The sequence below is a fragment of the Anarhichas minor genome, unplaced genomic scaffold (assembly GCF_050575085.1).
Source record: "Anarhichas minor isolate MPS153535 unplaced genomic scaffold, ASM5057508v1 ptg000080l, whole genome shotgun sequence".
NCBI classification, from domain to species: Eukaryota; Metazoa; Chordata; class Actinopteri; order Perciformes; family Anarhichadidae; genus Anarhichas; species Anarhichas minor.
This window is the reverse complement of record NW_027466526.1, coordinates 586,758-730,936: the sequence shown is the minus strand read 5'-3', so window position 1 is coordinate 730,936 and position 144,179 is coordinate 586,758. Positions and strand designations below refer to the sequence as shown.

General features: G+C 39.7%; 4 protein-coding genes across 5 annotated transcripts; 1 reads left to right on the top strand and 3 right to left on the bottom strand.

Annotated features, from left to right (window-relative positions):
- Positions 1–33,178: 33,178 nt before the first annotated feature.
- Positions 33,179–34,526, top strand: nrsn1 (neurensin 1). Its single transcript, XM_076081371.1, has 5 exons — positions 33,179–33,277; positions 33,516–33,608; positions 33,716–33,834; positions 34,073–34,260; positions 34,423–34,526. Exons 1-5 carry the CDS (start codon positions 33,179–33,181, stop codon positions 34,524–34,526), a joined length of 603 nt encoding a protein of 200 aa, XP_075937486.1.
- Positions 34,527–39,107: 4,581 nt separating this feature from the next.
- LOC142938202 (uncharacterized) lies at positions 39,108–61,568 on the bottom strand. The gene is made up of 9 exons (XM_076081457.1): positions 61,282–61,568; positions 60,424–60,478; positions 57,353–57,429; positions 56,999–57,133; positions 56,356–56,505; positions 55,309–55,363; positions 54,907–55,087; positions 40,561–40,631; positions 39,108–40,121 (listed from the first exon to the last, which is right to left on the bottom strand). The coding sequence occupies exons 1-9, from the start codon at positions 61,566–61,568 to the stop codon at positions 39,315–39,317; spliced, it is 1,818 nt and encodes a 605-aa protein (XP_075937572.1). The 3' UTR covers positions 39,108–39,314.
- Positions 61,569–68,393: 6,825 nt separating this feature from the next.
- On the bottom strand, positions 68,394–80,920 carry slc6a3 (solute carrier family 6 member 3). The gene is made up of 15 exons (XM_076081384.1): positions 80,530–80,920; positions 79,880–80,090; positions 79,157–79,288; positions 76,729–76,945; positions 75,158–75,296; positions 74,245–74,379; positions 72,839–72,942; positions 71,989–72,113; positions 71,736–71,848; positions 71,009–71,137; positions 70,695–70,794; positions 69,133–69,233; positions 68,837–69,004; positions 68,600–68,671; positions 68,394–68,417 (listed from the first exon to the last, which is right to left on the bottom strand). The coding sequence occupies exons 1-15, from the start codon at positions 80,707–80,709 to the stop codon at positions 68,394–68,396; spliced, it is 1,950 nt and encodes a 649-aa protein (XP_075937499.1). The 5' UTR covers positions 80,710–80,920.
- A 3,888-nt stretch (positions 80,921–84,808) lies between these two features.
- LOC142938185 (lysophosphatidylcholine acyltransferase 1) lies at positions 84,809–108,601 on the bottom strand. Of its 2 annotated transcripts, XM_076081433.1 has the most exons (15): positions 108,136–108,601; positions 100,786–100,925; positions 100,052–100,266; positions 97,371–97,483; positions 96,805–96,865; positions 96,226–96,284; positions 94,533–94,567; positions 93,597–93,651; positions 91,980–92,062; positions 91,256–91,381; positions 90,446–90,599; positions 89,837–89,935; positions 89,160–89,301; positions 88,639–88,913; positions 84,809–88,404 (listed from the first exon to the last, which is right to left on the bottom strand). In XM_076081433.1, the coding sequence occupies exons 1-14, from the start codon at positions 108,256–108,258 to the stop codon at positions 88,681–88,683; spliced, it is 1,638 nt and encodes a 545-aa protein (XP_075937548.1). In that variant the 5' UTR covers positions 108,259–108,601; the 3' UTR covers positions 84,809–88,404; positions 88,639–88,680. The 2 variants fall into 2 exon arrangements, with proteins under 2 accessions (XP_075937548.1, XP_075937547.1); XM_076081432.1 differs by having other exon boundaries at positions 84,809–88,913.
- Between the last annotated feature and the right edge of the window lie 35,578 nt (positions 108,602–144,179).

The window sequence follows — 144,179 nt, the reverse complement described above, 5'->3', positions numbered from 1 at the left end:
GTGGATGTGTGTGTCTGTGTCTGCCCTGCTGGCTACCTTGGCTACCCTGTACCCTTGGCCCAATGTCAGCTGGTATGGGCTCCAGCGATCCTGAACAGGATAAGGTTACGGATAATGGATGGATGTCAGACAGGACAAAAGTCTGAACTGCCATTTTTCTTGCAAAGGAAGGAAAAAGATCTTAACACAAAGAGAAAAAAACAAATAATGCCATCCTTAAAACAGTAATAGAATAAACCACACTGCCTCTTTAGGGCAAAAAGACAATATCATCCGGGTCATGACTATGGTATATCTCAAAAGGCAATCCATGTTAATTCCACTGAATGTATTTTTACCACATACCACATTCACTCTTCTAGAGACTCAACCTAAAAACACCAAATTCTTCCATAAAAGTGTCGGGAATATAAATTAAAGATTTCAAACAAATCACTCCATAAAGATCTATTCAATCTCCCATTAGCTTCGATTTAAAGAGACCAGATAAACCTCAATATGCAAGTTCGGCCTATACTCAAAGATAGTCATCCATGTGAATCATGCCCATAATTGACAAACTCCGGAGAGCAAAAGATATGTAAGAAAATGGAAGGTGGTCTAAGAGAGAGAGAGAGAGAAAGGGGATGGGTAGGGGTCAGGGGCACATATCCTCACTCCCAGCTCGTCAAATACCGATGCTTGGTCACTGGCCCTAATCTTCATAATATGATGCTCTAGGTACCCCTCTAGCATTAGTTTTGGATGTGCCTGGGACAGCGTAGCAATCTATACTTGTTACATGTGTAGTGTCTTCTCAAAATAAACTTTGAACTTAGAAAGTAAAGTTAAGGAAACATAACCACTTAGTTAGGTTTAGGAAAAGCTCTTTGCACCAGCAGGCCTCCACTCTTTTGATGGTTGTCGTTTTAAAGGTCTAAACAGCTTACACTTAAATTGTGTGTAAAAATGGGAACGTGATTTCTCCAGGTTTTGATGTTGGGGATGAGATATAGGACAGATCAACATACTGAAGAATCTGGTCGACTTAGTTAGGTGTAGAAAATTGTCAGAATGTATGGTCAATGCCAGATTTGGCATGTCACATCTTCAGATTGAGACTAAATCTACTTTTTTTGTTGTTGTTACTTTTTTAAAGCCTCCATTAAAGGTCTCCACAGAAATCCCTCATTTGTGTTTGAACACAAATCTCAAAATAAGCAATGCTTTTTTAAGTAATGGCGACACACATACTGATAATGACTCTTAGTTTGGTGCTTCATAAATACAGTGATGGAAAAGAGCTGAGTAAAACCAGATTGTTAAAAAAATGACAAAATTGACATCAAGGTGAAAAATATCCCATCTCAGAATAGTTGTTCAATACTTTATACGTATACAAACTTCTGTTACTCTGAGCTTTAGGATAATTGTAGGCCAGGGTTTTGGTATCATTATTGGCCCACATAAAGCTAAAGACCAAAAAGTCAGCTACTCACGACACATTTTTGATCATTACAAGTACACATGGTGTCTTTTCTGCTTTTAACATTTTAAACATCCAGGGAACATAAATCTGGCTATCAAATGCAATGTCATGACATAAATGGAGAAAATAAGTAAATATAAAAGCTTACAAGAGAATATATATAGGTATACCAGTATTAGTGATCTTAAATTCAAGAATAAGCTTGTTAGTATTCAACATTAATAAATAAAGATAGGGCAATGGACAGTTTTGGGTTAATTAACTTGTTTTTATATTTTCATTTCATTTTCACATGTCTTTGCCTAAATATGTCCCCACTTGTTTTCAGTGGACATCAGGATGGCTTCAAGGGCATTTTTTGAAACTATCATTATGACCTTAATGTAACCCAACCTGTTCTGCATCTGACTTTGACATTTGACCCTTTTGGAGAAGGTCATTTGAAAACAGATAATTTCTACGGGGACCAACAAAGTGACATATTAAATGCATGCATGAGTGTCTCTGCAATCCGCATCTGTTATGGTGCTGTTGAGGCCAAATGCCATTATTCTAATTCAAGACTCAAGCAGTTCTGGGCCAGAGGAGGCAGTTGTTTGATGGCCATACCCTTCAACACACAGTCTGTCTCTCATACATACACACCGCACACACATATGTAAACCCCCATCTCCTCCCATCACATCGCCTTGCCCCCAAAACATCCTGAAACAAAATGTATTCATTCATTTATTCATTCACGCAATAATTTGGCCTCTTCACTATTTGAGAGAAGGTGAATAGGCCCATTGTGCTGCAACCTGTGTACCTCAACCCCTCAAGCACTCTGGCCAATTTTTGCTCCCATGCTGTCCCCTTAAGAGGAGAGAGCTGAAATGAAAAGCCTTGTCCTTCTCTTTCCCTCCCGCTCTCCTTCCCCCCGCCATCATCCTCTCCTCTCCCAAAACAACCCATAATGGGGGACTGGAGGCTGTCTATCTATTTTTCTGCCAAAAGAGGGAAGAGAGAAAGAGAGAGCAAGTGAGAGAGAGGGAGAGAGAGAGGGAGACCAACAGTGAGCTCATCATCCTTGATTAGGCCTGTCACCACCAGGTAGGAGGCAGCAATTAGCCTTGGCCAGGCCTGTTCCACTGAGACACACGCATGCACACATGCCCACACGTGCTCCCTTACACACACATGCATAATTACGCAGACACAACAGACACTCATTCAGACACACACCCATACACTTGGGAGATCGACTGAATGAGCGCGGCATCTGTTAGAGAGTGATTTGGCTGCTGCAGTGAAAGAAAGGATGGATGAATGTGTGGCGAGGAGGAGAGGAACAGTGGCACTCTGGCATGGAGGGATGGAGAACGGGAAGAGAAGTCATAGTGAAGGACAGGCGAGGGATGAGGGAAGGAAGAAAAGTTTTTAAAAAGGTTTGTAGACAGAGGAGAGGACAGGTGTGAGACGACAAGAAGTAGAGGAGAGGAAGGAGAAAGCAAAGTATGGATGCATGGATGTGTGAAAACGCTAAAAAAAATGTAGAGGAATTGGGTGAGTAAAAAGGGAGTGATGGAGTAATACTGTATAAGCATTGAGGAAAGGAAAGGAGGAACCAGGAAATGAAAGCGGGGATTAAAGAAGAGCGTGTGGCTGCTTGAATTGATAGTTTGTGTTAGGACAAAGGAGGAAAGGATGGAAGGCAAGAGGAAAATGAGGGATGAGGAGGAGGAAAGAGAGTGGGAGCGGGGCAGTAGTGTGGCTGAAAGAAGAAAGGAGGGACGGAGGGAGAGGAGGTGGGGACAGATGGAATGAGGAAAGGGAAAAGGAAAGCAGGCATGGAGCAAAAGACAGGAGGAGATGAGGGATGGGGAGAGAGGGGAAGGAAGAGCAGGGTGCTGAGATGGACGGGGGAGAGGAGATTGGCTGTTTGGTTTTGATAGCATGTGCCAAATCGATTGTGGCTGACTAATCCAGTTAGTTATGGCAGAGGCATGCAGAAGAGGCGCTTATGGGGGTGTTAGGTTATAGTGTAGGGGTGTGTGTGTGTGTGTGTGTGTGTGAGTGTGTTGGTCTTTGTGCAATTGTGTGTCTGGTTTATGTGTTCTGCCCTGTGTGTCTGCATGTGTTTGCATGTGTGTCTGTGTGAAGCATGTCCAAAGGGGACATGAGGCAAAGCTACTGCCATCCTGTGAGACTTCGCTCTTGGAGAAAAAACAACATAGCACACATTAGTCAAAATTCACTGACACACGCAAAGGATAAGTGCTCAAACGTTAAGCTAAATTAAATCTCTTTTATTAGAAATTAAAAGATGATCATGACAACAGAGGTATTTTTCAGATTTTTTTATTAATTTGATTATTTTAAGTTAAAGTTTTGAAGCACACACAGATGAGGGCAGATGGAGTCTGCTGGCAAATAGGAGCAGCTACAAAGTGGGTTTCTTCAGCTGTTCATATTTTCAGTTTTTCTACCAGGCATTTCCACAGTCTACATCCAAGAAATATGGCACAGAATGAACATTTTCATATTCATGTCATATTCTATTTAAGATATTGTCAAAAAGTATGGTCACAGTCATTACAGCAGCAGTGCTATAGGGTGCTTAGCATGCTCTGGCACCCTTAGCCTGCTCTTTACAATGAGCCACTTATGTAGAGAAGGAACGCTGGCATGTTAAATCACTTCATCTATAATTGCCTGCATTTACTTCTCTTTAGAGGGCTAAACATAAGAAATTCTCCCAGGCCCAATAAATGCTGCTGCTGACCGTATTTCTGATTAGGGGCTGGGGGCGGAGGAAAGGGTTTGACGCTCATTTTTCACAAACAATTTTTCCATTTTTCTTCACAGGCAGACAGTTGGCATTAGATTAGGGCAGGCCTAACAGAGGCAGGGCCGCTAGCAAATTGTGCGGCTTGAAGGGCAAATGCCCCTCTGAATTTATCAACTTATGGCTCCAGTGAGCTGCGAGGGATGGTGATGACCTTAAGATACCCTCCTAAGGATGCCTTTTACCATCACTCCATGCTACACGCAGAGGCTCTTTACAGGGCCATAGGCTACGAGTCTGAATGTTGTTTTTTTAAGTTTCATTTTTAATAAATCTGTAAGTAAATTGGCTACATGTAGCTGTAGTTGTTTTATATGGTTTTCCTCATAACTGTATTTATACAAAGCAAATAATTTATTCTGTTGGCAAGCTTTTTACAGTCAAGACAGCAGTACAGTATATTTTTGGAATACCTTTTGAAATGTGTGTGTTTCCACTGTATCTATCCTTCCAGTTGAGTTACAACCCTGATGGAACAACAGTTATTTGTATAGAGTTGTCACAGAGGGTGAGTGATGGAGTTTGGGGAAACACAATCTTGCTTTACACACAAGTGCACACACTTGTTCTGTGTGCATAGGCTAGTCTCTGTCATACTCCCTGTATCCCAACTTTGTCCGATCCTGAAGTAGGCCTATAAAGAGCATCGTAACTTATCATAATACTGCTAATGTTACCAAGCCAAGCAGTACAACTTTCACAACCATATTATTAAGTAGTAACCATTGTTGTAAATATTGTATTTATTTGTACTATATGTATAATATAATATAATAAGTTGTATCATAGTGCAGTCTGTATTACCCATGTGGTCCTGTATGCCAGTTTTGTGTGTACTGTTAAATGCAGTATGCATAGAAAAATGATACATACTGCTGTGAACGGTTTAGTGGTAGTAGAAATGTATTAGATTTTCTGTGTCGTGTCATTTTGATGGCTCATTAGCTTGTTGGCAGATTTTTTTTTAAATGTCACTGCATGACCAGAACATCATAGCTCATACAATAATGGGACAGTTCACTCCAAAATCAAAAATACATATTGTTCCTCTTTCCCGTAGTGCTATTTATCAATCTAGATTGTTTTGATGTGAGTTGCCTAGTTTTGGAGATATAGGCAGTATAGATGTCTGCCTTCTCTTGAATATAATAGGACTGTATGGCCCTGGGCTTGTGGTGCTTAAAGTGCCAAATAAATACATTTGAAAAACTCAACAGCAATTTCTCTTTCCAGAAATCATGAGCCAGCTACTCAAAATAATCCACAGACCTTGCTGTGAGCAGTTACTCATGCCAAAACAATCTGGATTTTTAAATAGCACGACAGGAAAGAGCAAAAATGCGTATTTTTGATTTGGGCTGGAACTGTCCCTTTTACACTAGAAGAACATCATGATGGCCTTTTGAGGATAATACAGCGATTACCACGGACATATTACATGGGCATGATTTAATACTCATACAGAGTCATTCATTCTTACTGTAATGATCATGTAATCTAGATAATTAAATTTGGCCGTTAGTAGTTTAGAGTGAAAGGTCACCCTTACGAATGCCTAAAATGAAAAATGAGGCGTTTCGATATATGCTAATGTCATAAACAGCAGCAGCCAGTCACCAGTCTGAGGCACTGATCATGTCCCACTTCATCATATGATCTTTACTGTCATGATTTACCTGTATAGAGAGGCCATAGAGTGAAGGCTGACTTACATGTTGTTTTCATGGGCAGCATTAAGGATATTGAGGTCATCAGGCTGACACTGTGAAAAAAAAACTCTACATAGTCTGAAAGTAATCCAGGCGCAACATCTTAACAAACAGTGCAAAGCGATTTACAGGGAGCAAGTAATGTATTTAAAGCCCATGTAGTTTGCCTGAATATAATATTCTTAACTGTGATAGCATTGTAGAATGTTGGTGGAGAAAAGAGACCATTATTGGAAATTGGCTTGATTTTATGTATGTATTTATTCTGTGAGTGTCCGGGCACAATTTGAAGAATTAGCCCCTGCCTGTGAACTAGGCCCACAAACGCAAATAATTATAATGTATCATTTCTGGAGTGTCACCACTATGGACATGGAACTGTCCTGCTGCTACCGCAAACACACCTGGAGCGTTTTACCTTTTAAAGAGCTATACAAATAAAATGTATTTTTATTGTTATTATTATTCTCTGCTGGAGCTGCTGATCTGACACTTATTAAGACCTGACAATCTAAGCTCTCGTAATGTTCTCATTATTGTAAAGATATAGGCCTACAGTCTGATGTCTTAACATTTTGGTGCAGTATTGCAAAATGGGATTGCAACTTCTTTTTCATAGTGACCTTTTCTTTTAGAACAGAATAAGTGTGATTGACAGAGTTCTGCCAAAAATATCTTAAGTAACACTGCACATATCAAATAGCAGGTGATCTGAATAACAAGGCATAGTGATTAGGTCTCTAATTACAATCTGATGTTTTTATTTATTTATTTACGTTTAACATCTGTTACTTTATGCCAATCCAAATCAAAACAAATGTTACAGTCACAAGTCAAAATCTGGCCAGCAAATAGATACTACTGTAGAGAAATATAGCCTAGGTTTCTGAGTAACTGATTTTAGCGATTTTTGTACAAGTTAATAAGAAATATTCATTATTATTCATGACTATCTTTATTCGTAGGCCGATGTCACCTTCCACAATTTAGGTGGCAATCCTCCAGCGCCAGCATTCACAGTTGAGGGAAAATCTTCACCATGTTTTAATGTTGCTGATATATTAATATCCTTAAGAATCAACTTAACCATTCATGAATGCAAACAATGCATAAAGCACGCCCTGAAGTCTCTCTTAAAAGGTGTGTTTAGTTTGATCCATTAGATCGTTTGTTGCCCGTGGCAGGTTGTATTATTTTAGCATTTGATGAATGGAAAACTGTCACTCATTCGAAAGTGCAAATTGCAGTCATGCATGGTGGGACTCTCACTTTACAGTATATAGAACATAGAGTCTGATGGAATTTGCCTCAAACACTTTCTGAGCGTAATCAATGGAAACCCGACTTCCAATACAGTTTGCATGATGCCTTTTAAATTGAAATATCTCTATCTAAGTCCAAGCCATCAATCTAAAGGTTCAGACGTATTAAAGTCTGGAGATATTTTCATGTTATGACTACATCACGTTGAATCATATGTGTGATTGACTACCTCCATATGTGTGTATATTTGAATAGATGTGTGAATAAAGACACCCACAGGCATATATGCACATTGCACAGTTTTACCCTTCATGATATGTAGAGAGAGATTCCATTGTTGCAGAATTTTGGCCTCATATTATTTGTTTTCCCTCATGTTGAAAGCACAGCGTCAGCCCTTCAGTCAAACTCTTCAGTTTTGTGAATATAGTAATTGATATGGTCAGACAATACTGATTGATCATTTTATTTAAATGAATTGTTAACGTAGTGTAATGCATATGCATTGATTCAATATGTTATGTCTTCATCCATTATTTAATAGTTAATATATAGTATTGTCAAATACTGGGAGGTAGAGGGAGATGGCATGCAATGTAGGTCCACAGTTGGATTAAAGCTGTGGAGGTTTGTGGTTTTTATGGTGCAGTATGTGTTAGGGCCTCATACATCGATCACCTCTTGAGGTGCTCCCAGGCTACCTGGGATGTATAATCTATCTAGTGTGGGTCTGCCCTGGGGTTTCCTCCAGGTTAGCACGTTTGAAATAACCTCCACAGAGTGCATCAGGGAGGTAAAGTGACCAAATGCCTTAGTCTTGAGGCAGTCTCGCCTTGTCTCTTTCAATGAGATGAGGCTGTGGCCCTACTCTGACCTCCCCACCCTATCCTGAAAGGTGAGCCCTGACACTTGGCATTTTGACCAAGCGACAGTATGGTCTGCTCATTTCATCTTTTGGCCACTAACCAAACTTGGGTTTGAACATAAAGAGCATAGACATCAGGCGCAGGGGGATAATACACACATTCTCTACAAATAACTATACATGACCACTGAATATAACACCCTCAAAGAATAAGCTTCACTTGACATAGTGCTAAGTATAGAAGCTTAAAGAAGGACAACTTATGCACCATCTTATGCTTAAATATTATGATTATTGACAATTATGCTTCAAACAGAAGTGCTATAACAAAGCAGATATATTTAGTTTTTACTGTTTTCTCATTGGACATGTGAACACTAATGGTAGAATTACTGTTTAGAGTCCAGAGGTGGAGTATTTACAAGGACCCTGCAACAACCATTAGCATTGAGGTGACCTTCTGGAATTGGAGAAACTCCAACACTAAGAGCTCAGCTGGGCCCTTGTGAGTATCCTCACCACCTGCTCATTACCTCTCACTCTGAATAACTCCAGAAAAAGGAGTGAGTGTGAACATGCAAACAAACATTTGGTTAGCTATTTACAAAGAAAAATAAGCTAATAAAGATCCAAAGAAGAGGATTATAGATAAAGAAAGATGCACCAAGCAAAAAACACAACACAAACTAAAGGAAAGTCAATAAATAGGGAAAATCTGAAGTTGTTTTTTTATGAAGTCATGTCCTTAAGAAACTTAAGAAAATAAAAATAAAAGGAAAAATATAAGCCTCCAATTGCAGTGTAAATCCAAGATTACAGACCGTTGTGTAATGTGAAGTAATGACACATGTCCAGTCCAATCTTTGTTCTTACATGCATTAAATCACATCAGAGCTAACCTTGATGTAATAAAGAAAACCATGATCTTTTAGAAATCAATGCAATTACCGTGATCAAAAAAAAATCAAGCTATTGCAATGGAGCTCTGGGAATTGAGTGAGCCAAACATATGAGTTCCAACTACATGATTGTCTTTGCTTTTGCTGTACTAGCTCTTGTGGCTGCATTAAATTAAGAGCTCTCTTTCATAACCCCAGGTATTGCAGAGCTTAGCAAAGCCACGGCTGATTCAATTCACCACATATAAAAAAAAACTGGGAAAGGGGACTGTAATCAATGGATAATTTCCACGGTACACGTCCTGTGGACTTCTGGGGTGTCAAATGCAATCAAAAGTGTCAAAACCTGTAAAACCTCCTCTCAGCTTGTGTGTATGTGGGAACGTGTGTGTGCACTATCGCTGACTGCTCTTTGAAAAACAAATGGAAGCTACCGCTGTGGTGTAAATCCAATTTCTAACACCCAGTAGGTGTCATTGTGTGCCTCATGTCAATCGCTCTACTTTGGACATTTACATCATTATGACTTAAACATTACTATATTTTCACTCTTGAAAATAACTGAAACCAAACATATCCTTTTTAGAACATCATATACTGCACTAATGAGCATGTCAAACTCTAAGCTTTTTTGATCATTGTCCACATGTACAATGTGGATAAATTATAATTTGTTTTGCCACAAATGTTATTTAAAGCCACAGAGCACGTGTTTATATCTTCTTAGGAGACATACCTCTTTATTAATATATCGTTAACATAGTAAGTTTCTAATTTAGCATTACCTTTTACCAAAAATACAAATTTAATCCATACAGTAAGTACATCAATCAGACTAAACAATTTCAAGAAATGTAATAGTCCTTATGCTAGACATAGGGAAATATCATTAGTTACAAAGTGTATCTTAACCACTCTACCCTCTTAAGACATGAGAAGAAGATAAATTATTAAATTTCTCTTATTTTTTGTGCTTGCTAATGGCATTACATCTCTTTGTTATGTCTCGCTGGTGCAGACAGCAGTCCCTCAGTAATTAAGTACAAATGCCAGAGAGAGAAAGAGAGCGAGAGAGACGGAGAAAGAGGCAGGCTCAGCTGGTTCCCTGAACATAAAAACAGGTCTAATTAACAGCGTTGACTTCACACATGAGATTGACTCAAAGGGGAGTGAATTGCAGGCAATTACTCATACAGCAGAATATCATTTATACACAATTCATTTGAAAACATCTGCCAATTTATTCATTTTAGTGCCAAGCAGATTCACCCCAAGGCAAAGTTTAAATGTTGTATATTTTGGAAAATGTATCAGGTAAAATACTATGTGCATTAGTGATATCTCCTCCCAACACATGTCAAGATCAGAATCATTCTTTACATGATTAGTTGTCAAATTCTGTTTGGTTTAGAGTGGAGATTAAATGAAATATATTTAAATTTAAACAAGATATTTAGATGGTGAATACTGCATAATCCACATTGATATGACTCCCTCATACAACCTACTGTACTGTTGTTAGGACAAAGGAACACATTTATTTCTCCTGAAATGTAGGCCAATCATCATCCCTTATTTTGTCTTTGTATGGAGTTGTTCCAATTTCACAATGGAGAATTTACCTGGTGTGTGGATAGTGCTTTGTCATCAGCTTTGTCTGACAAGGGATGGAAAAAAAACCTTCCACCTTCTTTCTCTCTTCTTTTCTTTTCACAGGGAGGTGTGATAAATGGCTAGTCAGCGTCCCACTAGAGAATAATATAACTCCAGCCTTTGCTGTCTGTCCAAGCCTTCTGTCTCTACCTCTGCCAGTATTTTCATTTTTCATTTTTTTTCTTTTACTTGCAGTCTCTCTGAGACACTCCACCTCAATACACACATACCTCCCACCCTTTCCCACCCATCTTAACCCTATCTCTCTCTACTGTCTGGAACACTCTTTTCTACCTCATACCTCCCCTTTTCCTCGCTCTTCATCATCTCCCCTAACCCTCCTCCCCCACAGAAAAGAGAAAGAAGGCAACATTATTCTAGCAGAGGAGCAGGTGAGGGTTAAAAGGCGACCGCGGCCTAGTCTTCCAGGAATTAAAGGGAAAGAGCTCGGGGAAGGAGGGGATAAAGACGGGGCCTGTTTAAAATTCTGACACCTCTCCGCTATAAAGTAGGATTTCTGAGCCACTTGGGGCACAGGGAGGAGGAAAAGAGACTTAAGCAGATGCAGAGGGTAAATGCAAGGCTTTGTTATTTCTGACAAGCCCACAGAATGGAAATGTCATTAACTGACTGTAAATATTCAAACTCCATGCCTCCCGCTTTACTCTCTGATGGAGGTTTTTACAACGTTGTTTTGTCTTTAGGCATATGCATAGATAATCCACGTTGCGCACAGAGAAGAAATTCTCTGAGACATATATCAATTATTCAGGCGTATAGGTAGATAAAAAAAGAAACATGTACGTAAGTCTCTGCACAAAGAATTATTCATTTCCATGCATTTTGTAAGTGTGAGCCTTTTTGAATTATAAAACTTTGAAATGGGAACAATGTCTTGCATAGTATAAATGGTGCAGTTTATGAAAATGGTAAATTGTATGTGTGCAGGCAGCTGTAGTAGATTATGCTGAATTTCTTTCATAATAATTTCATTGAATTTCTGTAGCACACTTAAACTTGAAGACTATGACAGTTAAACTTTGAACGTATTCATTTCATTGTATTTTTGCAGATTCTGTTCAATAACTACAGCAGCCTTAGCTAAAAGGTGCTTGTCTACCGTTGTATATTCATATACAGTATAGGAAAATGCGATAGAAAGACTAGAATACCTCAAGGATGGAGAAAAGGGAAGGCCCGGGATGAAAATCAGAAAAGACAGACAATCTCATATAGCGTTAAAGAAGTGAGAGTCCAAGAAGAAGAAAAGTAGAATAGGTACTGTACACACAAACTAGGCACAAAAGACAATGCAAGCAGATGACAACATTTTCAGCCAACATCTTCAAGGACAAATGGAATAGTGCTGGCAGTCACAAAGCACCTTAGGGCAGCCAGCAGAATCACTCTCTACCACCAACAACATATATTTGTCATTTAGCCCATGGCAATTCAGTCCCCTCGAGACATTTGGAATGCCTCATCAAATGATGCCGATGTTCCCTTTCGCTGGTTTTGTGTTGTGTGCCCAAAAGCTGCAAGGCACATTCATCTTTGGAATAACCCAATCCCTTTCTTTCTTTCTCCCCTTGGGTATGTTGAGAGGCCTGCTGATGTGGGTTATTTGTCCCCTCATGCTGAACACATGGTGTAAGTGTATTTGGGTTGATGTTGTTGCAGTATACTCTACACTAGTGCAGCAGATTGGAAGGCTTGAAACCATAAGGAAAGCTATGGCTTTTTGAGTTGCTTGCCAATGATTTTAGACATGCTAGCGGCATGGCTTTAGGGATGGAAACGTCAGACGATCAGTCAGTCCACTGCATCAGTCCAGAGTGAAATATCTCAAAAGTATATGATGGATTGGTAAGACATTTTTTCACAGATATTCCTAATCGCCAGAAGTTGAATCCTACTGACTTTCGGGATACCCTGACTGTTCCGTTAGCGCCCACCAGTAGGTTGACATTGCTGACTTACATTTAGTAAAATTACTCAACAACCATTACATGAATAACCATTACATTTGGTGCAGATATCCATGGTGTCCAGAGGAAGAATGATAATGACTTTGGTGACACCAGCATTGTTTGCTTACTTATTGATAAGGAGAGCTGGTCTTGGTGCCCCTCTCTGGATCGCTGTATTGTCTATTTTACACAGGCTGGTGAAAGCGTGGCAACTTGCAGCATCGGCTTTGCCTGTCCGCTTACAGAGGCACTGATGGCCTTTCAATGTCATTAATAAATGCTTTGTAAGGCATAGATAGTCCTCACTTTAGATGAGGTCACACAAAATACTTAACGACTAGTAACTACCTGAATTAATCATGAATTACAGTATTAATACATGTTTAAAAAGCATATATTACCATAGTCCCTAACCATTAGTGCATGTCTAAATCATTATATGTATAAATTGATGAATAATGTACATCTAAATAAGTTCTTAATCATTTACTTACACTTTAGAAATGATGTTATTAATCATCTACAACTCCTTAATAATTGGTTTGTAATATAATACTTAATTTACAAATGGGGAATCCATCATTTATAAAGTATGAAAACACAATCACGAAACGCACAATAGACGAGCTCATTGATCAAGAATACAACATTTATAACTGTTGTTGTGAATTGCATACTAATGAGTGTTAATGAAAAACAATGCTTTATAAATTATGAATTAAGTGTTTACTCATACTTAACTAATGCTTCTGTGTAGTTATTATAAAGTGTTATCAGTTAGCCTTGCAACCTGACGGCTAAGTGGCCTTTCACCCATTTACAGTTGGCCTTAGGCATCTTGCGCCGAGGCCACAGGTGTGTAAATAGTGTTATTTGTATATGAGCACATGGGTGAGCACTCTGGTGTCGTTGACATCTCATTTGAACTCAACTGCCATTGCATGCTCCCGCAGGAGCAGCTGGGTCTGCTTGGTTTCCTTGTGGTGTGTCTTACATAGTCTCGACACAATAGACAACGGATGGTTACATGAGTAACCCAGGTTCTCTGAGTGGAGAGATCCTCTCTCTCGCTAAAAGACGCTCCAAAATGTATTCCAATCACTGGAGAGGCAATGCATGTGTAGTGCTTATAAGACCACAAAATTGCTCATCAGTGCGTGGCCGCCACAGGCTATGTGGAATATGGGATATGTAGGGTGGAGAGTTATGTAACCATCCTTTCTCAAGTGAGTTTTTTAACAGTGCCATCATCAGCTCAAAATCTTCATTTGTCCAATACTTTCGTTTTATGATTTAATACCTGCAAAACTAATGGCATTGTAAGCATCTTAATCGTTACTTTGTCTTTCCTGCTTTAATTATCAAATGTATGCATGCTAACATGCTAAACACAGGCGGTGAACTTAGTCAGCAGTATACCAGCTGATGTTAGAATTTAGCTCACAGAGCCTCTTGCATGACTGTAAACTCTAGTCTTTTTAGGATTTCACAGAACTTTGCAAACATAGACCTATACATTATTATTGTCAAGTAGATTAACAGGGAACTAATAACTACATGGTGAAAAACCAATCGATACTGTGCATAGAAATTAAATAAAAAGAGATGTACACCATAAACAATCAAAAACATTGTTGGAGTGTAAATTGGAGTTTGTAGTGTTACTTTGTTGCTTTCTGAGGCTGACTCAGGTTAATGATTAGAAATAAAAGTTTTTGCAATATATTGCTAAACCAAGTGAGTGGCAAACAACAGTTAAAATGATTCTCTATCTATAGTAGGCAGACACAATTGTAATGGAATAGGCATGCTCATTATCTATCCATTTAAAGTCAGAGACATACATTCTACACACTGCAGTTCTGTGCAGGCAGCTCGTTATGAAGAATGGAAAGGTACTGAACATCAATAGCATGCATGACTTCTTTTATGAGCCTTGCGCACAGTTAAATTGGTGACATTTGGCCTTTAATAGGCTGACTGAAAACTCATATCCCTTCTAACTACTGAATAAGGACTTCTAATGAACACCCAACCCACTAAGAGAGTTAGTGGCCAGTACTCACTGAACTGAGAAACCAGGAAAGGCAATTATCAAGGTTTCCAAACAGCACTGATCGAGGATTGCTGCCCAGAGCAATGTTTTTAACCTTGGTTTTAGGACCCTGGTTTTACTGCAGCAGCCTTGCAGCGGTTTTCAATATTAAACAATTGCCATTGAACTCGCTTCATGGACTAAATGTAATCCTCCAAAGCAGCTGTAAATCGCAAATAAAATTAAAGGCATTCGCAAAAAGACAGAGCTTCCGATCTAGGCTTATCAAGTTGAAATGCAAGCAGTTTTGAGTCCCTAATCACTGCCTAAGCAACCAAACCTCAGGATCAGCTCATTCATGATAATCTGAAAGGCCACACGGCACCAACTCACTGACCCAGCTAGCTGTAAACCTGCTGAGGGGGAACATATGCCACATGTTTTTTACTTCAGCATCACTTTTCATGCCTTCATTTTTTAGCACGCCGAGTGTGCTATTGATCTACGAGCAAGGTGATTGGATGTTGCGATTAATGACCTCGGAGGAAAGAAGTATTCCTCTGAGGTCCATTCCCTGAAATGCCACTAGATTACCTTCCGCCTTCCACCAGAGCTTATGATCAGTGTGAGTGATACAGGGGCTGGAGGACTGAACAAATGACGGCCCTTGAGTCACAGGAGACCTGTGTAAGTGTAAAGGTAAAGTAATTTTTGTAAAGAGCAGAGTCTCCATCCCTCTTTTTCTGTCATTTATTCATTCTCTCATTCTCCCTCTTCCTCTTTTCCCTGTCCCGCATCTTCACTCTCTCCCTTTACTCACCCCTCCCTTTGCGCTAGCTCAAGTCCTCAATTATTTTCAGACTGCCAGGCAAGGCACTGCGGGGGCACAGGGGACCATTTGGACTTAGTACATTAAAGAATTCATGATTTGAAACCACCACAGCCCACCCTGACGACTCTATGATATGACTTTTCAGTGCCTGAAGCTCCTTCCTTCTTTCCCCTTTTTCCACCAGACTGGCTCTCATTCCCCCTGACGACTGACATTGATCTATCCTTGAGTCTTTTAGCTCCAGGACTCCCATACCTTAAACTTCTGACTACTGACCATTAAAAGAAACAGAGCAGCCGATATTTATGAATCTGTCCGTAATGATTTCCTTGTCTGTTTCTTGTGTCGCCATCTGTAAATTGGCCTGTTGGTATCAGGCACATAGAGCGACAGACATGACAGCAGACTGCTGAAAAAGAGATGAAATGTCTCTGTGTAACACAGGAAATCAATCTATAAAGAAAGTGTGTGTGTGTGTGTGTGGGGGGGGGGGGGGGGGGGGGGGGTTAAATAGAAATGGGGACAAGAACGCAACATCAAGTAGTATGTGTTGGTCTTTCGAGTCTTGTGTATTTGCATTTTTTTTAAAGTTGGTTTTCAATCTTAAATAAGAACAAAAGATACAATTAAATATTGGTTAAATTATTACAAAATGAGGTATGCAATTGGCAGCTTGCCAAAAAGTCTGAAAAAATGTGTATCTTTTTTTAATCTTGATAGGGATTTGATTTTCTCTAAATGTTTGATTTGCCCAAAATCATATGTTGCCTCAATGGGTTTTACAAGCCCAAACAGCAACAGATCATCAATATCTGTTTTCTAAGATGATCAAGAAAAAACCTTACAAAGAAGAAAAAGCCAAAACATGACCTTGTTGAAATGATGAATCCAAGGCTTTACAATATACTGATGTGCTTCGAGGGTCATTAACAAAATACTGAATAAGCAAGATGCGTAGATCCTCCAGGCTACTGATATAAATCTATTAGTGAAATAATGGTCATACCTCCTCCACAAGTAAATACACTTTGGAGTTTGACATATTTTCCCTGACAGAAGTGTTATCAATAAACAGTAAGTGCAACATACTATGCAGAGACTCCACATCCTAGCGTGCACCTGTTTGATATTCACAGGAGAGGATGGCATCAGCAGTTGTCTATATCACAGAAACAGTTAGTTTCAGTGAAAGAATGAAAACATTGCAGAGATCCACTGTTACTACTCTACTCACTGTGTCCTCATTCATAAATTTCCATCAGCCACATGCGCAAGAGAAAAAATAGCAGTAACCAAAACTAAAAATGATGTCAGGTCTTTAAACCACTTATGCTTGTAATGGCATTGCTGTGTACGCGATAGTGAGCCAAATATAACATTATAGATGATGTCTATTTTCAGCTTCTCAAATTATATGTCCAATTATTGACGTAAAGCACACAGAGTAAATGAGTTATACAAAGAAAAAACTACTCTCATGTAGTCTTTACTGATCAATCTGACGTGCAACATCATCATCTAAAATCAGGCATCAGGTTTTCTGTAATTTGTTAACTGTTGTGATTTTTCAAATTGTTTGCATGATCAGAGTACCAACACTACACATTGCAGTTAAAAGCCTTGGCTGTCAATCATTCAACCTCTACCTTTTCATTCAAGCCCTAATGTGCATCCAATTTTCTATTTTTTATTTTTTTTGTCAAGCATCATGCTTTTATAAGACGGTATAATACATGGTGTTTGCAATATGATGGGAACATAGTGCCATCTCCTGGACAGAGTGGCTACTGTCATATTCTTTGAAAGAAATTGTCTAACTGTCTGAGACATCTGGTTGCAGACATATAATGTTACTCAATCCCTGGAGACTCAGTATTCCCTTTGCTCTTCTCCCATTCAACCTGGTGTTTCTATTTACTTGTGGGTTTGTCTGGCACAGCGATGAAGACACAAAGCAAGAGAGGAACTGGGAGAGACAGAGTGAGAGTCCTAGTCAAGATACTGAATGCCCTAACATGTGTTTCCAGAATACAGGGGCATTCTTAGCCACAACGCCCGACTCCAAACAAGCCCTCATCACTGTGGGCGGTATGCTACTCTCAGTGTGAGTTCCCTAATGGCCATAATGGAGGACAAGATCATTTATTATTACTGGGGGGTGAGGTATACGGCTACAATTAAGGAGAAAAACATCCTGGTGCTTGTAAAGGGCAGTAATGTGACTCGGGGAGTGATGGATGCTGGGGAAATGAGTCTCACAGGCCAGTGGGAGTATCTTATTATCTGAGGCAGGTGGGGGATCTGTCATTAAGGTAAATTAGAGAAGGGAGAGAGAGATAAGGAAGGAAGAAATTGAGTAAAAATAGAGGTATCTTAAAATTGGAGAGAAGGAAGAGAAGAGGGGCCAAAGGAGGAAGTAAGAGATGTTACGACAGTCTGTTGCTTAGAAACAGCTGTATGGGACAGGTGGATAAAGATAATTGCAATTCAACTTAAAGTATGAGCTCCACCACAATGTGCCCTTAATGCAATGCCTTCCATTTTGCGTTGAGTATACTCCGCTGGGATTTGCATCATTGGTGAAATTACTGTAGATCATTTCACATTGACAAAAATGACTTCCCCACTTTGCTATATTTATACGTTTGCAGCATGTGACGGTGAGTGAAAGCGTATTTTATTTTTATTTTTATAGATTTGCATAAAGTATGTCAATATACAGTATGTATCTGTGTCACTGTGCAGCAGTCCAACATAATTAGTACATTGCTATTCATTATTGTTTTTCTGCATGTGTGCAGAGAAACAACAGGTGTGTATATAGAAATGTGTACATTTGTGTTGATGTAGTCATGTTTTCTTTGCAGCGATCCAGTGAAGTGATTGTGTCATTGCAGAATCCACAGTCATGAAGTTGTGCCTGGCAACACATTATTGTATGCATGTACAGAACATGCTTGTATACGCTTTTTCTAATATGCACCTATCTATTTGAATTACTGTATCTGGCTGCATCCACTGTCACTATTTTGCCCTGGGGACTTAGTCAGACAAACAGTACGGGTGGTCAGTAGCAAGCAAATCTCAATTACACTGACAGGTGACAGTGAACAGAATAAATTATCATTATGTCTACAGAGTGCAGCCAAATGTATCACACACTGTTCAGTGTGTGTGTGTGTGTCTATGCATGTTATTGTGGATGCCTGTATACGTGTGTCCACTTTCGGGATGAAGAGCCATATGCATGAATTCATTCTGTGGGGCAGAAAATGCCAATGAGCTGCCTAATAGCACCATTAGGCTCTGACAAATGAAAACACTAACTTAGTCCAAAATGGAGATTCATATGTTTCACTGCAGTTTGTTTCTTAACCATCACTCCTGGGTTAATCTTATGATTATGTATGGCTGTGACATTTTGAACTGCCATTGATTCAAATGGAGCATTCATGTCCATGGATCACTGTTATACGGATTCTACAAGAGGTGAAATTTTGGAAGTTAATGTGGACTGATTTCATTACCATAGGATACTGGTGATGTCCAGCTCTAATTCAAAACAAAGTCCGCTCAAATCTGGGAAGGTTAACTTTACACTCGCTTCACCTTTCAAATACCAACAGTTTATCAAGCTCAGTAATCCAATTCAACTGAACCCAAAATGACACACAGCTACACGTGATAAAGAGGGGCACATGGATTCACAAACACAGAGGAAGTTGGCAACCTTTGTGCCCAAACAAATATGAATAACTGCTCTAAGTAGAAGTCAATATTTGAATGCATCCACAAGTGAGTTTGTTTTTTTTGTCGTACTTTTCACATGAAATAGGTTTTGGTACAGTGTCACACAATGGGGATCCTGATTACCATTGTGCATTAGTGTGTTTATTTCATTGCAAACTGTCACATGTTTATAGGGTATTTATTTATTATTCAGAAATGCAAGTTATATACTGCACAGAAAAATATAACTGTAGAAAAGAAATTGGTATTTTACACATGCTTTGAAACTAGGGGACTCAGGAATATCCCATTTAAACCATGCTGATATGCTGTGTAGACACCGTGCAACATTTTTCCATCTCATCCTTATCTGGATAATCCAAAATTCCAAAAATGGGAATAAAATGTCACAGTCCTCTATCTCATGTACATACCCGTGACATTTCTTGAGCATGGAGTATAAACTTTGTTTATCCCTGTGTCTGTGTGTGTTTTGCATGTGTCTATGCATTTGTGTCTTCTAATGTGTGTAATCTTATGTGTTTATTGCGTACATGACCTCTGTTGTGCAGACGTTTTGTGAGTGTTTTGTGTGTTTCTATGTTTGCAGGTGGACTTTTTAATGGGTTTTTTTTTTGGTAGATGTCCTTGATTTGCAGCGTCAGTGGTGTGCATTGAGGGACAGACCAGTTTAATGTACAAATAGCTAATCCCCAGCCTCATGGTGGATGCAATATGATAAGAAATGTATTGTCGTACTAATGTGCTTTCATTGATATCATCATCTGCCAAAAGCAGAGAGGTAGAGAGAGCACAAGAGGGGGGAAAACAAGAGAGGAAAAGAGTGGCACAGGGAAACAGAGAGAAGGACAGACACTAAGTCATAAAATGAGACAAAATGAGCAAGGGCGAGAATTAAAAAAAAAAAAATTCAGACATACAGACAGAAGTGACGGCAAAGACAGTCAGACAGCAGGAGCAAGAGATGGAAAGAGGCAGATGGGGGACATTAAGTCAAAGTTAAGTAACCATCGTCTGCTTCTTTATCTCACCCAGATATGCTAATCCGGTGAGCCTCTGCTGATATGAGTTTAACAGCCTGGCTGGTGTGTGTGTGTGTATGTGTGTGTGTGTGTGTGAGAGAGAGAGAGTGAGAGAGAGCTTGAGTGTGAGAAAAGACCCAGTTGTCCATGCTTCCAGTTACACCAGCACTGCTGAGCCAGTACTGGATGACACAGTTATAATCTCTTTGCGATGTAAAAGTGAGTATAAATCACGTCTAAGGCACTCAACAAAATGCAACTGTGTGTGTGTGTGTGTGTGTGTGTGTGTGTGTTAAGGTAAAGGGAAAACATGAATTAAGCGTGGAATGTGTTTGTGTGTCTGTGGAAGTAGGTAAAAGAGAGCAAAAGTGTGGGAAGTTCATGAAGGAAGGGATTTATGGGTGCTTGCAATTATGTGAATATGTGGCAGAGGGAAAGCGAGAATTGGTACATATTCTTATTTAGAGTTAGAGGGTGAGGTCATTTTTGCTTACGTAGTATTCCTATGTCATCAAGGCAAAGCTGTTGGTTCAACAACACTGATTTTGGATTTGGATTAGCTTGAGCCGAAAGAAAAATGTACCCACTTATTCTTGACATTGTTGTTTGATGCAATGGCATTGACAATGAAATTCAGTCCTAGATGAATTAAAATGCAAAATACTAGCTTACGAGGAATTCCTTTTTAATTAATGTGCATGTTATGAAGCAGTGATCTGCAGTATTTGCTCAATAACCTTAATTTGTTTTTGTCATTACACATTTTTACCTGGTTAGGTAAAATGTAAGGAACATTGTTTTTTGTCGTACTGAGCCATTCAGATTGACCAGTCCTTATTAACATTTTAAACATAAAAAATAGTAATATAGCAAATAAGCCAACTGTATTTTGAGTGTGCCTCATAGCTCTTAAGACGCTCTCCTATAGGCGCTCTGAATGTTAAACAAACTATGCTTTTGTGTCAAATATTAAGCTTAATTCTCTGTAAAATTGCCAAGAAGGGTTCCATACATATAACGTTATTATCCTACAACCCACAGACACTGTAATTTTGTATCAAATGGCGACACATTTATCTTCCATTTTTGGCCAATCAATTGGACATGCATCTTGCTATCTCTGAGACTTGACCTAGTAACACATTTAGATTATAATCTCAACAGCACTTTTCATGTAAGGACATGTCTAGGCAGAGACGCACTCTGAGTGCTGTATCTACGTGTGTGTAGTGTGACCGATCACCTGCCACCACATTGGCACATCTGATTCAAATAAACCCTGTTTCATTTTCAGTGACACATGTTCATGGGACTTTAGCATGCCACGATTAAGCGTGTCCAATCATCGCTCTCCCCCGACAACTGGAGGAACATATAACAAAGTATAAACCCCTGTACATGCCCACATGCTGTGAAATCCATGACACATCTGCAAGCATAGACATGCACCAAGACTCATGCATGTTCCCTGACAAGCAGCAGAGGTTTCAGAACCCGTTACTTGTAAAGATGACTTTCAGGCTCCGATGGCCAAAGTGAATAAGGCTCCATTAACTCTATATCCCTTCTTTTCTCTATAATTCCCTCCATTTTCCTCTCACTGTCTCCATTTATTCCCTTTCTTGTCTTTCTCTCTCTCTCTCTCTCTCTCTCTCTCTCTCTCTCCTTACTTGCCCCCACCTTCTATCCATCTAACTCTCCTTCTCAGCCCTCTCTCTAATATCTCCCCTGCAGCCATTTTCCGGGACTCTACAGGGAGGGAAGCAATCTTAGATTTATTTTACCTCCAATTTCCAATTTGAGAGACCCCTGCTGCTGGAGGCGAATCTTCAGCGGGTCTGATGTGAGTCGTCCTGTTAAATTAAAGTCTATAAAAATGGCAAAATATTTCAATGGCCGCCCATGTTTATAGAGCAACAAGACCAGAACACTATCTACGTCCTGTACACAGAGCAGTATGCATCACTTACCATCTTGGCTTCTAGGGCTTAACAAGTTCTCATATGACATGAGAAGTAATACGACTCAAAGATGCTAAGCCCAGGGTGAGATAGAAATGGGCCCAGAGCTAACAAAATCATGAAAAACACTGCCTTGAATGGCCCTCATGTAATAAGTAAATCCCTCAAATAGAGATGTTAGGATAGACTATAAGATGTATAGTCTGGTCTTTGTATATGCAACTTCATATGCTTGCTGAATGCCTTTTGTAAAACATTATTTGTTGCATAATGTGTCTGGGATTTATACTGTATATCTTCACTCTGCTGAAAAAACAACATTCAACAGCCACAGTCGGTATCATTGACAGTAGAATGAAAGCTCTCTTGGTCTCTGTGTTACTGCTAATCTGACCCTCTGCAAACTAAAACCCCATCTATTCCCAAAATGCCCTTTGATACTCCATCACTACTGAAAAGAATACAGGGTGCCTTGTAGTCTCCATATGTCCATTCTCGAATCCTCACATAAAAGAGCTGCGCACACGCACAATTAATTTTTTGCTCTTGATCTAGCAGGAACACAAACTGTCTCCCTCTCCCAAAAAAACACACACTCTCCGCTCCACACACTGTACTGTTGCATTCACACTCACGCAGCACACAGTCCTCTATTCCCAGTATAAAGCCCGGAGACAGGTGTTGGATTAGCTTTCTGGAAGAAAAAAGCTCAGCTCCTTTGATAGGAGTTGAGCTGGCCTGGAGAGCAGGGAGGCAGGTGCACCACGAGAAGAGAGGAGGGGAGAGAGACGTGTATGTGTGTGTGTGTGTGTGTGTGTCAGAGGATGCAGCCCAGTCATCCCATCTATTGAGAGGAAAAGAGGGGGCTTCTGGCAGAGCTGGCCCCTGTAATTGGAGAGCTTGGCACGACCAGAAGTGAAGCGTGGTTGGCTGTTGCCACGTGGTGTCAGTTGCTTGCCAGCCGGCACACGCACGCATTTATGCACACAGACACACACAAATGCACAAATTTAGGCAGACGTTTAAACTTTTGAGTGCCGTCCATTGACTAGCATTTGTTCTAATCCTTTCCTGATTCTCCCCACAGCAACTGCTACTGTACCTTCCTGCTGTATCAACCTCATCTCTGACATTGATCATCATAATGGACCTTTCATGAATTTTGTCAATCAGGATATTTTATCTGCACAGATAGTAAACACTGATATTACAGGCTCACATACTATACAAACAAACACAAGCTGCCAGCCTGTAACCACGGTAACCAAGAGAGCAAAGGAGGCCTCTTCCAGATGCTTTTGTTCTTCAGGACATCCCTCGGACACGTCTGCCATATCTCCATGTCTTTCTCTCTCTTACTCACTTATAGTAAGAGTCAGAGAGACAGAGAGAGAGACATGCACCTATAATCCTCCAATTTGAGGCTTTTTCAAATGACCATTACAGAGACACAGGGGAGGGGAGGAGAACCAAAGCAGAGGGGGTTGCGATTGCAGATGGATCTACAGAATACAAAAAGAGCAGTAAATGGGAGAGGTATTGTGTGCTGGACCCAAACTCGCCCTACCGCCAGTGAGGAAGATGTTGTCCCTATGAAAGCAAATAAGCTTGGATGTTGGGGCAGGCCACACAAATCATGGATTTGATATTATAGGCCATCAGAAAACATTGCCTCTATACAGATTCCGCTGTAGTTATAGGGAGCGATGGACCGATCCTCAGATACCAACTCGACACAAACTCCTTCCTATACATAACCATCTCTAATCTTAATCTAGAGTCTAAACCAAGCCTTTAACTGGAAGCCAACGGTTCCTCAGAATTGCTGGTTATCGGCCTGACCTGTGGGAAACTGTCCTCATCTATATTCTGCAGTATAGTTGCCAAACATTTACTTTTTTGGCAGTTCTCACATAAATGGCTATAAAAACATCATACGGAGGTATGTGTGTGTGTGTGTTTGTGTGTGTGTGTGTGTGAGAGAGGGAGAGAGAGAGAGAGAGTCTGTGGGGTGTGATCTAGCATGATTAATTGCTATTAAGTGTGTCTCTCATAAGTGATGTTGTGCCTGGAGAGCAAAGCAGAGACTATTACAGCTCAGACTCATACATCAACCCCCATAAGCCGATGACTGATGACCACTCAGTGTAAATGTGCGAAATGGTACAATTAAAATATGGGGGTAGCTGAGGATCACTGTAGGAACACGAGGCTACAGCCCAGTGTGTGCACATGTGTGGCAGGGCCAATAGGTAAAGAGTTGTCAAAAAGCTTAAAACGATTACCTGTTGTTATTTATGAGTGCTGTATGATTATGATTAATTATGTACTATCATATTTCAAATAGAAACTTTTTGGTTTCCTTCCAGACTTCCTAGATGTGTAAATTAGGAGACTAACAAATGAGGTGGACAAGCATACCTTTAATTTACATAGACACTTGTGTCACTGCTGCACACTATTTCTACATTTAATGAGGTGGATGTATGTATGATTAATGCCTTCATATGATTTATTGACCTGATTACTTCCATTGTATCTCCTGATTTCTTAAAGAATTTCAACATTAATATGAAACTTGATCTAGAAAATTGTATTAAAAAAAAGATGTAAGTTTAATTAGTGTTGGAAGCCCATGTGTCTAATACTGTTATACTTTCATTATAAAGAAAAACATTGTAAAATTATGTTTTGCCCATATAGCTCTACGCCTACCTTAGTGTATTTTTTTCTGACTGATTTGTTTAGAACTGCAGCTTTTCCATCCTAACCTGATTCTCTGCACTTCCCCTGAAGCTTCTCAGTTTGTTGATAAATGATTACAGGAAATATGAGCAAAGCATTCTCATAACTAGATTTGTTGATGGCCAATAAAACAGAGAGCCTTTGGCCACAGTTTTAATATATTGATATCGTAATAGGGATGTGTTAGATTTATAATAACATTTGCCTGACTGTTATCTGTATGTTTTGTTTTTTGTTATTAAAAAGAGAGCAGAGTTTTATTTGCTTAAAGTACTCTGACTTATTGACAAATTAGAGCACTGGTCCCAGATTTTCTTGTATCACTGGAAAGAGCTGAATGTCAGTGATTTTTGGTGTGATGTCTCCATTATTCTAATCAGGCCAGATCGCAGTGCTAAAGATGAATTTACACTAATTCCTTTCATCACAGGGAACCTATCACGTCAGTTTTCCAAAGTATTTAATTCTGATTCTATTAAGATCTTTCCTCACATGTACCACCATTCTTTGAGGCTGCATAAATATTGCCACAATGTCTGTATAGCTATAACTTTGACAGCTTTGTCCCACAGAGAAAGATCCCTTCCATCAGAGCAAAACCTTTTTTGGCCCGTCCAGTCAATAGTTTATGAAATACAGCAAGGCCCAAGTGGAAGGTCCGAGCTTCCAGCCCTGGTATGGCAGAATGACAGAGGAATCAATACCATGAAGAATGGACAACAACACCAAGGCTAAGGTTCCTGAGATGGATAGATCAGGTGTCCCTCCCTCTCATCTATCATAAAATATAGAGAGGTGGGGAGGTCAGCTCAATTCATGTATGCTTAAATCGGAGTACAAATTTGATAGAAAGTCATTGTCTTATATTCTCATTATAATTTGAATGAAAATAAACCATGTCAAATAAATCAAATAACATCTGAAAGAGCTATTGCACTAGTTTAAACATATAGGACAAAAGCTCCAGTTATTGTTGACTGTCAAACACACCTTGCACAAGCGTGTTTGACGAATTGAGTCATGAAAAGTATACCAACATAGTTTAGAAGTTATTAAAAGACCAGCAAACAGTACACACAACCGAATAAGCTAACAAGCCTATAAATCAAGCATTTGTGATGTCGTGTATCATTATGAGGCAAAAAATAGATAGTACTGAATTCTGAAGGTGAAACTACTTCCCTATTTGCACAGTATTTATTCACTGTTGATGCAGAGGCCCTTATGCCCAGTAGATGTCAGCCTTGTTGGTTCAAAGTAATTACTGACTCCAGTGCTGCTGTTTACAGTTGTAGTTAAATAGAAAATGATGTGCTGTGTTAAACCGCTTGAATGGTCTATCAGATAATCTCATTCATAGCAAGATTCCCACCATCATAATAGTGTACCTATTGGATAGATTACCAGAGAACACATCATAACAACAAACGGTACAGAGTAACAGGGACACAATTTGACCAATGGTACAGAACCCACCCCATTTACTGTCTTTGATTATATATTGTCCACTAAATCAGACTCGTGGTTGCTAAAGGTTTTGGTGTTTTTATTTTCCCATGCCAATTTGGATTTCTGAAATGTACAGCACCTGCAAAGACGTACAGATTATCCATAATAGACGCATATGAAGATATACATGAAGGAGGGAGACACAAATGTGGCTGTCTCGTGTGTATTTCGGGCTACAGGTAATCTAGCATGCAAGGGGTGAAGTCATGGGTGAAGTAATGCATGAGAGAGTAACATAAATCACACACACTTAAAGGAAACATGGCCCTACTTAATTAAAAAAGGTCGCCTACAGCAAATAATAAGAGAAAACTAATGACTACAAGGTGGCTTAAACCCTTTCCAGAGTAGTGCTGAAAAACATATTTTATCTCTGTTTTCTGTGGAAGACAAGGTTACACTTCTTCTTAGTAATTGTTTATATAGATTATATATAATAATATATATTTTTTTTATTCACATAGGGGTGGGCAAAATAACTTGATTTATTGATTCACAACTTGAATTCATTATAATCGTTATTTTACTGTTCTAAGTAGGTTACTGCTGCCTGTTATGATTATTATTGCCTTTCTAATCAGTTCTTGTCATACCGCTGTTCAAAAGAAATGTCTCATGTAGCAATGTAGCTGCAGCATTGCTGCTAATGTAGGTCACAATGTCCCGCCAGGCAGCCAGGTAGCATTGTCCGACCTACATGGTAGTTAAGTCATCTTGCTTCTATCTAGACGATCTGCCAACCAGGCATGTACGGCCTACTCTACAGACATTTTAGCAGATCAATGTGTCTTTTGTTTCTTTCATGTTGGTAGCACCCAAGTTAGCTACATACAGTATCGACAATTAGAGGGGACAGTAGACAATTAGCTTAGTCCAAAGTCATGTCTGCTTGGCTACTATTTCTGCTTTTTTGTATCACTTTATGCTATGTAGGAATTAAGTGTGCATATTGCATTTCACATTAAAAGTGTGGAATACCTTTGGAATAAATGTTCTATTGTTTCTTTGCTCAATGACTAAAAATCCCCGCAAACCCACCCCACCCCTCCCTACCCCACCCGATCTCTCTCTTTCTCTCTAATGAGCTGTGGTCTGTTATCAGTCATTACAGGAAGCCTGATTATCCAACTGGCATTCTGCACACGCTCACAGAGAACTTCCTGAAGGTGACCTTTTCACGTCGCCATAGAAACCTCCTCTCTCCGCTCTGAGATGCTCGGCTTGTACACAGAGTCAGAGAGGAAGCGAGAGAGATGACAGAACGTTTTCTTCCCAACAAAAGGACATTAATGTGCTGCAATGTGATATAGCACATACTCAAATATATGTATGATGTAACAGGACAGATTCTTTTGTTAACCAATAATGAATAAGATGAACTCACATATTTTTATACAGGTTCAATGCTTCAATTTCTCATACTGTACTATTTGTCACCTAATATATTTTACAAATTGGACTATCCATTACTTAATTTGACCTGAAAGCAGCTCTCACAAACACAGTCACTACTGCGTGAGCTGATTTAAACATGTTTATAAGTGGATTTGGCAAGAAAATAACACAAATAACTCCAAAAGGTAAGCTGACAGAGCCTCAGAGAAAGATATTCTCCACTGTATGTGTATGGGATGAGTGTGAGCGAGCACTTTGTGTGATTAGACACAGAAATGATTGCAACGTATCTGCAATTGTAGCAAGTGGATGCTGTGAGAGGTATTCTGGGATGTCTAAAAATACACTATGAAACACTCAAGATGCAAAAACAAACGAGAGCTTTGAAAGATGATCACGGCTGTTGTGTCAAACAGCCGTATTCTGATTTACAAAATGAGAGACATGGGGCTGCTTTTCGGTTAATGTGTTTACTGTTATTGTCCTTTTTTTTTTGCGGTATTCAGGATGGCTGATGCCTATGACAACATACATCAGACAAAAGGCAGACACACCCCCTAGATGGGTCTCCAGTCCTTCACATATGTCATCATTTGCATGTGATTCATGGGCAGTACAACAAATGTGTTGGCACCACTCAAGTAATTGCAAATAAGGTGAGATGCAATGCCATTTTTACATCTAAAAAAATAAATCATGTCTTATCATTGAAGACCCATATCTTTAAAATCATACTTATCTTATCTCTGTAATCCAGTGTGGCTAATAAAGTCTCTCTATTTACAGCCTTTGACAATTAATAAATGTTGATTGATGTTGCAGAGGTGCGAGTAGGATTTACTAATTGTAGCTGCCACTTAGTCAAAATCACAGAGATCTTTCTTTAGGGCTAGCACTACTTCCATTTGTTCCACAATGTGTTTTTGTACGGAAGGTTTCTTTCGGAAAATCAGAAATGATAGTGGGATTCCCACTTCCCCATTTGGCCATTTCAAACTACCCAACTGTGCACAGTGTGCAAGGTCATAGACATAATCAAAGGTTCATTCTACACTGCATTCTATGTACCCAATGTTTGTTGTCCACTTTAAGTGTTTAGAAGAAATTAACTTCCAAGAAAATGCTGTTATTACTGTAGGGCACACATTAAACAAACCTGAGAAGTAAAACACATTTTTATTTCACTGTGGTGAGTTTGACTCAACAGCAGACTCATTCTTGTGCTTTATGAACAGGAGCTTTGTACGTCAGTCGTGATGTGGATCGTCCCTTTAGGTCGTACCTTCCTCGAGAAGAGCACTGAGACGGTGACTAATACTTCCCTCAACAGTGTATGTCATTGACAGCACTAAAAATAGACGGTACTGTATGTGACTGGAATTCTGAGAAACGGGTGTGTGGGTTTTGCATTATTGTGTACCTGCTGTGGATTTTGACGCAAGACTCAAATGCCTTTCCTCCACCCTTAGGTTTTTATTTGTGTTTCTGATGTATGACATCCCATTGAGCCAACGCAAATTACTGTATTTTGAGCTTTTTTTTAATTATCTATACGTTCCAACATGTATACATGTGGGTGAAGTTGAATGCATATTGGAACGGTAGTTATTATGATAGAGACCAATACATTTTGTAGGCCTGTGCCTGTCTTTGACTTTCAACTGACATTGTTATGACAAGCTCCCCTGTGAAACAATGAGTGTTCCTGCCCTCTGTTCCTATAGAAACATCCATCCATCCATCTAATATGAATTCATTCATATAGGCCTGAATGTTTAATCTTGAATGAATGTCTTTTCTGTTCAGCCAGTCCTCCCTCCTGTCTGGTTATTTATATTCGCTGTTGAATCACATGTTGTCATGGATGTAACGCATGCGCACAAGACAGCGTAAAAATCTGAATCATCGATGGAGAGAGAGAGAGAGAGAGAGAGAGAGAGAGAGAGAGAGAGAGAGAGAGAGAGAGAGAGAGAGAGAGAGAGAGAGAGAGAGAGAGTTGACTGTAGAGTGATGGGACCCGGCTGAGGGAACGGCAGCGAGTGATCACTCTCCGAGCTGTTCATGACAGGTAAATGACGATTTCAATGATTTTCAGAAATATTTCTGGAATTAGAGAGGCTCAGATGGATTGATGATTTTGTAAATAACATATCGGGGAAATTATATTCCCTGCATAGACTCGGTGTCATCCTTGCACGCGATATTGTCCAGCACATCTGGAAGTAGCGTTATTGTTGGAACAATTTCGAAAATGTTCTCTTAAACTTTGTGTCGTCACCTTTCACCTATTCGCTGGTTTCTAAATTCACGAGGGTTTCGGGCGTTGCTCTCCTAATCAGATGAAATAAAACTTAAATAAGATTGTACCTGCGGATGTCATATTTAGAGATTATATATTTTTTCAGGTGGTAAGACGTCAGACGAACCGAATTAAGTCCGCCTTTCGAAGTTTAATTGAAACGCGTGCTGTGTTTCTATTTTTGTCTCATGGGGGGTTGGGATGAGGTCTGTTTTCAGACTGGCGTCACATATGACGTCTGTGTGTTGTCCTGCTGGGCTGAGGGCTGGATGGTAATAATATGGCGTTCAGCACCAGTCAGCTCTCGGTACACCGGACAATTTGTTCTTGGTTTACTGCTAGAATTGGCCATTTACATTGTATTGATGTATTCTGCTTTTATTTTCAAGACTCTAGTTTGATGTAGGTCAAGGTAGGTCGAGAAGTATTTAGTTTGTATGTTGTGGATGAAGAAAAAAATAAATAAAAAAAATACGAGAGGATGCACCAGTGTAACACTGAACATCGCCTTGCAAGAGACACACTGTACAACTGCGACCTGTTAGCTCATCTGAATTTAGTATTGGGCCATTTTCACTATTTGTTTTGGTAGTGTTGTTTGTATTTAGCCATAGTTTGGTACATCACATTGCAGTCATCTCATTAAATCGATCAAATAATCTCATCTGACAGTTTGGGCCACTACGTTGGCCAAGGTCACTGATTAAATCTGCAAGCACTAAAGAAATGTTATGTTGTTTGAAAAACACGTTATAGCTAATTATAATATTATAATTCCAAATTAATTTTATGAAATTCCTAATTACACATGTTTCCTACTCTAGTCTAATGTTTGAATGGGGATACATTAAGGCTCAATGGAGTCCCTGGAACAAGAAGTGCATAATCAACAATCTCTCATATTCTCATATGTTGCACTTTACATTATTTGGCTTGATGATGAATATTTAAACTTCCTTGAATATGCAGATATGCGTATAAAGAGTTCATAACATCTGGGCAGCGCTAGATGTTCATGACAGTCCTCAGCAGGTACAACTTAAGCAGTAATACGATTAACACAAGGCACCAGGGAACACTGTGTCCTATCTTAATCCGGCATTCCACTCATCACACTCACATTATGTCATCTGGCTGAAACACTGACACCTCCCATATACTGTGTGAACTAATGTTTGGCAATTTGTGGAATTGAGAGACACTCAACCTCACATATTTCTGAACATCTATTATCTATTTGTATAGATAACACAAACAGTCTGTAGAATAGAATGGCAACATATTTGCTGTGTCTAGCCAACATCTTTATAGTATAACCCCCAAAATGTTTACATTTTAGAACAACTCACAAAAGCAGATTAAACCTGTGTGTTGTTGGACATTTGATCAATGTAATGAAATAGGTCAATCCTAAATCAAGGGTATTAGGACAGATTAGGATATGCTTTACAGATTGTCAAGCTTTTTGACGGCAACTTGTGATTTTGTGTAATGTCAGCTATCAAAGGCCAGCAAAAACAAGGAAGCCACTAGTGATGCCTGTTATGGATTCATTAGTATTAATGCCTTTAAAAGTAATGCCTGTCTTCCGATTATACACGAGCTGTGTAATCACATTGATGGCAACACAGGCCGGAGGTCAAAGATGCTCTTTTGTGCTCACCTCCCTTATTATTACTGCACAGCTTGCATCAGTAAATATCACAAATACTGTTCAGGCTAGAAAGCGCCTGCAGATGCAACTCCAAATGTATTCCCAACTCTATTCAAGTCAACAACATTCATGTTTTAAATCAGAGGTGTGTAACCACTGCTAGTTTAGTAAAGATTACATTACCCACAAGTTGATTTACATTCCTACCATAATGAACCAGAAATTCCATTAACCATTTGAGATCTAGAGGCATTTCACAGCTCAGTGCCTCTGTACAAACTCACGTTTCAAGTTTCTGTCGGCTAGCACTAAATCATAACTGCTGCAGAATTGGAACTAAAACACTGATCCCAGTGTTGGCAACATTTCTTATCAATGCCAAAAGAAGTAAAACAAAATGAAGACACATCCCAGAAACACATTTATTTACGATATGTTATGCTACAAAAGCAGCATGCTCTTATGATACGCGTGACAAATAGACAAAGAAAGTGCCCTAAACGAAAAAGCAATATTTCTAACTGACTTAATGAGGGAATTGCATTTGTGTGCAAAATACGATTTCCTAGCATCTCTTTTCCTGCCTTTTAACATAATTTGTTTGATCAGGATGCAATCGTTTTTTAGTAACAGAAAGAAAAGGGTAACAGGTATAATATGTAATGTAAGCTGAAATAAAATAGCTTGCTAGATTCCCTGAATTCACTTGATGTAAAACAGTTGAACAATGTAAAAACACATGATTTGGGGCAAGTTTCTTTGTACTGCGTATTACTGATCCATTAAAAGTTGTATCTTTACAGAACTTGATATTATCTGTCTTGTAAGAAAATAATCATGATAAATGTCAACATTATGTCATTTATATCATCTGTGAAATCTTGTAAACTAAACATATTGCTTAATGTTTGATGCACAGCACACAAAAAAAGGGTTTCGGTGTCATATTGTTGCATGAGACACAATATGAAAAGAAAAAAAAGGCTAATTCTGTGCATGTCAGCCCTCTCTGTTTTCAGCCGACACTATATTAAATCTAAAAAGGAGGAGTCATGCAACATTTCATGGCGAATGCATCATTAATCTCAATGTACCGAGGCACCCATGCTTTCAGCACAGTGTTACATAACTTTCTGGCACTGTGAGGGTACATGTTTGCGTTTATGAATGTATTAATGCACTGCATATCTGCGCGTGCATGTTTAGGCATTGGTAAAAGTAGGAGAGAGTTTGGCCACAAACCGTGTGGGTGGGCTCTTAAAGCAAGGGGTGCAGTCATGCATGTGTGTGTGTGTCCTCAAGCAGGTAGGCAGAAGTGAAGGATGACTTCTTGCCCAGAGATCTGTGGGTCCGAGTATGGTGAACAAGCTCAAGCCAGCGGGAACTGCCAGCAGTATGGAGTCCGCTCCTACCTGCACCAGGTATATCACACACACACACACACACACACACAAACACACACACACACAAGAGAGTATAGTGCATCTCTCAACAAATATTAAACATTCCTCTTCTATCACAAACTTTGTCTTCCCTGTCTCATATTGTACTGTAAAGACTTTTTCTTTTTGAAATGTGAGGTTTTTAAATCTTGATTGCTCGTGGGCTTCAGATTCCATGTTTGTAAAGTAGAACATCTCTCTCTGATCTCTTCTCCAGTTTTATGAGGAGTGCACAGCTTCTATCTGGGAACGTGATGAAGATTTTCAGATTCAGAGATCACCTAGCAGGTGGAGCTCTTTACTCTGGAAGGTGAGGTTAACCCTCATGCTCAAACACAAATCATCATCTCACCGGATGTTATTCGGGTAGTCATACTGTAATTGCAAAAGTTATTCTCCCCCCCCCCCCCCCGTTAGGTCTGTCTCGCGTTCGGATCCCTGATATTGTTTGCGGGTCTCATTGTTGTTTTGGTGGGTTATGCCACTCCAGCCAGGATCGAAGCATTTGGCGAAGATGACCTCCTTTTTGTTGACAGGTACTGTATAGGAACAATACAGGGAGCAAGACTCTACTACTCTGTGTATTTAACATTAACAGTTGCAATATGTGCAGCATTTTCACATTATGATCATAATGGAGAGCACATACAGTATGTTATTATATTGTTATAGTTGTGACATTTGAAACTGTAGACTTCCTAAGGGTCACAGTTATTGTTTGCACAAGTATATATTATACCCTTTTAATTAACCAATTGTCTTTTTCTTGAACAGCCACGCTGTAAGTTTCAACCGCGCATTGGATGTTTGTAAGCTGACTGGTGCTGTGTTGTTCTGTGTGGGCGGCACCTCCATGGCTGTGGGTCTCCTGCTGTCTGCCTTCGCCAAAAGCTACTCCAAAGAAGAACTGTACCTGCAGCAGAAGTTCAAGGAGAGGTTGGCAGATCTGCAGGCAACAGTTGGTGAGGTTTCACTCTCTGCTGTCTTGTTACGACCCATTATGGAATGAAGGTTAAAACATAAATGCCAAAGAGTATAGTGAAAAGGGTAATTGCTCACTGTCCTACTGTACTCAAAGGGCTTTCTATGAATATCAAACATAACAGAGCTGCTTTTTTCCACAGGTACCCCCATAATGAAAGCGCCGACTCCCGGAGAGGGAAAGGTGCCAGTCACACTTTCCAAAGTCCAGAACATACAGCCGGTGGCCACAAAGTCGGAGACCTGACAGAAGACCAGATGAAGGCATACAGTGAAGAAGTGCGTGTGATGATGGATTCAGTGTGCAGACTGTGTGTGAGTGTTGATCAAAGTGTGCATTTTCTCTTTTGAAAGGTCAGCTTACATGATTGATAGTATTGGTTCATCATCTTTATTTACTGTGTTTGACATTTAAGCTTGCTTTTGGGGTTATATAGGAGCATAGTTAATATAGCTGAGACAAGTTTCAGCCTTGTGTTTGAACACCATAGTGATCTGACAAAGCGCCTGCAGGTCTTGAGCCCTACCCCGAAAAACAAACCACAGAAACAAATCAATAGAACACAGCAGCTGGACGACAACATCGCAGCTCAGTATTCTTCTGTCAAGTGGACTCGCAAAGGAGGATGGTGTTACTGCTGGAGGCTGTAGAGCAGCAGATGCGGTGTTGTTTGAAGTTATTGGTGATTGGCCCCCATTGCCAGAAAATGATCACAAGCAGCAGTGAACACAACAACCATTATCTCGTTGCCTATAGTGTCTAAAAGGACATCAGAGGATGAGATTTTCTGAGTGCAGAACACTTTGTGTGTACTGTGTGTACATGTATGTGCAGCGCAACTTCATTACACCACTCAGTGAGAGCTGCCACAAATGGACAATATGAGTACATGTGCTATACTGTAGCTGAATACTTCTTTTAAGCTCTGTTTACATGCAGCAACAAACCGAGAGCAGTCTTACTTTGCTAGAAGTTCACACATCATCAGAACAGATTATAGATGAACACAGATTCAAACAGACCTTCAGGGTAGATTTCACACTGACATTTCTTCTGTCTTATTAGGCGTCTGACCTTGTCTCCTTCAGTGAATCTTCAGACACGATCAATAGACCAGACAGACTGATGAGAGGTACATTGAACCGGACGTAACATGTGGAACAACATAGTCTGTCACTTACTAACACAATCATAATCATGCAGATTACTTTTTTCAAAAATACAAATGAGGCGTCTTCTATCTTTAATTACAATCTTTTACTGTTTTCCTAAACACTTCATTAACCCCGTATTTGTTTCCTTCTCTCCCTGTGACAAACCCAAGCATGTAGACACACACCTATCCATCCAGGCAGGCACATTTCTTTGCAGTTCGCAGTTGGTAAAAAATAAAATAATAAATAAAAAAGATGTGCAGGTGCTGCGTGTTGAAATGAAGACAGAGCAAGGGCGCACCAACAAACAACGTGACAGATTATGTTACACAACAAGATGGATGAAGAGAGCACATGAAGCTCTCCAGTGAGATCACAACAGCTACATCAAATTTGACAGCGCTCGTTGTTTACAGTCTGTCTGGATCCACAGATGCTTTCAACACACTAACTGCCTTCATGATCTAACAAACAAAACTTGAAACTACATTATGCAGGAAGCTTACAGAAGAGCTTACAGTATGTATGCATCAACAAAGCTGTCTTTTAGCTGGTTGCATATGTACTTGCATACTACATCAGAAACAGAATTTAGAACGAGCAGGTTTGCATTTTTTTATTTATTTTTCTTTTATCGGCACTCGCTTTTACTCACTGTAACTTTAACTTACAAGCACAATGAGCTGTTATAGTCATGTTTTGCTGCTTTTCAAAACTATGTGTCTATATATGTATTTTAATATATATATATTTTTAATTTTGTGACCCTGCCACTTTACATTCTTATGTTTGTTGTTGCTTCTTCTTTGTTTGCTTTGAATTCATTGCACACAGATGCAGTACTGTCATTTTTTTTTTTTACTGTACTTGGTTAGAACAATGTTTTTGTGGTAGTCACAGTCCAAGTGCCATCAAGCTACTTGCCTCCTACTGTGCGTCAATGCTGCAGGTCTTTCCAAACAATTCCTCCTCTTCAAATCCATGCCATATGCATACTGTGTGAAGTAATATATGGTTATATACTGCTACTATAAACATATATTATATGAGTTATGTGAGCTTTTGCTATGCTGGTTACCATATGTTAATATAAATGGACCTTTTACTATCTCACAACCTCCACTCTATTCTGTTATGTCAACACATTTGGTCTCGGATACAACACAAACATGAAGCTTAAACTATGAAGAACAATATACTAATAATCAAGACATGTTCAAGTATTTACACAACCACTGTCAAGCTGCAAACCTACACTACAAGAAGAAAAAGCAAACCGTTAAACAATCGGTTATCAACAAAACCTCCAGTGTGGTCAGAGTGTTATCAAATGATCAAGAAATGTGCTGACTTGAAGTTCCATGCTGTAAATTGTGAGTTTTTTTTTTTTTTATCCTTACATTGACCAAAGTTAAGTTTTACATTACAATCCCAAATTCACAATGGATATTCGTCTGCCCTTAATCTGACCGTTTCCCAGTTCAAGTGTCTCCTGATGTAAAAGTAGATTCTCCCAGTAAATAAAAGACGTATACTGTACTTATTGGAGGTTGGATGGAATAAAGAACAAATATATATCAATGTCTATATACAGTATGTCTATTTTTCAAAGAACACAATAAAAATTGAAATATCTGCAGCTCAAAATGTGTGAATATTGAATTTCTACTTTTAATCAAAAGTTACGAATATTATATTGTCAGTATTTTTATGAATCATAATACTTTATACCTAAAAATGTATCACATGGGCCATTAGAAATTCTGAATTGCTCAAATTATTGTATTTATTGTTAACATGTATTAGTTACATAGAATGAGTCAGTTATATTATGTATTGGGCCAAACAACCTTTTTTATCTTCTTCTAAATCTTTATGTCCTTGACATACACGGCTATTTTTATGTATTGTACATGTTTAATAAGCGAGTCCTTTTTTGTTGGTAAAGGTACAGGTGTGTCCTCTTCACGTCATGGAAGAAGAAAAAAGATTGAGTAATCAAAGGAGTTGGTTTTCATTAAGACTGTCAATGGTGTTCCAACCTACTAAAGCCTTCACCGTGTAGAAACTCCTACTGTAATCAATCAGGAAAGTCATTTAGAGAGGGGAAGCTTTGACCAGTAAGGCCGTATGACTCACTCACATGCCCTCCCCCGCCTCTCTGTGTCTGTCGCTCTTTGCGCTCTCCTTCCACCTCAACCTCTCTTTCACCCATGTTTCTCTCTAGTGGGTTCGTGACTAACAAACGCATTGACTGAATCCCAATTTGAACAGCTGCAGGGATGAGAAGGCGGCGAGGCCATCATAGACACTGAATTAGATCACAGTTCACACTGTAGCTTCCTGCCTGTGGGAGGCAGTTTATAGTGACTTTATGCAACCTTGTTTCATGGGAAAACAGAGAGGCAAAATAACTGGACAAAATCACAAGATGTGTTAGCTTCATCAAATTCTAAATCTTGTCTCGTCTGTCTTTCTCGCCAAAGATGTTTAAGACTCAAGACGGTTATTTGCTAAGCTTTGCATCTTGGTTCCTTGAATTAGATTACAGGCCTAAATAAGTTATGGTTGATGCACATTGTCATTATATTTATTGGTGCATTCAGAAAACCGTTTCACTGTAAGCACTCAAGTGTCTGTGCAGACATTATTATCAAGCACACAAATCACAGGTTTGCATGAAAAGACTGGCTGACATGAATGCTGGAGATATATTCTTCTGACTGACAAAATAATGATAAAACATTGTGCTGCTCACCATGTTGTCATGGTTAGACGATGGTCGTCATGTTGGAGTTACATGACAACATGGTGAGCAACAGAGACACCATCACTGTTTCTGGTTGTGCTGGATTTGGGGCCACTGTTTAGCAAATAATAGTAAAATAATTAAACTTACCAATAAAGCATTAAAAAAAAAAAAAGTTGTAGCAGTAGTGGCTCAAGAGAACATGAATGTTTATCTTAATCTATTTCATATAGTTCGTCCAATTTGACAAACATTGTCTAAAGTAAAGTCAATAATGATCAGATCCACCGCCACAAAAAAGCTAGTATTATCACACTCTAAGCATTATTTTTTATTATTTTTTCACAAATTTGATTACACATGGTTATAATGAAGTGACAGCAAGCCAAGTCTGTATTATTAAAGCATCCTTTAAAGGTGCCTCACTTTTCTCTTTTATATTTATGGTAGGAGATAGACATAAATAAACAGATATCTTAAGACGTAATGACAACCTAATGAAGGATTATGATTTGGAATAACATGCAGATGCAGACAGTATGCTTACAATAGTACACATAGCTTATTGTACTTACAAAAGTTCATTTGTATCACTTGTTTTGGGAAATAGTACGAAGTATACCATACATACAAAAAGCATCTTAAAAACAACCAACTAGTATAATCATACCTGTTAAAAATATATATTTATTAAACATTGTATGACTGTAATTATATTTCAATTTCCCAGCATCACTCACTACAGTGCTCACAGACAGTGTATACTGAAACGATAAAGCAGCCCACAAGGTGACAGTATGTCTTAATTAAAAATAAGAATATATAAGCTTTCATTTGTTTTGCCCGTTTCTGACATGATAGTTATGAATAATGTTTTGAATAATAGCTTTTGAATATATATCTGAAATTGTGATGGTGTTTTTGTAGCTGACATCATTAAGCTGTCAAAGCTTCTATTGCTTTCTTGACATTTGGGACCCTGTTTACTTTTCAGTGCTGACTCTACATGGCCGTCGAGTAAAACTTTTTCTTTGCTCTGTCACCTTCATTATTTTAAAATAGTATCGTAAAGTATTGCTTACTATTTCCAGCACCGCTCATCCAACGACTTTCTCTTTTCTTTCCTCATCCTTATTTCCTGTTATTATCTTGATTGCCTTCATCATTATCCACCCCTTTCTCTCCATTTGGTGCGGCATCTTTGGCTGAATTCTCGACAGTCTCCAGCTCTGTTCCACTTTCCACTTCATCATCTCCTCCACTGACCTCTCCATTCACGTCACTCTTTTCTTCTCCTGCCTCCTTGGTAGCTCCCTCTTTTGTTTTGCTCACATCTTCATCCTGGTTACTTTCACTACGGCTATTTCTGCCGCTATCGTTCTCTTTTGTCTCGTTATCTGAACGAGTCTTTCCTCGGTCACTGCTGTTTTCTGTCTCTTTCTGTTCTTCCCCCATGTCTTCATCATTAACTTTGTCCTCACTGCTTTTCTCCCCCTTTTCACTGTCTTTATCTTGCTCCTCTTCTTCTATATTTCTGTCCTGCTCATCTGTTTCGCCCTCAGACGATGTATGGCCTCCATCCTCTTTCTCTTTACTGTCCTGGGTCATATCACTGTTGCTACTGCTGGACCCCTGCTCCTCACATTTAACCTCCTCCTTACTCTCATCTGTGACCACCTCCTGTACTTCTTTTTTTACCGCCTCCTCCTCCTCCTCCTCAAATCCCGCTGTTGCTCCCTCTTTTTCCTCATTTAGCTCGGTATTTTCCTCCTTATCTTCCCCTCCTTCTTTTTCACCAATTCTTTCCTGGTTTTCCTTCATTTCATCTTTATTAGTGGAAGGGTCTTCTTCTGTGGTGTTTTCAGCAACAGCCTCCTCCTTATCTCCTGCCGTTTCACCATTCTCCTCTGCGGCTTTTGTAGCATCATCTGCAGAATTCTGTAATGCAATAATACCACGGAAACAATTTATACTGTGGCTCTAAATATTTAAACAGGCATACAATGTAATTGCATTGTTACAATCATTCCCCCTGTGACATACACTTTCCTGAAAGAAAGAGATATCGCTATTATTTGCTATACAAATCAAGAGGAGCCAAAGCACTATGTATTATTTTCAAAACCCTTTTAATGGCATGTCAATCAATATGCCTAACATACTATGGGTGATATTTATATGAATTATGTATCTTAAAGCAAAGTAAAAGTAGGTGAAATAGATAATAATATGAAAATCAGTATCTTCAAAACTAGAGCAGACTCATCATTCTTTGGGTAACACGCTACAAAACCGAGTGTACACCTTCACCTCTTTACAAAGATGCCATTACTTGCTCCTCTAACAGTATATTATATTCAGTGCTGCTTGTTTCTACCTCCTCAGCTGGCTGGTCTTGGGGGGTCTTGTCCTCCGCGTTCCCATCATCAGCCTTTGATTCCAGGTCATCTGGTAATAGAAAGAGAACACAATTATGTTACCTGAGCACACTGTTTGCAAAAAGCTGAAGAGAGACGCGGGCTTATTTCAGAGAAAAGTAGTCTGTTTAAAAAAAGGGATTGAATAAAGTAGGTTTCAGTGTGACTTTATGGGATAGAGAAATCTCTTTGTTTCGTCCAAATGTATGACATTGTGCCCTGAATTGGCTTATTAGGGGCAATATAACAAGAAGGATGATTATGGGTGTCAGCCTGGTGTAAATACATCAACATTTATTACATCTCACATAGGCTTAAAGAGACTTCTCTTGGCCATATCAGACACAATAGAGACGGAGGTAATAAAATGCCATGAAATGCATCAAAGACATGAATCATATTTTGATTCAACATTCTGTTTTGTAGAAGGTCAAAATGATTAAATGCAGCAAGTAACTCTGCACATCTCAACATGAATTTAACGTAAAAAAAATCCCAAATAGGCTATGCGCTGGTTAATTCAGAATCATGGCACTCTTGTTAAGTGTTTTGTTTTCCATTCCCTCATGCAATTTTACAGGTTTAATATGAGGAATATTGCTGAATACTTTTCAGGACCCTAAACCCAGTCAGAGCCGATTACATCATTCCAGAAATTCAAAAAAAGATCCTATAAATAAGGGAGCTTTTATTCATCATCCAGTTATTGAAATTATACATCTTTTATACCACAGTTGTTTTCAGTCTTTCCTGACCAAAACACAGAACAAGACTGACACCTGGTGGAGAAGAAGAAAAACACCCAAGACCATCTCTGCCAAGTAAACAACTTGCACAGACAATGGAAGTGTGGCAGAGAGAGCCAGAAAACACTTTGTAAGCTCATGAGGGGAGGGGATGAGTACGACGGGGCAGTTCAAGGTGGTGAGAAGATTCAGAATTAGATCATCTTCATCATCGTTATAATTATTACCACCGCAGTAATCGTCCTAATAATCCCCGTTAAGGTAGATGTAACACACAAACATTAAAAGAGTTCCTTCAAGTCCTCACAACCAGTGTTGCTGTTTATCCACGACACTGGCTTTCAATTTAAGAGTAGGCAGTCAACATTGATTTGAAAGTAGAAATGGGCCCCATAATTTATTTTTAATATGGAGAAATCCATTGTTTAGTCTGTGAAAGCTTTTTTAATTTCCTATATTCTTATCAACATTGTTGCAAGCTGCAGTCTAAATATTTCTGCCCAAGACAAGATGTGTCAGACAGACTGAAAAAGTACATTAGGAGAGTAGATTGGAGACAAGAAAAAAATATATATATATTTGCCGTAATAGCAGTCTGCAAGACAAGAACATCTTGCCCAGTCCCCCAAAGGTATCACCTGTCATCGTGTACTGCCTAAACAACCACATAGTGATATCGTGGATGTTGGTGTTTAAATGAAGACATCACAACTCAGTAGCTACACACTCATTTCCATTGAAGCAATCAGCCCAGCAAGGCAGGTTTGTTGAAGTGCAAAATTATGACTTTTTTTTTTTTCTTTTCAGTTTTTCGTGTGAGCCTGTGCATCAAAGGGCTTGAAGTAATTAACCCTAAACATCATAAGCGGAATACAACTATACGCTCTGATAAACAGCACAATTACACACTTGTTGTGAAACAATGGATGCGACTGAAATTCCCAATCAGAAATAAGCAGCAAAAGAGTGAGGAAAAAACAGTGTAATTAATGTCTTTAATATTATTTTACCTTTCTACACATACCAGTTAAAGAAGAAAAATGACTCGGGTAGAGATTAGAAGAGTTTATGGAGACAGTTAATGCATTTCAAATGCAAAACTGATTGAAGTTTAGCTATGGTGGGAGATGAAACGTTATGGTAATAATATCGGACCTCTTTAAGAATATTTTATGGAAATTGCCCGCATTCATTAACAGCGAGGGCCAAGCAATTGAGTGTAAGCAGTAAGCAGTGGATGAGCCGCAACGACTCTAAACATCTTAACATGATTTGAGGATGAGGCACCGGCTCATGAAAATGCTAAATCAAATTAAACACAATATTTAGAACCTCCCTTTCTTGCTCTTCATTAAACCCAGGTTCTGGTGTTGCGAAATTACTTTATAGTGTGTGTGTGTGTGTGTGTGTGCGCGTGTGTGTGTGTGTGTGTGTGTGTGTGTGTGTGTGTGTGTGTAAATCTGAATATGTGTCTGTCTGTCTCTTTTTTTCTTTCATAGTCAGGCAAAGACACACACACACACACACACACATATGCCTTCTTTCCCTTACACACTATTATCAAACAAACTTTGACAGCGCACACCCGCACTTCTAAAGTCGTGCTACATCTCATCCATCATCAGTGTGAGGCAAAACGAGGATGCAACTGTAAGTGTGTACAATTACTCATATAAACGTCTCCAGCTGCCATTGTCATGAAAGGTAAAGTTATAAAAGAATGTTGTTCCAGAGAAATGTAATAACTGCACTGCACTGCAATCACACAACTAAAGATGACATAATAATATAATAATAATGATAGTAAACTACAACAACCTCCCACTTCTCTAAAAACAAACCATTTCTCTCTTTCTTTACTACCACACATACACGTATATCCTGCCTTACTGCTGCAGATTTTAGTTTTAGGGAACTGGTTTGTATGACGAAACAAAAAAATCAATAAAAAAAAACAGGTGATCTGATCTCTGTGTCCACTCTGCAGCTCCATAGAGTTATATTGTGTAGCTTTGTTCTGTGTTTCCATTTGATCATCCAATACTGGCAACCCTAACACACTGGGGGAATCGAGTGTGCAGTTCACACGAGGTAGCAGGATGTAAATATTATTCGACGAAATACTGTATGTATGATTTGTATTCATCAACTCAATTAATAAATATCACAGCAGAAACATCCCACATGGTTCCCTGTGCTCAGATGAACCCTGAATCTGAGCTACATTGTCAACAATAGAGCATTGTTTTTTTAATTCCCAGCACAGTGTAAGCAAACAGCTGCATCGTTTCATGAATCCTACAGGATGTAAGGGATTGTTGTCAATCATCAGCCAATGACACAATGTAGATGTGCATTACATCAGTGTATTCTTCAGTCCTCTACTGAACAGTTGAAGGGGGCAAAACTGTCCAGCAGAGACTTGCAGGGTCTAATATCATGTTTAAAAACTTTTCCACTTCCGAGTTAAATCCATACAGTAACATCACATTCTTAACTCCCCAGGAAACATGTTGCAGACAAGGGCATGAACCCATCTTATATTTCATGGCAATGTGAACCACAAATAGGTTTATCGAGGATGTATATGTTGCTTTTAACAACAGCGAATAAACCTTTCCTTTAATGTTCTGCAAATCATTATTCCAGTTTCTCTAAAAGCTGTTATGTCATTTTGAACAGGTCAAGATGTTCTCAGTGCTGTGGCACTTCTGGGAAAACCTATTGAACTGAATAAAGCTCTTCTTAGTCTGGAGACACTTCTAGAAAACCATATCAGTGAGGGTTTTCAGCTCAAAAAGAGTATTGAAAATGTCAAAATATAGTACTGTTGATGCCATGCTTTTGTGCACAATCTTGTGTTATATGGTGTGAAGGCGGTCTAACAAGTTGCTAAATGAGTTGCTAAATGAGCCAAACACTAGTCCACCATTAGCTCGTTCGTGAGGTTACATCATGAGACTAGTGTGTAGTACGTTTATAACCTAACCTTTGCCCTTTATTGATGCTTATTATAATTCAAGCTTCCAAAATTATAAAAGTGGTGTTAATTAGTGTCGATCATGTTGCTGAACAAAACGTGCAAGTGTCATAAACGTTTGTTTTCCACTGAGCTTATTTTCTGCAATAATTCCAAATCCAATGGAAAAATCACATTGGCTTTTTGTCAAGGGAACCATAGTAATGCCAACTCCGGCCTGCAAAAATACGTCATCCCTGTCAACACATTCTCACACCAATGCATCAAACAACGCAGCTTGGTCAATGGCACTAAGTTTCAAACTATGACGCTTTACGTACCCGCCTTGCTACATTTTTGCGTGACAATACACACTCATTGCATGTATTTTCAAAACAAGGGTTTTAGTAACAAAGAACGACTGCCATGTAACTGTAGCGTATAGGAGCTTTGACGGCGACTGAAAAGGAAGGATTCTCCTTTCTTTGAGTAACATGTGTGTTTACGCTGTTGATTTAAATCTTGGGAGCATTGATGGCGACGAAAAAGGTCAAGGATTCTCCATTCTCAGTGAGTGAACAAGTGAATGGGAATGATTGAAACTGGGATACAGTGATCCTCGACTGAAAATCAATGTGGTTTAGGGGCAAGGGGACCCCTTCGTCCCCCTTGTTCGGACCATACCCATCTTTTGAGTGACTTTGTGTCCTGGAAATGTCTTGGATTCCATGGTCATTGGAAGCTTCTTTTTTTTTGGGATGAGGAATAGTAGAATCTTTATTTCAATGCCACTTCTGAAAAATCAATGCCTACATGTCAGAGGTTGTAGTTCTGATACAAATCACTGTTTTAATACACACTGTATTTGTCACGGTCAGGCAGTGTCTCCTGTTTTCCCTCTACACCTGTATCTCTTGTTTTCCTCCGTCTGTCTCTGTGTGTGTTATGTGGGCGTGTCTCCTACCTGGTCTCCTCCCGGCTCCCTCCTGATTACTACTCATTCACTTCACCTGTCCAGTCTACCCAGCTGCCTACCCTCAACTAATCTACTCAACAACATATCTACCCCGGCTTTCCATCGACTCATCGCCAGATCGTTGTTGCAACCACAGTGATAGTTAGTCGTTCTCGGCCGCTCAGTATTTTGTTTTCTGAATTCATTCCTACTGTTATCTCTTACCTGCATTTACCTTGTCTTCCTGTGCCCACAGTGGATCATACTCTCTGGTTCCCAAGCCTGCCTCCCCTACCAGTGCATTCCATTTCCTGCCACGCTCACACCCCACTCTGCCTGCCCTGCCTTGCTCTGCCCAGTATCACCGCCCATTATCCCCTGTAAATAAACCTTGTTGACATGGCCTCCACAAGCCAATTCTACTTTCAGCGGATTAGCTCTGCAGTGTTAAATAAACACTTGACTTACTACTTAATGTACCTAAATCACTTCACACAACACTCCCTGTATATCACCATACAGTAGATTGTATTGCTTATTTACACCCAGCTGATTTAACCCACTCAGCACATGGCTGAGTTATGGCGGGGTGTAAAACAACATGGGTAGTAACTCTAAATGGTAATTATAAAATGTTGCCACTCAGCAAGTGTGCTCCAGTCACTGGCCAGAGTCTTGTTAAAACATTTAATGATGGTAAGGCCGTGGCCAACATGAGAAAGACCCAGTTGGTATTGGGTATATAGTGATGTGACACAATCCAGCCATATAGTGTAAAAGCTGATGACTGCGCAATAATTCTGTTCATCTGGTTCTCTCTCTCATGCATTCACATAATATATTTGAATGTTATTCATAAGTGTACATAGCTAAATAGCATACAGTGTCGGTATCACGAGAATCTTTAGGGTAAAAGTGATGCATGTAATGCAATCAGCAATCCGGCAAACCACAAATGAGCACATCCACCTTATCATATTTGTAATGGTAATGCTTTGTACATGCTAAATGTGGGACTCAAAGGTCATCACAACAACTGTATTTAAGAGGAATGCCATCATTTTAACACATGAAGTTCAATTAACTTGTCATTGAGCACTACAAAAAATGAGTTGTGTGGCTCTGGAGGAAGGTTTTCAAATGACAGATGCTATTCAGTTGCATTATGGGAAATGTAGGATCCAGCCTTTTCGGGGCATGACCTAGACTGGGGCCTAAAAGTCATATCTTGGCCCCTGCTGCTTCCATTTTGACTTTTTTTTTATTAAATCCTCCAAATTTATGCATTTAAGTGCAGCGCTAAATCGCTCAATAAATGAGGAAACTGTGCTTAGACGGACTAAAATATCCACCCATCTGTGATCTGTGATCGTTACCCTATTCGATCCTAGCTGGCATTGGGGGAAGGCAGGGTACACCTTGGACAGGTCGCCAGGCTATGACAGGGCTGACAGAGACAGTAGAGACAGACAACCATTCCATTCACATTCACACCTATAGACAATATAAAGTCATCAATTGACTTTGGACATGCAGCTGAGCCCCCCTTCACTGATGTTTCCCTCTTTTAATCCCTGAACATCTCAAGGTAGTAGAGCAGCGGCAGGGTGAGTGCCTCCACGGTTTTGACTATCTTGTGCAGGACCCAGTCGTCGTGCCTTCAGTACTGGCCCTGTGTCAATGCTGCCATGCAGCCAAAAAGGATCTACAACATGCTCTAGTTCTGGAAGTTGCAGTGTTGGCAGGTCTTCTCTGAGCTGTACCCAAGGCGCAGGTTCCAGGGACTGGTAAGGGTAGTGTACGTGGCCCTGATAAGAAAGTTCGGCCTCGCTTGGAGTGTCTCCCACATATACGCTCAAATCACTGCTCTGTTAATCACAACCTCCCATGTTGTCCATCTCCCTTGCTGCTGATGGCACACAGCCTTGATTGTTCATCCTTTATTGTGGCTTTGGACCATATCTTGGCTGCCATTTCCACTCCAAAACCGGCCCTGCCTGGCTTCAATCCAACGATCTCTTGGTGTTCCAGTTAATTGATTGCCTGGTTTACTGTCTGCATCACATTCCACTTGCATCCTGTGCAAACTTTGGCGATGATGTTTTGGACAGACAGGTCAGGTGAGTCCCTCAACTCGAACACAAGCCTCACCTTCTCCTGTTCGTAGCCAAAGCTAATGAATTTTAGTGGAATCTTCAAGGTATTCTTCCCAAACAGTGCCGTGTTAGAAAGACATAAAGGAAGGCCAAGCCATTTACAGGTGTATTTGTTGGCTTTTGAATCCATCTTCAGAGCTGTTGTTGAGGTGATGTTGCACAACTTCAGGGGCCGCATCAGACGTTGGTATGTGAAAAGGATGCGAGAGATCGAGCAACCCATTGCTTTACCTTTCTCCAGCTGGTGCAAACAAGTTGAGATCTCCTGAGTTGTATAGCAGACATGGAAGTTGTTAAAGTACTTTGCTACTCGTCTCTAGATGCATGATGGTACATGTAAGAAGTGGTCGGGAACAGACCAGTAGGCATTTACGAGATCCAACCAAATTACGCCGGGATCTGATTTGCTGCGCTGGGCTTTCTTGATTTTGTTCCCAGATCATGGCCGAGTGCTCCATGCAGCCAGGAAACCCTGAAACGCTTGCCTTCTAACAACTGGTGTTGATGTAGTTGTTTGCCACCACAGAGAAGAATATCTTCCCTTCCAGGTTTAGCATGGCCATACCTCTGAACTGGCTGACGTTGTGGGAGTCTTTCTCCTTCGGAATGAAGCCGGTGTCCGTTTTGCTCCACACTCATGGGATCGATTGGGATTGCCACATCCATCAGCTTCCACAAACACTTCAGGAGCCTGGGGCAGTTACCCTATAGGGTATGGAGTTTGGTCCAGGTGCAGATGCAGCTCTTGCTATCTCTACCACCTGTGACTTCAGACCATTTGGAGTGGTGCTAAACTGTGAGGATTGCTCGGGTGAGCGAGGTACATGCACCAGGGGGCTCTCCCTTTGGTTGTCCCTAAGCTGGAATTTGATGTATCCCTCCAGATCCTGCTTGGTGGTCTGCAGTGTCTCTGTCTTCTTCTCCCCGGCAGGCCTAAGGCTTACTCGAAGGGGTACCGGAAGTAGCTGGCCCTAGCTTATACAGTAGTAATAGGACATATAGGGGTCATTTAAAGTACTTATAGACTATAACATAATGTACATTCATCTTTGTTTCCACGATGCATCTGAATAAATAACACCCTATCAATAGAGTGAATTTTTTCAATAGAGTAAAAAATGCCTCTCATCTAAAGTTAAGTGCAGCCCTGCGCTTAGAAAGTTTGACATTTAATCAGAGGAAGGTGCTGCTTAACAATGTTGCAGTTACACAGACAGAGTCATATTCATAAAGGTCACAGCTTCAGTTAAATATTTTAATAACTCATGGAACTTGTTCTCTTACTTTTCTCACAGTTGCCGGAAACCATGCCATCCAGTGTGTTCATCACATGAAAGGTTTATTTCGAATGGCTTCTGTCTAATCAGTTTTGTCTAAATCTAAATGTTTTCATGTTCTCTTTGCACCTTAAACTTTCTTATTTGGATTAAAAATGATAAATGAGTGAAATGTAAAACATTTGAAAGTGTATGTATTAATGCATTATAACCAACAGTGATTAACAAAAAGCATGTTGCGTGGCAAATGATGTAAACTTAAGTTCTCCACAAATGTCATATTTACTCTTGCCATTTAGGTTGAATGTCAACGCTGTTTCACTGTCTTAGGCTGATACAAATCCTGCAAATGCTGATGTTCCTATCACAGCTACTCCAGATGTGCGACTAGCTAAACCTGAGAAACATTTAAAAACACGCAAAGCAGGCTAGATTACAAGTGAGAGAAATTAAGAATCTTTTTTTCATTGAAAGTGTCACACGTTACCCTAACCCTATAATTTACGTGTCACAGCCCTCACTGTTGTATGTCACAGCTGAAACACTTGTTAACAGATTATGTGGCAGATTAGTACAGCTACTCTGCACTTTAATCCAGTAATCCTGCATCAAAGGGTCATGAAGAACCTTTTTGAGCTGTAGTGAAAAGGGAGAGATGAAAGGAGAAGAATTGAGGAGGGAATTGGAAAGGATGGCCATGTTGTCTGAAATGTGACATGCAAGCGTGTGCACATAAAAACAGTCACGCACATAACATACACATAACATACACATACATACTTTTAACGCAGTGCTCACACACCAGACTTTCTAAGAACTTGGCAAATGTTGCCATCTCTCATCCTTTGCTGCTGAGCCTCTTTTTTTTTTGACACAGACACACAATTTCAGACACACAGCCTCTTTATGTACATGTCTCCTGCCTCCCAATGCTGTTCTGAACCCTATTTCACTCTGACAGGCGTTATAGATACACATTCTAACAGAGCTAATTCCCCAAGGCAGCATCACATTTTATGACACCAGAGGCAAAAAGTTGATCTGGCTTGGATGGCTTGTGCATGTGTAAAGGCACGCATAAACACACAGACACACTCACATATGCAGCAATATTAATTCCTCTAATATTCAACTTGCAAATAATACCAAGAATATTTCCATTTAGAGTTTTGGAAATTAGGTATTCTGAAAAATATTTCAAAACTTCCTTGACTTCAAATTGAAGTCCCTTCAACAAAAATGGAATGGACATAACGTGTACCTATTGTGTGGCATGAATTGAATTGGCTCCTGCTACATTAAAGGATGCAACCTTGTTCATGAAAAGGAGACAGCAGGCTACTCAGAACATAACGTTATGTGTAAAGTGGATTTTCTTGATATTTCAATGCAACTTGGTTAGAGTTACTCAAGTCGTTTGGAACTCACCATCTCCAGACTTAGAGATAGGAAACAAAAGGCAAGATGAACCTTACTGAGGTACTGGGACTTCACAATTGAGATTCCAAAATAAAATAAAATAAAGGAGGGAAGATTGTTGAATCATTTGTTCTTTTAAACTCTGTCCTTCTACAAAATTAACCCATAGGTCATTTATTCTTAGGCGAAGACCTTTAATGGGCGACTGTGACTAAGTGGATAGCAGAGCCGTCCTTCAATCAGAGGATCGGCGGTTCGATCCCCGGCTCCGGCTCTGCTAGTCGCATGTCGATGTGTCCTTGAACAAGACACTTAACCCCAAAATTGCTCCTGTAGCTGTGCCTACGGTGTAGAAATGTGATAGAATCTGAATTGTAAGTCGCTTTGGATAAAAGTGTCTGCTAAATGACTGTAATGTAATGGCTGTAGCAATTATGACGGGAGCAAAAGAGGATGTCAGGTGACGCAGTGTAAAAAAACTATGAAGTCTGCATAAGGTGGGGGTAATGATGGATGGACGGGTGAAACAATCACAGGAGGCCGCTGTTCGACTCTCATGTGAAACCAAAAGTCAACATTGAGTTATTTGACTTTCATATGTAGGTTAACCTACGTAATGCACATGACGTGCATTACATTTGTAACGTAGGTTAACTTAATTTGAATAGCCTTTTAACCCAAATCCCTTTTCCAAAACATAACTAAGTAGTTTTGTTGCCTACACCTAACCAAACTGTGACTGTTTTGCATTGTTAACCACAGGTTTCAAACTGCAACCGTTACATTAAGTTAAGAGGACATGTTAATCTCTTGCCACCAGTAGGGGCGCAAATTGAAGAGAAGCTCCTGTAGGTTGTGTTAAAGTGTATAAGCAAACAACCTATGTGTTCGTACGAGTTGGAAGACTTGGTTTTTTATCATATTGCTGGGTTTCAGGCTACACAGACTGCATGGAATCGGCTTCCAATTGCAAAAACTACACGTGTGAAAACTTGTTTGATTTACAGCACTGTAAATCATTATTACAGTGTAGCTCGCTTGGCAAACAAGTCCTTGAAACAAGCCCTATAAGTGCCCGGCAATGTAAAAAGTGAGTTTATTTAGCTTGAATTTTCTTCCATTGAATAAAGTTTTCATAACAATTAAAGAACAGCTCAAATAAAGATACCATCAACAATATCCAGAGAGTGTGTTTTCACAGGTAATACTCTGACAAGTCATTCACCATATCCAAAGTATCATTAGCCCCCAAAGAAGTATTATTCCAACACTATTTTAGCACCAAGTGTGTGCATCTCTGCATCCTTTACGAACACAAAATGCGAAAAAGTACTGCATTGTGTTATATGTTGACTGCATTGGTTGCATTGAGTTTCAAATATCCTCGTGATTTATTGTTCAATTTGATCATATTAAATAAAAACAAGGTTATTGGTGCCGAAACTCACACCGCACTGTTATGTGTTTTAAAGTAGCACCTGTATGTCAAATATCAATGCTGTAGTGTTATTGGCCTAATTCCTGCCATTATGTAAAGAGGGACAATTTGCTTATTTTGGCAGATACCAATCATGGTTTGAGTAGACTAGAAAAGGACACACACAGTTTTGCAAATCAGAAAGCCCCCTTACTAATGCATGCACATACAATCCATGTACGAGTCCACATAATCAGTAGACCCCCTTCATCTACCCATTCTGTTGTGCTTTCCCTCTTGCTTCCCCTTTCATTTCACTTGTCCATACCTTTCTGTCTGTCCGTCCTTCTTGAAGTGCAAGGCTCTTTTGTTGATTTTCAGAGCAGCAATTTGTTCCCAGCAAGGGGCAGGGACAAGTGAAATGCTGCTTTGATGACTCTAAATGGAGAGATTATCCAAATGAAAGGCAATTATTCCAAACCCACCCCATCCCTCTACCTCTATCGTTTTTCCTCCACTCAATGCTTATGCTCCACCATCTCGGGTTACTCACTATTTGATTATACCTGTACTCTTTTTTTCCTCCTTCCTCATAATGTTCTCCTGCCTCCATCATCTTACCTCTTTATTCCCTCTTCTTCAACCTTTCTCTTTTATCCTCCCTTCTCATTACATCCTATCTCCCCTCCCCTGCCAAAACAAATTATTTCCTTGTTCTACTATCTTTTATTCTTCTCTGTTTTCCCATTTCTGCTGCTTCTCTTTTTACTTCTCATCTTCCCTCCTCTCTTCTCAAGGGAAGCATTAACTGAACTGGTCACCAAGGCCCTTTAAGAAAGAGAACACTGATAAACGTCCTATTTCTATTTTGAGGTTAGCAACAACTGTTGACTTGTTATATACAACCTGAACATGAATGTGGTTTTGATTACTGGCTAAATTGGACAAATCATTGTCCTTAAAAAATGGCTGCCATAAAATATAACTCTGTTGGGTGAAGCGTAGGACGGGCAATGTGTCTTGTTGGTGAAGTACTTTACGCCAAATGTCTTTGTTATAGTTCAGATTCATTCCGTGACCTTTGCTGCATGAGTTGTCGCACTGCCTCCCCCTTGTCTTTGGCTGTCACTCACCACTGTGTTCACTCTGATGAAGCAAAAAAGTCAGAAGCTTTACAATACACCAGACAGACACTGCTGAGTTATCTTCAGTCTGGCTTCCAGCAGCTGATAGACAGTGAATAATGGAGACTGGCGTACTGACACACACAAAAACTAACCTCCCTGTCACAACAGAGTCAGCACAGAACAGAGGGAGAATCTCAAGTTATGAGGTCACTCTGTCTCCTTTGTCTTTTCTCTCTATCATTTGCTTCTTTTAAAGCATTGCATCTCTCTATAATTTCCTACCCCTCCCTCTCTCACAAAAACATTGATAATTCCATGACACCTTTATAATAATCTTTTGTTTTCATTCCAATGTTCCAGCACACCAGATGTCTGAAGTGTGGGTGTCATGCTGTGTTCTTTCCACAGCCTCTGCCAGTCAGCAATTTGTTTTGGCTGTGTTCTGTTTGGCACCAGATTGGGATGTGTTTACCTGATACCCAGCCAGGGCAGGATTTCCCAAAGGGACACCAAAAACACCTCTGTGCTGCTGTGAATCACGAAAACAAAGGGGATATGAACACTGTGTCCCTATTGAGAAGCTAAACTGGACAAACATGAACGCAACACTAAATGTAAAAGTCAATGGGTACATAAACAATTTGTTTTTGGTGAGCCAATGGGCAACTATGATTTCAACTCGTTTGCTTTTGAGAAGCCAAATGCACAAATAACATCTTGGCATTGGTTTGCCTTGGGAGAAAAGACGAGGAAATATAGGAGATTCCTTTAGGAAACCTCAACCTGCTGAATCTTACAAAAGCTTTGTTCAGCACCATGGACAGAGACAAACCAACTGCCATGCAGAGACTGCATTGCATGGACTACACCTAGCTACTAAGCCAGACAAATAAATAAATATTGTTTCTTGTAAACATGACACATTTGAAAAAATACTTTATAGGTCAAACAGTATACGGTGCATGAAAATATGATACGCTCTCCAAGCCTTTCAAACAATCTTTTCTGATGCCTGATCTTGTTTTCCGAGCTGTCCGTCTGTTAATTTAATCTTTGCTCAATGTCACCGAAGGGGACCAATAATGCAACATGTTTTCTCTACCCGGTAATATGACATGCCACACAATCTGATGCTCGGGGGATTTTGAGGGTGACATTACAGGTTTCAAATGCAGACAAAGACGAACGCACACACATTCCTGATCCCTCTCTTGATGCAAAATGCCAGCTCCCCTGAACCACAGACAGAATTCTCCACGCTCCTTTGGGCTTCAGCTGTCAAGACTCCTGCCAGAGTAGCAAACAGGCAACATCTATCATGAGCCAGAGATGACGTAATGGTGGTTCGTACCGCAGTAGGCGTTATAACAAGGTCAGCAGCAGTCTGCAGAAAATCCCTTTTACTGTAATATTTTGTTTTCAAAAAGAGAAGAAAAACTCTCAACTCCTTCTCACAATGTATAAATCTGTATATATCTACAATGTATATACTATTCATGGGAAACATCTGAAGAGACCCAGAGCAACAAAACATCTTAATATTTAGAGGTAAAAAGAGTTTCTGTAGGACATCATAACACTGAAATATCTCAAGCCCAGAAGATGACGTAATGTGTTTCTTGTAATAGTAGTTAATGTCATCATGCAAGACCTACTTTCAATATTTCTTGCTCTAATTTTTTGCAGAGCAACAGCGCCACTATGTGGGCATTTAATGTTGCAGCAGGTTACATAAGATTTAAAAAGCCATGCATTACATCATCTGGATATCATATTACCTTGTATTACTGTATACAAGCCCTGTTTGTGCACATGTTTATGGAAATGATGTGTGGGAGAAGACATAGAGATTTTAAAAGGCAGCTCTTATGGTATGTGACATTCTTGTGAGAAGTGTCTTAAGTTAAGCCAGGCACTCATCTCTTCTTGATTGCACAAGCACATGCAACCACATATGTAAGCATACAACCCCGCAAGTATTCACTTCATCAGGGATTGAGAAACAGAAACACACAGATACACACAAACTCTCTTTTGCTTTTGACTTGCAGGGTGGAACTTTTATTTCCTCCCTCTGGCAGTGAGAGTTATTACACAAACACTATCGACGTGTGCTTGTGACTAATGCCTACAGGTGAGCTCGCTGCACCCCCCCCCCCCCCCTCAGAAGCGCAGAGCCAAAGCCACTTCCACCACACTGCATTTGCATTGGTATTCCTTTTCATACCGTTCGATTTGTTTCTACATTACCATTATCAGAGATGCCGAGGGTCATGCTTTGTCCACTCCTCTTCTTCCTGAGGGACATGAGTCTGGCCTGAGAGATCTCTCTGACGATGGAGGACAGGTGACCCTTGCTGCCATTGTGGCTTGGAGGAGAGGCCTTAGAGTTTCCATCACCACTATCACTGCATCTGACCATAGACTTACTCTGGAGGAAATACAAGTCGAGTTCAATTGATGAGAAACTTGTGGAAAACATGACCAACAATAAAATCAAATTTAAATCTGTGCTAATTGTCTCTATGCAAGCTGGTTTATATAAACAACGTCAAGTATGCCAGCTATGGAAATGTTGAATTTCTGATTTCCAATTTAAAACTAAACAAAATAATCAAAATAAATGATGTCGAAGGCACGTGTAATTCTTACATTTCCATTTTGCTTGGAGAATCTGTAGATAGGTGGTAGCGAGTAAGCTTTCATTCTGTGAACAAAACAATTTTGTATTAACATAAATACATGATGGAGAGTGTTTGCCATTAATGAACAAAGGAGTCTGAAATGAAATGTGAATGTGAAACTACAATAGAACTAAACTTCATCTGAAAATGAAAGGTTTGAGGTTCAAACACTTTACTATGTGGTATTTGATTAAAAAGTAAAGTTCCAATTCAACAAATACCTAAATTATGAATAGATACATAAATAAAGTGTGTTTAAGATACTGTAGCTTTGTGTGGACGCATGTGATATGGTAAGTTCTCTTTCTGATGATCTTTGTTCCTTTCTAAAGATTATTCAAACATTACAGAAGAAAGGCTACACTTTTATTTACATGTAGCAAGTTATGCATCCTTAAAAGTCTATTTGGAGCTATAGGATGTGGGGTTCAGGAAACTGGAAAGCAGATATTAACCCTGGAGGACTAATTAATTGCCACACTGGAACACAGAGAGATACAATCTGATCGCTCTTAAAGAACCTTAGTGACCTTAGTTACCTTGCTCAATATAAGGTAATTGTTTACAGAGATTTTAAGGAAATTCAAAGATATTCTGACAGTGAGTTTAGAGGAACAGTGTGTGGTATTTAGGGGGATCTATTGGCAGAAATTGAAGATATTAATAAATATGTTTTCTTTAGTGTATAATCACCTGAGAATAAGAATTGTTGGGAGCCATTTATATCTACATATGGAGCTGGTCCTCTTCACAAAGCAGACCGCCGTGTTTCTACATATGCCCAGAATGGACCAACCAAACACTGGCTCCATATTACCATTCGTGTTTTCGCTGTTGTTGTTCTCCTAAACGCTTGGCACACTGGAGAATTTTCAGTTGGTGGCAATCTGCAACCTCACCGCTAGATGCCATCAAATCCTACACACTGCACCTTCAAGTTGTTCTTTTAATATATAGGTTTGAGAAGGAAAATAACCACATTAAATTGAAAATGTTCTGATACTGGATTACTTACCCATTGACTCTCCTTGTCCCTCTGGGTTTTGTAAAAAGAAGATCACTGTAGGGCAGCTTCTTAAACCTTTCTCTTCCCACAGCAACATACAGCTGACTGCACTCCAGTTGATTCCCATCAGTCACCGGGTGGCCTTCATAGGTGTAGAGACTGGGAAACAGAAACAACGTCAAAAGCCCCACAGTGTCCATCATGTGTTTCTACCAGTTTGTAAAAACAAGACGCACTAAAGTAAAGTAAAGAAAATCCTCCTTTAATCATCATATGGTCATTTATTAATACATTATTATTAATATGCAAAAATGTCCGCAGCAAAGTGCTAGAAAATCTTATGAGATAATATGATATAATATGATTATTTTGGAAAAGGTAAAATATGCAGTTTTCCTATAAAAAGAAAAATGCTTTAGAATGTAATGCAGCTCCCTCTCCTCATTCGCACACTAGCTCGCTTGACCACCACTGTGCTGCCTCTCTCTCTGGCTCTGAGCCACGAAGGAGGAGCCAACTTTCAATACTGTTTGTTTACAATCAGCAACTGACAATGCTGCATAGTGTACCTTTAGCAAAACAGAAATGATACCATGATGTAGGGGAAAAAATACAGTCCATATAAAACGTGTGAGCATTTTTGTGGGCCTACCTTCGGACACCCCCGAGGACTCTCAAACCCATCTTCTCTGTGATCATCTCTAGTATTCTTTCAAACTGGCTGAGCATCCTCTGGTGGATCAACACCCTCATGGCCGGGTTTAAGACATCGCCATTTGCTACCACACTAAGTAGAGAAAATATACATGACTGAAGCAAATACACACTGATACTGACACAGACTAGTTTCCTTTGTCAAGTATATCCCTGTGAGTATATGTAAACAGGCAAAATCAGGGTTTCATATATATATATATATATATATATATAAACAATCTGAAAACATTGAAGGCAAAATAAAAACAGTGTGAAACGGTTAGTGGGAAATTGGGGAAATTTTACTTACAAAATTGTACACGGCTCCTTGATGGGTTTCAGAAATCGAGCTGACACAATGATTCGATTCGGTGGCAGTGGTTTGGCCTGGAAAGGGTGAAATATGTCAAACATTCAGCTGCTCAGAGATCATTTAATATTTTGTGGCACAGGTATGGGCAATGAGACTAAAAGAGAAAAGTGCGTGTGTGTGTGTGTATGGATATACCTAAGACTGCTTTAAAAGCTTGTTAGCAGATCAGTGTGTCCAGTTGGGATTTAAGGACAGCTCCTGTTTCCCAGTGGAGACTCAGAACAACAGACCATTGCAAACTTTGGGGACTTTTGCTTTAGGGACCAGCAGGCTAATACTGAATGTCCTCTAGAGTCAGAACTGCTTTTAGAACCAGAGCCACCAGGAGTGGCAACAGTTTCCTGTATCGTAATTGTAGATAATAATATGTTTATTCACTAAAAAATGTGACCGATCCACTTCTTTAACTGTTTGGCATCTTTTTTTCTTTGTTTTGCGAGACATAAACGGCACCAAAAACCAAGATCGTGTAACTTCAAAAGCTTTTCCCCCCGACAGCAAAAAAAGAAAGAGCTATTGTACACACTAAAAATAATCTGCCTCTCGTCTCTGTGACGGCAGAAGAATGAGCCTTCTGAAATCCTTTAAGGTTGTGAGATTGCGAAGAGTGAGCACTGCAGGTCCTGTCCCATAACACCCGGCAACCCACTGTGACACTAAGATTTGGATCCTCTGAGAGGGAGAGAGAGATAAGGAAGAAGGTATATTGAAAGTCTTCTGGGGGCCTGTAGGAGCACCCTGGCAACAGAGGTGTGAAGGCCAGAAGTAGTAATATACTTCATTAAAAAAAAAGGTGTGGGACACATTCAGAGGTATACCAGTGACAGGGCATAAGGTCACGATAATGATTTTTATCAGCACATGATCTTTAAATGTAGAGCAGGAAGGAAATGTCACCTCAGCTCATTTTAGTGTACATGTACAAATTATGTTTGGCCAAAAGCTTGTTGTACCGTTAGTGCTAAGCAGTAACCTGTGACAGGAAACCCAGACAGAGGAAATACCACACCCACTCGATTCCATCTACAGAGTGCAGATGCTAGATGCAGCTAAGTTAATACGCAAAGTTAGTGCTAATTTAAGATGAAAGACATTTGTGAATAACCAGGACTTGACTGGAGGTGGATATCACTATGATTCTCCTCTCACTTGAACACTCTACCAGTATCACTGTTTACTGCAACCAGCAGGCTTGAGCACTGCTTGAAGTGGGTCCTCTCAAGGCCACCTAATCAAACATAGAGCAATAAAGAGGGACATTTCAAGGTAAAAGGGAATGTAAGAACAATAGAAGATCTTGTATGTGCAATATAAAAGGAAGGATTTCTTCATAACAGGGACTATTGTCACAAGCTGGGGTCATAATGAGCCACATACAGAATGGCACATCTGAAGCAGTGACCTTCCTATAATGCTTCAAAATCAATAAGGACAAAGAAGCAAACTTGCCAACCATCCAGCCGGCTAAGAGTTCTCATCATTAATCGACACAATCAGGCAGGTAAAGTGGGGTAGCGGGGGCGGGCAGGGTCCTCGTCAACGAACTTGGCTCTTTTTATGCTCGCCACGTAATCACAACAGCAACAATAAACCCTTGAGGATATCTGTGATTAATGAGCTTATAGAGCTGAAAAACAAAGCTTATTTAAATTGAAATAGCCGGTGAAAAGACGAAATCTAGTTCCCAATCAGTTCCTGATTCTATTTGTTTGATTACCTTGTAGAGAGAGGCAGGCCACACACAGCTAATGCTGTATGTGGTCAAAGAAAAAAAGGGGCAGCACACTTGTAGTATCCTAGAGAAAGACCTTGTGTTTCAATGACTCTGATTAAAATCAGCATCAAAAGCTTTTGCCCCTATGTATTTGTTGTTTCATTAGACATTATGCTATTTTATTATGGGGGAGAAAAAAATACAAATTTGGAAGAAGACCTGCAGTTGACTTTCAAACTAGAAACAATACACCCTTGAAGCAGGTTTTAAGCTGCTCTTGTTCTGGCTGAGACTTCATAGCTGGTGATTAAAGATGCATTGAAAGGAGGGATGATTATGATCCATAAATCAATAATGCATGGCCATTGAGACAACAACAAAGTGATTATTCACAGTGAACAATAGAGACGAATGCTAAACAATAACACCTTGCTGAAGTGATCTTTCTAAAACCGTTACACTGTGACAAATCCTCATGTATCTTGCATTTAGTGGCAGTTTCATTTCAAAAAGTTGGATTATGTAAGGATACAGTAACTAAACCCTGTCTTGAAAAACATAGCCATTGAAGGGTTTCATTAATCTCCAAACAAAAAATGAATGAATAAATAATAATGGAATAAAGAAACAACAATTTAGAAAATGTGTCTATGATTAAAGGTATTCATTCTCATGTGGCTAAACGTTAACTGAGCTTACACAGCTGGATATTTTGGGTTGTGTTTTTGTGTCTGGCAAAGACTTAGTACAGATACTGGGATACTGGCTCACTGTTTACATGTTGTCCAATCCACAGCGATTGAGTGAGTTAGCAAGTGACTGACAGACTCGGTCAAATGATGCTTCAAGATCTTCTTACTGCTAAAACTAAAGGAGGTAGAGTGGAACCTGAGGATCTTCTCTGGCAAGTGCATGTAGGGACTTACTGCACTAGAAGACTCTCTGAGTGATTGACAAGAGTATGTAAATTATGTAAACAGGTTCCATTTCTGCAGATTGTGTTTATATGATGCCAAAGAACATACAGACACAGAAAGTACTTTTCTCGGGCTACACTTCACTCTTATGACACTTAAACATTTAACTAGGAACCGTTCCTAAATGATCTGGATGAATTCATCTGTATAAAACTGGGGCCAAGTTAAGCAAATACACACATGCTAACACACTGCAATTTGCTACAGCTACTTCACTACTTCACTTAATACAGTTTACTACACTACTTACCTTTCTTGACTGACTTTCTGATAAAATGAAAGAAGGCATGCTTGATTTAGCAACACTGTTGCCTTACCTGCATTGGAAGAGTCTGCATCATCTTCTTCCTTCTTGAACCAATCTGTAGGTAACTACAGACAAAACATAAAGGGAAATGTGTCTCGATTAAACATACACAGCTATCTGATTTTCGACAGAGGTAGTCTGTAACTCACAAACTAAGATTGTTTTTAAATAGTATATCAATCAGGGATGGAAATGTGCCGACATGTTAATTTGTAGTATGAACTATCCATCATCTTGGGTTTCCTCTGCTGTTAGCTTTGCTGCCAGGTAAAAGTAATGTAGCTCCTCATTGTGCCCAATATGTACAAACACATTAACTGTAAGGAAACAGTTAGTTGGTGAATCATTTGTGAATTCATCATCTCTTGAGATCTGATTTTCCACACAATTCCTGTGGGTATTGAAGCAACACCATGGTATGCACTGAGAGGAACGACAGGATGGTGACTAAGTGCACTGTATATCCAGTTCTGCAGCAGATAATGTATACAAAAACCCACAACTTTCCCTGACATGGTGACACAGTGACAGTACACACACACGTCTTGGCTTCAGAATATCTTCCCACTTAGCTTCTTCACCACTGCCTTCTACAAATAACTTGCTGCACAAATCTCATTATCTGCAGTATAAGTCCACTTATTTTTAGGCCAGAGCAGAGCACACTTCTCTGGAGTGTTGATCTCATCTGCCCCATGCTGTGACTCAGCACTGGGCCACTGAGTCGTTGTCTTAAAGTTATAGTCTTTGGACACCTGCAGTTGTATGAATGCAAAACAACAGTATTCATGCATGTGTATTATTTAGGATTAGACACTGTGAGAAACTCATTTGAAAAATAGTTAAGCCAAACGTTAGTTAGTCTTACTCAAGTCTTTTGAATCGCTCCCTCCCAGCAGCGACGTACTGCTCCCCGCTCTGCAGGCTCTCCAAGCAGTCCACTTTGTGACCTCCTCTCGGCGTGTAGATGTTTCTCACCGCTCCAAACGGGGCTTGTATGTCGCCGGTCACCTCTCTCAGCAAAGTGTCGAAGTTGGCCACCCTCTTTTGGTTGATCACAATCCGGCGAGCGTCGTAGTAAGGGTCGCCGTTTCGGTACATGAAAACGTTCTTCACGACCGGCTGTGACAGAAAGTTTGGCTTCTCCGAGCTCATCGTTGTGCGTAAAAAGCAGGCTGGCGCGCGACGTAGAGAGAGATCTTTGTTATAATAAACAGGTTGATCCCAATTGCGAGACAAAAGCTCATAGGCCATTATAAGTACATTAGAGCTGCTCACTCCTGGCCAAATGTTTAGAGTTGATTAGGGCTGAAGCGGCACGCAGATCTTCGAAGACGACAGCAGTTGGGACACAGATGAAGCGTTCAGGGGCAAAAGGCTAATCAATAGAAGGTAACTGAATATAATTTAAAAAAATATGAGCACATGCATTAAACTATTGATGTGTCCTGGTGTTATAAATGTAAACTATCCACAAATTTTAGCAGAAGCGCAATCCACTACGGAGGAACAGGTGCAGAGTTATCCGCTTCGTGTGTGCACCGCAATACGCATCAGGCGACGGTAAAAGTCAAACGGGACTCTGTGGTTTCCCCACGATGTAGGCTGGGTCTCATGGGAGCTCATCTGTTGGGATGTATCTATGGGAACACGCCGCTGTTCTCTCACCGATTAACCAGGGACATCACAGAGCCGTAATCAACAGGTAGTCAATCATGAGAAAAAATATGATTCTTTATTAAAATGCACACCATCAGTGTGTAGAAAACATAATGAAAGATGCGAAGAGCTCTGTGAGAAAATGTATTTAATTAGTTTGCATGACTAAGACGCTGTAAAACTCTCCAACAGCCAAGTGCGTAAGTTAATTGGGCACCAAGAGACCAATTGAAAACCCAGCTGTGACATCCCGAAAGTGGGAGAAAAAAACATGTTTGTCCTGTGTGCCATAATTGTGTTGCGTAACAACATTGACATCTGAACTCGATGTCCTTTTTCCACATTATGGCACGTTTTTCTATCGCAGCAATTTAAAGTCAAATGTATTCATTATATAAAGGTGTGGATTATTTGTTGTTTATATCCAATTTCCTTAGTGTAATTGCATAATAATATTTCAGATATTTAATTAGCTGTGGCAAATATACCACAGCCTACAGAATGTCTGTTAAGTTGTGTTAGCTGCCGGTGGGATGATTAGCTCTTTAAATCACCAAAACCTCTTCTTACTTCTTTCACTCCCACTTTCATCAGCATGCAGCAATCAGCGAAATTATTACTGTTCCACATGTTGGGTGAGGTCAGTCCGTAGATACATAAATAAAATATATAATGTATAGGATAATGTACAGTCATTTTCTGGCTGGTTGTAACCTAACCGCTCTGCCAGCAGCTGCACCACTTATTTACTGTGGTTCAGCTGTAAACTTCACAGTTGAGATTCTCTCCTGAGGCCACATGATGATGCTATTTCATATATTTAGATTTAGATAATTGTTCAGCAGGGGAGTGGTGCAGATACATTGTTTCTTGAGAACATATTAAACATGTTGCCCAAATATTAGAAAGCATACAACAGCAAACTGGCACCTATTAGAACAGAAGTTGCCGTCATTTTTAGAGGGATGCACTATAAATACATGCATCTAAAAGAAGTTAATAGAGAGAATGCCACCAGAATTAAGTTAAGGATATCATTTCTATCTTTTTTTTTTCTTTTTAAACAGAGTGACAGAAACATGGGGATGCAGAGTTTTACATGAAATTCTGAAACTCTTGTGGGTTCACGATTGATTACTTATGTGGGGCTATAATTATGGAATTATAATGTTCTCATGAAAACCTAAGGGACGATTTTAAGATTGCTTTAAATGTGTAATGAGTTACTGTATCCTTTTAAATAATTAGATTAAATTAAATGCTTTGTTGTATTTCCTGGGTTCTTTTTTGTACTGTATTTTAGTGCTTAGTACGTTTTAAAGTGGCAAACTTTATGTTTTGCATGAGCTTTTCAACATCCCGCAGTCAAAAAGATATGAAGGACATGTGTTAGAACTTATTTACAGTTCATTTATTGATTAATTTTGAATTACTCAGTGGCTTGACAAACATCCTCTATCCATGGCTTCTTTGGCAAAGTTACCGCCAACGATGTGTTCTCTTTGGTATGTGATGTTGACTGCAAAAATATTCTAAGGAGTGTAGTGCAGGTGTTTTGTCTGTAGAGGGCAGTGTATAACAAAAAAACAAAACAAGATTCACACTGGGTCAACACACACAGCTCTGTACTTCTATATTTGTGAGGAAACTCTTTGACATAATCCATTCTCTAGCCCCTTGCTATAACCTTAACCATCTCAACTAAATGCCTAACTCCAACATGTAGCCTAACTTAACCTAAACCTACAATTTCACACACACTTTCTGTGACAATTCCAAATTGAGCAACACTCAGATCAAATGCAGTTTCTTGTCCTGTCTCTTTCTCCAAATGGCATGCGCTCAAGCTAACAGTACCTCGTGAGTAAGTAAGTTTCAAGACGTCACAAAGTGCTTCACAATTAAAGACAGCATAACAAATACAAGACATGAAATGCAGACATAGAGCAACATGCTAAAACCAGAACAATTATATAATTAAATGAGAAACTAAAATCAAGTCTGAACAAGTGGGTCTTGAGCTACTTTTTAAAGGGGTCCTCAGTGTTCACAGATCTGAAGTCCAATAGGGGAGAGTTCCAATGCTAAGGTTTAGCTGCAACCTCACAGCAATAGTAAAATAGCACCTGACTTCAGAATTAGCACTACTGCTTATAATGGTGAACTAACTATAAAATATTTGCATGGAAATGCTAAGAATTTGCATTTTCTTTTACCAATTTTCAGAAAATTCTGTTAAAACTTGTGCTACATTTAGATGGAAACCTGGCATATGTTAAGACAAACCCCATGTCATACAGTGCCGTGCACCACCTGTCCTTGTGTATACCCTTTCAGTTTCAACGTTTGAGGCAAGACATGAAATTATACATAATTGGTGTTGTTTACTGGTTGTGATAATGGCACCTTTTAAACCCGATCCTTGCATGGCCAAAATTGCTTTGCGATTGTCCTAACCTGACATCGTTTGGAAAACCACAGAGCATTTTACGGAGCCCTTATTGAGTGTCAACAAATGGAGGAAAGGCGGCATTAACAAACATTCACATTTAGATTCATTAAGGACCCCCTTCCATGTGATATAAGATGTAAAAAGAACAGTATGGCTGCCATTAACTGGTTTACTGTTACACGTTCTAATTGGAGAGAGAGCGAAATGTATACATTTAATCAGGTCTCTATGTTACAACAGTATTTGTCCTCTATGAATGTATATCAAAGCTAAAGTGCCATATTAAGATCATCTGATCTCTTCTATGAAAGCTGTATGGGCCAACATTGGAGGCTTGCTGAGTGGGTAATTATTGTGGATTACAGAGAACAATTACAAAGTGAATATTTACATTTAAAAACCCTCTCAATTACAGGGAGACGAATAGAATGAAAAAAAAAAAAGATTTGTTGCAGTAATAAATTCATTCTTCCCAGCTGCAGTTTGGACAAACGGTGAACGGGGATTTGTGCTTGGTCAGAAGTGAAATAGGGTGAAATGACAAAGATAGGGGCATTGTATCCACAACTTATTTATTTCTGTATTTTCCTCTTTTAAGAGTAGATACAATAACCTATAATAAGTAACTGCTGAGTAAGACCATAATTATAGGACAATAAACCAACATGCACAACAGGAGGTTAGACTGTCCTCCCTTAAATAAATAAGACTGGTTCCTTTTGCAAAAAGCCAATAGTGTATAACCATTGCTAAACACGGCTAACTCAATGATGGCAAGGCCACATGCTGATTTGTAAAGATGTCAATACATCCAAAAGTCTGCTGTGGATATGCAGTCCTCTGTCTGTGCGGATCGTCCCTGAGACAGTGCGTCTTGACTCCTTGGTTACTAGTGAACACTGTTGATTGAAGGTCATGCTGACCAATCTTGAGAAAGCTCAAAACCATTGTAGGTACTCTTCACTACAACAGGGCTGTCCTATATATACATACATATATACACATTAGATGGAAGCCACGACCAATGTCTCATATTGGAATATTGAACACAATATTATGATGGAGCTCTTTATTTATTCTTCACAGTGTGTTAAACAACATTAAAGGGCCAGTGTGCAGCATTCCGGGGGCTCTTCGAGCAGAAATGAAATATGATATTCATAACTATGTTTCCATCAGTGTATATTTACTTGAAACCAAGAATTGTGTTTTCATTAACTTACAGTGAGCCCTTCCTATCTACATAGGGAGCAGGTCCACTTCCAGGAGTCTGCCCTGTTGCTACAGTAGCCCAGAACAGAAATACCAAACACTGGCTCTAGCTAGAGCCTACTGCGTTTTTATGTTACATTAAGGTCACTGTAGTTCGCCAACGTGCTAGTGAAACTGTGGTAACGTCAGCCGCCTTCTGACTTCCGTTGCTCCAAAAGTAATGTTACTTTGATAAGGATGGCCTACGGCAAACAGGGTCACCATGTCTTACGTTACTGCAGTCTTGGAAAGGGACTAGTGAGCGGAGGGGTATTCAGACTTTGTTATTTCTACAGCTTCTGAAGACAACCTACTGAACAGCATGCGTTATATCGGATACTTGTGAGTTGTGTACGTACATTGGTAGAATAATGTGTAATATTCAGTGAATGGGGGAAAAGGCTTGTGTAAGAATGTATGAATTGTGATCATGAAAAATGTTAAATGATTTTTAACTAACAAATCTCAGATTTATCTCCACTTGGGAATCAAGGTTTACATAATTGGCAAAATGTTAGAATGGTGATGAAATGTAGAGAACACACAACTGGTCATTTGGATGCAGGTTTATATGTGTCTCTGCCTGACCTCATATAAAACCACTGCAGTGCTACAGAGAAAAGTATAACAAGTGGCACATATAATTGTAATTTAATCCTAAAATGAATCAAAGAAAAGGGCAAAGCAGAGAGGGACGTTTTAAATGAAATAAGTTCATTAATTATACTTTATTTGACAGTACAAAACAAAAGTCATACAGTCAGAAACACCACAAGGCACAGTACAGCAGCACAGGCATATCATTTAATTAACCCTTCAGTGTGTACCACAAATGTAAAACAAGTCATTACTGACCAGTTCAAAAGATGTTTTATGGTCAATGGTTAAGAAAAAGTTTATAAGAAGAGAGTTCATATGGATTTACCACGTGATTATCATTAAGATCCTTAAGGCTAACATGTATCAACTTCACGGTAACAAAGCATTAATCCATGTATATAAATACACATACATACATATATATGGATTTATGTGTATATATGGTCTTGTTATATATCATACAGTGCAATACGAACAAGCCCCTCTACATTACATTTACTTACACAGATATAGAACTTAAAATACTTCATATATTACACTACACTCTATTAATTTGCAGTTCAATAAAAAGCAGCTTTTTAAACAGTATTGAAACACTTAAGATTCTGTAAACGGTATAATTAAAGCTTCATGCTTTCTGGATTTGTGACAGTGATAGTTTTCACCACCTAAAACTCTGTGGGGATAATAATACGCAACTAATGTTCAATTAAACTAAAATGAAATGTGCATTTGCACCAACTTATTGATAAGGGGACGGGACATTGACCTGGTACGATAAAGTTAACAATCAAGTGGTCTATTGATTAAAAGAAAAAACATTGTTTTAGCCTTTGGTTAATTAAATCAGCAGTGCGGCTGATGATGTTTTTATCAACGTGTCAGTAATTATTTTTTTGGAAGTTGTGTGCTTGTTTGCCTAATAGGCTGATAGGACGTTGGGACAGCTGTTTGAACCTATTTAAGTCTAATTATAGACAGGCTTTGTTTCATTTACGTTTTTAGAATACATGTGATGGTTCATCCAGCATGACCAAAAGCAGGGACGCGGTAAGAGAAAGTGACTTTTATTTTCAGACAATCAATACAATTGATTTGTTACTGACGAGTCCTTTTTGTTTGTGAAGAAATGAGAGCCACTCGGTGAGAAAGCTCAGGTAATGTTTATTCTGTCATAGTGTTTAGGTAAATCCGATTACGTTATTTTGGTCTATTGATGTAGCAACTGGTATTTATTGTCCATTGTTTTGATGCAAACACAAGTAGGTGTCTTTTTTTTCAAAGTCTGTATGAATTATGTATATTATAACAGTATTTAATGAGAGCAAGTACGTCAATAAAAATAATAAACAAGACATGGACTGGGATTAAGTGAAACCTGTGCCTGTAGCATTCATGTCTGACTGGTAAATAAAAGTGAATTATTTGTATGTATATTGTTTTGATCCAGAATGAAAATTGAATAAAAATGTAATAAAAAAAATGTCAGATACTGCTTGATAATAATAAACTGAGAAAATAAAGGAAAAACCTAAATGTTCTTTATTTGCAAAAACAATCTAATAAACTCTTCCAGATGTTGTGTGCATCTCTGTGACATCTTCACCCATGACCATGAAAATAATATTTACTCTTTTCTAATTGCAAAGAAAGAAAAAACATTGCAATTCCATTCAGGAAGAGTTTTGTATTATGGAAGAAGCAGTGTGAACACCACGTTACGTGTTTGACTGAATCCCATTCACCAGCGTGAACTCAATGGTGGAGAGGGTCAATGCACAGTTCCACGCATCCACTTTTGAAATTAATACACACTACAATGTCTATGGTTTCTTTTTTGTCGGAACTTTTAGACCGCTCCCACCCCCGCAACCACCATCGCGATCGATTTAAATGACTATTTCTTTTTTCATCCTAGTTCTTCAGACCTTTGCTGTGCATTCATTCATCCACCCAATGTACATTTTCTCATCATCTCTCTCTCTTTCTCTCTCTTTATCTCTTACTCTCTGTACTTTTCAGACCACCAACCAGTGATTCAGCTGTGGGGAAAATGAAACATGCCCATGAAATAAAACACTGCATTATGCTACTGCTTAATTGAAATGGGCTAAACATCTGTAATATCATAAATGTGAATATTGATCCAAAAGCTGCAGAGGTTTCCGCCAACAACACCAATAAACAATTCTGAGGATACAATAAAAATTAAGTCAGCACTTACTGTAAACCGCCGAACCTCCCCGTTATCTACCAAATGGTGCTCCGTCTCTGGGGTGATGGCATAAGCCAGTCTCTGTTTCAGGAGAAAGGGAGAGGTGAAATTGACATAGTTTTGAAAGTTAGACATTTTAAAAGAATACTTGATCTTTAATGAAACGTCTCTGGCAAGACAAATCCTACTTAATCCTCACTCATTTCCCCTTAGTCCATTTTTGGAGGAGTCATAGTTCCGACTTACATCGCAAAACTTTCCAGGCAGTGTGCAGAGTTTGTAGATGGCGTAGAGAGGCACCATGGACATTGAGGAAATGGCCAGACACCACCCCACCATGTTAGCCCATGGAGGAAAGGTGTAGGTGCCGTAGTTCGGAGGGTTAAACGTGGCAAAGCTCACAACCACCATAAACTATGGAAGAAAATGATTTAAATGCAAAAGACCTGAGGAAGCATCAGTTCAAAAATATTCACTGTTAATTGTATATCCTTTTAAATTTTGTAATTCCAATGTGCAGCGCAGTCTGTGCACGGACTCACCAGGAGGAAGCAGGGGCTGACAAACTTCCAGCACAGCCTCCAGTACCTGCCTGGTCGCTGGCCAATCATCTCTTCAATGTCGTCACTGAATCGGTCCACTCCTGAAACATGGAAATACTTTGCTATAATTGAATAACATGTATTGAAAATGTTATTAAGACAGTAGGTGACTAAAGTCACTCTGCAGAACCATTTGTAATAAGCCACTGCAACATCTTTTCCTCATCACGACTTTCTTTTTCTTCTAAACCTGGCTGCACATTTTTTTTTTTTTCAGCCTGGAAGGCATCTCTCACTGCAGAGGAATATATCCAGACTGACGCCCAGGTAGTCAGCACAGCTTAGTGTATCTATCTAGTGGACAGCAGAACGAAAGACCACAATGGCCAGGGGTCGAGGGTTCCTCTTAGCCGTTATGAAGATGGGAAAAAAAAAGACCCACTGAAGCCTTAGGCTTGATTTATCTGACTTGCCAAGGTCAGGACCCACCAAAGTGGGGCAATATGCTGACCCCACCGCCTGGGGCCTGGTTAGTATTTAGCCCTTTATGGATCCCTCCGCAGTCCAGGTTCAGTAGACATGAGACAAGAAATGCAATACGGAAGTTCACGTAAACCATTTCCCCTGACCTTTAAATTGTTTTTATAATATGTTGTGCCTGCTGGAGTCCCCAGATGTGGTTGAGTTTTTACACAAAACAAAAGTCAGTTTTTAGCTGGTGGTGCTGTAGATAAAATTGCATGTTAAGGTGAATGTCTGCCATAAAGAAGGTGGTCTTTAGCTAATAATTTACACATAAAACAGGAAAAAGGAGGAAACCCCAAATGGCTGATTCAGCATATACGGGGTTGAATCTTTTGAGGCCGTAACATGTAGAGGATATTTATTATTACACAACTTAAGTATTTATTATGTGTTGTGCTGATAGAGTGCCTGATAGACATGTCATTCACTCTAAGAAAACTCTTTTATCTCATGCAGAGATGAACAGTCATTTAGAGGGATTTTGTGTGTTGGATGAGTGATACATATAAAACATAGAGCATTGTTGAGATGATCGCAAAATTGGATAAAATCGAGTGTCAATAGAATTTAGACATCTGGAGAGAAATTGAGTTTGAGGTCACCCCCACTTGCCACCCACCACAATCTACAACCTAGCTATTAGACAGCTGACTCCCATGACAGATGGGAATTGCCTGTTCCCCAGCTGCAATTTTCTTTATGTGGTGTAGTCGCTCACTGCTGAGTGAACACAGAGGTAGCATTGGCAGGGTTCAAAACACTGGCCATTTAACTTCACTGAGCTCTTATGAGCAGCACAGCTACAGAATGATTGTACTTTTACAACACATGCACAGAGACTGAGGAGGCCGAAACCATTGGTGGGACTGGACTTTGTAGCTGTAGCATCCTTACGTCTAATAGAACTATGGGGCATTGTGGCACAGCACACCTATACCAAGTGATTTCTTATCAAACCCTTAATATGGCATCAGCTTTGGTGGGTATGAAAACATAATTCCTCTGTTTTTTTCATTCCTACTGTCTATCTCTCTCACCATAAAACCATGAAATGCCGATGGCTTCAATAAGCACTCCAAAGAGAATCGATGTTCCTGCCGCAAAGTGGTCCAGCAGAGTGAACACATACATCCCACCCTGGAAAGACAGGAAACATGTAATGAATGTATAATGATGGCGTTATTAAAATACACCTCATTGTATGTTACAGGAAAAAAAATCTGATGATTCACTTCATTGCATTTGCAGATACTTGTCGTCATTTGGTTTGTCGGACAGTGTTACAACCATTTGTGGAAATGATAAAATGTTTTGTATGAAAGTGTAAGACTGCCCCACGTATGATACTTACATTTGTAACACAGAAGAGGGATATGAGAAAGGTGGAAACAACAATGAAGAGGGTGAACAGCTCTCTGTGCTTGTGGAGGCATTTAAACTCATCAATCAGACCTGTGATCACCGATTCCATCCCGCCCATCTACAACAGAAGACACTGAAGAGTTAGATTAAAACACAAAGTCAGTGAGCCACTGTAGATGGACCACTTGTTATTGCATAATTGCTTCACTGAAGCCCCAAAATGTAAAAAATTACAAATGAAAATTGTTAATTTCACATTTTATCCAGTGAACAGTGCATGAGCTAAAATACCCATAAACACCAGAGCTATTGCAGCACCATCACAACCTGTCTGACACAATGTGTGTCACAAACGAAAGAAATGTGCAATCAGTAGAGGGTCTTTGCCAGGTGTGTCCCACTCTCTCCTTCCAAATAAAGTTGAATCTCACTCAGTTCTCCACCTGGCTCCCTTACAGTCAAGATGGCGGTGAAGACAACACAAACGGGGATGTATTTATCTCGTATAATTCCTTACTTTGGTAGATCGTAACATTTCGGGAATGGTATAAATCTGCAGATTCTCTGGTTCAAAATGAGGCCAAACCTTTCTATTGATGTCAGTTTTTGAGCCACGACAAAATTCAAACTGTGGCCAGCGACGGACTAGGTAAGGCCTGTTTTAAGCCTAGCCGATCGCCGGAAAAGCCTTTTGGGGATGGTGGGTGCATACTCACAGCACTGTCAATGCCCAGAGTCAACAGCATGATGAAGAAGATAACAGCCCACACGGATGATCCAGGTAATGTTGCAATGGCTTCTGGGTAAATGACAAACACCAAACCAGCACCTACAGAACAACAAATCCAAGGAAAGTAGAAAACAGCACAAAACACAAACAAACTAATAAACGTTTGGAGCATTGGACATTGAAGCAGACATTAAATATTTGAATTTTATTTGACAAGAGTATGACAAATAATACCATACCATCTCGGGCAACTTTATCCAGGGCTACGTTGTGCTTGTGGGACATGTACCCAAGGAAGGAGAAGACCACAAAGCCGGAGAAGAAACTGGTTAAGGAGTTGATGGAGCTGGTGATGATGGCGTCTCTGGATCAATAAAATGAGATGAAATAAAACAACAACAACAGTATGAGAATGAGAATACAAAACAAAACCATCAATCAGTCATCAGTCAATATCAACATAATTGACCAGTCAGTCAATTGAACAGTCTGTCATTGGTGGGTGAAAGCCTGTTAAGGCTTTTAAATGACAACAATTTTAGCTTGCTGTAATGTTGAGAGTTTAACCTCCTTCAATTGCAAAAAAATTAGGTAACATTAACAAATGAATGAGTTGGTCAGTGTAATAAGGACCAAGTGTGTAATAATGTGTGAAAGGGAAATAAGGAGACTCAATTTACACATGCCGTTACATTGTCCTACAGGAAATGTGCAATTCTTCATTACTTTTCAAAGTCAGACATTTTGTCGAAATATATTTTCAGTGATTTTGTGTTATGCTCATGGAGGAATCCTCAAGGTGGACAGTGTCATCATGTGTCAGTTATCAGAAACATAAAAAAAGCAGATAAAAGGCTCCCGTGGGACGCTGATGATTTTCAAAGAGTGCATCAGTTGTGATTGGTGTCACGGCTGTCTGTGGCACAGCATGGTGTCAAAGACATAGCGGGTTTCAAGGAGCTTCAAAGGTTATTGTAATTCACCTGCTTATGTTGCGTGCATGTGTTTGTGTGTGTGTGTGTGTTTAAGCAACTCCCAGTCCTCTGTCTCTGTGAATGCCCTCTTTTTTTTCTCCTTGTGTGTCTGTACCTGTAACAGTTGTTGCTGAATTTGTTGTAGCTGGAAAAGGCAATTAGCACACCAAACCCCACACCCAGAGAGAAACAGATCTGTGTTGCTGCCTCGATCCAGACCTGGGGAGCAACAGAACAAGCACACTTGTGTGAAGCGGCAAACAAAAGGCACAGGAGAGGAAAAAAGCCATTATTAGGGATAATTGCAGGAAACTCATTCAACGGCAGTAGATGAAAGACGCTCGTGAATACGGGGGGTAATTTTGCAAATTACTGCTCCATGAATCTATCGAATCTAATTCTCCAATTGCTGCCATGCATCTCTCTTCTTGCTTTCGCTCCCATTCTCCAAAACGGAGTCCTTTAGTCCTGCATACATACTTATTGAGGTCCTTAGTGCTGTGATAGCAGCTTTCACAGATGAGGAACATATTAGAGACAGGTAACGCAAACAGTACTTAACATTATAAACCAATGTTGCAATGGTAAATCGATGTCAAATGGGCTTGCATTTATATCGCGCCTTTCTGGTCTTCCAAACACTACAAGTGCTTTACCATTCACATACACAATCATACACTGATGGCAGAGGCTGCCATACAAGGTGCCAACCTGCTCTTCAGATTCTAATCTAATCGTTCTCACACCGATGGCACAACCTTGGAGAGCAATTTGTGGTTCATCGTCTTGCCCAAGGAGACTTTGACATGTGGACTGAAGGAGTTGGCGATCAAACCGCCGATCATCCGATTGGTGGACAACCCGCTCTCCAGAGCCACAATTAAAGATGATTCATTTTGTTGGGTATGTGCTGTGTTTGTGTTTCTCGTTTTCTACTCCTTCTCAACCCTGCCTTGTTGTCATTTATGTTTAATTCCCTCCTATCTACTTGCAATTCTCCATTCTTATCCTATTTTGCATGCAATAGTAAAACACTTACACCACAATTAACATTGCAAATAACGTCAATATTGCCTATATTGTAGTAACTCCGTGTTGCTAGCAAAGCCTTGAACACAGAACGGTTCTGCTTAAAAAGAAGACCGTTTGCAACTGTAAAAAAAGCTCCAAGTGTGAATGCAGAAACGAACTCACTTTAAAATGATTGAATCATCCTATGCTTGCATTTTATTGCTGCTGCTACTTGTATTTAATGAGCATAAGTAATTACCTTTCTGTTATGATGTACAATAGCCATTTGAAGTCTAATTTAGCACATTGGGATGATATAGTGGACAACATATGTTAGTCTTTTTAGAGCAACCCCACTTTAAAAATGTTCTTACACATTGTTTGAAGTACTGTTGTTGGGTAGAGGACACAGTTACCTTCCCAGGCCTTCTATTCTTCTCATCTAGCACCCCCACAACTCTCACCTCACTCGTGCCCCCCCCCCCCTTCCCCTCTCCTTTTAAAACTCACCTTGGCATCACAGAGTTTCAGGAAGTCCACAGAGAGGTAGGCCTTAATGCCATCGATGGCTCCGGGCAGAGTGACTCCGCGGATCAGCAGTACAGTCAAGACCAAATAGGGCATTGTGGCTGTGATCCACACAACCTGAAAGGGTTCCATGAGGCACAAACACACACACATTTACAGAACTCTGTCAAGCTAGCTGCTTGTGAAGGACTCCAATGATGAGCAATGAGTGCACGGGCAGAATACACGCAGGTAGACAGGTAGGTAGCCCACCCGATGATTATATTCGGGCCAAATGAAATGATTTCACAGGCTTATTGCAGTCCTGCAACAGCCACAGATACTAGATTTTTTTCAGAGCATTATATTGATTGATTGCTGTCAGGATGTAATGAGAATTTCAACAAACTGGTATGAGTATTACGTACAGTAGACGGCGGTCTGCACGCCCCCAATTTGAACAAACAGACAAGAGCACCAGCATGAGAGCAAATAAATGTAGGCTACTGTTGTGGACGGGGGCCGCAGCACCTATTTTAGCCACCAAAAAGAAGGGCCCACTTAAAAAAACGTCAGTTTAAGTGTACTCGAAATTAAGAATATATGCTTAGAGAGCATAGATAGGTTTCACTTTCAGTTTAGTTTCCCATCAGAAAGGGCGGACGAAATATAAGCTATTAAGCTTTTTAATAAGTGAGCCTTTCTTTTAGGTGGCTAAAATATGTTTTGCCGCTGCCTCCATCCACAGCAGCATATTGCTTTGCTCTAGTGTCGCTACTGCTGTCTGCTAATCCAAACTCGAGGCGTGCTGACCGCAATCTACTGGAGGTATTGAGTCACTTAAATATTCTTGGATAGAATAGTACTTTTGTGGTTTTCACATACAAAAAAACATGGCGACTGTATCATTTCCCACCTTGCCAGAGGTCTTGACTCCCTTCCAGAGACTGAAGTAGAGCAGAACAATCACTACGCCGAGACAGGAAGTCAACTGCCAACGTGGACGGCCCAGATCATCGATACCATTACTGTCCTGGATGTGGAGCACGCCTCGTCTAAGGAAAGAGAGTATTCTGGTAAGGACCACGACCACTCCTGAGTCCCTATTTATAGTTTATAAAGTTTCTGCGGCAAATATGGTCCACTAGTTGATATACAGGACAACGCATACATTAAATGGCACATATGTTGTCATTGAGGCAATTCAGTACAGTACGCATCAGAGTTCAAGGTCTATCATTTCAAAGTTATGAAAATGTGATTTAACCTGAAAACCACAATTGGAGGCAAGTACACATAATCCCCTGGACTTAAACCGGGACATGTTTTAAGAACTGCCAGGCTGGGCAGAGGTAGAATCCCTTAACATAGTGACAGATTTGAAAGCGTACTTTTCTATTGCATTCTGTTAAGTTGAATGTGTCACCTGAAAGACTGAACATTGCTGAGGCCTTGATTCAGATCATTTCAGAGACAGCCCAACAGATGAAACTGAATAGGATCAGTCAATGTTCAACCGATGTGGTCAAGTTGTCTGCAGGTGGTTCTGTGTGAATAGCACACTGCCATTTCAACTGGCGCGGATCAACTGTCACAACTGTCACAACAGAACAACCCCTCACTTGTTGTGGGGACACCTGTTCGGCTTCACAAACGTAGGAGGCTGCATAAGCTAAATGCATCCAAACTCTGGATCCATTTTGAGGAAAACATACCTCTTGTACATTTTTCTTTTTCTCTTAAGTATTCATAGTTATATATATTCTGAGACATTACAAATTATAAGCCTTTTCAGTTTTATTTCACTTTATTTCTGCATTGCATCAAATGTTTTACCTGCAGCCAGCAGCTCTATAGCGAGCTGTGTCGGTTTGTCGGTCCATAAACATGTCCCCTCCCTTTGGCGGCCAGTTTTTCGCCCTATGAGCCTCAAATTTGCCATGGAGGTCAAATGTTTGTGAGGGTGTGTGCGCGTGAATACATGGATGCATAAACATACAGAGTTACAGCTATTGCAAAATAGTGCTCGTTTCCTGTGCACATCCTGCCTAAGCTTTACACCAATGTTTTAGTAGCTGGACATATACATAAAGTATATATTATGTTTGCCTTACAGTGCAGAAGTTTTGAAGTTTTCATATCTGCTGTAGGTCAAAAGACCTCAACTTAAGATATATAGCATTTAGAATAGAAAGTTACAGTTATAACGAGAAAGCATTAACATAAAGTATTGCTTAATTTTGGAATAGAATATTTTGTTATGAAGGCATTTTATTGTTCGTCTCTCCATTTTTAGGTCCCAAAATTCAAATTCACAATTAGCTGCTTAGTTGTCATATAAGTTTGACTATGACAACTATTTTCAAGAGTAGGTGGGGCTCCAAACTGACTTCACATCTATGTAATTGCACATTCTTGAATAGGAACGAACTATATCAAGCAAATATTAATGAACAAATATTATAGCCTGAGTTCAGGCCAACTTACTCAAAGTACTCCTGAGCAGGGGTGGCCTTGTAAATGTCACCGACTGAGCTGTTGTCAGCCCAGTCGGAGCAGTTAGGACTGTTCCAACTGTTGTTGCAGTGGACCCACGGCAGCTCGCTGGTGAACGAGGAGAAGAGGTAGAACAGCGCCCAGGAGATGATGACATTATAGTAGAAACCAACGTAGAGGGAAATGAGGATCACTGTAAAGCCTACACCTGTTAGGGGCACACAAATGAATCATACAGTATTTATAGGCATCAAAGACATAGGGATGCATTGATAGAAAGAGATGGACATATTATAGTTAATGTATGTTGACTCTACAGATGTGCTGGTGTCTTATAACGAATTCACCGAGCAGTGAAGTAGCTTTGACCATGTAGGTATTTAAAAATAAGCTTTAAGGTGGAATAGTTCATGAAGCTTTCAAAGCTCGTTTGTCCGCATTTTTGATTTTCTGGTTCTACAGTGATATGGTTGATTGTGAGATAGTGACGCAGTATGATAGGCGTGAGATCATCATCACATGCCTGTAGAGCTGATGAATCTCAAGCAGTTGAGATTTGATTTCACATTTTTGTGGAACTTACTTGATTATAAAATCTTTGTTGCATGTCACTCTGCATCTCTCTCTGCTTTTCCTGTCATCTTTCTGCTGTTAGCTATCAAATAAAAGGCATAAAATGCTCCCAAAACACACAATTATTAACTCTGCAACTGGATACTTATAGCACACAAAAGAAGCATAACAAATACTATTGTATGCCTTGTTCTAATGAACGTTAGCTTATCGGGAAATTGTTTACCGTCTCGCTCAAGGAAACAAATCTTAAACTTATCTTGGATGTTGACCACACTTTCATGTATGCTGTATGCTTTTGTCATGCAGTGAACAGTGACAGTGGTATAGTGCTAATCTTAACAAGCATGTTTTTTGGATCTCACTTCCCGCGATTGTCGCCACAGACACCCAGTTCGTCATCCTGTGAATGCCAGGGCTTTCATCAGTGTGTCATTGGCTAACTCACCATTGTGTGACCTCATCCAGCCATAGAGAGTGACTTATATATAAATGAGAACTTTGACATTATTACTTTGCAGGAATGTTTATAAACTAACCAAGTTATGATTTTAATGTATTTGGTCATGGAGAGCCATTATGAATCAGTAGAAACAGTAATATGTTCCACACAAGGTTCCAATTTAAGCATAAATGTACTGAACAATGACGAGATCCTGATGGATTACACCACCAGAGCGCACACCACAAAGCACAACCTCTCACTCAGTATGAAAACACCAGCCTTTAAAACACGCCTGCGGTCTCATAAAAAGCACCGCGACTTCTAAAGATTGCCTCTTCGTGCCTTAATTATCAACGCATCTATACCCTTTCTATACATCTGAAACAATGTGCTCTTCTAAGTCCGGATTTAATTGTTATCTTTTGCCAAGTGGCATGACCACAAGTGTGCCTTATTGATTCCTTTTGTAAATGTGGATGTGACATTTGTCCAGGGAGCGCTCCCTCTTATTAGCGCCACATGAGGCAATGCCATCTCTCTCCATCTCTCCATTTGCCTCTCTCGGTCTTTTTCTTCAAATGCATTGATCCTGAGAGGAAACCAGCTTGTTGATCAGAATAATTACTGTCAATATGGGCATGTGTATGTGTGTATTTGAATAATTACTGTTATCCCCCCTGCTGAGAGACAGAGAGAGAGAGTGAAGCGTGTGATTAGAACGTCAACCTACTCGGTGTGGTCCCTGACAGACGGCACATGTTCACACGCAGGAGGCACACGCTCAGAGACACACGCGCACACACAAACAGATGTACACCGTGAAGGAGCACGTACAGTACACACTGAATATAAAGTTGAACAAAGCAAAGTGTATTATTATATTTCCAACCAATGACTTTGCTCAGAAACAGGAATTGGTCTTAATGTTTGTTTCTCCATTAGTGCACGTTTGGATGGCATTCTGCTGAGCTGCGCTTTGCTTATCGATGTGTTGAAAAGTACCACTCGAGAGTGTTCACCGCCACTATTTGACAGAAGGATTTGGACAATCAGGACAAGAGTCTAAAAGCCCAATTTTCATTTGCTTTCCATCTGAGTGCCAACAGAACCTGATGTTCCGGGGAGGATAAACAATGCCTGTCGCCCCGCTCAACACAGGAGACGAGCAGACAAAAGAGACTGGCATGTGGACAGACAGGCATGTGGGCAGACAAGCAGACAGAAAGACATGCAGATATTAAAGGTCCTTTATCAGACAGACAGGCAGGCATGTACGCACCATGACAGACAGATTTAAAATACATGTGAAAGCATTGGTGGTCAAGAATTTGCTTGTGTACATCTTCCAGTTTCACGTGTCTGTCTTTCTATCTAAATATGTGTCCTATGGCCAATTCCTACCTTTAAATATGGGACAGATCTTCCAGACGCCTGCTGCCCCCTCTCTGTTATACTGTCCCAGAGCCAGCTCCATGTAGAAGAGAGGCATGCCTGCTATCACCATGAAGAACATGTATGGCACCAGGAACGCACCTGCTCACACACAGACAGGTCAAACGTTAGTAAAGTCACAGAGTAGGGAACATAGATGATTATCAACACTCTTAAAAATAGTTTGGGTTCGGGCACCTCGGTGGCTCAGGTGTCTCTCTCTCTCTAATTTACTGTCATCTTTCAAAAAAAATACCACAAATAATAAGAGAAAAATATTGGCGGTAATTGACTCAAATTAAACACGAATATTTTCCCCAAAATACAGGTGTGACAGCATGCCAGCCTCGACTATGGCTACAGTATTATTTATAGCTCCTAAACGTAATGAGAGCTCTATGTTAAACAGCTATAATTAGTGGCAATGATTGTTAGAGCTAATCTATTCAGAGCAGCTGTGGTGCTTTTTCCCCTATTTTGATCTCTGTAAAAGGGGGAAAAAATCTCAATCAGCAATCAGCGAGCACAAGGAACACACACAGACACACACACACAGATCTGCATACACGTGCAAATGGTCTGTGCATTCATGTGAGTAAAGTGCATGCACCCACTAACAACAATCTGTGGGTGGGACTGTTTGGACATGGGCCAATATCAGCTTCCTCCCCTCACCCCTTTAATCCATCTCACCTCCTCCATTCTTATAGCAGAGGTAGGGAAATCTCCAGACGTTGGCGAGGTCCACGGCAAATCCGATCACAGACAGGAGGAAGTCGATTTTCTTCCCCCAGGTCTCCCTCTCCTCCTCCCCACTCTGGTTGATCTGAGCAGGAGCCGGAGCCACAATGGTGCTCGAGGTGAACTGAACCCCATTCTGCTCCTTCACCAAGATCAGCTCCACCTAAAGAGGTGGAAGTCAAGGAGGTAAAAATCAATCCGATTCAACAGGCGCTGAAAACATACTCAGGTAATTTAAAGTCTCTTTTAGTCACCAAAGTATCACCTTGATTTTATTATTCTCTCAATTCCCACTCATGACAGACGGCTATCACCTTCACTTCATTAATTCTTCATGCATCACCCAAGGCCATGTTGTCCTCTGAGTTCTACTCAAGATGTCATTCAGTTAATTTTAGCCTCAAGAAAATGTGGCTTTTGTTACAATTACGATTCTTTCCACACCCAACGCTTTTCAGGGCTGTAGAAATTAGGTCAGACGGACCAAATCAGAGATAAATTAACCTAATTAAGGAGCTTGCCCCTGTGATTCATTCAAGGTTTTCTTAATCAGACTGAATTGCATGCCATTAATGCACTACTTGGGTCAGATACGCACTAACCTCTTTGGGGCCCATGGTGTTGGAGGTGGGCTTTTCCGGGGCTACAACCGAAGACATCAGGCCGACAGGGACTCTCTCTGTCAGCACGGAGGGGTGACCACGGCACAGCCTTCGATGGTGAAATGCCGGTGGATGTGGAGGAGGAAGAAAGAGTCTTGAGATAAACACGAGGTAGAACATAATTAATCCCTTTTGGGGAAATTGAGTTATAGTTGCGAATGTAATCGGACTTAATCGGGTTCAACACGATAGAAAGAGAGAAATTTTGCAATAAAAGCAGCAGAAAAAATAAAAAAAACATGTTAAGCAGACAGTATAGGAGATAAACACATAAAAGAGTAAGGATATGTCATTAAATATATTAATTGATGTCAACGTCTAGAGGTTTTACCTGAATTAATACATAAAGAGCAAGAGGGGAGTGGAGAACAGCAGAGAGTGGGATCGAGTCTGAGGGTAACGGGAGGGGGGGGGGGGGGCGTCTCCACCAGGCCATCGCAGCATGCTCATTTCATTTCACACTTGTTGATCGCCATTTTGTTTAGATTTGGCCGAGTGTCTACGAACCCTGTTAACGTCAACATGTTGTCCAGATAATTCTGTTCAGATTTCCCTTTAAAAGTTTTCACGAAAATAATAAAATAAATTAGTAGAAAAAGTACCAGTATTACACCCAAAAGGTAAATATAAGAAAGTTATGAATAAAATGATGTTTTACATTTTGTACTATAATGCAGTTTTTTCCCTTTTTCATGTTGCCGTTTTCTTTTATAGATAAAAACAGTAAATCTAAAACTTGTTGAAAACGGAATATCCATAATTTTCAAGATTCAAATTGTAAACTTTAATGACCATCATTATATTTAACCCTTTGTTATTCCACTGAATTGCTATGTTGTCAAATTCTATCATTTATCCTGTAAATGTCCTGTCACCATGAGACACCATTGGTATTAGCCAAATGCTGTATTATTAAATACATTTATTAAAATAATAAAATTAAATAACATAACAATTTTTACGTTGCAAATGAAACATTTTTAATGATACAAAAACACTCACCTTTGAAATATGTCAGGTAAAAGCTCCTTCAGTTGTCAGTTTAAACAATTTAATTCCAGTTGTGCGGATGTTCTTCCGTGCGCTGCAAACTGATGCTGACCATATTTACGTAGCATAAATGTTTATAGAAACTGAAAGAATAAAAAAAGACAGTGAGAGAAATAGTCACAACAGGACAGGAGATGAGGATCAAGACAGAAAAAGTCGACAGGAACCGGTAATCTGTGGGGAGTTATAGAAAGCCCTCCCAACCTGCCTGGCTCCAGTGACACACAGATCCCAGAGCAGCCTGTGGTCTGGTATGAAGATCTGACTGCGATACCACTCTTGTATGAGAATCAATCAACAACACCCCCCCCATCACCGTCACCCTCTCCTCCCTCCCTCCTCCTCACCCGAGCTAGATCTGTTCCTCCTCCTCTCTCACATCATTGCATTTTTTCTTCTCAGCTGATTTAAGCATCTTCTCTTGAATGACTTTTCTCTGTAAATCTGTGAAGTAAACACAAACAAATATTAAAGCTGCAAGCAGCATTGATCGATTGATATTTGTTGTATAGTGTAATATTTGAAAAGTTCTTTCTGTTTTCACCATCACTCACCAGATCCAGATGTTTTATTCTAAGGTAAGTATAATGTAAGTATAATGTAAGTATAATGTAAGCACATTATGGCTCTGAAGCACGAGATTTACTGGCGTGGCAGAAGCTTCAAGTTAGTTGAAGGTGTTCACAGCATGATAGTGTGAAAATGCAACAGATGTTTTCTATATACATGAATCATGTCTCACGGTAGATGAAATGTTTTAATTAAGATGGGAGTGGTTAGAACCGCTAATATATAAATAAATGCATAAAATTAAATTCTTAGAGCGTCCCTTAAGGAAAAATAGAAAAAAAGTTTTCTCATTTAGTTTCACTCTAAAATCATCCTCCTAATTTTAATCCCACATTTTTGACAAATCAGCAAAAGGTCCTCGATAATGAAATGTGTATCTAGATTTTGATTCAAACAATTGAAAAATAACTTAATTGGTGTGAAATTATAATCTCTTGCTCAAGACATATTATTCTATTCGTTTTCTTGGAGATCAGAATTTTGCCTCCATTCTACAAAGAATCCTCGGGGTGGTACAATAGTGTAACAGCTGTGGCTGAATGTTGTTGAAGTGACTCTACTGAAGTGGTGCAAACTCCTCAACAAATAAAGCAGGAAAATGTTGTGTTTGATAAATTATGTCGTCAGTCCTAAACGGTGTGAAAAGGATATGAGAAAACTATTTAAAGCACCTGAAATCATGGCTTGAAATCATTCGTTTTTCTTAATAACTTCAAACATGAATTACTATATAAGCACTCAATGCTGTCTGCTCCATCAGGACTGTGTGGGTGTGGTAAGCTCAGATTTGATTGACATTGTCCTGGCAATTTAAGCAAACAACCCAACAAATAGTATCAGATTCTGAATCAAACATGGCCGAATCCCGATTGGTTCGTGGGAGTAAGTGACATCATCTTTTTCCAACAGAGCCCTGCCCACTTCAAACTCGTGAAAAAAAGCACAGACAAATACACAAATACATAAATCCCTCAATTGAAATAGAATAAACTGAACTTTTGCATCTCAGTACCCCATCACTCGAAGTAAGATGCTGATGAAGAAATTGAGTTTCCAGTGCCTTTAATTCCTGTTAAATCCAACGGTTCATCTCAATCTATAACATTTAAGTCCCTACTTTTAACTATACACATCAAACCAGGTGCCCTTCTTTTGTTGCCCTGACATCCAGACCTCCACTATTTCAAACTTAACCTGAACAGGACCGGGGCTTTAAAATAACCCAATCAAGCTGCTACCCACGGACATATTTATGATCCTCATGTCCAAAATGACTGATGTTTGTAAGCCAACCGCAGTGATCAATCGGTCACTAATCCCTCACATCAACGCCGCGGCACCACAACAATCCATCAAGCCTCGGGCCTCATATTAGAAATTGTTGGGTCGATGTAGGCCGAGCTGGATGTATGAGGTTTCCGGATGAGGTGAACATAATCGAGTGTCTTGTTTTCATGAATGCAACAGCTGAGACCCAGAGAGAAGAATGGTGAAGGGGAGGGAGGGGACCAAAAGGGATTCAAGAGGGCTGAGGAATGGTATGAGGGGGAAATCATACAATACAAATGATGTAACCCGGGGGCTTTAAAAAATAGTCTTTCCTTCAAACAAAGGCAAAACGTTTAACATGTCAATAACTAAAGATTTCCCTCAGCTTACTCACACAGCCATCCTGAAAGTGAAGTGAAAAGCACAAACACTAGACCTTACGTACTGACAACAATGCTCCACCTTGCCCTGGGAAATGATTTTCTATTGTGAGTTTCTGTTCTGCCCAAGCTGTTAGATCTGGATCTCCAGCAGAAAATCTACTTTGAGAAGTTTCATACGAGCACAGGCCCATCACACACAAGATCATAGGATTGATTCTTACATAGCCTACCCTAATGACTTAACGAGTCTAGAGCCATGCAAGGGGCTGTATGCTTTGAGAGAAATATCAACCCAGTCAGGACTAAGATGCTGACGTTCATGCTCTGGGCACCAGGAATGTTTTTGAAATAAAATAGTCTGTACCAAAGTGGTGGACCGACCAGCCATGTATTGTATGGCTTATAAAAAGTTTGGAATATTGTGCCAGCCAGGGAAGCAAATAAATCAATCAACAGATATTCAATGATTAATATCATGCATATAGCTAGTGGATATGCTTCAATCGCGGCCGTAAAGTAACCACCCAATGCCACACAACGACATCAACATGTAATCAATGACAGCAAACGCAGGCCTAGTTGAGGAGAGCTTTGATGATCGTAAACTTCAACTTGCCTATTAAGATGCACGTCATATATCTTAGACATGCTGCCAGAGTCTTGCCAATACCACTGCATACTTAGATATAAGAATTATGTGTAACAAAGATATTTTGGAGACAAGTTATACGAAAAACGTCCACATACCTGATGCAATTGCACTCGAGACAGCACTGCCACCATGTTACCTCAAGGTGGAGACATCTATAGGTGGTGCAGGGAATTTGGTCACCATTTCAAGTTGAGCAGAATGTAACCACTTTCTTGCCGTTTTGTGCACAACACATTCCATCTCTACATCATGCAACCAAACGCACACAATTCACATTGTCCAAGTGACACAACTGTATGTTCACATTTCATTTTTTTATTCAATCCAAGAGTCACATTAACAAGTTATATCATAGCAGTCCTGAACAGACAAATTCAAAGTAGCTTGCAGTAATGACTCTTCAGCATCAAAATGCGTTAATAAAATAAAACCTGTTGAGTATAGAAAAAGACAGGAAGTAAAGCGACAGAGAAAACAGAATGTTCAGTTTGTTGGTCCGCAGACAATAAGCCATCAGAAAGACAGTCTTTCGTCTTAGGCTCGCTGCTGGACAAACTAAGCAGGCAGCAGTAGCATAAATACAAGTTTATCTCTTGCAGGTTTACATTTGATCAGATTGATAGCAAGTACAAAAATGAGATTCGCCTCTACAGAGGTATTTGAAATAAAGGGAAGTGAAACAAGTGTGAATATAAATGGACTCAGTATTTCCATACATCCCCAATGCCATTGTTCTGAATGTAAATATTGAATATATATATATATATATTTGACTTTCTGATGAAATATAATATCCTTCAGACATACACATGGAAATGTAAACAAAGAGGGGTTACTGTGGCTCAATACATTTCCTTCTGGCTCAGATCTCGAATATCAACTTTGTTTCAGTTTAACATTTACAATCACATTTCCCCTCCGATGTACCCAAACAGTACGTTTCCCTCGTACAGAGTACATTGTATAATTAACGATCTGCTGTAAAATCACGTCACTTAGGGCTACATTTAACACTCACGGTGCAGTTTTAAACCATTCAAATCAGAATGCTGTTGCCAAGTCCTAGAAGTTTACAAGCTACTAAATGTCCACAGTCCTGAGACGAGGCAGACGAGTGGCTCTAAGTGTTTTAGATGTTTAAACAAACGGAGCTCTTTCTTACGGTACAAAAAACAAAGTGGGATGAGGTACAGCTTCCTTCAATGGGTGATCCCTAATTTCCCCTGTGCTCCCATTATTGCAGCAAATATATACGAATGCAATACAAATGAACAAAAAGGAGCTACAATAATGTAACCTGCAAACTTAACATGCTTTACAGCAATGTGATATTTCTTACAAAATAAAAATAAAGTAAAGAATGTAAAGTGCAAGCATAGAAATGTATAATTTAGAAAGGACAAAGTAGAAAGGGGGGAATACTAAATATATTGTGATTTAACATATACTAAATATATTGTGATTTAACATATAGTCTATGTGTGTGTACAGTCTGGGGTGTTTCTGCTATGCGGCCTGTCATGTGGTGGCAGACTTCACCTCGAGGCCTGACACACTTACACTTAGCTTATTTCAACCCGCATGCCTGAAACACAAGACAGCAGGTCGATGGAGAGAGGGTGAAACCAGGATAAAAACCATGATTTCGTGGGAAAATATCCGCTGGAGGTCAGCGCTTTGAGTAGCTTCTGATTGTGACAAGATTGTCTATACATTCTTTTTTTTTAGCATAAAAATTCTATAGATTCAAGGCTATCGGTTTCCATAAGAAATCTGCATTTTTGTCTCGAAGCAGTCAACTCAGCAATAATAGTAATAACATAACAACAATAAAACTTTACACTGTGTAGGAGGAATACAGCACAAAACAATTGCAGTATTATACAAAAGAAAATGAGGCTCATTTTTCACCATCAATACAATCTGCAGAGGAGAGAAGATCACAGATCTTTTGTCATGGCAGTGAAAATAAAAATCATCCATATACGTATATCAAAAATTCACAAAATGTCCCGCATTTGGAATATTCAAAATACATATCAGAACTCTTTGAAAGCATACATCTTGAGAAGGCTTAAGAGATGTGAAATATCGCTTCACCGTAAGCCATAATGGGGATGTATGTACAGTATCCATGGTCATGAATGTGACGGGAATGTGAGGCTCACCAACACAACGAAATTACAGAAGAAGAAAAAGTTCTTATGTGACATCTATAAACAAAAAGTCAACCGAATCAAACCACCAGTGCACGGATTTCAAATATAACTAGCTCCAAACGTTCTAATGTGTTTCATGTCATCTGCTCAGAAGAGGTGTTCCCTTTAACAATTAGTTGTGCTTTAAACTTACATCATGTAAAGCACTATACATTTTAAAAGAGATGTGTCATTTTCTGTGTTTCCAGAGACGGAAAGATTATTAAAAACAGTCGATTCATTTTTGGCAAATGCTTGAAATGAGAATCATCGTGTGAGATATTTTTTTTGCCAATACATCCAAAAGTTGATTGAATTTGAAGATAGTTTTTCTGGATTTCATATCGGACAAAAAAAGATCATAGAATACTGGACAAATTATAAAATGATAATTGAGTCATGATATTTCCGTCGTAAAACATCAAAAATGTAAAGACCACTAACGACTAATCAACTGTGATTTGAGATCAAATGTGTAATCTTAAATAGTAACAATAACGCAAAGGCCCAGTGAGGCACAGGCTGTATGTCCGTGCACTAAGAAGTAATAAAATCACATTCAGTGATTCAAATAACTGTATGCCAATTAGATCACCATTGGAAAAAAAACTAACAAAGGCATGAATGTTACCACATGTGGATATTTTCTCTTTCCAGACTGGTCCCTTGAATGTGATTACATGCTAAGGTGCTAGGGATCCATTTTACAACATGAATCCATTAGTGAATAAAAGCAGGTGACTAACGGGCCATTGTTTATATATTAGATCATTCAACACCTGAACGGTAGTTTCAGACAGATTGGGAATACGCTGTGAAAATTGTCGGAATGAATCAAATGTAGCAGTGCAAGACAGAAAGTATGACCTTGCCTTTATATACCCATCAAAGCCACCTAACGATGATTCCAATGACCATACTCTGTGTCACCCTCCCGGTCCCAGCCATCATACCACAGGACAGAAAAAGGACAGTACAAATGAGACGGGTGACATTAAATCACTCAATGCATTTTTGGTCCACGTTGTGAAATTTCAACAATAAAAAAAATAATAAAAAAAGACACTCTAATTTGCCAACCTGAAAGAAATGTGTGAAGTTCATGTGAATGAGAAATGACTGGGCATAAGAGTACTGATATCGTAAGAGAAAAATACATGCGCATAACCCAGCTATAGTGTCAAAAATTATGACATCATACAAGTTACATTTTTCATTTTTGTCACTGAACCCTGAGCTAAATTAAATATATCACTGTATATGCAACAGGCCGATAGCAATTATGACCGTCAACTCACCGAGACCTGAGTCCACCTCAAATGTGTCGACTGTAGCTTCACACCTCCACGTAGTGATACAATGTCACTGGTGCCCTCAGGCCTCCCTTCTTTAGATAAATACTGCTCAAAACAATATGAGCCCATGCATTCTGCACTTTCACTTAACAAGGCAGCTACCATTCAAGAGAGAAAAGTTACAAATTAAAGAGAATACAACACGAAATTTTCAAAGAAAATCAATTAACTTTACTGTCCAGGGCTGGTGTTTTTTCTTGCTCCAAACACGGACAGTTAGCACGATGTCGGAAGGAACAGAAAAACACTTCCCCTCGGAATTTGTATAAGTGCTTGCCCTTCAAGTATTCAAGCATTATATCTGAAACAGCTATTGTTTGGAATTTTGACGATCCTTGCTGTGAAAAAAAAAAAAAAGAAAGAAAAAGAAATTCATAACACAATAAAACTGTACCTGGTTGAAAATAACCTCAGAAGTTTTATGGACACAATACTTAAAAAAAACAGGGATAAGGTAAACTTTCTTCATATTTGTAGTTGTGGTTACTGAAATGTAGTCCCTTACTGTTTGAACAAGTTACTAACTAACAGGTAATTAACTACCCTCTGGCCCCAAAACAACACCCTCTCACCAGGAGAGCTGTTGTTTTCTCCCACTTCATTTTCAAACCATTTTAGTTGTGTTTCTTGAGGAGTCCATCTATTGTGCCATCATGGTCTTTGGGGCTGAAGTTGGGGCAGATGCCGTTAGCTGTTTTGGTGGTGGCGGTGCCTTGCAGGTTCCGGGAAGACAGGCTGGGCTTTGTTCGGTGACCGTGGCACGGGCTGCTGTGGAGGCCTGCGTTTTCTGTGTACAGGTAGGCCTCGGCAAAGTCTGGCTGCTGCTCCACAAAGTATCTGAACTTATCTGTGGAAAGACCACATGAGGGCGCCAGAGGCAAAGTCAACATGAGACAAAAAGCCTAAAAAATGCCCGGAGACAAACTACATTTAAAACTGAAGTGGCCTGGTTGTTGAATCTACTGCTCCTCAAAAGAGGGTTAAACAAAATAGCCATGAAAAAAGACTACCGCTTTGATGACCAAGCAAAGTTCAAAACAAAGATTCAACTAAGAAATATTATTATTATTATTATTATTATTATATCTCTTACCAAACGTGATCTTCCCCGAGTCTTCAGGATCGATGGCAGTAAACAGGCGTGACACGCTGAGGTGAGTCACTCCTAAAGCTGTCTTCAGGATAACTGCCAACTCCATCTCTGTGATGGCACCATCCTCCTCTGCCTCAAACATCTGGAGAAGATACAATGGGGAGAAATGCAGGTGTCATCTCTTTGCCTTTAGGCATACCACTCTGAAAGGCTGTCAGAATAGGAGCCAGTGAAATTGGGTTCCCTTTGTCTGAAATAACTGAGGGTGCTCTAAATAATACATCTGTATTCAATGAGTTTCATGAGCCCTAAGGTCACAGAACTTGCTCAACTTTAAGAATTATGAAAAGCAATTCAAGTGAAAACATGAAAATGACTCAAACTCGAGCCACTTGGTTCTCGTGCAGTCACAAAAACAAATTGGTTGCAAAAGATAACTCACAAATGCACGTTTTATCTGATAATTATGAAATGCAGATCTGAGCGTGTACGTGGGGGGAAAATATGTGTAAACTTGTCAGTATGCTAAACACGTTGTATTACTCCATTATGCAAAACACAAGACAACCTACAGTAAGCAATTTAACATAGCAAATGTCATGCTGATCCCAAGCAAGCATAGAGAACTCCATTCTGCCTGGTGGTTTGATAAGCTCGGAGCTTGGAACGGAACATACCTTGAAGGCCAATTTCATCGTTTCCAGAGTTTTGGCAGGTCTGCATACGACAGATAAGGCTATCACGTACTCTCTGATATCCATGCAGTTATCTTCATGCTGGAAGAACAATGGAAAACTATGCGTTACAAGAGATCAAGACCGAGGATGTGATGCAAGGCTACTTATCTATTTATTTCACAGTAGCTGCGGGTGGTTGTTGTTTAGGTCATAAACACATTGCTGCAATAAAACCTCCATTATTTGTTTGGGTACTATACTGCAAATGTATTCCTGAGTGAAAAACAAGGTGCTGTGATTAGTTTCAAAAAGTATCTGGTATTGAACCTCAGCCTCCATTCTTAACAGTATTTTTATAGATGCACTTTGTCAACTGACTGCTTGAAGTTCATTCTGCCCTAAACTGAAGTATTGTTTGCTACATACATATACAAACACATTTCTAGTTAACTATTTTAACTAAGTCAATGTATTTCAGTTCTATATTTGCAGTGAAAGCAAGTACGACATAATGCGAGAGTCATGATGATGAAAGTTATTTGCTAATGGCCACTTAGGAAGACAGTAGCGCTATCATGGTCGTGATTGAAAAGTATCCACAGTCTTTACCTCATCAAAGAGAGCGAACATGTCTCGCAGCATCTCGGAAACTGGCACATCGAAGAACTGAGCAAAGTCGTCCAAGTCCAGCTTCTGACCTTCCAGCTTCCTGGCTCTGTTCCCATAATCCTGCAGAACCTTCTCAGTGTTCTGGGGTTTAAACCTGGGATAGCAGGGGGAATAAACCATGTTTAAATGAATAACTTAACCATGGTGCAAACAAGGAAATGTAGAAAAGCCACAATCAAAAAGAAGAAAAAAAAAACATCAAAACAACACGTAAAACAGAGTCCTTTTTTAAGACTGTACCATATCGTTTGTCGGGCTGCAGTCTATTCAATTTTTGTCCAAACCATTTACATGTCCTCTCGAGTTTTCTATCCTTATGCTCCTTTTCTCTCCCCTGCACTGTCAGTGGTCCTTGTCACTGCCAAGTGTTGGACTGGGGAGGGAATAGACAGTCATGTGCCTCCACTAATACACATAGTGCTGCCAGATGCTTCTTTTCACTTGCCAGAGAGGAGTTTCACCAAGAACCCAAGCCATGTGTGGCCACTATCCCCCTCCAGATATTATACTGTGCAGGCACCCTGACCAACAAATGGAAGTTAATAGCGCAGCAACAAGGACACAATCCCAAACTGCCTTCACCACCTGTGCATACGACCAGTTGCGTTTGCTGGAATCCAAACCATGCACGCACAAATTGAATCTGGTCCCTGTGGCGTTTGATGAGTACTTTGCCACGGTCTCACCCTTTTACCCCTTACTTAGTTCCCTTTGATGGGAGCATTGCATTGGAAGGTTTGAGTGACTCACCCCAGTCTCCTGACGAGCTTGGCAAACTCCAGCAGACAGGTGTCGACTGGCAGTCTCAGCTGGCCATCTGCCATGGCCAGCTGGCAGTCTTCAAAAGAGTAATCTGTGATGGGTACCCCCAGGGCTCTGAGCATGGCACAGAGGAGACAATGATGGGACATCAGTATGTGCAAATCAATACAAACTTTGCTGAAGGCTCATGAAGGCCAATGTTGGAGCCAATATGGTTCCTTAGATGTTGACAGTAATGTTTATAGTTTATTTTTTTGTCCATCTGTAGAACTTACATTTCCCGTCCCTAGCCTCAAGTAGTGAAGCACAGAGCGTGGGAGAGAAGGATAACACAGGTAGCAAGCCTGTGCAACCATAGCACTGTATAAGACAGTTTATGAGGATGGCAATGTTGGTTGGTGCAAAATCCTCCGATATGGGGCCGATCAACGACGGCTTGAAGCAGCATCTGATCACAGGTTTGATTTGAAGCTATTTCTACGTGATGATTCTGCTGCTCTGCACTGTGTGTCTGTGTGTGAGTGTCTCTCTGTTTGGACACAACTGACAAATATGTGGAATAAGTATGTGATTTAAAAAACCGCCATCACAAACAGCAGTGATAGAGTTAGTAAAGAGTTATTACTGGATACTTCTTTTATTTTGGTTCAACTTTGCTTTTTGTACATTCAGACGGATGAACTGCCAAATATCATACGAGCAATTAACTCACTTAGCCATGACACGTCTCACGTTGATAGCAAAGAGAGCAGGGTTATTTTTCTCCTCCTCTGAGGGTGTGTAGATGGGAAGGAACTGCAGAGAGAAATGGGAATGATTAATTTACATTTTATTATATGTATACAATCACTAAAACAAATATTCCATTTATTGTGGACAAATGAAAGAACAATGTATCCCCTGGCATTAAATTCAATATTCATGAAAGAAGGAAAAGAGAAACAAGTCTGTAGTGTCTGTACTGTTGCATATGCTATAGATTTAAAAAAGAAAGAACAGGATGGAATCAACAGGGGCGTCCTTTCACACAGCACACATTCAAATATTTGGAATACTACAATTGCATCATGACCAAATACTTCATCATCTACAGCACAGGTGTCAAACTCAAGGCCCGCGGGCCGAATACGGCCCGCCACGTCATTTTATGTGGCCCGCGAATCCGCCAGCAAAAACAAAAAAAAAAAAAAAAATTTTTGGAAAAATAATTAGAAGTTAGACTTGAAAATAAAAGTATCCCCATGGTCGAAATTATGAGATAGAAAGTTGAAATTATGAGATAGCATGTTGTCTGTGTACCGACATTAAAACTATCACAACAGGTGGACAGGAGAGGGAACAGCTTGTAAAGCGGTTTTCCAACAAGTGATTGAGTTGAAAAAGATCGACAAATAATCCCAAAATGTCCACGATGAGAAAAATTGATGCAGAGGGAAGAAGATGTAATTTAAGATGGGAAAGCGAATACATGTTTGTGCTTCAAGGAGAAAAACGGGTCTGTCTTCTGTGTTATGATGCGTGTCGGTGATGAAGGATACAATTCACGTCGGCATTTTGACACCAAACACGGAGCAAAATTTTGCCACCAAGAAAAACATAAAATTGTCCAAGAATTAAAAGGCAGAGTGCAATCACAGCAGAATATATTTACAGAAGCTACAGCCCAGTGCTGCTAAAGGTATGTGAGCAGGTGAGCTCCGACCAGATACAGACTTTTACAAATGTCAGTTTGTGAAGAAACACCATCGCAGACCGAGTTCAGGAACTAGCAGCAATCTAACAACACAGCTAGCTAAGAGACAAGATACATCATCTATCAATGTTCGTAAGAGGCTCAAGGCAGACCTGACTGTCAGTGAGGAGCTCTTGGCTGTAGCTGCCATGCACGGGACGACGGCAGGGAGGGACATTAGTGATGCAGAGAGGTGACAAAAATAGCTTTGAACAAAGTTAATGTAATAACTTGTGTTTGATGATATTTGTCTTTGTTATTTTCTTTAATAGTTTGATCTTTGATAGAGTAATGTGGGTTTCTTTACCCTAAATTAAAATGATTTATGTTATAATAACAGAAATGTGCTTAAATATAATTTTTCATTTATATAACTGCATGTACAATATTTCTACAGTTGAATAAACAATAATCAAAAGCAGAGACAGTTATTTAACAATATGTTAGGAGTAGTTACAGTTATACAGTCTTACAGTTACAACCGGCCCTTTGAGGGAAACCATGATGCTGATGTGGCCCGGAGTGAAAATGAGTTTGACACCCCTGATCTACAGCGACAATAATAAGTAAAGTATGGAGAGAGAACTTCACACTCACCTCGATTACAAACTCATTGTGCAACTGGCAGAGAGTCAGCCACAAGATTTCAAACCTGGATAATAACAAGACATCATCGTCAACAATACACATCTACAGAAACAAAGAGCCTTGATTGGGGAACATGTCCATGAGGCAAATGATGTCACACTGAGAATATACAGTGTGTTTAAAATGGACCTCTTCACTTTTTCCAGAAATTGCATTAATGTTTTTGCCATCATACAATAAATCATAGGAAGATTTAGATTAAACAGTTTCATAATAATAATACATTTTATTTGTATAACCCTAACCCGCTTTAAAAAGATACTCAAAATATAAACAAGGCAGAGAGATGACATAGTACAGTAATAAACAAAACAAAAACATACATAACTAGCATCACAAGCATCAAGCAGATTTAAATAGGTGAGTTTTAAGTGCAGTTTTGAAAGTGGTGAGTGACAGAGAATGTCTGAGGTGTTGGGGAGAGAGATGGAGAAGGCCCTGTCCCACCCAGGTTCGGTGCTTGGACGGAGTAGGAGGGGTAAGGTGGTTGGCGTCGGTGGATCTGGATCATTGTTGGTGGAAGTGTGTCGGTGCAGGAGGTCCGAAAGGCATGTGTGTATGTCAGCGTGTGTGTATATACGGTGCACCTAAATTAAAAAGTCAGGCACACTATTGCAACCAATGTAAAAAAAGTTAGTGTAGAGCTGGCATTTAAAAGTGTGCGCACATCTTTTAAAGATTTGTTCAAACGTATAGCTCTGCTCAGGTGACCTGACTGGATTCAAAGAGCCACCATAATTATAGAAGCGAAACCAGAACAGGACATAGTATTCTGAGGATGCTACAGAGACTGATAATGAGGGCAGTCTCTTTCCTCCAGCCATAACTATGAGTTCGTAGAAACTGAGGCACACCACATATGAAATGAAGAAATTGTGTACTTACGCTCCAGGCCCTTGCCAAGTCCACGTGATTGAGTCCTGTAATACGTAAATGAAGCAAGGACATCATTAGTAAAAAGAAAAAGAAATTAAAATATTTCCCAGGTGTATTTTTTGGACCAATTGTTAATTTCCTTGCTGTAGCTTTTCTTGCACTAAAGAGGAGGACAAAGCTTGCATTCTTATTTGCACATCAAAAACCAGAGAACAGTGTAAGACATGAAACGCATGCACTTGCTCAAATACAGTGGTTTCAATTCCTCAGCCACCTCCCAAAGAACATGTATACTGGATTTATTGTAGTGCATGCTAACGGTGACTTAGCACTTTTATACTTATATATATATATGTGTTAACTATGTAACTATTGATTTCAATAGCCTAAAATGAAGGTTTGCAACCACATTTGTGAATTCTGCAACTGACCTCAAAGCACTTCCTCTATCAGTAAAAACAGAGATCCCCAAACAATGTCCTTCTCACAATGTCCTCAGTTGGGTTTCCACAGCCTTACTAACAAGCCTGAGCAATGCATTGGACTTGCCTTCTAAGTCATATCATGATTAACCAGATTCCCAGTGAGGCTATCAGAAAGTGGCTCTGTACACTTCACTGAATTCTGACTTAAATGACTGCAACTGAATCAGCCTCTTTGGCCTGCCAGACATTTTGTAAGTCCATCATTCGACACGGACAAACTCAGCCTCAAGTGAGCATCCAGAACGTCAACAGGGCAAATTCAGCATATTTACCAATAGCCACCGTCTGCGTCAGGCGATCTCAAAAACAGACATTAATAACCAACTCACGCTGTGTGACACTGAGAAAGGAGCCAGGGTTTGAACTTCTTTCACTAGCTGTTGTTGATTTGTCACTTTTCACATGAACCACCAAGTGCAACACTGTGAATGCCTTCCAGGAGAGACAAAGTCTGAAAATGTGCACCGCTATCCCCATATTTGAACAATATCGCTCTCTAACCCGAACCTAAGAGCTACAAAAAATGACAAAGTATGACCATGACACCAAGTGTTGACTGAAGGAGGATCTCAAAGTACCCTGTATGATTCTGCTGACTTCGCTGATCTTTCTCCGTTATGCAGAACATTTTCTCCTTCGTGGATACTATATATAACTTCCCACCATGTGACCGGCAAGAGTTTTACCTTCCCACTGAGTGAGACTCTGATAGGGTGCCAAGCGGGCTACGGGGCATGCATAGTATGCATAGTATGCATACAGACACACACAAGATGGCTCGTGCAAATTCCTCACAGAACTAACAAAGAGCGCTTTTAGTATTGCAAGTCCTTCATGTAATCCAATCTCCTATCACTACCACAATTAGGATTCACATGGTATTTTGCATAACATGCGCTTCTCATATGTTGATTTAGTTGGGATACCTGATAAATACCCTTAAGTGTATAGTTTGTATAATAGGCAACTAGTATCTGCCAAATAAATCAGAGAGCAGACAATAGAAGGTGGTTGATGGGAGTCAGTGAGTAGGTGTTGGGCTACTGGTTAATCTTTAGGGAAACTGAGGTTACACCAATAAAGTTTGCATTTTATCACACATTAAGCTGTGAATAAGGAGATAGGTCGGGAGCCACTCACAATCCGCCCCCTATCTTTTTGATATTAAGTTTCAGATTTTTTAGCTGTGTTACTAACATATCCATTAACAATCTCACCAGTTTATTCGGGTAACGAATCACCACAGGCTGCACTGGTACAGCTGGGATGAAGGCCCCTGCAAGAGTAAAAAAGACAAAGGGTTTATTTCACTTTGACATACCAGCATAAACAACAAATTACAAACAAGAGCACACTAATTAGAATTTGCACATTTGAAAAGGTGGACTCAATGAAATTTGACTGTGAGAAACACCAGAGTAACCAATGCACTCATTTGGTTATTCAAACATCTACCAAATGAAGTCCATCAGCTTTAGCTACAGCCAATCACCCAACCCTATGATACATTTGTATATCTTATGAGAGTTCTTCTTTACAGAAAATCTATCAAAAGGTAAATGTAAGGTTAACTTAAAACTTTTACATCATAATTCTAACCTTGGGAACGCAGACTAGGATTTTAGTTCTTATTGCTCGATGACACGACCACACATCGCACTTAAAGCTAAATTAATATTCCCACTAGGTTGAGTATGAAATGTCAGTGCATGCTAGCAAGCTGCAAGCATGACTTCAAAGAAAGAAGAAGAGAAGAAAGCTGAATAAGAAGAAACATGATGAGGGTAAAGCTTTACCTGGCTTAAAGGTGATTAGGCAGGATCTATTAGTGCACGTTCCCTCTGGAAAAATCATTATCTGTAGGAAAGAAGGAATGGTTTGCAAATTACAAAAATCACTAGCCATATCCTTAATAGAATGGTACAAAGTATACATATGTGCATTAGCTTGCATTATATGGCAAGTTGCAACAACTCAGATGTGCAGTTAGTTCTGACATTGTTTTCTGCAATGCTGGATTTTACTGGAGCAATGTCCATTTGTCTATTGTCTGTAGCTTTGTCCTTTTCAGGGATGTCGAGGTCTTTTTAAGCACTATGTGGACTATGCCCCCCCCCCATACCTTACTATCAGAAAACCGGGGCTAGAGTTGTAACCTGAAAGGTGTTTTGTACAGACACACTGTTTTTTACAACAAACCCAATGTATCAGTAAATCATAATGGATGATTTTTTGGTATTATTATCCGCTGTTTGGTAAAGATTGAAATAAAGTATATTAATGTTAAAAATCCGTTCCTGTTACACGTACGTGTGCCCACAACCACATTCACATGTGTGCAGAAGAATGTCCATCTCTTTACCTGAGGCCATTCCCCTCCAGAGTGGGCTCTGCGTTTGATCTCCTCCACAGTCTTCTTTCTGGAGTCCTGGTCTGACCGTGAAACAAACACTGGCCTGATGTACTTAATCAAAGCTAGAAGCAAGAAAGCAGACACAGAGTAGAGAAAATGCAAATGAATACAGAAACCTTAATTCTTTTTTTTATTTCTTTTGACAGCTAAGCAACTAAAGCTTCTCTGCATTATATGCATTTAGTGTTTTAGCTGAGGGAGAAGGGGGAGCTCTTAAATCTGGTTTTAACTGGAATTTGCAAAATTTGCAAAACCTCAGCCAGACCTTTTGATGTAACCTGGTAATACAGGCTATATCTGTATTGCCTAAAACATCAGTCTGGTTCAGTAGCACAAACACTTCACTGTACCGGCTCCTCTTTACATCATCTACCACTATGATGGTGTTCATTTTACATTTGATGACAGATGACAGTCATGTACCTTTTAGAACTTGCAGAATGACCCCCCCTGTATCACTCAGCCCTACGATATGTCGCTAATTCTAGCTTCAGGACCCATCATTGTACCTTATAGGACATGGTAGGATGGTCATCCCTCACTTTGCGTAGGTTAAATGGCTGGTACAGTCTATATCAAATTTCCCACTTTCTTAAGCTGGAAGTTATTACTTTTGCAAAGCAGTCATACTCTTAGTTCGCACAAATGGCTTCAGTTTAAACTGCCTTCTATGAGTACAGAAGTTGTTCCGCCTTCCGCCCTTGGTCCCAGACCAAGATTTAAGTTAAGACTCTTATCTCTTTAAATTATTTAAAACTTTGAAAAACAGAAGTGGTCAGTGCTTACTGCAGTTGCTTCAATTGACTTACTTGCCTTGTTAATGCGCTGTATGAAGTGATGTATTTTGTTGTATCTATTGTTACCACGCAGCCAAACTGTGTTTGCCTCAGAAGGTCGGATCAGACTATTTTACAACAAAGACACCATTGCAACAACCTGATTTCTAACTATGACTGTTCTGAGTGAAATAACCAAACACAAGCATTAGTACACTCACCCACTATACCACTTCCATGCAATGCGTCAGCCTGACACATTTTCTCATTGGAGTGACACCACTACTGTTAATTCCACTTCCCATAGCACAGCCACATGACTGTATTGGAGCAAGAAAACCTTCTTAAAAAGGTCAGACAGAGTAATGCAATGAACACAAAATCCATGCAGTATAAGAGGAAAACTCCTGGTGTAATGTATTTGCATAGTGTACAATTTGCAGGGCAAAGATCGAGGGCATCTGTTACGCATCGATAAAGTACTAAGGCATAATTTACAAGGAAATAAAAGAGGAACTAATCTGACAAAGACTGGGTTTGAATATTCAAGGTAGATTTGCAAAAGTTTTATTTTGATTCAAGAAGCATTTTCTCGTACATTCCATCTTTAACAATACATACAATAATTAGAAAAGCAATGTTTCTGGTAGCCCTGAGGCAGAGAGTCAAATAGAAAGAGAGATCCACAACAAGTTATTGAGAGTCAAACATAAAAATGAAGAAAGAAAGAGAGAGTTAGGCCATGGAAAGAAGAAATCGATTCCAACTGTGAGCTGTCTGCCGAAAGGAAGGGATTAGGGCTCTAGCTGGTACCCTGAGAGACACTCCACACGTCACTGTGGCTGATCAGGTCTTAATGCTTATTCTGGATTCCACTTGCTTGACCAATCATTGGGGCCTGGTTCCTACTGCAAGGCCAGTGTGACTAGTCGAACTACACCTTTCAACCAAAAATAATACTACTATTGACTCCTGAAGATGTAAGATGTATCCATTGTTTATGCAACTTTGGTTTCTTCAAAGAGGTTTCTCATGTTGACAAAATAGACAACAAGCCTATGAGCAAATATGTCCAAATATGGTTTTAATCCTGTAATGCAAGCAAGTAAGGCTGTGGTAACTTGGCAAGGTTCACTCAGCCTGGAGATAAATAGGTGGCCAATTACTGACTTAGTAGGCAGAGCAGGAGGAGAAAGGAAGGCTCAAATAACACACAGCTAGGCCTTTCACTGCATGTCCAGCTGGCAGGGGCATAAGATCAAATGCCTTACCTGGCAACTACAAAGGTAAGTGAACTTGCAATCTAGTTAATAGGATCTGGAACAGACTGAGCAAGGTCATTTCTGGTTCAGGTTTAAAAGTGGGCCAGCTAACAATTCTGTCAATAATGTAAAATAAAAGAATGAATTGGCAATGATGTCTTATTATTTCAAGGATTATTAGATCCATAGCATTTTAACAATGTTATGAGTTAGAAGGAGTTATTTTCTTGTGATAACCTGGAGAAGAATGTTTGATTTCTGCTTCCTTATGCTATGGATGGTTTTAACAAGACCATTAGGACTATGTAATAACACTGTAGAAGGTTGAAAAGTCATAATGATTTCCAGAATTAACAGGGCGCATACTGTATATACTTAAGCTTCCCTGGAACCCATATGTGGCTGAACAAGTTTCAGTTATACCTGTGTATATGCATAGATTCTCAAATTTTGTGATGCTGCCGTGAAAGTCAGATCTTCTTTTTTCAGATTGGATAATCTTATTATTCTCTTACATTCGCTCACAACATAGGTCATATTCATAGAGGTAACAATGACAGTAATATTATACTTGTATGAGTTTGTTACTTACTGCCCCAGAGAGGAATATCCTTGCTCTCGGCCTTCATGACGATGGAAGCCATTGTCATTGTGACTGGGATGGCATCAAAGTAAGACGAGTGGGGTGCCAGGGTGAGGATGGGAGCTTCTGCAGGCATTGCCCTTCGCCCTTTCACAGTCATCCAATGGAAACCACCCGCAAACCACATGACCCGCATGAGGATCTTCAGAATTATGTCCACCAGTCTGGAACAAGATAATGCATGTGTGAGGGGCACTTTTCAACTGCAGATGGGGATAACATCTCCAACACTTATAGTATTCTAGATGTATACGTCCAATGTCATGATATCTTTGGAATAGAAGATTCGGGCTGGGGTTAATATTAATATGTGATATCAAATAAATAGGCTCAGTGAGTCATGGCACGAGTGAAAACGACACCATTTAACAGTAAGAAATAACACTTTTAACATTCTTTACCCCATTGACTCTGTTCTGCGTCTTCCCCACTGGACTTAAGCCATAAGCTAAACTGTCATCATACCAGACCAATTGACATCCTGGCCAAGATCGAGGATTTGCTAAGAATGCCATTAAGTAGCTGGCATCAGCACTAAAATAGGCCAGATAATAGCCATTGTCATATGAAAGTTTTAAAAGAACCAGGTGGGATCGGTAAGTTAAAAATGTGCAAAACTGCAAAAGAAATAATTTAAAATTCACCAAACAAACAGACACACAAATCCATAAGAAAGCACCGACCTCCTCCAGAGGCACTGGGGTTCCACGGTGGTCTCGGAGCGCCCTACTGAGGCCAGGAAGGCAAAAGGCCAGGCCAGCAGCATCATGAATGCAGCTATGAGTAGACGGATGGGGAACAGTGTGACTGTCATAAAAGCAATCTGTAAGAGATTGAGAAAAACGAGAACAGGGTTAAAGAAACAAATTCAACAATACACATGTCTTATCAGTCATCTTGGCGCTGTTACAGACACACTTTGACATTAGTCTTTGCAGTGTTAAGTTGTCATTGACTCAAACTCGATGGCTTTTTCATTTGCCTCACAATAAATGCTAAGTTTAACTGTGTACCCAAAAAGCATCAATCGATCTCTAAAAATACACCGGCGTGTTTACACTGTTCCTAGGAAGGAAAGATGAGAGAACAGAGCTGATTTTATTACACATCTAACAAAGCACAATAACAGAAAGCCCATCAGACAACAATGAGAAGCAATTAATTATAAGCATCTGGTGTAAAGTAAAAAACAGAACAGTGTAAGTAGTTTAACTAGCATCATGTAAAGAAGCTGTCTGTCCTACCCAGTACAGAGGGCAGCAGGCCTGCAGCATGGCCTGTACTAGACAATCTAAATCAGATGGTGTGTCTTGGGTCACAATATGGCCTGTATACCACCTAAGCATGCACATGTTACATATAAACATATGTTTTTCATTTTTAAAGGAACTAACAAAACCTCGTTTGGTCTACTGGTGACCGTTTACAGCTTTTGTATGACTCCCTGATTGCAGCGCTTCTCTTCTGTCAATATTTGTCTTAGTAGCAACCACTACTGGGCAGCATGAAGCCCATCTGTCTTATCCGGGGAGAGGTCTTGTCTGACAGTATTGTCAATTCAAATCAATACATTTAACGCCTGCTTGTTTAACTACTGACAGTAAGCAGCACATTTTGAAGATCAGTTGGAGATTAGACAGTTTTAGGCCATGTCCACACTACTACTATTCCATTTTAAAACGCATATCTTTTGCTATGTTTACACTGAGCGTCCACTATAGGCCGGAGTTTTAGAGCGTCAAAAACGGATAAGTTAAAAATGCTGCTGAGGACAGATACGTTTGAAAAGTCCTGGGTTACCTCCTAGTGTGGACGACCTAACCGGAGAAGTTTGAAAACAATGATATAGTCGCACATGTTGGCTACTTGACTAGGACTTAGCAGTCACGACGTGTCCTTCCCTGATTCGTCACGTCCCTATCACATGACCCTTTTTACAGAAGAAAACAAACAGCCTTGATTATTGATAGACTACCAGTGGTTAATTCAACACGGATAACAAATTACAGTCGTTGCTGACCTTGTTGCCTATACTAGCGGCTGTTAAATTCAGCATTTTTCTAACTCTACTACTGCCCACATGCGAAGGAAGTAAGCTGTTATTGGAGCGATTAGCGAGCGGTGTGTCCAGCAATGTTATCAGTCCTACGTGACATGTGAAGTCACGGTTTGTGGCTATGAGGAGGGTGATGGACACAAAACCAAAGGGACCTCCCTTTTCTAATTAATGCTTATTTCGTTCTGCACAGCTATTGTGAAGTCCACACAGAAACTGTAAAGGAACAAAAGCATAAATGGTCTCTAGTGCGACAGGGACTTCAGCCACCAGCAGAGCTACGAGTGTAAGAGCAGACAACAAGGAAATGAATAGGAAATGACAGACATGTGTTGACCCATAATCTAGTAAACCTTGATTTGTAAGTGTTCCTTTTGAAGTATTTTTGATGTGCATGCGTGTGTGTGTGTGTGAGAGAGAGAGAGTGATAGAGCAAGACCTGATAGAGCAAGTGATAGAGCAAGACATGCCCAGTGTATGTGAATAGTCATGTGATATCCGTTTTCAGGCTTGCTAGTATGGACTGAAATCATTTTTGCACGATGCTGAAATGCAAGTGTGGACGGAGATCTTTTTTTTTTTAACGAAAACATTAGTGTGGATGAAGCCTTACATGAACACTTTTTACACATATTTTCCTTCCCCAAAACATAACCCCGGTCTGTGAAATAACCCTTTCTACATCATGATGGTTTTATCTACATTATAGATTTGTTTTGTTGGGTTGTGTGAGGGAGTCGCAAATTTAAATTAAACTCTAATCTTATCGGTTATTGCAGTGACGCACCACCCTAGATTATCTTTCTTTTCATAGTACTCCAAACTGTTTACTTTCCCCAAGATCCTCTTAAGATATATGAATTAATTATATATGTCTACCACACATAGCCTAGCTCTCTTTTTATACAAATGTGAAGTATAGTTTTGCACAAGACAGAAAAAAAACAACTGGCACTTTCTTCCGATGATAAAATGGGCCTTGCCAGGAATGCTTGAGAGCCACTGTATAATGCATTTGTTAAAAGATTTATTCAGACCCAAAGCATGAGAATGCATGAATGTCACTAAGATTTAAAATAAAGGCAATGCTACAAAAGCTGAGAGGCTTTTTAGGAGCTGGAGTGAATTCAGCCATTGTTCGACAGGGCATATATTCATGCAATAAGGCTCGTCACAGTCTTAAGAGTGAGAGTGAAAACAAAATAAACATTCATCTTGAATTATGCAACTTGGGAATTGTATAATGGCTGCCAAGTAGAGCCTATATTGTAACAATACTGTAAATCTAAAAAAAACAAAAACAGTAGAGGTCGGCTTTATGTCGGTATTACTGACGAAATGCAAAGCAGCAATTGCAGTCAATTGTGAACTAGATGTTATCGGTCTGCTGGTATTATCTCTGCACTGAAGTAGAAGACCCTGAACGGTTAAGACCAGTCTACATTTTAACTATTAATATGCAACCAAAGTTTAGAGACTGTGTCTAAACTAAAAGTGTATCCTGCTTTTTCTAAGCATAATGTAGTTCATGTAGCCGATAGCCATTTATCCTACTTTTCTTTTACTTTTAACTAAATTGATACTGGAACAGTGAATAAAAAAGAAAAACAATCAAACTAACCTTTTTATTGGTAGTAGAGACATGTGTATGAGCTTCCCGTTTTCAAAATGCAAACCAACAATAACAATTTTGACCGAATGATACCATCAGTTATATAGTTAAAAGAATAAGAAGAAAAAATAAATTAGGAGAGGCTTGAATAGCAGGTCTACCTTAAAAAGTCAGCCCACCTTAAGTGAGCTCAAGTCGTTGCTGTTGCTAACTTCGGGACTTGTTAACGTTGCGCCGGGCGGAAACCCTGACAGAGTATGCCAAGCAGACACAGAGCTGACAACCTCACGGATAAACTAACTGATCTGGTGGAGACTAACTGGGAAAGTGGCTGCATGTGTCTACGACAATGCACGCAACGTAGTGGCGGCTAACTCATCCGGAGAAGCATACTGGGGACAGTTGCCTGTTTTGTGGTTATGGCCTGAAAGGATCAGTCTTGTGTAAAACGCTTGTGCGAGTTTGTATGCGTTAGGAGTTTCATTTTGTGTGTATTTTGGCGGTCCCTGTGGACAAAAGCTGCAGTGTTTCTGAGCACCACATTCCCTTTAGAAAAGCTCCTATTTTACTGCAGCAAGGTCTGACATTCTGCCCTGAGAAGTCCTGGTTCTGGCTCACTTGTGCCTCCTTTTCCTCCAAGGGACCCAGCAATACAACCTGGGCCTCCAGCAGCGTGGAGCCAGTGCGCCCAGCTGGGACCTGCGGAGCAGCGAGGCGTAGTGCTGCTCCTGGCCTGAGGAGGAGGAGGAGCCGCTGCTGCCGGGCGCTGAGCTCTCCACCTCCCGCCGGAGATTCGACTGCAGGGAAGCTAGATCTTTCGAGGAATCAGTTTTACACCGAGGCTGTTTCATAACCAGATAAATCAACATACAACATTACTCCAGCGGTAACATTCTTCTCTCCACCCCGGAATCCCGAAACCTTTTTGTTTGTTTGTTACTGTAACAGTTAAATACTGTTCTTTACAGTGTGGGAATAAGCTATTGACTCATTGCTGCTTTGGCAGGCTCTAAACAGATTCAGGTCTTTTTGGGGTTCCCCAATAAATCACACAAAGATTGTAAATTAGGCTCATCTAACCTAAGATGGGAATTAAATCAACTTAAACATTAGCAGCTTGCACTCTGACACATTACCAACTTGTAGGCTTTAAGGCTTGATTAGGACAGGGACATTTGCTGATGCACCTAAATCGGCAATTAAAACCCTGAAATATGTTCTCATGTTAGGTCCATGCTAATCAACTCTGTGATCAACTAATTAGCTCATCAAGGTGCAAAACTGCAAGAGCATCTTTATATGGATTGAAAGGTCAGGCAACTGAATTATAATAGAGTCTACTAATGAGAATCTGCAAGTCTCCACAGTTGCTCCAAGATTTGGGTCAACTTCAAGTCAAAGATTAGCAAAAACGTCTCCAGCAATTGTAGCCTCGACTGCACAGACTCCTGCACTGTGAGCAACAACGCCAATTTGGCTTATTAGAAACAGAATTGTTTGTAATATATCTACAGCCTCAACGCTTTCGGGACGTTAGCCTGTTCTTACAGGCAGTAATGTAGCTTTATGATCCAACTCCAAGCATACGGGTTAACGGGTTAATCCAACAAAATTCATCTGTTTCTGTAATCCTTTCTAGTCGGCAATATTGAGGATATTGCAAACATAATATAGCCAGCGGCTATCCACCACACTGGCAGGTAAATGTTTGTACCAAAACTATGCTGAGATTCTCCACCGCGTTTTGGTGTCACCACCACCATACGGACTTGTATATGACACCTTGTTTCCGTCCTGTCATTGTGGAGTTTTTTTTATTTCACACCAAATAATGCCAAATAATTTTGCTTCAAATTTTGCTCTGGCCTCTTCTTTAAGATGTATTCAACATAATACTATCACAATGAAAGGTACTTAAACACAACAATATCTAAAACAAAAAGGCAATTTATTATTTTGGCCGGTAAAAAATGATGCTTGGCCAGTGAACGTTTTTAATCTACCAGTCTGCTTGGCTGTTAAATGCAAAAGATAGTTTTGGACACTGCTGGTAAAATAATCCTCATCTCATGCCATTTAGTGACCGTCACTTAGCACCGTCATTTTACAACGGACATGGGGTACATAAAGCAATTTATCTTCTTTGTGAATCCATAAAAGCACTCTGTGGGTTCATCGGTCGGTTAGCAGGTCAACTGGTAGACAGCACTTTCACTTCCTGCTCATAACTTCAATGTTTCAGTTCAGACTTTTTCATGTTGCTGCGGATGTGAAAACAAAACCAGCGCAACATGCGTTACATAAGACAGAGCCTTCTTATTTCCATTGTGTCATGACGCACTTTGGCTTAAGCAAAAAAGCTCCCTTACCAAAAAGATGACAATTAAATGCCACTTTAGGGGATTAGGGAGTTGTGTCTCATATTTGGCCTTTTTTGTTTTTCGTACAGTTGTCAAAATAAAACATTATTCTGCAATTGTAACTGTAATTTGCATATTTAATCACGAAGCGCGTTGAACACGCTTTTACATCCCTCGACGCGTGTAATTAGTGTAGATAAATAAACAGTCCTCCGTTGATTTTATTGTGTTAGCCTTATAGGACAAACCAGAAAACCTGTCCATTCCCTTGGCTTTGATCCACCCGTCACTCTACGTTTTTTCCTTTCAGTCTCCGTCAAAGGAGCGAGAAAGAAAACAATGTGTGTGAACCTCTCTAAGTCACTATTCTTACTTGTAACAAGATACTCGCTTATGCCTGCTATGCCAGCTTAGTGCCATTCATAAAACTGAGGCTCTAACCTTGGACTGAACTCTGTTACTGAAAATACCACACAGCTATGTCCCAATGTCACACTGTTTACTAATACTTTATACTTATAGTATACCCTATAAACTACACTTTATGGTAACCATTTTGGCAGGTAGAAATTATTGTGTTTAACTTTTTTGTGCTCACAGGAAATAATACAAGATATGCACTGCTGGACGTCAATCAAAAGCCAATTTCAAATTTGGAAGCTTTACAAACGTAAGGAAACTGGTTTGGCCAATATTTAACACATGTATGTATTTCTCTCCCTTAGAGCTGCGGGTGATAAGAGTACATGAACAATGCACTCGTATCAAACACTTTTAAAATGCATGCTGGCATCTATAATTATACTTTTTTTCTTTTACTTTTCTCTGATGTTAATGTACTACATACTCAAACTTGATAAGAAGTAGTATATAGTGTTCATTAGGGAGACAAAGCTTCTTAAGCCCATGGACATGGACAACAACTGAAACTGTCTCTAAAACCTCATCTGAATCCCTATGTTGCCGTCACAAGAGATCATGTGAGGTGACCAAAAGCTCCCACATGTGCCTTCCAATTTCTAAACAGCCACAGTTTGAAAGAGCACGATAATGTGATGCTCACAAGAACACAAAACATATATATCAAACCTGTGTCTGGAAGCTTTAAGTAGCCTGCAAGTGAACACCTTTTTGCATGAAAGCCTGATAACTATCAGATGATCAAACACGAATGACAGATAGCTGAACTGCCTGCATATCTGATCCATGTTGCAAAATTGCAACATTTTAATCAGGCGTCCAATTGCAGAAACGTTTTAACTTCAACAGCTGGGCAAAATATGTCTCACAAATAAGCTCTAACTTTTAGATGGGGGGGGGGGGGGGGGGGGGGGGGGAATGTAACATGACTGTCATCTTTTCCTCCCATTCTCCAGCCTCCATATCCACACGTGTTGGTTGCTGGTTAAGTGGGACGCACCGTGATAACCACCAAAGGCATGAACAGAAAAACGGTACCGTGTTTACAACTAACGGCGCGTTTAAAACATTCATGAAATCATGGTAAGGGGTATCGCACAAAATGCTCGTTTCTGATAGCTATGACACCAGTGCAACAAGCTAGGCCCACCCTGGACAGACGGCCATACTAAAATAGCTATATTTCATCCTAATGGATTGTTAACGGATTCCTGGGTGAGAGGTGTTGATTTTAATGTTGCATGCTGTGCAATGCATGCCGTTGCGGTGGCTAAACGTCCATTTTTTTAAATAAAAAATGCTCAGCCCTTTCCAGCAGTATTTAAGCAAGGCAGCAACCAAACAAGACAGGAGGGAGAAAGCAACATGTATGTGGGCTGCTGTTAGCAGGCTAGCGAAGACTAGCTCAGCTGACTACCTGCAATTTAGGAAAAACTGCCAAGTTAAATGATGGTGACAGCCTCTCCACGGTGCTCCGCACTTAAGTGTTCATGTTCTGCAAACTACGACAGCAACATGTAGAAAGCTACATAGCTGTAGAGGAGAACGTCATTTGGCTGCAAACATCATTTTACGTTAACGTTACCTTTGCCTTTTCCATGGGGGTGAATTTCAAGACGTGCACAAACGGGTTTCTAAACGGAGGAGCTTGGTCCATCTTCTTTCCATCTCCTTCCATCGCACACTGTCTGTTACTCGGTAACCTCATTATTAGACGAGGTCACGTTGGTCGAGGTTGAAGCTCAGTTCTCAATATTGCAAACAGAAACTGATTCTGCCCGAAAGGTAGTCTCCTCACGCAAAAAGGTAGTCTCCTCACGCAAAAAGGTAGTCTCCTCACGCAGTTTCCCTTATCAGTCCTGCACGGTGGCTAATTGAGGTGGCAGTGCAGGGTTATCTTCCTCTCCCGCAAAGCAGGGAGGGATAATGGTCAGCTCAAGGATTAGCTGGGGATATTTGAAGTCGCCGATATATTTCTGCCTACAGTGCGCAGAGCGCCTTCCTCCACACCGTGTTCCCCAACCAGTCCGCTAGCTCTGGATGCTAACGGAGCCACGATTCTGCTCTTTTGACAGTGCGCATGCGTAGCACATCCTCCGAACTACATCATTGTGCCTAGAAGATGCTGCCTTCATAACTGTCCAAAATATCGTAATTTGTAAAATGCACCATAGATTTGTAATATTTACGATACATTTCTACTATTGGCCAGGGGCATGGACAAAATATGAAACATGTTCAAAATAGGCTCACAATGCAATACAATAGCCCTACAATAAACACATCTGGATTAAATCACACTCTTTTTTCTTGATGTTTAACATAAGCATTGCTGCAACTAACTGCAATTATACGTTTGTGAATTTCTGAGATGTTAATCTTAAAGGGAAACTGAGCATAAAGCCAAAAGCTACAATAAATGTACATGTACAATTTGTACATTTATTTTATTCTCTGTCAGCACGTTCCCAAATTGTTTCACATGAGGGAACTTATGAGAAAATAATATCTATTATAAATAAAGATGTAACAGACTACTGGGAAACAAATTGTATGTTGCTGCAATACAGCATGTGTAGCGTACTGTATCTCTGCCATTCATTCCTATAATAAAACAACAAACAAACATACTGTCATTCCAAGCATAATTCCTCTCAGAAATTGAAAACATGAACTAACTAGAGGTCATCTTGCGATGGGATCACATCAGCCGTGGCGCCAAATTAGGCCAATAGCATAAAGTTAGGGGGCCAACTTCGGATACTTGCTCGGATCACACCCATCTTCAAGAAAAGAAAACGCGTGTGAACCTCCCTAGGTCACTATTTTTACTTGTAACAAGATACTTGCTTATGCCTGCTATGCCAGCTTAGTGCCATTCATAAAACTGAGGCTCTAACCTTGGACTGAACTCTGTTACTGAAAATACCACACAGTGTCCCAATGTCACACTGTTTACTAATACTTTATAGTATACCCTACAAACTACTAAAATAACAGTTTCCAGGACCACATTTCACAATGATGACACACACAAACTCGCAAGACGAAAACAACATCAGCCACACCTTGTTGCAGTTGGTAACCATTGCTACAACTAAAGTGTTATGTGTTTGCACACAAATGCATAATAAATACAACTAGACATCACCAGCAGCTCACGTTGTCCTTGTGTCTATATCTATCTACGGTATCTATCTATCTATCTATCTATCGAATCTAACCAATGAAATTAGCAGACTAAAATTGCTGTCAGAATCGAAGAGTCATCAGAAGAGTGGTGTCATAAAAGTTGGTGGTGTTTATTATTGGACGGCTAGGTGACAAGAGCTATCTGCCCTTAGTGTGTGTGTACTTGTGTGTGTACGTGCATCGATGCATGCTTGAATACGCATAAGTACCTCAGTAGGTGATGCTCATTATTCTGTGAAATGACTCACAACAGCCATATACATATATATATATATATATATATATACATATATATATATATATATATATACATATATATAAAAAAAAAGCTGTTGTGAGTATTAATAGATGGTTTATGTGTTATCATGGCACAATTGTTGAGAACTATGAATTGCATACTGATACAAGTCAAGAGCATATGATTTTAGTCACAAAAGGCAATATTTGTCCAAAGATATCAGCAGCTCCTGAAGTTCAAATATTTAGTTTGTTCGTATCTCAATGAATACAAATATGTATCACTTTAATTCAATTAATGCACTCCGAGAGGTGTTATGGCATTCACCTAATTCCAACCTCATTATTTTTTATCATTGAATGAATGCCACAAACGTATAAAAAAGAAGAGAAGGGAAGAAAAATATGCATTTTAGTTAGATCTATTGCACGTAGTGTATGTTTCACAGCAAACGTGCATGTATTTTAAAACATGGACACACTCAGCACCATGGTTTAAAAACCTACAGGAGATGTATTAGCTAGTATACTATAAATAGGGCATTTGGCAATGTTGTATTTATCTTTAACTGAGGCCTAATACCTCTTGACATATGATTTACTTTAGTATTGAGTCTTGTTTCAATTGAATGGCTCTTCATAGCTGATTGTATGCTTCCCTCTAGTGGTGATTACTTCACAACACAGTCAGGGGCGTATTTCTGACGACACCCAACCATATGTTCACTCAGAAGCACATATGATACACACACACAGAGTTACAGATACAGCTCTTGTGGACCATACAAATCCACGAACACAATTTTAGTCCGCTGGTAACAACTTTTCCTTTTGTTCCAATCAAGCAAGGGAATTCTGCCACTTTATTGGCAGCAGTAGCCATCAGAGTAAACACTGGAAAATAGATAAGGTTTTAAAGCATGCAGCCAGAAAAAAAATCCACAATCTTTTAAAGGGATAAGAATAATTACTCATAATGAGACAAAACTTTATAACAGATGAAACTACACGTTTTAGTATATAGAGATGGCTTGTATGTGACTTGCTAATAAACATTGCGTTTATGGAACATGGTGTTGGGTGATTTCCACCCCCAAAATTAATGTAGGCTGAAACGATATTGAGAAAGATATTACAGAATAATATCCAACCAAAAAGCTGTAATTCATTACATGTGTAGTTTCCAGCAACAATGTACTTTTCTTTGAGTGGACCTCGTTTTCATCATTATCTGCTGATCTTCTAAAGGAATTGAGGTCTCAATCACAACATCCTGCTTTATTGACTCCCTTTTACACCATGCAACGTTTGATTCTCATTGAATTATGTGAGAAGAAGAAGTTTTGAAGGTGTGAATGTGTGACTGTGAAGATATGATCAGAAGATGAAAAATAAAATGGAAAACTAAATAAAATGTTTTTGTGTTTAGACAGGATGCCATTAAAACGAGTAAAGTTGTGGATTGGCCAATTTTGAACGTACCACAAAAGCTTGGCTTTCACGTTTTATTTGGCTATTTTCATTTGTCCACTGTCTGAGTACGTGATGAATTGCTAATTAAACTGAAGTACTTTAGTTTAGAAGGACAACTTGAAATCCTAGCCAATTTTTTTGTGAATAAAAGTTTTTGGAAGCTAAAGAAAAACTAAGAGCAGAATGTATCTTGACCACAGCACTTTACTCTATTGCTTAAAAGCTGAATTTTGCGTGCACAGCAGTTTCTTAAGTTCCTCATTCACAAACCTATTGATTGGACTATGTGTTCATACAGGTACTCAAGCATGTGGTGAGAACAAAGGTGCTGTATTTTGGAAGCTGTATTTTATTCATCACACTTGATTTCTCCCTGTCCTCTCAGCAATCATGTTTTTGCTTACGGTTTTTGTAATTGCAAGTATGTCAAGATCAGCCAGTCAATCGTACACATGTGCGCAAACACACGGCATGCACATTTTACACACACACACAAACACGCGCACACAACATTCAACCTCATATTTTAATTTGGGTGTGGAACGTTTCGTCAAAGTGCCCTGTGGGCTGACCATATCAGGTCGTGACATTTGCATTTGACAGGAACCACATCAGACAGGGTTAATACTGGAGAAGATGGAGGGATAGAAAAAGGAAAACAAATAGTGGAAAAGGTTTCCCCATTCCTCCTACATCCCCTTCCCTCTCTCTTTCTCTCCCTCAATCCCATAGCTGAGGTGCTTAAATTAAAAAGGAAGAAATGCAATTTAAAGACATGGGGTAAACAATCACAAAACACTTGTTTCTGGAGGAGACACAATTTCCTGGTGCCTTGTCCAATTTCTTATGGCCCGGAGGGCTGCCGCATGCGCTTTAACACCTGGTTCTACACCGCTGATTAAAATTGTAATGCCAGTGTTGAATCAATCCATATGACATTTTGGAAATACACAAGTATTAGGTCATTTTATATATACAGCATTTTTTCTATTGTTTTCATTTGGAGAGAGAAAGGTGCAAGGTGGTGACTCGAACTGGGTGTCAATACTATGCCTTCCAACTGTTTGTAGGTAAAAAAAAAAAAGGAAGTTTCAATATCCTGAACAAGTACAAATACGTCACTATTATTGTTGTACATAGTATTTAAAGCCAGATGTAGGATGTATTGGAAAACCAATAATGGGATGATTATGAATGTATTGATGTAGTTTTGTCAACATTACTGTAGTGATCATCATCAAAAGTGGCCTAAGATGTATTGCTTTAGGAAAAGTAAGGGAAGAATTATGTGTACTTCCATTTCCCAAGGGGAATGTGAAAGATGGCTAGCACTTTGGGGGCCTTCCATCACTGTCAATATGCCTTTAAACCCAGATCCAAAGCTGAAACAGCTTCTTGCACTTGACCAAATCAGCTCATGAAGATTGTCCATGAAGGAAATTTGAAGACAGAATGTTTCTTAAAGAAACAAAAGCGAGTGGAGGCAGAGCATACGAGAAAGACACACAGCAGATCTGTGCAGACAGACAGAAGACCAGGTCGATAGTTGAAAGATAATTTAAGGGCAAAAATTCCATCGGGAATGCATCAAGAATGAGTTAAAGGAAAGGGGAGGAGTGAGACTGAGAACAAGAGAGAGAGAGAGAATGTCCAGATTTTTGCACCACTGTTATGCCAGTACACCCCCTCAGGCCAAACATCTGAGGCAGTGTGACAGACGGACTGCTGTTTGCTTCACACCACAGTAATGTTTTACCAGCCCCTGCGCCCATGTCAATCAATGGCCGGCATGTTCCAAAACATATTCAACACACAAAGAGAACACTTTGGCTTGAGGAAATGGATTGTGCGCAAGATTGGCAGGGGACTCTCTGGATGTGTCAATCATCAAAGGCCCTTTGTTTTACTGCTGTCCTGAGCTTCAATAACAAAGACTTTTCCTTTTGTCTCATTTGTCTTTGTATGCAATATAAACACTTGCATTTTGTGTATTACATTTGGCTGCAAGAGAAAACACATTTTTTTAAGATAAAAAAAACTCAAACCAAAAGTATAATATTGTTGATTTATCCCAGAGAGGGGACTTTGTCAAACAGGTAAAAGTGGAATTCACAATACTCAGCTCTGTGCAGCATGCTTTTGTGAAAGAGCTAATCTACGCATTTCATGATATGCTGATGATGAGAGCAGGCGGGGGGGGGGGGGGGGGGGTTTGTAAGCGTTTGAAACCACAATTTCACACACAACGGACATTTGAAATCCGAGAGAGCTGCTGTCCCTTCTCTGGCATCGAATCTAAGCGGCTTCTCTTTGTTGTTTTTTTCTCATCTCTCTCCTCTTGGTCTCTTGTCCTATCTTCCTGTATGGCCTCTCCAGGTGCTGCACTATCTCACAGCTAACACAGGAATCCATGAGCCATGTACATCCACGGCCCTTTGAAAGAGGAAGCCACTTTGCCGCTCATCTTGGAAAGCACCTTCCATCGTCCTCTGTGTTCTTCAGGGAGATGAAGGGGGCTCCCGCAAGAAGAGCGGGTTTTGTAACCAAAGCCACATGCCGGGCAGGACAGCCAGTTGTAAGACAAGAAAGATCTTTGTGGTGAACACAAGTGCTTGGCTGTCCTCTCGCATGCCTGTCTCTCAGCATTGCTTTGCCGGCTGGACACCTGTACAACTGTAATTTTACACAGGCAAAAACAAAGACATGCTACACAGGAGGGCGTGTAAAGAGGGATTGAACAGGCGTGTGTTTGTATGTGTGTTTTCTTTGTAAAGAACTCCGTAAGTGGTGCTGAGTGCCTTCTTCTGGAGGTTAGTGTTTGATGGGGAACATCATTACCGTCCATCTCAAAAGAGTCAGCCTTTCAGGAGGTGAGACTGTCATACTAAACACGTTAATGACACTTTTTCTCAATTTTTGCTGGAATAGTGAAGAGATGGACTTTGACCTTGAGAGAAAGCCTCTAGCACTGAGTGACCAAATGACACAGAATTTGGGATTTTCAACATGCTTTGTTCTTCTCTGTATACGTTTCACTTTCAATGGTGTTCTTGAAACAAAGTAAATGAGAGAAAGATACAAAGTTTGAAGCGCTGAATAAGACAGAGGAGGGACAACAAATAGAGATGTCAGGCCGTTTGGAAATGAAAGGGGAGGTCATGGCTTTGGAATGTGACTGGATGATAGAGAGCAGGAAGAGGAAAAAGATAAAGTCTGGCATGCACACACACACACAATACAGATACTCATGCCCTGTTGTGCTATCATCAAGGGTCGAGTGTTAGTTGACAGAAACCACTGATCTGCCTGAGTGCTAATACCACGATAAGGCACTAGGACATCGGTGACCTGTGTCTGTGTGTGAGTGTGTGTTTGTATGTATGAGGGATGCACATAAAACCCAAGGCCTTGCTTTAGAAGGGAATACGGGGGCTACAAGCTGATCATTTATATAGTTTAAGTTAATTCCTTGTATTTATTTTCATAATAATATAATTGGAACAAGCTCACAATGCTCACTAGATCTTCCACCAGACTATCATGATGCACTGGTTAGGAACCAGGTCTTTCAACAAGCATCACTCTGGTTTCTGAAAACACTGCCAACATCACAGTGTGGCAGGTGTTATGCTTCATAATTTAGTAGGAATAATCCATTATGTATATGATTTGGCTTAAATGATACTCACTAAAAGGCACACCCATCACTTCACTGGTACACATCTCCTGTTATGTGTGAGGTTCTTTCAAATGAAGACCATAAGATAGGCTTCGCTTTGAAATTTATTTTCATACTTGGTTTATGTTTGCCAAAAATTAGTTTCTGTCTCTCATTTGCCAGTGAAAACATAAAGGAATTGAAGCCCCCGGGTTTAAGATGGAATGGTGGCTTTATATTTTATGGTAGATTTCATGTTTTGCAGCATATGGATGTGCTCCAGCACACAGTCGAGGGATGTTGATGGTTAAAATGCAGGTTTATTTTATGTGTCAAAGTCTTTTTTTTGAATGCATGGTAAATTAAGCAAAAGAAAAGTAGAAAATAGTTAAAGGAATAGGAAGTTTTGGAAATGGGTATATCTGCTTTCTTGCTAAGAGTTGCATGAGAAGATTGATACCACTATCAAGGGTGTAAGATAATCATGAAGCCACAGTCGGCAGCCAGGCAGCTGAGCACAAAAACAGGGGGACACAGCTAACCCGACTCATTTAAAAGGTAACAAAATCCACTTTCTTGCTCGACTCACTCAAGTCAGTATCTAAACACTTTGCTCAACTAGAGGCTGACAGTCTCCCATGGTTTCATTGCTAAAACTGGGTGGAAACAATGATAAAGTTAAAAAACCTGAGTAGCAGAACCAATCCAAAGTCAGTCCCAATCAGCCCCTTTATAATGGAGCTGTGACATGTAGAAGTTTTGTCCTTGTAAACACTGGTAGCAGAAACACATCCACAGAACTGCTGTTGCTACAGCTGCACTGCTAACATGCTAACAAACACACACAGACTTCTCATTTACTGCTGCTACTGTTCTAAGTAAAAAAGTCCCGGAGTTATCATCCCGCCACTAAATGGCTCCAGAAAGGGAGTTGTGGTTGCAGGTTGTATTCCTCTAGAATCTATGGCGGCCTCCTGGGTGTCTCTCTACTGAGACGCGTCATAGACGACTAGGACTTTAGACTAGGTTCGTTAGCGCCCGTTCTTGCTGCCGTTCCATCAATAACTTTGCATTTAAAAAATCCTCAGACATTTTGAAGGTAGACAAGGCTGGGTAGAGAAGAAGAGAGAGACTCAGAGAAAGAAACATAGGCGGAATTATTTTCTCGACAAGCAGAAAAAGCTGTAGACAAAAACAAAATGATCCTCCTTTAATGGGAATGCTGGGAAGAAGGCGGCATGGGAGGATGACTTCACAGTCAGATTGCTGAAAGGCTGATGCCACAAGTTTTTTGGGGAAATGTCATTCCGTGTCTACCCATCTGTCAACACTGCAACAAATGTGTCCTTTTTTCTGTCTCTTTCTCTCTCTCCGACTCTCTTGTCACATCCTGTTCTCTAAGGCAGACACTGTTTAGTCTAATTGACCATCTAGGGTGATGACAAAGGTATCAAAAACGGTGGGACTGTCACTTCACGCTCTCCTTTCCCGTTTCCTTTCCCTCTGCCATTTCCTCATCTTCTCCAGGGCAGTTTGAATCTTTGAGGCGGTGCTGACAACCCAGAGGTTAGACATTATGATTCTAGGGTAGGCACTTAGACGTGGACAATTTGGGTTGAGAATGTGAATGAACAAGAAGAAGAACCTGAAACAATGAATTAACCCAATAGAGCTACTCAGTAAAACATAATTGGTAATATTGTCTGGAAATGTAGAAATGTTAATTTCTGCCAAATTATGTTAATTTAATGCAACATCTAAAGATGACCACATAGTTGTTTTGTTTAGTGACGTCTTCATGTTTTATATCTGGTTTTGCTATGCATTCACAATAGAGGAGCATATTTATATTTTCTAAAGCAATATATTTTTGTACAAGGTAGCTTAGAACCTTCTTTTAAACTAAATAGTATAGTATTATCCAAAATTGGCAAAATAAACAATAAACGTGTGGTAGGTATTTAAGAATGTGTCATGAGACACAGATATTCTAAATATAAATATCATATCATATCTGTGTTTTGGCTTAATCCACTAGTCAAGTGTTTTGAGTTAGAGAACATTTGTTATTACATTAAAAAAAAAACTTGCAACAATATTATATGAATTTTCATTTTTTACTGTTTTTTAAATAGTTATTTCTTAATAGACACATGTATGTATGGGTTGTCAGCGGCTACAAAGTGGGATATGTCACACATGATTTTGTTTGTTGCAGTACATAGCTATGAGCAAGTGGAGGAGCTCTAGTGATGTTCTTTTGACCACTTGGGAAGACCACTGGGAGGACCACAAGACAAACATTGTCTCTCTCAGTGTGTGTGGATATCTACATCTGCATAAACGTGTGTAGTCTTTACTGTATGTATACGTGTTACTACTGCATGTGTACTGCACAAATATACACAATTCATTTGTGGACATTATTTAATTTTTGTATGTCCCTGCATGGCGAACAAGCAGGGTTTTATAAGTGTGTTTATGTACATTTACAGTATATGTGCATCTCCCTTCATGTATTTTTTGTGTTGTGATAATGTGAAATCTGATATCAACTAAAACAATGTGGTTGTGAGGCACAAAATAAATACTGGTATGGCAGGTGAAATGTTGCCCCTTATGGCATTCAGTTTGGTTGGTTGTGACAGTTTTGCAGAATCACGTGATTAACTATCCTGACTCAAAGTATTGTGTGATTGGCTACACTTAATTTGAACTGTGCAGTGTTAACAATTTCATTTCTCTTGATTTTAGAAGGTCACATATGGGTAACAATGACATACAGTGCAGTACATGGCCACAAACAGCAATTTGTAGCTTCAAAGGACCAATGATTTTACACTTTACACATCTGCATAGGCTGCTGCATTCAGAAAAATAAAGAAACAATCATATAGTTATATATGTAGTTTGAAATTTGCCATGAAGTTTAAAACATCATGAAACGTGGAGTGCTTGATAGGTGAACAAGCATGCATTGCAAATGTGGAGGTGACTGCAGATATTGGGGGACTATATAGAAAAGTATATAGAAAAGTTAAATTGTTAGAAATCAATATGAATCTATTATGGATAACAGGGATTGAAAAAGGAATTAAAATATTGGTCAATAAGTGAAATTGACTGATATGTCAACATCTGGAAGGTTATGAAAATGCACAAGTCAGAAGGTTTTTGAAACTATCAGTAAAGTTTGGTTGTTTTTGGTCTTTTGACAAAGGAAAACATTAGGGGTCGAGAAGAAATCAAAGATTGGAATGTTGGAGAGACATCACAAGCCTGATAAACCTTCCTAACCTTAGACCACACAACTCTACCAACCTTTTATCTTTTTACTTTTACAACTCAATAGAGATTTTCCAACAGTTTAACTTTTTACATGAATTCAATAGGTATCTGCTTGTATCATATTATTCTCTGACTCTCAGCGTTGACTCCTGAAGAGAACAGAATTCAGTGAAATAATATCATAAAATAACATGAAATAAATAACATAAAAACTAATTCCAGGAGCAGAATTAAAACATACAAACTGTTAGTCTAAATCGTATTGAGTGTCATAAAGTAATAGACGTTTAATTAAAGCCCAAATAATGTTTGCCTTGCATAATTGAGAAAAAATGCATTTGTCCATCACAGAAAGAATTAAATGAAGAAGACAAAACTCAAAGCAGACTGCAGAGGAAAGCAAAGATGTGAAGGTCAATGCGCATTTGACTCTGGTGACTTGAGATGACACGTTCCACATCTTGTAATTACGAGAAAGAAAAAGATTATTCTTGAAAAACCTCTCAAAAGAGTTTTGTAAAGGAAAAAATAAAAAAAAATGTATGGGAGGATTTTATGTAGTTTTGAAGAGTGAATGTGATTTTCCAATGTGGCGGCATACAACGGCATTCAACAGCAGACAGATTATCAAGCAGAAACATCCTTTCTCTATATCTAAAACCCAGCTGTCTTGCAGCCCTTACATGGTGTTTAAACTGTCCCAGCACAATGGTTGACACTGGTCTTGCAGCAAAGAAAACAATGGCCTTACACGCTCCTATCAAACTCTTACTTAAATCCCCCCTTTTACGCCGCTTTCATTCTGTGTCATTCTGCCTTGTATCTGGCCAGAACTTACAAGTCTCCGGCTGTGACATGAGGGATTCCATGTTGTCCACTCCTAACAGATTACACAAGGACGCAAAGACAAAGGAACAGCAACACTCCCTGTGCATTTATTTGCCTTGGTAAAGAGAGAGGGAGAGAGAGAGAAGCAAGGGTGTCAAGAGAGTGATGGGAGAGGGAGGGAATGAGAGTAAGTTGGAAGAAGAGACTGGAAGAAAAAAGAGACAGAACTAGTCATTTATGGATATGGATATTCATGGTATCAAGACAATACTAAAAGAAAAAGGAGGAAAAGAGGGGAGAAAAAGGGAAGCATTTCCTGTTACTCTCTCCAGTTATCGCTGGTCCAGGCCGGCATCTTTATTCTACCAGGAGAAAATGCTAATCATCAATCTCAGGCTGCATGCTACGTCTCTGTTTAATAGCTGATAGGGAGTCTCCACAGGCTGCTTTGCTTCTTTGTTTAAAATGACATATAATGGGACTGAGTCTTATCAGTGTCTCAATGCATTCTCTCTCTCCCAGTCTCTCTCTCTCTCTCTCTCTCTCTCTCTCTCTCTCTCTCTCTCTCTCTCTCTGGATAGCGGTCCAGTGTAAAGGAATAAGGCATAGCAAGCCACGATTGATTTTGAGCCAGGGATAACTTAATCCATCAATTTAACATGAAATGAATATGCAAAAGTGAGGGGGGAGGGAAGGGCACCGGCCAACCTCTTAAAAAATGACAAAAGAGGAGGACATTTAAATGAAAGGGGGAGAGACAGAGAGAGAGAGAGAGAGAGAGAGAGAGAGAGAGAGAGAGAGAGAGAGAGAGAGAGAGAATGGATGGATGGATGGAGATGGCATTGATATTATTAGTTACTACCGCCTAAAACATATCTTCAAGGCAAATCCATCACTACATGTTTAACCATATTTCAAAAGGACAAAAAACATGTACTGGAGCCAAACCACAATAAGAAATTAGTTGTTGCACACATCAATAAATCTACTGGTGAAAATACATCACCGCTGTAATATTTAAGATGAATCAACAGACCTGTAGTGGAAATACTCACAGTGCATTGTAGGCTACTACAACATAGGTCCAGGTCTGGTGAGCGATATGGTGAAGATTGTGGTGTAGACACAGGAGGCATTGACTTTTTTGGTGTTTAACCAAAACCACAATCTTTCCCTAGCCATAACTAAACCGTACCGTGTCGAGTTTCTCCCCATTAGCAGCTATTGAGCACTTTTTTCTTAGGTAGGTCCTTGTGTTGTTTGTTAGAGGATGCATGCAGTGGACACGATACACATTCTAGCTAATAGTTTTACACAGTTCCACTCATCTGTAGGTGGGGGTAATGCACCAAGACACGCAGCAATGTGTCAGCAAAAAGCAGGGAAGAAGAAGACGACTAATAAGTAAACATGGATGCAAACAATGCAGGTTTCAAACTTGAGAAAAATCATCTTTGCAAAGAGAAGGAAATGCATTCAAAGCATTTGATGGACTTCAAGGATATACTCGATATATTTCAGTGAGTAACACTAAATGTAAACAGACACTTGTTGTTTCTGCCATAAGATGAAATGTTCATAGACAAAAATTCAGAGAGAAAACCAAGTAATGAGAAACTACTGCATGGACTGCTTAGTAATTTTAAGATTTATAGTGATCTGAGTAATGAGCAATGAGCTGATGATGGCACTCACCAATAGACCTTTCTCACGGCAGACATTTGTTGACACTGTTTACAAGAAAGTTCTATAAGACATCTGATAGACCATTTACCTATTTCTGTCTTTTTTTTTTTTTTTCAAACAGGCACTCTGCAAAATCTTTATTTTTGGTGATCTCTCCTTCGGTTATTAAAGATTAATGGTCATTGCTGTGGTGTTTTGCTTCATGCTTTTCCCCCCCCAAGCCCTGTTGATACACTAGTGATTTGAACATCTGTTTATCTAATTGATCATTCTGGGACTGACTGCCAGGCTGGTCTTAACTGTCACTGAACATAGGAGAAAGGTGTTGTTGCCTTTGTGTTTTTATTGAATTAACTGTATCTGTGTTTGTCTTTAGTGGCCTGAGAGCAACCTCATTCATGTCCTCACTTAAGCCATTTTTCTTTATTGACTCTCTTTTCATCCTAGTTCATGGCAGAAACAGCCTGTATTTAAATTACCAAACTACATATAACTTTAGAATTACTTAAAACATATACAATAGAACAAGTTATTTTTTCCTCAGAATATTTAAGAAGTAAATGTTAGTGCTGGAAACAGTTTGCAAACTTGAGTGCTGACCCTGCCTGAGTAATGACTTTAAAATCAAAATCAAGTAATGTCACTTGATATTTCCATTTCCTCACCGTCATGCACTTACAGGTTGCTACTGTTTATGGTGGTTTCGGGTCAGCTGCTTGTCTGTCACATGATCAGGAAGGAAGAAAAACATTAACATTGAACACGGGCTTGAGCAGATGAAAGCTCTTGGCCTGACTGTCAGTGCTCTGAGGTGATGAGAGATGTCATTACTTATTCATGAGTCCTAAATGCAGAGCAGAGGAGATGGGCATGGCTGACCCTGAATCATAGGGGGTGGGTTACGTGTGTGTGTGTGTGTGTGTGTGTGTGTGTGTGTGGTGGGGGATATTAGGTGAAAGCAGTGTGATTGAATCCAGCTCAGTGCGCCAGCTGTGATGTTGACTTTATCTAGTGGGCCATAAGATAAACAAAGAGCATATGCAATCTTTATTTCTAAAACATGTTCTTTTGTCATGCCCAAACACTCACAAGAGTTTGGAGTATGTGTTGTCTCTGGGTTCTTTAAGGATACTTTCAATTTCATTAGTGCTCTGGATACACTGTTAATTGACATGCATTTTGTGGGAAAATGGTGGTTTTACATTTTTTAGCCCAATACTTACAATACAGTGCTGTTTGATACTGATTGATGTGAGGGTACTGGTCTGGAACTGGAATCTGACAATGTTAGTATTAATGAATGAAGAATGTGTAATTCAATGAGAAAGTATGTAAACTACTAAAGTCAAATCAATTCTCCATCCTCAAAAATGAAATATAGCCGCCGCACCTTTTCTTTATTCTTTCTTTCTCTCCGCTTTGCTACAGGGCACGCTATTTCCCTCATTGGCACTGAATATAAATGACGAGGTGCAAGATTGTTCCTTATGCATGCAGTTCCTATAGGTATATTTGCTCACCTTAACAGCGTACTTTAGTAACGCTTCATATCAAGGTTCTTGTAATAAGTATTTTTTAATCTTAATAAGGCACTATTCTAGCTCTAGATTCTGTACCAGCAATAACATAGTGAGCTGTTAATAAGTGCATTGTTAACTGAAAGTAAATGCTGATAAAGTATGCAATAATCTTAATAAAGCAAACAAAAAGCCCAGAAAAGGTTTAACACTAAGTTATTCAAACTCAATAAATGTTTGTAATGCTATTATTCACAATTATAAAAAAACTTCTAAATAACTTTAAAAAAGGATTCTATTATTGTATTAAGAAGTTTCTTGTTTTATAGTCTTGTTAATACATAATAATGTTAATAAGCATCTTATTAGGACTTATAAAGGGCTTGTTACCTACAACGTATACTTAAGGTCCTTTAACATGAAGCGCTACTTGTATTTTACTTTCCATAATACAATTGTTATTGGCAGAATACTTTCTTTTGCTTATTAATTAATCTACCATATGGGCTTCCATTGTTGTGAATTCCATTTAATGTATTATTCATTTGTTAGCAGGGCCAGTGAATAGTTATAATGATGACAACTTTCCTTTGCTCCAAAGGAAATGTAATAGGTAATGTAGAGAAAACACATATCGATGAAGACGTAGGAATGGGCTGCTGAGCCACTGGTACGATTCTTTCAGTAAACCTAAAAGATAAAATCCTTTAAAGTCTACTCTAGTCATCAAGGGCAAAAAGTATAACAACACACAAAGTACACCGCATCTGTCAAAACATATCAAAATAGTTAAAATACTGATTCCAGAAATATGCAAAGGTTACACAGGGAAGCAGATAAAAAAATACAGTATCATCAGTGATTATGTGATTATCTTCCATTCATGACTACATTAAATATACATATTTTTGCTAACAAATACGGCTTATTTGCTGCTCCTAAATACTAAATATAAACAGTTTAATGACTTGGACTAGACTGAAAATATTTTATCTTTCCCCAGTGAACATCAGGAGACACCTGCTCATGTTTCCTGCTGACACTTTATTTGAACTCTCCACTCCTCCTCCCTGCCGTGCTGAGTTGAGTTACAGTGGAATGCTTTGGACGGGATATTTTGAGTGGGCAGCATCTTTTATAATCCATATCCAGTTATCCATTCAATGTCCTCCTGAATACGTCTCTTGTGTGATCAGAGACCAGTGCACAGCTGAGGGCACTACTGTTTCAAAGCAGCTGGAAACAACCTGTCATCAGAGGGGGGAGACGAAGATAATGGATGGGTATTATGGGTTGTATCTGAAAGCTTAGGAACATACTGTAACATATGTGGACACACATTTTGTGTGTCTAAATGTGATACCTGAAGAACAGGGTATGGGAAACTCAAGCCAGATAGATGAGTTGGAACAATCTTATTTTGTTGACACACACACAAAAATTGTGCCTCAATGAACTCAACATAATTAAACTAAACTTTCTATGTCAATGTTTTATCACAATACTAATACCATACTGAAGGCTGTTTCTAACGCGCCCGAACCCAGTCCTTGCTACTCCAGTGAGCAGTTTGCCAGATTTTATACAGCTGTCCGAGGATGAAAAAAATGTAGACTTAGTCCCAGTTTTGTAGCTAGACGGATGATAGCAGGTAACAAACAGTGTTGCTCCATGTTTGCAACCTGATATACAAACTCTGTTTTCTATCTCCCAGACTCCCGAGCAACCAGGCCAAAGAGGTTACACTACAGGAAATGAATTCAATATCACCTAACTATTTCTATTTGATAGAGGTGGGTGTAAAATATGCACGTCAGGACAACCCTGCCACGCTGTTATTGACTATTCATTTTCCCCTGCTTGTCATTGATGTATGTGGGCAAAGGAATAAGTAATGCAAATGTAACCTATAGCGTACTCTTTTTAAATATACATTGGCCAAGAAGTAAAAACCTGCCCCAGTGATTTTTCCACAGCCCTTATCTGCATTTGCAGGTTGCCCAGATCCATCAATGTTCATGAAACCGAAGCTAGTGTAATTCTTGCACATTTATCCAACTGGAACACACACGTGCGTGTAGACATGCACACAGAAACATACAGACACAAGCACACACGTTTAGAGGGACCTTTCCATTATTCCAAGAATATCTCTGGCATGGCTGGTATGTTTTTTTTCTCTTTCTTAATATCCAACCCAGACAAAAATCTTGAATTATTTTCACAGACAAAATTCCCAAATATTTTTTATAGTAGATAAGACAAAGATATGGCTGAGGGAGGCTGCTGGCTGGGCGTCACTGGAAGATAACTAGGTTTTATTAATGACCTGACAGTGGAACAGGCTAAAGTAATTAGGCTCTTCCCTCTCTGCTTCTTTCTGCCCTCCTTTGCTCTCTTTGCCTCGATAGATGGGCAAATTTTGGCGATAGTTTGATAACCAAAGGGACACCAGCATCCCGCGGACAACACAATGGGAAAAAAAAGAGCAGAATGAATGAGTGCAGTAAAAAGGAGGGATGCCATTGATGTTATCGAAGTTCATTCGATTCGCTGCAGAGAAAGCAAGGTGCCTATCGGTTACATTCACCTGTGAATGGTTAATTATCCAGCGCATGCATATGGGCGAGTCATTAATAACATTTGACGAATGGTTTAATTCTCTCTCTCTCTCTCTCTCTCTCTCTCTCTCTCTCTCTCTCTCTCTCTCTCTCCCTCTCCCTCATTTCCCCACTCTAGATAGATGAAACAACAGTACTGATGTTTCTGTATGAATTCACCTTAGCTGGTGAGACAGTCACGGTCACAGTGAATAAGGCTTACACTCACAACAATATAAACTTTGAACACTTGTCACTTCTCAGTTTGCTCATACAAAGCCATGTCTGCATACCCCAGACCCTCTCTCTACATGAGTCACTGTGTTTAGGCCCACTTAAAGGAATTGTCTGACACAATATTTCTTAATGAGATCTGATTCACCATCATGCATTTTCAAATATATTTGACTAAGATGCCAGCACGGCACAGGACAGTCAACAACTGTAAAAGCAGGCCATATCAGTCAATGTTATCATATACTAAAGTGTGCATTTTTCAGCACCTGTGAGAAAGGAGGAAGAGACTTACTACCTCTCGCTCCTTCACACTTCATCTCGCTCCTCTGTGAAATGACAATTCCAATCATCGGAAAAGAAGTTCATAATTTAACTAAACCTGTCTGGGAAGTACAGCTGCTTTTGTGGTAGTAAAAAATGTCACTTGTACCAATCTGAAATCGGCGTCATCTTTCTTAGCTGTTCATGATGACAGCTGACTATGACAAAATCACTGTGCACAGAAAATCATAAAACATGTAGTATACAATGTGATACATTGCTGAGCTAATACAAAAAAATAGCATATGATAGAAATCACCAGACAAAGAATATGTCATATAATTATCTCCTCAAGACACACCACCCATGTGGGGTAGCTATCCCCTTTAAAGACCCATTTGTCTTTTGATCCATTAGTAGAAACAGCTGCAGTATCTGTCTATCTCTCACAGCAGCTGCAGGGTGGAGAGGAAGAGTCTGAGATACATTAAGACAGCAAGTTGGTCTGTTAAGTGTTTAAATGTGGTGCTATCCATCCCCTAGGTGCTCAACCAGACCTGTGTGTTTGTCTGTGTGTGAGTGTGTAGGTGTGAGTGTGAGTGAGAGAGAGAGAGAAAGAGAGAGAGAGAGAGCGAGAGAGAGAGAGAGAGAGAGGGGGGAAAGAGAGAAACGGTGCAAACTGTGTGTCTTTGCTGAAAACCTGATCCTGACCCTCACCAATATGTATATTTGTGCGTGTCCAGGCTTTGCGTGCATGAGTGGATGGATGCGTGTGTGTCAGACAAGGCAATCAGGCAGACAGACATAGAGCAGCAGTAAGTCACTCCAGATAGATCCAATGTCCACTTATCACAAAGGAGAGGATAAGGAGATTATCTCTAAATCAAAGGTTGCCAGTGCTATCTGAACTGGTAATCATGAGCTGGATGGACAGGCTTTACTCCTACTGCCTCTTGTTTTCTCCCTCTCTTTCTCTTCCTCGCTGCCCGATTTCTCCTTCTTTCTTACTCACGTCTTTTTGACTCCTTGTCTCTTTACCACTTCCCCTCACTTAATTATTTTTGTCCCTTGTATTATCCCAATGTTCTGAATCTTTTCAACACTAGTGTTATTCAGAAACCTTACATTTTCAGATGGGCTGCTGTTCAGTTGTCTCATCCTGAGTTTCCTCACTGAAGAAGGAGCTCAAGCTGGATCCATCTGGGAGGTGGTGAAAAATTGGGATTTGGATTGTATGGCTGTGTTGGGTAAGGTTTCAGCGGTGACATGTTGTTTTCAAAACACAGTGGAAATAAATAATGAAAAAAAGTTATAAGGTGATGAAAGCATTAATTAAGACAGTGGAGGAATTCCATCTTGCTCTTTTAGACAACAGGATGATTCTGAATGCCAACGTTTACATGCAACTCCATCGTTGAGAGAGCAGAACTACAATGTCGTTGACTTTGACACTGTGGACAAGGGTTTGTGTCCAATCTCAGAGTTGGTTTCTTAAAATATATAATCACGACAACAATCTTTTCCTCTAATTATGAGTAACTAAAAGTCTCCAACAGAGACCCAGTTTCATGATGAAAAGAATTATCAAAATGTCAGTACAAATATATTTACTTGTGCTATAAATGTTTGTGTATATAAGCGACTGTATAATGGTGTGTGTAGATGCATTATGTCCATATAATCAAGTCGTATAACATTTTCTTTGAGTGTGTGTGGGTTTCTGTGTAAAATCCATGCAGCTATAATTGCCTCAGTTTGCAGCCGTAGCATTGTAACAAGAGAGAGTAGATGTACTTCACCAAGTACAATGATGGACTCTTGATTTAAGATGTAGTACAGCAATTTAGCTCTGGTGTATGTGTTAGACGGACAAGATGTTTTACAGCCTGCGCAATGACAGATCTGGAGCCAGAGATGCTAGTGTGTGTGTGTTCCTCAGAGTGATGGATCATCCCAGGATTGACATGATGTCCAACAGGAGTGTAGTACAAGCTCCAAGAAACCATGTTGCTTCTGGTCAACGTGTTCTGTGCATTTGCTCAGCTAACTAGGTTTCCTCTTGTGTTTTTTTAGTTTTTAATATTTTACCTTTGTATTGTTTTCCGACAATGTACAGCTTTGAATGTCATGCACAAATGAATATAGAGTGTGCACAAAATAACAGGGACGTCTTACAATATCATGCAATTTAAGACAATAATACTTAAAACCATCGTCTCAAAAATAATAAATACAAAAAATATTAAGATAATGACAGCACAATTGTCACATTCACTTCAATTGTAGTATATTCTTATTGACTTTTGACGTTTGTTGTTTCTATAATTTATAAATAGAAAGATGGATTAACCACATTTTAGGATGTACATTTTGTTTTTAAGGGTTAAGTGTGTCTGTGTGTGTGTGTGTGTTGGGGGGGGGGGGGGTAATTAGGGCAGAAAAGTTGCTGGATTAAATTGAATTTCCCTGCATTGACCTACTACAGCTGCCTGCAACGCATCTCAAATCCCCACAGAAAAGCTTGGTCTCTCTTCCTCTTCAATTTACTTTGTCTACAAGGGCTGGGGAGTCCCTGCAGAGCATCACGACAATGCAACACACACACACACACACACACACACCCAAAGGGCCATTATAAAATGCCAATTTATATTTCATATGTTCCTGTTTGAATCTGTTTGGGCCACACAGCTACAAATGGAGGCGACGTGGTTAAAGTATTTATGCTATGCAACCCAACAGTCTATCTATTAGTAATACGGGGAGTGAAGGGAAACATATTCTTTGTCTTATATCCCATTTGTTGTCAGGATGGATTCACTCATTCAGCAAGATGCCATGCGGGGACAACAAGGGGTTTGTAAGGGGCAGAGAGGAGTCTGTGCGTGTGTGTGTGTGTGTGTGTGTGTGTGTGTGTGTGTGTGTGTGTGTGTGTACTCAACAGTGTTTACAGGAAGAACTTTACTTGTGAGTGCTGGTTGGGTTGAGGCAGGGCTGAGGGGAAATGTATGTAATTGTTATGTTGTAACGGTATGTTCTTTGTATTGTCCTTTGTTTACCTGTCCAGGAGACATAAGTTAAAGAGGGTTAACCAAATCATCGATTATTTATACACACTTAAATATGTTCACAACCATTTATATGTGGTGTGGAATTCATTGTTTCTGTACAAATACGGTTAATACATGAATAAAATGTGACTGCTCTGAACACCTGGAACCTGTGACATGAAACATACAGTGCATAAAACAGCAAAAAAGAACATGCAGCTCTTGTGGTGATAGTATACTATAGCTTCATTTACTTGGGGAATTCCTCTGTGGCCAGTGTATTAAACTCAAGTCGTGAATGCAAAAATGGTCAATTTCATCCAATTCCAGTGTTATACCCAGCAGTGAAAGAACACACCTTAAAAGCTTAGTCTGCAGCTCAAATCATGACCATATTAACTTTCAGTCAACTGTAATATCAAACCAATCACTTTGACTTGATGTAATTAGGATCTCTGTTGTTCTTGTAAAGATGCCTACTCAAACTTGTACTGTACAGTAGGTATCCCGGTAACATCGGATCTTGTTGTTGAATCACTTGCGGAAACAAATAAACGAATGTTGCCACAGTGGTATGAGTCAGGCTTACATCATATAAACAAGTAGAACTGGATGCTGCATTAGCCTAAATGACAGTTAAATCTAAGGCATGCAGCGCTGGTAGCGATGTGCCAAGTAGCAGACAACAAAACAAAAGGAGAGATGTTTACAATAGTGTGACAATGAGCCATGCCACGGAGAAAGGTAAGAATTAATAGTTACAAAATGAAATCTTGCTTGGGCTGCATGTTTACCTCTGGTTAAATGCATATTAGATGAGTGGGTGGAGCTTTAAAATAAAAGCAAATACAATTTGCAGGCAGGCTGAGGTGCATGGGGGCATATTGTAATCACAACATGGTGGAACATAAGTTAAAAGTCTTTCAGAATTTATATAACACGGAAGCAACATTATTTTGCATGTAAGTAAGGAGGAGAATTTGCATGAGATATGAATTACTTATAAGGGGACAACAGAAGTTTCTTAGTACCGTAGGCACCAATCAAAATCAATTATTTCTATTGTTAATTTTTTATTGTCTCAACACATGACTGAGAAAATGCATTAGTCACTTAGCATCCATTTAATTTTTCATGGCAAGCTGCTGAAGAGAAAAGAAATATAGTCACCAAAGAGAAAACAAATGGAACCACATGATGCAGCGCAGTTGTCACACAGAGGAAAGACCTTTGCAGCCCTGGTAACGTTGTTATTGAAGTGAAGGAATTCTGTATTTACTGTGAGTTTTAAACCCAGTTGGTATTTTTCATATTCATTTTTTAACGAGCTAAATTAGAACAACAACTTTGGGGAGACTCAATTGGAGATTTCACAATGTTAGATGGCCTGTATTCTTTCCATTCTATTCACATCAGCTGATTGCTTCTCAGATAAGAATGGAAACATTGCAGAATATTATGCCTCATTCCAGTATACATTTACATCCCTTATTCAGCAGTAATACGAGAGGAATATTACCAAGCTAACTGTGTGTGACAGGCCCCATGCATATTAAAGACATTCGTTTTAGTGTCAAGTCATGATGATGATTTGTCTGAAAATATGCTCAATTAGCTATTAATCCTTTACCTCCATGCAATTAGCATTCTTTATCGGGGAGGGGGAGGTGGTGTCTGGTTATAACAGTTTGGTTCCAGAGGTACTGGAGGTTTTCAATCTGATCAATAATACAGGCCTTAATGAGGCGCAACCTGCCCCCAACTGGGAGGATTTCATCCAAAATTCATTAATTTCCTGTTTTATTAATCTGGAACCACAAGCTGAGATGTTCAAAGCTGCAGGAAGGCCAGAACCTGTGGTGCAGGGAAAGAGGGCAAATAAGTGAGTGGTAAAGAGACAGAGGAATTATGTATGCAGTTTTGCCCACACTTCATCAGGAGCCCCTGCCAACCTTATCTTCAAAGTTATCCGGAAAGTCACCAAACTCTAAAGAACTAATCAACCACAAACAAAGCTGCCTTTCATCTGTATCTCGATTGCAATGTGCAGGTCGTAAACTATCATAAAAAGTGTGATGATTGTCAGTTTTATTCAAACTTAAGATGTCAGTACGCAGCAGCACACATAACAGAAACACCTGCACAATAAAATCCTATCAATACAGTGGCTCTATAATAAACGTTTGTCAAGTCTATTTGCATCAGAGCTGAGTTTAGTTATCATCAAAGTGGCGCTGTTTTACAAGATTGCATGTTTTTTTGTCTGTCCAAATGTGTATATATATATATATATGACTTGATTAGGCTTGGAGAAATGTTTAATTTCACAAATCTGAACACTTACTTATGTTTTTGAAACTGTCAAAGTATGTCTGTATACTTATAGCAAGTTGTCCAGTATTCTAAAGCCATTCATTTGTATCTTGTGAGGCTAAGGCTGTCAGTGCCCTTTGAACAGATCTTTTTTAAGTACACCCGTCTTCATGCTCCTGGACCTCCCATGGCTGCCCTTGCCTCCATTTGCATTCATTTTCATGATTGCTCCATGCCTGTCTCTCTCTCCCTGCCTCGCCCTCCTATTACCTGCCTGTCCACTCGGCTTTGCGTCAGTCTACAGACAGATTTCACCATATTCTCCTCCTTTTCAAAACCACAGGCATGGTTGAGGGGAGCTGTAGTCGAAATCGTTCAAGTGTGCTTGTTCACTTTTTTTAGGGGCTTGTCATTTCACAATTCTACCTTTTCCAACGCTGCTGTCGGATAGAAGGGGATTAATAGGCATCACCTCAGTGCTCTTCAGACCTGATGTTTTCTTTGCCTTTGAAAATATTAATATAAAATCATTTTTTTTTGCTGAATTTATGTATTTTAAAACATCTTTCCTGACCGACATTTAAAAATCAAGGCAATGGAAGGTGCTTTCGGAAATCTTCACAGGTGTGATTCAGGCAATAATACTTTGAGTACAGATTTAGATTCACCTTTTAATGATGTAACGATGCCATTTACAGGCTCAGACACTGGCCTACAAACTATTTTAGACCTCAGCTATGCTTCAGACACTTAAATGTGTTAAACTCAGTGTACAGGGAGCCATAGTGCACTTGATAAACTTCATAATTGAAGCTGAAATTAATAAAATGAATCCACTTAATGTTTGGTGATTCCCAGAGTTCTTCATACTATACAGCACCGTTGAGATGGTTGCCTTTGTATTTGTAAAACGCAAAGAAAAAAATATATGGCAGAGAGCCATACAGTCTATATATACTCATCATTTCCTTTCTCGCAAACAATACATCTTGTTTTCAGTGTAATGCAACAACAAGAGTCTACAGCCGTGCTAGTGGCTCGTGAGGATGTTCTTAGGCACAGCGGTACTGTGAGCTAATGTAAATGCAAAGGTCAGCATGCTAACATGCTCACAATAACAATGCTAACAGGCTGATGTTCAGCAAATATAACATTAATATCGATTAACAAATTTTGGCATGAGAAGCGGTTCCGTCTGTAGTTCGCGGAGTATTGACTCATTCAAGCGGGCTTTGGTTGAATGCCGGTAAACAATCCGTGTGAGAGCAAAAGAGGCAGAACGCATACGATGATTTAACTTTTCATGGGTTTTAAATTAGCTTGTAAACTGGATACTTGTGAAACAATCCGGTCTTACATGTCGTCTCTCTACTCCAACTCCAGTCTCATCTCAAGTTAATAATCGGACTGTAAACAATACACGGAAAAGCAAGTCTTTGTCTGGATATCCGCTGGCTACACCAGATACAGCTCCTTGTCCCCCGAGGCTTCTTCGTCGTCCAACTGATAACTGATGGGTTCTGAGATTGGTATGAGTTTGGTAATAGTTAGCATACTCATATTAGGTAATTAGCAGTAAACACAAAGCTAAGCTGATGGTGATGTCATTAGTTTTGGAGGTATGTGGTCATAAACCATAAACTATTGGACAGAGATACTTTGTTGAAAAATGAAAGTCCTTTTATTGAAATAGATCCAGAAACAGCCAGAAACACTTCATTTTCCCAATTGGTGTCGATTTAAAATAGCTTTCACTTCTTTGTCCTTCATTCTCTTCTGACATACAGTATATAGTCAACATCTATCGTCCTCAACAGCATGGACACGCGCCCTCAAGTTCTCCCGTGTGACAATTTAAATTCAGACACTCAGATTTAACTTGCAACCACACGGAGCTCTGATTTCAGCAACCTGGGAGAGTCACACAGAGAAGTCATGAAAAAAAATGAAAGCACACAGAAAGTTAATGGCTCATTGACTGTGTTACAGGAAGATTGCAGACATCAATATGTACTATAAGTATGCTGGCATGCACCCTCATATTTTTATTACTGTACTTGACAAGGTCCAACACTTGAAATCTGAACTGATCCTAAAATTGTGATCTTAACACGAACAAAACAGGTCCAACTGGCAGTAGTTTTAAAGCTTAAAATGGTTTGCATTGAGATAGAAGAAGTACACACAAACACACACACACACACACACACACACACACACACACACACACACACACACACACACACACACACACACACACACTCTCACACACCTGTCTTCATTTTGGATGTACAGTATCATGCCACTCTCATGTCAGGGAACTTATACGGCACGGCCGTAGTGTGATGTGCCTATGGTATAAAAAATAAAGCGACTGTCATTATAATATTCATGAGCCTTCACATCCCTCCCTTCCCCCTTTTCTGTTCTTCTTTCTCTCCTTTCCTCATTCCCTTTCCTCCTTAACACGCCCCCTCCCCCTCTTTTCTCCTGAATGCCAGAGGTGACAGACAGAGACTTTCTTGTCTCTTCTCCACAGCTCTTAAATACAGAAAAGGTTAATTCCTTCACTGTATATGGACCTCATTTCAACCGCCAGTGTTATATCCCTGCCCCCGTCTTTTAAAGACAATGTTTAAATTTTTAAAACCTGCCCGTCCTAACCAATTTAACTCCAGCTGATCATTCTACAAAAGCACATGGCACAATTAAAAATGCATCACAACCAATCTTGGAGAAGTTTTTAATGGTTGGGATGGAGAAAGAAATGTATCTCGTATACATTTTATAATGAATAGGACTCTCAAATGGGTTCTGAGAAAACTTCAGCGATGTATCAAGTTTAACCAAGATGTCAAGTAATATGCTTGGGTACCAGTAGGTCACTTTTTCATAAAAAAATCTACAAACAAATTTGAACTAACATTACATTATTTCTGATTCAAACAGGAATGCAGCTTACGACTGAAAGCCATTTAGTCGGATTCAAGGTGTCTCCAATGCCTCATTTCAGGGTCAAGCTAACATTATATCTGCAACTCCTCCAAATAAAATAACAAAATGTGCTGTTGGTCAATGCTCTCCAGAAGAACATATGCCGTTTTGGGGCACTCACTGAATCTTTATTCAGGACAGTTGCGTTTTTGCAAAGTCAGTAAGCAGATCTAGGACAGTCTAATGCTTATTCCACTTGTAGGTGATTACAGAAGTTCAATTTCTTTCCCACATTTAAATAAAAAATAAAAAATAAAAAAAACAGCCCTGCGGACTGGACATGAATGTCAGAAGCAAAGTTGGAGGTGGGTAATTTGTTCTGCGAGTGCATGATTACTGCAAACACAATACTGAGCAAATTAGGCACTGCTCAATACTGGCACCACCTAACTTCACCAACTAACAGAAACAAGAAGTATAAAGAAAACACATTTAGTGTTTAGAACACCAAAGTCGACTTTGTCCTGGCAACAGCCAATAGATGGGGGAGAACAAAAGACTTGTGAATCTATGAAACATCAGTATTTTATTCTACATTTGATGATTTTTTATGCTAATCTGTTTTATGTTACTTGTTACAAGTCTGTCCTTGACACACCTCATGGAAACTAATAAGAAAGCAATCAAGCCATTATAATAACTTGTTGGTTGGCAACAGTTGGCAGCTGTTGGCGCAGTAATTCTATACTGTAACATGTAACCGCAATGTTTAGGTTGCGTCAGGCCAAAGACTATGTTATATGACTCCTTTCTTCCTATTCTAGCAGCTTCTCATTGTCAACTGTCAAACAATCTCATCATAACAATCACATGATTCATTTTACAGCAGGAGCCATTTTTTAACATGGGGAAATATGACTGCTCTTTTATCCTCCATGTCTTTACTGTACTTAAAACTGCATTCAAACTTCTTTTTTTTTTTACAATCCTTTACTCACATACTGATTCACCTACTCAACGTCTCTCTTTCTATCGCACTCTCACGCATACACAGTACCTATCGCAGTCTCTTCTGCTCACTCTGTCTCCCCTTATCTGCAGCTTTCTAACAAATAAGATGACAACAAGCAGAAAAGTCTGCTGGACATACACACACGTGCATGCACACGCCTTCACCCAGCCGCCCCTGCCGCTGCATCTCTGCACCGCAAACAAGCATCTGGTTGTTATCGCTCTTCGCCATGCATGCTGAGCAAAGTTTAAGCTGATTCGGTGACAACTCCAAACCGAGCCACCCCGGCATTTCCTTACAGCAAGGCCCCTAATCTGCCAGACTGGGAGGAAAGACAGAGAGTGGTCCGCTCTCTAATTCGACAGAGAAGCGAGGCTTGAAACAGCACAATTAAAAAGATACTGTTGTGTTTACACTCGCTGGCCTGTGTAACTGCTGAATGGGGGACATAAACAGCTTAGCTGCAGTCAGTGTAAGTGGCCTGCGTGGGCCTCCTCCTGCTGAATACGAGTAGAGCTACTGTATTCTATCCCACCGCATTTGACAGGAATTTGAAATCTGCTGCATTATGCGCTGCCCACAATAAACCTTGTGTTGTTTGAAAAGCCGGCATTAGACAGCAGAAAACTGGCATCAGGGAAGGGAAATAATTTGATCTTGTCTAATCTGGTTGAGGGGGGAAATATTGTAATCCCCTCCGTGCTCTGTGATATGTGCTTGCATCTGGCTGTGTGCTTGTGTACGTGTGCTTATGTAGGATTGTGCACATGCATGTGTTACCATGCAAGACAGAGGTTTTTGAAAGCATAATTTTGCTATTTGGTCCTTTGTGTGAAATTGTTGATATTGCCCTTTCTGCTGAGGTTCCCATAGGTGTTTCTCACATAGAGGATAATAACAGGAGATGATTTGGAGCTGGAAATCCATTGTACACACACACACACACACACACACACACACACACAAACACACAGAGTGCTGCTCAGTCCTTGCGGGCCCATCAGCGCTCCATTGTAAAAGCTTCTGGTTTTATGAGGAGTGCAGATGTAAATCCTCACATTCTCTGTGATATCTCTTCGGCATCCTGTTGTCTCTATCTTTGATCACCTATCTTCTGGGAAGTGATGAGTGTAGAGAGCCAGAAACCGCGAACAACAGACACATTAGGCCTGTTGTATTCATACCCGCCCAGAAACAATGGACCTGTGTCAGGGCGATTGTTTCCCCCAACGACTCTCAGGGAAGGCTTTGAAAATTGAAAAACAAAAACTTTCTGTTTCACACAAGCCTGTTCCATCTTCCTCTGCCATTGTTGTTCCTCTTTGATAACAGGCTTGAACAAAACCCCAAACTAATATCACATGCTTTCATCCATTACGATGCTGGATCATAAAAAAATGGACATTTTTGGATTGCTGTTCAATCAAAGTCTTTGTTGTTTTTATTCATGCCAAAATGTTGTGTTCAGTCATTGTTGCTGCTGTTTTCTCGGATAAAAGCTATCATATAGTTATGACAGCATAATAGGTAATCAGGTGAGAAAGGGGCCTTTTCTTACTTTGTCCTTGTTGCCGGAGGGATCCGGGGAATGATTAGCAGGGCACACTCACCCAGGGAGAGGAGACACAGAGTAGAGTAGATTGTCTTGTGTACGACGATAAACTAGGCTCATTATTATCTGTCGAGTGATAAACCACATGGATGGTTCTGATATAACGCTTATACAGCTGCTGTGTGGTTTGGTCTCATGCTTCAATCTGAACACATTCCCTTGGATTCATAAGCATGAACTTTTGCTGAAATCATTGTCATAATTTTCAGAGACAATGTATAATAACTTTTTACAACTTTGTCTTACTGTCAGGTTGTTCTATTAAACTACTTTGTCTTATTCATTATAGTTATTTAAGTAGAACTTTGGTCTATGTTAATAAGTGAAATAGTTAGACAGCTCCTAAAATAACCAGAAATAAGAAACATTAAAAACACAAAAACTCCAAGAACAACATGATTTCTGTTACCTTAGCATGCTTCTTGAAATACTTCTGCAGATCGGGAGAGTTGTGTGACTTATTTACCTGTCCAGCCTCTCTGTGTACAGCGTTGTCAACAAGATGTTAGCACTCAAAGGGGAAAATAACTGCAAATATAAACATGGTGAGGTACATCTCGAGCTGGAACAAACCTGCTTTTCTGACAGCTTGACAGTCACCTGAGGGTGAAACAGATTCCAAAATCACTGTCCAACCGGCCACACATTGTCTTGCTTTGTCTGACTCACACAAACACACACACACACACAACACACACACACACACACACACACACACACACACACACACACACAGCAGTCCGCGGAGGGGCCAAGCAGGAAAAGAGGCTGTCTCTGGCTGGGCAGCTGTACGGTCAAGCAGAAATATCTGAATGTTTCCCCTCCAGCAAGTATCAGTGGTGACAGACAGACAGTCTGACAGTCTCTCTCTCTCTCTCTCTCTCTCTCTCTCTCTCTCTCTCTCTCTCTCTCTCTCTCTCTCTCTCTCTCACACACACACACAAATACAAAGACACAGTGATTGACAGAGAGCGATGGACAGACAAGACTGACAGACGAGCCACATTCTGTACATTTCATGTAAACAGAGAGAAAAGCACAATATCACAGCGATGCAGTATCCCTCTATACACATAAACAAATATAAACTGTTTACACATTCTAATTAAAGTAGCTAATAAGAAAAAAAAATGGACGAGTTTGCCCAGCTCTGAAACCTTCTGTTGGGTGCAAATTGAAGTCATAAAACTTCATGTTCTCTTCCAATTCTGTAGTTCCCTTTTCAAACCATAGAGGTCACTGTTGCTTTACACACTACTCAAAACAGATTGGTTCAACGTAAACCTCTCTCTGTCCCGTATTAAGTATCTCAACCTACACATTTTCTGTAGAAATGCCTTCTACCTTTCCCGTTGAATAATTGTTTATGATATTGTTTTCAAAAAAAAAATCATTTTAAAAACTCTCTCAAGTTTTACCCGGTTACCTGTACCATCGCACTTCAAAGAGAAATGTTTGGTGTATTTGTGATGTAAAAATAAACTATAAAATGTTATTTAAGCTGCCACTGTGATGCATAAAGAGGTAGATTCCTGCATGTGGTTTTCAGATTTCAGGCTGTTGCACTCATGAGAGTGTCTAAATTGTAAAGGAGCAAAAGCACAGTGTAACCTCAAACTAACCACAAACACTTTGCAGAGCACTTAAGACTCACTTCAACTGGTTCAACCTGCTACAGGGAACACACCTCAAGTTTTTAACCGGCAATACAGAAACCCTTTTGAAGTATTGCACCTATTGTGTACAACAAAAACAGTTAGGGACAGGCAGGAAACATAACTAACACAGAGTATTAATCATTTATATTTCAATTACTCTACAATGGTGTTAGCAGTAACATTCAGATAAAGTACAGTAGTAGTAGTAGCAAAACTACTATCACAAGCACCACGTCTTTTAATGCAGCAGTGCTAATAGGCTGGCTAACATAATACAAATGTTTTGTGCAAAATAGTCCTGACTTTTATTTTGTTGCTATGAGTGTGCAAATATATACTTCCTGAATCTGATTTACTACCCAACAGAACATAGTTCAGTTTTAAATGTCAGAGCTGTCTACCTCCATCACAGAGATTCTGGTGACAATCCACTTGCTGAATACTGGAATATTGGATAGGATGACGAAATCGGACAAAATCACAGACGTTACTAGAATCCTTACATGGTTGATCGTAATGTTTTTTTGAAAATTAGCACCACAAAATGGCAGTATCAAACATCAGTTTGCAAAAGAATACAATGTAATCCAACTAAAAGTGAACCAAGTGTTCCTGAAATGTGACCTTTGCTCAGCCTCTCCTAACCTCTAGCCCTATCCCTTGGAAGAAACACCTAAAATAGCATGCCCAAAATGTATCAGGAATAGCTGTGGTCTCCTTTGAAAGGTAAGAAGCTAAGGATAATGAATCCATTGAAATTAAACTCAACTATATTACCATTTCAGAGTACACGGAGAAGCAAGGAAGGAAAAAAAAGAGACTTTTATTCTCGGCTTGAGTAAAATTAAAATGTAAGAGCCAATATCTCCACTATAATCATGATCCCATAGACAACGATGCAACGACTACTGCCTACTCTTTGTCTTCAACTGTAACTATAAATTTGATGAAAATACACTAATTTGCAACATATATTATACAATTTGTAAAGATATACTCAGGTGGTCTCAGTGCTTTGGTCATATTTACTGTTTCCATGTTTACTCTTAACTCGGAGTTTTACTTCAAAACATAATTTATTTCCATATATATGGATATATAAGGATCGTGGTTATATCTGGACCCTGGTCCTTCCTCCGCCATGGCCCTGCTGACTCCCAATGCTACTACCATTTTTGTTATTAACATTATTAATTCTATTACCGATACCATTAATGCACATTACTGACTTTGCTTCTTCACTAGAGTCTCTGTGCTTTCTCATCCCGCAGGTTTCCGTGGATCCTGGTGATACCTGGACCCTGGTCTTGCCTCCTGCCGTGGTTCTGTCATATGCATTGAATGTGTTGTAACTCTGTGATGCTGTTCATTCTGTACACATGACATCTATTGCACTTCTGCATTCAAAAGCTTGGAATTGCTCATTTCCAGCAATACCACTCATGATATTGTAGACTGACGAGAAAATTATCCTGTATCTTTTGGTCACAACGTGTTCTTTTAATAATGAAGTTTATATCTGCACTACTTTATTGTTAAAATACTTCATAATAACACATAGTTTGGACAATGTACAATTAGTTTATAGATTCTGAAAGCTGAAGACCTCCTGTTTTTAAAACAGTACAACACTGATGTGTTCTGTAAATAGACGATAATGAAAGAGCGATATTTCATATATCTTCATTACCTCATGCCCCCGGTGCTAGGGGTGTTTTTGTACCTCAGCTTAACCCAGACCCTGTAACTAGATGACAAACAAAATGTGATTTGAAGACCAAAAACAACTATGAATATATGTCTTGTAAGCAGCTTTAAAGCTTTAGTCTATATTTCGCTATTTCTCACTCATGACTCAATGTGGAACCTGCTGTCACCTGTTCGACTACCTAAAACATGTTTTTTAGTTTGGACTGGCATAATACACAATATAGAACTTGAATGTATTTGTTATTGTCTGTTTAACTACTGTCTATTATTTTCAGCTACAATGAAAAAAGTAATATTGACAAGAAAGTGTACAACAACAAAAACATACAAAAACATACAACCACGGCGGTGTGATCAAGTACAATCTATGTCTCTGAAATGCAGACAAAAACACACACACACGCAAACACACTTCCAACTCCTGCTTTCATGCAGTATATATGTACACACTGGAGCCACCAGACAGGCAAGTGTGTGTGTCTGTGTGTGAGGCGTCCATAACCTAGACATGCTGTGTAAAAGTATACAAAGTGTGCAGGTGTCCATGGGACATGCTAAGCAAGTTCAACACACCTCTATACACGCTGACAACCATGCCCACATTTAACACATGAACTGCAAGTGCCAAACGTTCAGGCTCTGCTGGCTTGTTCTGGGGGTTTGCGCCCACACACACGCACACACACACGCACGCACGCACACACACACACTTGCTCACACATGGCGTCTCAAGGAAGAACCCACTAGAGACTTTGTGGCTTGGTATTTGGCCCATCAACATTCTATTTTCTCTCTGCCCCTCTCTGCTGAAGTCTCATTTCCATCTCCTGACATACACAAAGGCACGATCCTCCCTACCCACTGAATCTGTTGAAATAAATAAATAAATCTTCACTCCACTGTACATCAGTTAATTATGTTTCACTGAGTGGCAGACTGTCTCTACTATACTTTCTGCCTGCATGTTTACACACACACACACACGCACGCACGCACGCACACACATACACACACACATAGATAGATAGAGAGGAAGGGGGGAAAAGAGAGATGGCAGACTGCCACAGTGGCTTTCACTGTGAACTTGTTTAGTCAAAATAACAAGTCGGGGGATTATGAAAGACTGTAATTAGGTGTTGCCAAATGATTGTGCAAAAGAGTGAGTGACTGCATGGCGTGCTCCTGACTTACCTTGTTAAAAAGTCCTTAAGGTGAGTTGGCATGTCATTCAGGCTGTAATGCCTACACCTAGCGGGGGAGTTTTAAGTCATTTTGGCATGTAATTATCAAAGGAACACTTTCTGATAGATGGCAGAGTCAACGATGGAGAGATGAAGGGGGCATGAGGAAAAGAGAGAGTGAGAAACCCAGTCTGAACCTCATCATAATTAGAGGATTTCTCTGACTTTGATCCGACCGATAACACTTTTCTCAAGAATCCTTTTTAAAGTTGATGTATTAGACCCATACCTGAGACACATCCGTGCACCTGTCAAACAAGCTATTCTAATTAGCTATCAAAGGAGAAACGTATTAAATGCTAACCTTTAGTGATAACAACGTGATGAAATCAAAGGATGTGAGCAGTAATAAAGCCTTGTGTATGGCAATAGGTATTCTTGGGGACCGTAATCCTTTAAATACCCATCATGACCTATGATCTCTATAAACACTGTTTCTTTGAGTTATACTATGGATATAGTAGATATAGCATTTTTACATCAATTAAGTGATATTTCAATGTAAAAGCTTGACATTTCTACTGTGAAATAGCTGCATTTCCTTTCAATCTTACTTCAATATATGTATTTGTTATATACCCTAGTTAACACCTTTTTTGAAAACCGGACGTAGTCACACAGAATCACAAGTGTATCCTTTTTCTAACTTCGCCAAGTCCATCACAGCTCAGTCTGGGCCGTTTGAATGCATTTATCGCCAGCTGATTTGACCCAAACATTAGCAATATGAGAAAAAAAAGAGTCATTAATTATGTTTTTATCTCAAGACAACAAATCACGTTATTTTGAGATAATAACATAATAACTTGTGATCTCGAGATAACGGCACAAAAATAAAAAAAATGTAATCATGTCCGTTTAGGGCTTCCCTAGTCGCCTATATGTCGGGAAATCATTCCTCTTTTGGCAAACAGTGTTTACTCTTAAAGAGGAGGTTACCATATTGGCCAGACTACAATCTAAAAAAATAAGTGAATCACCAATTTCTGCAGCTTGTTTATCAGTCACATACTCACACATTCCCTTGTTTTGCTCTTGGGAGTGGTCAACATAGTTTTCTCTGGCAATTCACACTCGTCGTTTTGACTTTTTTAGCTCCTCATCGCCTGTGTCAGCTGTAATTCTTCACAACTAATACGCTCCACTCGCTTCCTCCAGTTTGGACTCTCAAGCTCTCCAGTCCTAAAGGTCAACACTGTCGAGATGTTGGTCAACAGCGCAAATTTGCATGTCAAAGTTCAGTCAAACATTCCTTGTAAAACTTCCTCAAGTTTTGATATTATTTTACAAGAGCAAATATTTGGATAATGTTGATTCCCCAGGATCAGAGATTGAAGACTGTTCTACAAAATCAATGCTGTCATAGTTCAGAGCTATCATTGAACTGCTGCCACGCAGGGAAGGGCATAATGATTCAGCTCAGAGATGATAGCCAAATCTGTTCTGTACATATGCACGGCATTCCAGTTTAGAGGAAGTGTAAATATAGGACAGAGGTTAGTTCAAACACAGAGACCTGTGCAACCTCTCGTTCTCTAATCTGCAACATTTTCACTACATGGGCCAGGGAATGGGAAACATGAAATATTCACTGAGTACAGTTAGGACAAAATGTAAAATGTCTTCTATTTTCAGTAACATTTAGGTCATCAAAGGCCCAAACATAAAACAAATAAAGCCTCCTCTATATGCATCCTATGGATAGATCCATAACAGATAAATCTATGATGCCCCACAAATACATGCTGCCTACATTTCCTGCCCTGTTTCAACTTTAAGGAGATTTTAATATAAATCCTCAATTTTAAGGATTTGCTTAAAATTATACAACAAAAACATTTCTGGAAACGTTTCTTTGACAATGCAGGAGAAATGTCAGCTCTGATACAATACATTACTCTCTGTGAGAGAGATGTGCCAAGGGACAACACTTTCTCCTTTTATTTTTTTTTATCCAAGTCATATTTATTTTATTAGGTGTATTCTCCATAGGCTTCATGGTGGCAGGATAGCCATGAGCTCAGACACTCTCTCTCTCTCTCTCTCACACACACACACACACACACACACACACACACACACACACACACACACACACGGCAGGACCAGATGTCCACTGGTGCATGTAGTGGTTCTATTTTATTTCCACTTGGTGTTTTTTTCCTTTCATCCAAGGGAGCAGCAGCAAGACATAATTAGTATTGGAGAAGACACAAAGAGTAGCTCCTAATGATTACAAACATCTATGTAGTTGACTTTTGTGTATGTAATTGAAAGGGGGTAAAAATCAATAGCATTCAATGAAAACTAATTGCGAAATGTGAGAGTGGGGAGCTGTTGGGCGGCTATTAGGAGAGGCAACACCAAACCACTTCGAAGATTCTTCAGTCAGTTAGAAAAGCGCTCTGAGCGCAAATTTGTGTGAAACTGTGCGTGAAAAATGGCTGAATAAAATACCCACAATTCTTCTATTATTTAGTAACTTTCAGGCAACATGGAGTGATGGGAAGCAGATGGAAAACAAGGGGGAAGAGAGAGCATTGTCTTGGATTATTTTCTGTTTGTGGTTTTTAATGAGAGAAAATGTTTTTCTGATCTTTCTTTTCTGAATTTAAACCTTAACTGTGTGTAACATACTGTGTGTAAGATTGAGCTACATTTACAATAACATGATATGTAAGTTTTCAGAAAATACAAACAGAACACAATAGAATAAAATAAAGAAATGAAATAAATAAAAAAGAAAAATGTGAATGACTTGTTAGTATTGATCTAGTTTGTGTTTTGTTTGCATTTTGCCCATAGATCGACAAAATATATGTCAATATGTTCTATGTATGACTCTTAATAAATTACTTTAAATAAGAAAGGGAAGTCATACAGAAAACAGTTCTGTTTGAAAACAGTTCTGACCTACAAACCTATAAATCCTGCACAATATCCCACATTTACTGAAGTGATTATTCCTATGCAGACTGAATAAACAGGATATCAATGGCGTCAAAGTCAAACACTCGGGCCATCAGGAGGATAGATACTGGCTACAGACATCTGCCAAGTTCACAGGGGTGCATGTTTACACTGTGAGTTGAAGCCTGAGTAACAAAGGGCAAGCACTGACA

Excerpts from the sequence above, each read along its gene's own strand:
- nrsn1 (XM_076081371.1), top strand. The coding sequence starts at position 33,179 with ATGACTTCTTGCCCAGAGATCTGTGGGTCCGAGTATGGTGAACAAGCT. Across the intron at positions 33,609-33,715 it reads GGAGCTCTTTACTCTGGAAG|GTCTGTCTCGCGTTCGGATC; the intron begins GTGAGGTTAACC and ends CCCCCCCGTTAG. Across the intron at positions 34,261-34,422 it reads AGATCTGCAGGCAACAGTTG|GTACCCCCATAATGAAAGCG; the intron begins GTGAGGTTTCAC and ends TTTTTTCCACAG.
- LOC142938202 (XM_076081457.1), bottom strand. The coding sequence starts at position 61,568 with ATGAGCTCGGAGAAGCCAAACTTTCTGTCACAGCCGGTCGTGAAGAAC. Across the intron at positions 55,364-56,355 it reads GGGACAAGGAGAGTCAATGG|AATGAAAGCTTACTCGCTAC; the intron begins GTAAGTAATCCA and ends TTTTGTTCACAG. Across the intron at positions 40,122-40,560 it reads AAGACCAGCCAGCTGAGGAG|AATTCTGCAGATGATGCTAC; the intron begins GTAGAAACAAGC and ends ATTGCATTACAG.
- slc6a3 (XM_076081384.1), bottom strand. The coding sequence starts at position 80,709 with ATGTTCTACCTCGTGTTTATCTCAAGACTCTTTCTTCCTCCTCCACAT. Across the intron at positions 75,297-76,728 it reads CCTGCTCAGGAGTACTTTGA|ACGAGGCGTGCTCCACATCC; the intron begins GTAAGTTGGCCT and ends CTCTTTCCTTAG. Across the intron at positions 69,234-70,694 it reads CGGCATTTCATGGTTTTATG|GAGTGGACCGATTCAGTGAC; the intron begins GTGAGAGAGATA and ends TCCATGTTTCAG.
- LOC142938185 (XM_076081432.1), bottom strand. The coding sequence starts at position 108,258 with ATGAGGTTACCGAGTAACAGACAGTGTGCGATGGAAGGAGATGGAAAG. Across the intron at positions 92,063-93,596 it reads ACAATGAGTTTGTAATCGAG|TTCCTTCCCATCTACACACC; the intron begins GTGAGTGTGAAG and ends TTCTCTCTGCAG. Across the intron at positions 90,600-91,255 it reads AAGCTCGTCAGGAGACTGGG|GTTTAAACCCCAGAACACTG; the intron begins GTGAGTCACTCA and ends CTGCTATCCCAG.